Source organism: Anticarsia gemmatalis, chromosome 10 (assembly GCF_050436995.1).
Source record: "Anticarsia gemmatalis isolate Benzon Research Colony breed Stoneville strain chromosome 10, ilAntGemm2 primary, whole genome shotgun sequence".
In the NCBI taxonomy this organism is placed as follows: Eukaryota; Metazoa; Arthropoda; class Insecta; order Lepidoptera; family Erebidae; genus Anticarsia; species Anticarsia gemmatalis.
The window spans coordinates 6,229,709-6,373,887 of NC_134754.1; the positions used below are offsets into that span (position 1 = coordinate 6,229,709).

Here is a 144,179-nt window from a genome sequence, read left to right on the forward strand (position 1 = left end):
AACAGTGAGCCTTCCACGGGAACTACTCGAACGGAAAGGTATTAAATTTTTTTTTTAATTTACGTCAACATTAGAAAGGCTCTATAAAAATAAAGTGTTACAAGCAACGGCTAAATTAAATTAAAATATTAAAGTGAAGGTTAATACGAAATGTAACGCAATCAGTTCTATGTTTTTGTAAAATAAATCATTATTTTATATAAATTGTTTTGTTTATTTTCACCGCGACTTGGGGTCTCGACCAGTGGTCATTACCGTGACTGATCTGGATAATGTGATCAAATATGAATACCCCTCTGTAAAATAAAGGAGTGAATAGACTTACTCGTTTTTGTATTTATTGGTACTGAGCTATTGAGTACGGCGATGTTTCTTCTTATCTCATGAATATTACTGTAATTATCTCGAAACAATGAACTTCTAAAAATAATTCATAATATTATGAATTTTGGTTCATGAAATCGTAAAAAAACCCTTTTTTGAGGTCGCAGTGACATAAGCAAATTAATTACGGTAGAACCTTAAAAATTTAATTAATTTATTGTATCTCAGGGTCAATTATGAGATCAGTGACCACAAGATGTTGGGTTTGAGTCCCAGACCCAGTATAATGTTGAGTTGTGTTTATAAAACAATCCAGTATCGTGACTAACATTATACAAAAATGAATATGAGAAAAGTTATGTTATAAAACTAATTAAATTAATTAAACGACGGTTCTTATGAACCTTACAGTATACTCCGAGTGAGGTGTAGACCCATTGTAGACCAGATATTATCGGCAGGCAGCGAGGCGCGTTGATTAAATCTTCAATTTATGTTGCGCTATTACCTTAAAAATGCTTTGGGTTTTATTTTGTGTTGCAAATTTTTAACATTTACCCCGTCCAAGATTGGTATTCAGTTCATTATCTTAGCAAGCTGATTTTGTTCGTAATAAAGACTTTGCTCATAATAAAGATAAACCTGACATCCAAGTTTCTATTCCTAGGCAGAGCATTATTACTTATTTGGTTTTTCTGGCGGGAAATTTCCTTGAGCAGCACGGAGTCTGAAATTGTTTCCGGTACGGGATTTATCTTCAAGGACCGTGAAATACATTTCCTGTTTCCTTCAAAGATCACAAACGTAACAGAAATGTAAGTTTCTAAACTTTATAAAGAGGGTTTGGGGTTATATTTTATTTTTATGAAACACGATGAATGCTCGTGGCGGGAACATCGTCGCCGTTGACTATTCAGCCTTCAGGAGAGAGCACACCTCCGTATAAATATTGAACACAGACGTGTTAAATAACTAACTATGATCAATGTGTGTCTGTGTGTCGCTGCGCCGGTCGCCGACGCCGGTAACAAGTAGTTTCCGTTTCCACACGTATCGGACGGCTCGAACTTGAAATGATTGCTCCACTTCTATTCACGTAACTTGTCGAGTTTGATGAATTAAAGTCAACAACATTACAAATCAGGTATTTCATTACAAGTTTTTCTATACATTCAATCAAAATTGTTATTTCCATCGTAGTAAAAATACTGACAATGGTCGCCTGTATAGTTCTAGTTCCTTAAATGGTTGTGAACATATTATTATGCTGCTAATGTATTCACATAATTGCCTAACAACAGTGTATTCCGCATACTGCTACTAGTATTAATCTCTACCGGCCTTGGTTTTTCGATAGACCCGACTCTATGTTGACACTTCGTTTGAGAAATAGACTATCGTGGATAAACAGAGTTTCCTAATAATGCTTTTACAGTATACGAGCTGTAGTTACATGTTATCATAGTAAGTGTAAAACATAAACTAGACACTTTTATATTACACTAGCTGACCCGCGCAACTTCGCCTGCGTCAATAAGAGAGAACGGGTCATAATTTTCCCCGTGTTCGTAACATTTTTTATTGCTACTCTGCTCCTATTGGTCGTAGCGTAATGATATATAGCCTATAGCCTTCCTCGATAAATGGGCTATCTAACACACTTTTCAAATAGGACCAGTAGTTCCTGAGATTAGCGCGTTTAAACAAACAAACAAACAAACAAACAAACAAACAAACTCTTCAGCTTTATAATATTAGTATAGATTTTAAAAAAATAATAATTGGTCTGTATCAAAAGATGTAGGTATTATATATAAAAATAAATTAAACAAACAAATTGCGAAATCTTGCATTCGGCGAATCTTTTACAGACACAAGAATTGTAATGATAATGACTTCATAATAAAGCCAACGATTGCAGGAGATATGCTATTGTGCTAGTGATAATCGGCTTGCAACCTTGTTGAAAGACGGAATCTGATATGGCGTTGACAAGTTGTATTACATGTTATTTTTATTTGTCAAGAGTACTTTAGAATTGTAAATAGGTATCATTATTAAAAACGAAATTGTGCAACTTGATTGGTACATGAATCACTATTGGAAAGTAAGAGTCCTGATTCTCCAACTATTGTATAAGCAAGTAGACTAACCACAAAATGTTAATAAAATAATTAGGCTACAACGGTGACAAGCACCTGTAAGTTCTTTAAACCAGGATTTCACACAATGTCAATGGCTTAAAGAGAAATCTAACCACAAATAAAATAGTCCTGCGATCAATATTCAATCATTTCATTATATAACCTGGTTTGGAAGTAGATCTCTGTGCGTATTGTTTGCCAATGAAGTGTCGAATAAATTATCAACAGCCAAACTCCATTGTCCCGCAATATCCGAGCTCGATCCGTCATGCTTAAGTAAAACACTTACAAAACTGTGAAGTAATCCTTCTTTGTTTTGCTTGACACTTGAGAGCACTCACTTGTAAATAATTAAGTACACTTGTGAAATACGTCACTATACAACATTCACTCAAAATATTATTAACAGTTTCTCAACTACTAATAAAACAAAATATTATTTCATAGGTACATACTTAATTTATGGCAACATTTTATTTCTTAATAACGAAATTGAGCTACAACTTATTATAATAGATCACATGTTAATATCAGGTAAATTAAAATTTTTAAGCCAATTATTTTCTTTCTCAGGTTCACTTTTTGTTCCTTCCATACCGAGACCGAATGGACTGTTTGCTGAAGTTCGCAGATAAAATAGTCCACGAGTCGCTGTCGATGAACCGTAACCCAGTACTGCGTACTCATCTTTTTCACATGCATTTGCTTCGAAATGTTTCCAACTTTGGCATCGTATCGCCACAAAAGACTTTGGTGAAATTATACTTTCTGTATACACTTGCGCCGCCCGAAGGTGACTACAGGACGGCATTATACATCCTGGTTGATTGGGGCCTCCGCCGTTGATGTAAAAATCTGCATGACCTAAAGGTTCGATGACTCCTTGAATTAACCGGTTTGAGTGCACTACATCCACATATGCTGCGTCCGCCTTGTCTAGTCTTTGATTACTATACGCATAAGAGAAGCAGGGTCCCGCAGGATCTAGACCTGTTATTCTTCCTAAACTGTGTTCTTTGTACTGGAAGAAATACTTGCCGGCCCAACCGGCGACGTGAGCTCCGAGACTTATTCCCAACAGATGGAAATCTTCCGCATTAGCTCCAAAGTTTTCAAGGTTTGCTAAAAGATTTGCTAGCCTTTTGCCTATTAGACGAGCATTGTGTGCAGATAAAATGTATCCTTCTTTATTCATCTGCTCGGCGTCGACTAGAAACACATTAAACATCTTCTTATCGTTATACGCTCGAGCCAATTCCAATGGTACCGCTGATTGTGAGCTATCTTTATATCCATGTATTATAATCTTTGTTTGCTTAGTTATATCGAAAATTCTCGGTTTGGTGAGTTCTACAAACGCTTCATTTATCGGAAATGACCGGACAGTGTTTCCGTCCAATTGTACAATCTTCATGGTTTTTATTTGATCACGCCGGTCTGTCTCTGAATTGTATCTTAAGTCCATTATAGCACGACCTGCAAACGTAGAAAAGAACATATATAACATAAATTAAACACGCCGAAAACGAAATGGAATTAATTATAATATATTATAGAGGTGAAGGATGTTTACTTACATGCACCGGATAATTTAGCATAGACGGATTCGGCGAAGGTGAGATCGGGCTCGGCGCGGCGCGCGCTCGCCGCGGTCCCCGCCAGCGCTGCGACCGCCAAGTACGCGACGACCACCACCGGCACTACGACGCTGGAGTGGTGCATGGCACGAGCCCTCCGCCGCTAACACGGTCACTGTGTCACTGGCCGCAAACAGAGAAAGGTCCGTTTCGCACAACCTACCTCCAAGGGGCGATCGCACTGGAGGGGGTTATCTGGTGCAAATTACGCGTACTGCACTCGCTGTCAGAAGGCCACTGACCGCTTACAGACATTTTTTAACAAATTATAGCTATTCATCGATATTAAAGTTGCAATGGTATTTTAAATAAACGGTACTTATTGTATTGGGTTCAAAGCTATTTCAATAATAATTTCAGATCCGTAATCTTTTAATCGTTCATTTTATGAATTATTGTAAAACATAAGTCATTCAAACACATTAAAATAGCTTTACAAATTGTTACGGAAAACTTAATAACGATTTTTCTTCTTACCTGCTTAGATTTTATCCAGCTAAAAGCCAAACTTCGCCACTCCAAATAAGTATAATGAGTTGCTTATTACGCTGATATTTGCTCACGCGAGTCGGTACTGCTCTTACATAATTATCACGGTCAAGTTTCAAACAAGTTTGTTACTTAGTGATCTCAAAATTGATTTTTATAAACATGTAATCGAACTGGTAGGTACATTTTGTTTTGTGTGGCAGAGTTAATGAAATTTATACATTGTTTCTAGGTGTAATGCCTATTTTTTAGAAATTACAGAATTTGAGACACATTACACTTTCACTTATTGATTGACATGATAACATGAAGGTGAAGTATATGGGTACTCCATAGACAACAATGAATTATCTCAATGCGAACTGCTTTAGTTTTTTGGTTATTATAACTAGAATGACATGATCTGGGGGCACGGAAGTGCCCCCGCAAGTCGAGCAAAAAAAAAGCGGCACGGCCGTACCATCTTTTCTCGAAGCAATTCGGGCTATTTTCGACCCCCCTGTAATTTCGTTGTGGATAAAACAAGAAGCCTGAATTTTCAGCAACTAATCAGTCATTGTATAAACACGGTATATTTAAAATTTCAGTCAATTTGATCCAGTAGTTTAAGAATGACAACTTGTTAAAATTTTGAATTTTGTCACTCACTGATTCACTGACTCACTGACTCACCGATCATCAAAAGTCTAAGGTACTTCTAGCAGACTTAGAAGCTTAAAATTTAGAATACAAATAGGGTTTAGTGTCTTAATCTTGGGAAAAATTTAATATTTTCTAATTTCGGTCCAGTTTTCTAAATACACTAACTGCAAAAATAACTTTGTAATCCCATATAAATGTATAAGATTACAAGGTTACATTTGCAGTTAATGAATCATTATTACTTCATTATTACTGTAGAAAATATTAAATAAATAATAGGTGTAGATAGGTACATACTATATGAGGCATAACGGGAGGGGATATAGGGTGGGTAAGGGTGTTTAGCCCATGAAACTAAACAACATTCCCATAGGAAAATATGTTGAATTGTAAGAAAAAACGTCTTTCCATCACATTGGACTTATGTTCGTTCTACAAAAAGAAGTGAGATGCCACCAAAAACATTCTGTATAAACCTCAAGTCTCGCAGCTCAGGCTTTCTGGCGTAAAAAGTAGTGAGATCTTTATAATACCAAGTCGATTAATCTATTTCGTCTCTACTTAAAGGACCTTCTGTCTTAAGTTATTACATAAGTTATTATCATGCCAATATTAAAAATATTTAACGTTTAAAACAAATAGATCGACTTGGTCATCGCATAAAAACACAAATTCGCCATTAAAATTTCAGGAGCATTAACTACTCGTCGTGCTGTGTAGTGTAATACATACAAATCATGCGATGGCCAGGTCGGTCTATTTGTTTTAAACGTTAAATATTTTTAATATTGGCATGATAATAACTTATGTAATAACTTAAGACAGAAGGTCCTTTAAGTAGAGACGAAATAGATTAATCGACTTGGTATTATAAAGATCTCACTACTTTTTACGCCAGAAAGCCTGAGCTGCGAGACTTGAGGTTTATACAGAATGTTTTTGGTGGCATTATTTTATTGCCGAAGGATTGGTTGTACATAATAACAGCTATCATACTAATTATTGTGAACCGAAAGTTTACTAGAATACCGAATGAATGCGAGTACCTAAATCTTTCACGTGTGGAAGGCTGTCTGCCTATAGGTGTACATCACACGGCGACTTACCCGGGTGGGTGTAGTAATCATCATAAACGTGAGTGAAACTACTAAGCAAAAATAATTGTTTTATCAAAAGAGTTCCATCCAATATTTTAGCAAAGTAACAACCAATACTAGGTACTTATACCTTTGTATGAAGCCAAGCCGTAGCAGACTTATATTTTACCTCTCACTACTGTAGTATAAAAGTGACCTTTAACCTTAATATATTAATTGCTGCACGTGGCTAAATATCGCTTCCAAGGGAGTAAAAGGCCTCGGGTTTTTTCTGATGAGTGATTTCTTTTTTATTTAAATCGTTTATTTTCCTTAATAAGAGATTATCCTCAAACCTGAGATTTTTAAGGAAATATGAGCAGATATAAATTTAGGGCGGCGTCCGAATTGTAATAAAAATGATGATTTAATTGGTTCTAACAGGTACAAGTTTTCAAACGGTACTTTGATCTTTATTTATTTGTCATTCGATTTTCCTGAAGCGTTATGTCACGATTTTTCTGAAGCGGTAAAGTTTTTGATCCTTGGTATTAGCATGTTGTATCTTAATAGGGCACGGACATGACGTTATAGTTCTAATCCGGTGGCGCAGTCACGTGTATGAGCCAATTTCAGGAGAGGGCAAATTAACATAATATTTGCATACTGTTATGGCTTTCACATAAGTGATTATTTAGACGCCTATAATAATAATGTAGGTACGGAAAATACCGGTTAGAAGTTTTATCTTTTTAAAAGGGATCATTTTTTTATTGGAATTAAAGTTATTGATCTGATGTAAACCCAGGAAATCGAGTTTACTGTATGTGTTATAACGAGAACAGGGTAAATTTTAATATAGCTATAATTATATTTTCATATATTACGCTCTTTAATAGATATAGGTCAAAAGTAAAAGCTAAAACGCAGCTTACACCGGCCGTGGTAACTATTTCGACGTGATCGAATAATTCGTTAATTATCGAATGATAATAGGAAGATATTAATTACCTATTTTAAGAAAACATAGACCCCATAATTGAAAAAAGTATTACCTATACAAGTAGACCATAATTATTAAAATATAAAAAAATATATCGGTTACACCTAAACCCGTTAATAATAATAATATCATAAGGCAGTTTAAGGTAACATTCTGTGTGCCATTTTCAAAGCTATTTCTGGTCGGTTTATTAACACTGGCTCAATTGAATGCTTAATTAAGGCCGGAAGTTCCATTTATTGCCGGAAAATGTACCGACAATTTCTTTGAAAATATGTTAGGAAATATATACCGTAGATTCGTGGAAAGTGTTTGTTTAGAAATGAAATTGCACAAATCGGTTAAGTGGAATTCAAAAAAAACTTCAGCTAATCATACGTATTATACGTTGATATGGTCATGCGAAGTCATGTGTACCTAATACTACCTAATGCCCATTTAGTTGCGGGCTACAATTACACCACACAACACCGTCTGCGAGACGGAGCTGCGGCAGACCTCGGTAATGATGTCGGGATGAACTACACCACAATGCATCACGGTAGTAATAAACCAACAAGAATGGAAATTATGAGGAGACCAGTAACGGCAAGTGCATAAATTGAATAAAAAAGTTAGTTTTGGCTTCTATAGTAATATAGTAGATAGACATTTGTTATATACGAATGAAAACTTCGAATATACATGGTAGACCCACGTTTTATGTTTTAATAGAAGTAGAACCCTTCCAAAATTAATAATGTGTCTTTCATCCAGTTAGCCAGACTAACATAGTCTTTTTATTCAATCCTATCAGATTCATAAAGTTGAATTTAGTTTTAAGGTGCAAATCTGAACATATTCAGAATGCTCGTGCGGAACCGTCTTCAAGTGAGTTCCACTCGCACCTGACCTGTTTTTTTATTCGACTTTATAGCGACGACCTACATCGCTATATCTTCTTATAAATGAAAATAATGATCTTCAACTCAATATTATTTGTAGTAGCATTGCATTAAAAGGTTTGTTAATATTTATTACAATGTCGTTTAATGTGAAATAACAACTTTTTTTCGTAACACTTTCCACCCACTTCAAATTTGCAGATTACTACAAAACCTCAAGTTGTACTTGAGTAATCAAATACTTACAAAGTGGGTTACAATGACCCCACTTTGATTATGTCAGAACATCTATATTCTTTTATCTTAATAACGTAAGTAAAATATTTGACCCAGATCACTTTGAGACTTTTTTGTAGGACTTGCCCGTTTATGGAAGGTAAAGATTTAAATTCGACGTAATCTTATTCTACCTCTACAATGGAATCCGGGAATTGATGCGAACAATCACTTAAGGTTCAATTGAATGCACACTAGCCGTGGTCGCATGCCGACTGGCTGCGCCGAATTGTCAAGCGATCCGAGGAAAAATGCGCTTTCGTGTATTTATATAATAATCAAGCTACTCTTAATTAGTCTGTAAACTAAACTTAGTAGGTAAAGATAACCTTTTATCCGTGTCAAGTTTATAAAAGCTAGTTAGTTAGCCGGCTCTTCAGCTACATTGTCACAACCAGGCAAAGTGGTCGTTGGTGAAACTAAGCCATAAACGAATGGCGGCAAAAGAAGTGTGTCACGTCATGTTGCAAGCTAGACGGATGACAAAAAAGTGCCTGGATGAAAATGGTACACTACTTTAGTCCAACAACTTAGTAGAGAACCTTGTACGCAAGGTTCGTTACTGGCGGAAATTTTAAAATTGAGACTTTATAACATCAGTGACAGGCGCATGCAGCGGACGATTGCTTGTTTGCTAGAGCTACTTTATTCTGGAAATACACAGATTATATAATAATAAATAAGAGAGCCTTGACATACACAATGTATCTAGACATTGCGTATGCCAAGGCTCTCTTATAACCTGTTAGGCTAAAGCAGTACCGGTACTAGTTTTTTTGCTATAGGGCTGCTAATATTATAATCTATAGTATGTGAAGCTTTAGAAGTCAGTTATCAATTGCTTCGGATGTTAATGATGACGGAACATGAATATCAGTCCCACCCACCTCATATAAATACAATGTATTTAAATATAGGTGAGTGATTATCATCAACAAATAATTATTGTCTTCAAATACTATGGATACTTTATGGTTTTCTGCTGTTGTTAATTAGTAATTCTTCACGAATAATCAAACCATAGTTAATGAAGTATTCATAAATATTAACAACAACCCCTTACATTTTTCGCAGTACATTTTTCTTTTGTTACGGCTTCTTAGTTTTACGTTACTTACTTTCTAAGGCAATAAGGTTTACCTTAATATTCGAAACTGTATAACGGTAGCAGCGGCGCCCCCTTTTTGGTAATTGACATTTATGATAAGAGTCTCGCGAAATATTTTACACATTCGCATCATAGCATATTGAACGTCAAATATACAAGTAATATATTACTCGTTTTTTGGCAGTATGTTTACGTATCTTTTATTGTGCCTTGAAGTGTTGGTAAGTATTTGGAGTTATTGCCTTTGACATTTCGAACCATTAACCGAATTGCACCGTCCGCTATCAATGTTTCCAAATATACATTTCCAATTTGGTGCTCGGTTAAAAATATCTACACCCTGATTAGAAGTATTAGGTTGGGGAAAAAGTATTTTCGCATCATAGTACGTATGAACTTGTAATAAAATCTCTTTGGCTTCAAAAATCACAAATGAGTACACGGTTCAGGTTTCTTTTAGTGAGCTCGTGAGGTACCCAAATATCGAGCTTTTTGTGTAGAGAAAACATTTTATTACATGTCCATACATACTATAATGCGAAAAGACTTTTCCCCGACCAAATATACAAATAGGTTAGTCTTAATAAAGTATTTAGTATTTATTTGAACTACTGAATCTAGCACTTAAGTAGAGTTAGCTGAGTGACCTCGACTATTAGGAACTCGAGTTGCACAAGACCCGTAATGAGAGTGCATGATGCCGCATTTAGCATACCGATGAAAAGAGCCACTTACGTTCGACACCTTTCAACTCACGAGGGATAACTTAATAACATAACTTTGTTTTTAATCGCTTTTTTTAATCAGAAGAGTTTAATTAAGTTTCAAACTCAACCTCATAATATATGAATGTGATATGAATTTATTAGGAAATAAATCTCTTATTTTAGATTAATTGTACAATAGGTTTGTACAATTGATACAAAATAAGAGACTATCAAAGATGTTTTGATAAATGTAGAGATGAACAAAATACTGTCAAAGTATTTCAATATATCTATTGCGAGTATAAATACTACGTTAGGCAATAGATTTTATTCCACAAAATTATATTTATACAAAATAAAGGTCACACTTTGATTGTATAAGAATTCATCCGCAACTTAAAAAAAATATATATTAAAATTTATTGCCTAGCCTTTAGCCAACAAAAGGCTATGTTGGCCTCATAGACAAACTCAAACTACTTACAGTAAAAAATTAAAAAATACAAGATTCTAAAAAGAAGGCGAAACATAAATTAAGAATGACACATCTACGGAAAAACATAACTTTTTTAGTTATGTTCTAAAAAAAATTATCGCCTTAAAATAAAATTTATCATTCTATAATGGCATGTAAATGTTGCAATTGAAACTGGGTTCTTATATTTATATACAAATTGCATTCTATTTAAATATGCAACAAATCATTAAGTTTTGATCATGAATGACTAATCGGAGACAATTAAAAGATTTGCCCACCATCAGCAACTTTGAACGCACATTCACAATAAACTACAACCACTAACAACACAAAGTTATTTATTTATATGTATACATACATATACATACATTTTCAAATACATATTGATAAACACACAAGTACAATCTGTACAATAATGTCAGTGAATGTACAATACATACATAAATAGTTGTCGGTACCTATATTACGGGATTCCTTTAGCTACTAACAAGTTTATAACTTATTTTTGTTAAGGGCGATGTGATTGCTCTCAATACTCGAGGAAAAAAGGACTTTTCTCAGAAGCCACTGAGCGACTGCGGCTTGTTTAGATCTATTGTAACGATGACAACTTTATCTACTTAGCTAAGTATGAGTTAAAACCTACAAATATTTATATTTTATATAATATACGTGTCCAAATTTTGTACTAAACATCGAATGAATAATTATTTGTTTACGATTGAGAAATATTACTCAAATGATAATGACAAGTATTACATAAAAGACTACCTTTTAATAAAGTGCGACTCGAGACGAGGCGCCAATCTCAAAATACCTGCCAGCCGAATTGAATTTAATAAAATAAATTACAAAAGGATGAATCCCCTCGTACCCTCTGTGAACATTTTTGAATTGCTGAGAACTCGATCTGGGACGATTATATCTTTTATATAGCGCTGTAAACAATATTATGGGTGAGTCTGTGGGTAGACAAATGAAGAGCACCATGACAGGCATTTTTTATTGTTACGTACCAATAGAGCTGAGGTTTCAAATAACGATATCCCTCTAACTTTACTCACAAACATGTGACTCACTCTCCAACATAAAATTCGCAATTTTCTTTTACCACTCATTCTTAGCCGAATTGTGACGCACAGAAATAAGCTACCTATTTCTACCAATATATACTTACATACTTAGGTACTTAGAATGTACATTACAGTTTCTTAATAATTTGTATAACTGTAGTTAAAATACAATGAATTAGGTTTATTATAATATTATTGCTCTGCATGTAATTCTCCTGCGAATTTCAATAGAAAACGCCGTTGGTCAAAAACGGGGAAGAAAGTGATGTTGCATAATTATTTACTTGTGTCCAGGCTATTAACAATATGTACCTACCAATGTCATTGTAGTCTAACATCCACCATACAAAATATAGTCCAATACCCGACATAAACAGAAAACAATCAGCTTATTGATAAAACTGATATAAATAGAACATGTTGTGTAAACATCAACCTTTGACACTCGGATAGACCGAGGCTTCATAGAAAAATGTCGATTCAAAATACGTCATGCATCGATTGAAATCGACAAGATATAAATCATATATTCCAATTTGCGATTTTATGTGAAAAAATATTTGGTGTGATATTATGTGATGTAAAGATTGTGGGGTAAATGGCGTGACGGCAGGCACCGAGCCGTGGGCGGGCGGGCTGCGCGGCCTGCCGGCGGGCGGCGCGCCGCCTCCAGTAGCTGCTAGCCTTCGCGCCAGGCGCACGTCCCGCGTGCGAGCCTCCCGCAACCCCTCGTGCGCTGCGCTCGCCCCCGGCACCGACAGCGCGCCACCGCCGCGCCGCGCCACACGCGCCACACGCGCCCCACACGCGCTCCACGCGCCGCGCCGCCACAACAAACTCTCGCTCGGTGCCCGACTTAACTATGTGCTTCTGATCCTAACACCACGAGGACGCACAACGCGCAACGATCGCATCCACAACAAGTAAGTTTATGCCGCTTTTTGTGCTTTCGTGATGCCTTTTAAAATAATGAGTTTTATGTTCACGCTTGTTTTGTTGCTTCATTGTATGTCAGATCATTAATAAAACCACAAACTATCGTGGTAATTATAACTTTTAGCTTTGTAAGCTTTAATTTGTCACCATTTTTATGTATTTCAGTAGAAAGTATGCTCGCCGGCAAATACATCATGTCATTTTATTTTTAGTACACAATTTCTATTTAGTCATTCATGCTCCTGGTTATTTTGTTAATTGGCGCTTATTCGATGTACACTGACAAAACTTTAAATGATTTTGTAATTAAGTACAGCATCATAGTATTTTTATAAGACAATTTAAGGTCAAGTTCTTGACCTTTTTATTACATTTTCATCTCATGTTGTCTACTTATAATTCGAAGGGATTGCTTGGAACAAATTGGTTTAATTTCGGGCTGAATTAAATACTGTATAAAAAAGTTTGGCGTAACTCAAGCGATGTAATAACACAGGTTTCGTGTTGCATTAAGACATACGAGCCTACCGTAGCAACACAAATATTATTTGATTATTTAAACACGTATCAATTAGTATCCAACATGTAACGAATTAGATACCCAGAGGTCAACCAGGAAAATGTCAACGTTAAAAACATTTGACTGATAATAATTGGCGTTCGGTGCATAGAGAACGATCCACACAAATGTTTTTATAAAAAAACGCAATTAAGTACAATATTTACCGAATAATATTCTAAAATAAGGGACAATTGATTGCCTCTGATAATATGGCAGCGCTGTAAGTATGACTGAATTCAGAAAGGAAAATATCTTCACGTGTTAAAAGAATACGAAAATATTGGCGTAATAAAACTCTGCTCATAGTCCCAGGTGCTGAGAATATTCAATAACAACGGAACCCTAAAAATTGATTTGTATTTCGTTTGGGAACAAATTGAATCCGACGCAATTTTATGGTTAGTTTTTCCGAAAAATGTACATATACAGATGCGAATACGAAAATATGTACAAAAAAATATAGCATAACATGTTTAATTTGCTTTCGACAAGAATAGAACCAAACTGTGAGGGCGAAAATAAATTGTACAATAAATTATCATCTGAAATGATTAATTACTTATTGCGAGATGTGCGTGTCACGATTTGAGAAATTGCTGTACATACAATAGGCAGCATTTCAACGCAAAATAACCCAGCTATCTACACCTTAGCTGTCTGCTGAGATAGCAGAGAAATGAAAGGCATAACGTACAGCCCGCTCCCCAGCCAGGCTTTATGTAAAGCTTATCTAAGCTGCCGCCATGATTTTCAGTTTATAAGCGAAACTCCGTGAGACAAGAAAATATGTTATTTGGTGGTACCAATTTTTCGGTCACAGACGTTTTCCTGTTCAGTGAACATTGTTTTACATTCATTCAAGTCCTATACTATTTTCATTCAGACTTGACTTTGATATTGCTACAAAGAATTATTTTGACGTTTAGTTTATGACATTAAAGTTATCGCTATTTAACCATGATAATTATCCATTATCAAAACCACGTGAAGCATCTTGTTAAAACTGTAATCGGAAATTGTTTATCTAATTAATGAATAATTACTTATTTTACTAAGATACTATATCTTCATGTTATATGGGATACCTTAAAAATAAAATCGTATCCTACTTGTTATTATGAATATATTAAAGAAACAATGCGTTTGATCAATGTAATAATAGTTAACAAAATAGATTTTTTTTAAATTAATTACATATAACTTTTGACCTCAATAATATTCCTCCAGAATATAAGCTTATTTTAATAAAAAACGTATAAGTAAAATTATTAACAGCTTTTTAAGTAACCATAAAAAGCTAATACATTTTTTTTACAAAACAATGAAATGATATTTCATTAATTACAAATGGCGTTTACTATTTTTTATAATACCTCAAACAAATAATAGATAATAAATTGATATGCGATATATTTTCTATCCCAAAAATAAATTTAAGATATCTGGTGTAGGACGAGTAATATTTTAGCAGTTGCTTATTTAGGAGGAGTCTTTTAATATTAATATGGTATATTTAGAGACCGATTGAATTATTCATAAGGCATTCAAGAAGTCTATTTTCCTTTTTTTCCTATTTACTTATTAAAATATCAACCAATTCGTAATCATACTCAATACCCAATAATCGATAGGGTACAGTTATTAAAAAGTTGTAGTAGCATTGTATCGAAACACTTGGACAATGGACATATTAATTTAATATTAAAATAGTTTAAAAACTTTATTATTGCAATCTAAATAGATCTAGTAGATACAAATAGGCAAGGAGAGTTTCCTCGCGATATAAATATGTATTGATAGACGACTTAGTAAATTTTGCGTAAAATATTTCTTTTTCGCGGGACCGCAAGCCGTCGGCGCCGTTAAAGAAATGAAATCTTAAATTCACGGTCTTTTAACTTAATCGGTTCAGTAATTAAGAGGTGTAAGCGTAACATACGGACGTTTAGACATGCCTGAAAAAAGTTCTTGAAAGAAGGCAAAGTCCGTCATCCGCACTATGCAAGCGTGGTGGACTCAAGGCCTAACACCTCCCCCATTCCAAGAGAAGACCATTGCCCAGCAATGGGACAGTAATGGGTAGAGTTACTTTCATTTTTTTATCATTAGTAGGAAAGCATGGACTTTGGGTATATGACAAAAGTATATAAGAGTAGATGTTTTGACGTCATACATAACCGAGTGAAATTAAAAGTGAGGTTCGTTAGTGTTTCATTCATGTTTAGAAACACAATGAATGGGCCAAGGGTCGGCCAACCGCAGCACCAAGTAGACTCCTCTACATTACCGTAATTATATTGTCCCTCTATGTATTATCATGGAAATGTGGTTTCAACTTGTTAAAATTAAACCATACTGAATAAGTTTTTCATTTCTGTAATAATATTTCAACAATCTAGTAAAATGTTGGCTTAATACACCTACATAAAATGTTATCATATCACATTTTAATTAAATAAGACTAAATATGAAATATCGTGTAAATTTTCTCCAAAGGAATATGGAAGGTCGTTGTTAAGACAACGTATGAAAATAACCTTTTTACGCTTAACTGCTTATTATGTGATTAATTATCATTTCCGTGTGGGATTATAGCCTATAACTTTACCTACTACAGTTTATTCTAATAAATACGTAAGACGTAATCATATTTCATAATATGTTATGTCTTCGGGACGATTACAAGTAAACAAATCTACAAGTTACAGACAAGTACAACCAAACTTCAATTATTATAGATACCTACATATAGTACTTAGTACATATATTATATTATAATAGAGAAGTTGAGTTTTTGCACGGTCTTCAGTGAGCTTGAAATGAGCGCACCGGATTAAAAGACTGGGAATCTAATTTCTTGGCTGAATTGAATTGTTCATTATTTTGATCTTTCCTGTCCCAAATCAGATCCCGTGTCGATTATTGGATTCCAGTTTTTCTGGCATATTGTAAAGTTCAGTCAGCAACTATAATCACTTTCGATGGATGTAAGTTATACCAATAATTTTTTGAATGACAAAATAGTTTTGGGCCGTTACATTTTCCCAAAAAAAAGTACTAGCAAAATAAACGAATATTTCTGTTTAGTAATATCTAACATCCGTCAAATGTTCAGAAAATAATTTCTGAATTTAAAAACAGTATTTTTTAAATTGAATAGAAAATAATTTTACCTTGATTAGCTCATTTAAAGTCCGCAAGAAAATCCAGAGCCCTTGCTTTTAGTAAAACAGGTCAATGACCTCATTCAACCTTTAGAAGTGCCACGTAACCAATATTACGATTTCCGCTGATTCCTTTACTTTTCTTTTATATTTGTCTGAGATTATTCAAGTACTGATCGATGTCAAACTTACGAAGAAAACCGAACAGAACCGTAGGTAACTAAAACTATTTAACAACTAAGATGGTTCTGAGTATTCTTATAATATAATGTAACTTTGCCCATTTCTTCTGTTTTTCTTTAGAAATGTATTCCAATAATACATAGGTATATATGACCCATAAATGGCTCCTACTCCTAAAGCAATAAAAATGGTCGTTAGCTGAAGAGTAGAGCTGAAACAGAGAAAGAAAATCTGTAGAGTACGACAGTTTCATGGAATAGGCATGTCACGAAAAGAAAATGTAAACGTCTAAGAAGACCGAAATATGAGTTGAATCGTGTTAAAGAGAACATGGACATGAAAGGAATGAAAAAAAATAATATAATATATAGTATACCTACTGTACTATAATGTAGTTAGTAGAATATTATATTGTAAGCAACATAAATATGATATATTAAAAATATAATTATAAAATTGATGCTGCGTACCTGAAAATTAAACATAAAAGATATAACTATATAATTGTTACATAGATACAATAGTAATAAGAAATAAAATAGTATATAGTATACCTACTGTACTATAATGTAGTATATTATATTGCAATCAATATAAAAATAAACCTATAGTTTTAAGTTAGTCATAAAATTATAATAAGCATATGAAATAAGAAGTTATACGAAAATATGAAAATTGCATTTACAATATTTAAGCAATGTAAATTTAAAGTAGTGTGTTTATTATGTAGAAGCTATAATCTAGACATAGTGATAAAATTTTAATAACTTACCTTACCCTACCTTGTAAAAATTGCAATGCCTGAAAAAGGTTACTAAGTTGCCACTACCCTAATATAAGATCCTTCTGTATATTACTTAGTAATAGTCCATTGAAATGTTACATGAGTTTTACATTTCTTAGAGGACGCAATTTTATTTTTGGAACATGTAGGGGGGGTCAATAGAAGCTTAACTTGAAGTTTGTGGGGTTGCCACTCTTGTCCCCCGGCCGCCATCTTGGAAAAGGGGGTGGAAACACTTTTTTCGCTATATCTCAGAAACTATGCGTCTTGCAATAAAATTGTAAAAGCATAATTTGTAGCAAATTATTTTGCCTACAAATATAATGAATAACTTTTTGCCCTAAATTAACAATTAAAGAAGTTATAAGCAAAAAAGTGCAATTTTATTTATAACAATTTTCTTTATTGCTCTATAACTTTTTTTGACGACAGCCGTTGATCGATCCGCGCGATCGATCTCTGAGGTTAAGCCACGCTTGCCGAAGTTGTTCTGTGGATGGGTGACCATCTTACACATATCGAGTTCCTCCGTGTTTCGGAAGGCACGTTAAATTATGGGTCCCGGCTGTCATTTTCGAAGATCTTTGACAGTCGTTAACAGTAGTCTGAAGCTTGAAAGTCTGACAACCAGTCTTAACGAAGGGTATCGTTTTATATCCCAGATAACTGGGTTGTGGAGGTCAGATAGGCAGTCGCTCCATGTAAAACACTGGTATTCAGCTGCATCTGGTGAGACTGGAAGCCGACTCCAACATAGTTTGGAAAAAAGGCTAAGCTGATATGTATAAATACAAAAAAAATACCTCAGACCAATCTTGTAGAGTATTTTTCGAGGAAAATTTATCCCTATAATTTTTTTCATCTTCATTAATCAGAAACTCAGTAACAGCGCTCCGAAGTAGACCGGATTCGGAAAGAAAATTTTTGTGGAAAAAAAATCACTTTTTTGCTTATAACTTCTTTAATTGTTAATTTAGGGCAAAAAGTTATTTAACATATTTGTAGGAAAAATAATTTGCTACAAATTATGCTATTACAATTTTATTGTAAGACGCATAGTTTCTGAGATATAGCGAAATAAGTGTTTTCCAAGATGGCGGCCGGGGGACAAGAGTGGCAACCCCACAAACTTCAAGTTAAGCTTCTATTGACCCCCCCTACACGTTCCAAAAATAAAATTGCGTCCTCTAAGAAATGCAATATTCGGCCCTCAAATTGTAACATTTCAATGGACTATAAGCAATAAATGATTTGAATTTGAATTTGAAAACAGAGTTGACGGCTGAAAGGTATAAGTAAATAAAAAGTATCGTGTCTTTCCCACGAAGTTTGGTAGGGCAATGATTAATATTTGCATTTGATATATAATCAAATGCGAAATATTTAGTACCTTTATAATTATTTAATTTCCATTATTACCATATGAACGTGTAACACCAAGTATATCACTTAAGCCCTCAAGATTTGCACGGCATATCACGTTATAAATATTCTCCAAGAAATTTAATTAGGTGTATCTAAAAACAATATCCACATATTACACCGTCAAACGCCTAACGATAACGGTACCGACCGAGCGTAGTAATTATGGTAATATTCTCTCTTGATTGGTCACTTTAACGGTCTATGGGAGAGATTTATATTCAGCACTCGACTGTAATGAGCTGTTTTGATTTAATATTCAAGATCCTTAAGAGTATCTTTACAAAAAAGAAACTCCAAAAAAGAACATCAAGGTGGCAAGTTTTTTAAGTTATAAAAAGTGATATATCTCATTTCCAAGTTGAGATGATCACATTCCATTAAAATCTTGATGGCACCTTACTCCCCAGGGGACGTTAACTTTGTTCCAGGGAGGAAACTTCAGGTTGACTTAGTAACATTCTGAGGGACCATTACGTGAAAAATATCTTCATTTGAATGAATCCCTCACGTTACGTAATACTTGGCGTCTGCTTAAAATAGATATTTGAAAATGGAGTTTCAAGTTTAGGCTTCTCAGTTAAGAGCCGAGTCTCCGAAGCTCTAGTTTGTTTAATTTAACACAACAATGAATTTTCGAGAGGGATGTGTTTTCCTTTTACTTAGAACGTGAATTTACATATATTTCCCGTATTTGTTGTTTCTATCATGAGATACCTACTTGTTTATTTCTGTGAGAGAGTCACTTTAAAAAACCTTCTTTTTTATTAAACAAACACATGAGTGGTTAAGAAAAACATACTCTTTGAGCAATTTCACAAAGCATATGATTATTCAACGCGTTGATAAAAATATTTAACTCTGCGAATAAACACTTCTCGTTCGTAGAAACGGAAATAAAATTAACTGAAAATATTTGCAGCGAAATCCATTGCGAGGGAATCCGAGGGATGAAAATATATTATAAATATTTAGTTAAATGCTGCGACATATATCAGCATAGTAATAGACCATATATGGCATTTTCCTGAGCCTTTTACAAAAGAGCTTGCAATTATTAGGACGTGTTGAATAGAACCCAATAAAAAGAATACCTACGCAATGTTTGACACGTACGACTTTTACGGTACATATGTATATCTAGGGTAATCCCTTTTTATTTTCGAACCATACATTAAACATGATTGCTCTGAACTGGTTATGTTTGTGGCTTATATGTGCTGCGATGTGTGTATGTATTTACTCAAACTAATTCATGTACGAAATCTATAAAAAACCTTACACGCGTGTTTGTCTTACATCGTCGTTAGATAGTAATAATGATATGCAAATAACTTAGTGTACAATATACCTACGCTGAGAATTTTGAATATTACTGTCTATTCTGGTATACCCACTCGGTTCGTTTGTTAATAGCAGTGTACCCGAGGCAAGTTCTCGCGGTATTGATAATTAAAATTAATTGAAAAGCTGTACATAGTATGAAGTGGGCCGTTTGCGCCAGGCTGCCGCCAACTAGTTGTCGTGGCTTAGTGAGCGGAGTGTAATAGAGTTTCAGAAACAAACTCGTCCCCCAAGTGACCACAAGTGCTGGAGAGAACACTCGGTTAGCGATCGCACACTCTGTCGTTTTGTGTCCCGCTGTGCCTATAACAGCATCCCTAATCACTTGCTTTAATAAGTATTTATTTGCAACTAATTTAACTGCTATTTATAATCTTGCAACATTATGAACCGAATCAAATAATATATGTAGTAACAAATCGAGGATCGGTGCAACAGAAAAGTCGATCTGATAGAAAAATAATACTGCAAAAAGGAAAAATCTTCTGAAATAAGCTGGCTGATATTATCCACGGGTGATGAAACCAGCCATTCGAATAGTAGAAAACTTTACAAATATTGTCATAGACGAACCCAGCACCACGTGTGTATCGCTCTCCAAAGATATCGCCAGATTGTTTAAAACGTTTACGGTATCGTATCATCTTTTCATAAATTAAATAGTATTGATTCTTCATACAATTATCTTCCTAGTAAATGGTATTCATACACTGTTATTTATGTAAAAGCACCTGATAGTCGCTGTCACCTGTAATTGTATATTTTTATCGCTCCTAGGATATCCAATGAGCGTCTATAAAATTATATGCTTTCAGAAGGACTTTCATACTTAATGTTATACCTGTCCGTCACAGTGTCATAACAGAATCCTTTTAGAGATACTACTTCTTATTTGTTTGTTACATTTACTATTATAATATATGTACTTTTAAAGCATTGAGAACAGCACCCATGACGTTCTGGTTATATTAAACGATGGACTATAAACACTTATTATATATCTCTTATAAATAAAGCATACAGACAAACCCACAAGTTACTGGAAAACTATTTTATTTTATTGTTGGAAAAGAAAATAGAGGTTTGTGTGCACAAAGCGAAAGACTTGTTCAATGCACGTGACACATCAAAATATAAAAGGTCAGTTTATAGCAACCAATTTATTTTCATACACCCACTGTATGCTCTTGTTCCGCCGGTTTGTTAAAAATTGTGTAGCCTCCAATTTTATAGCTATAAAACACATGGTTGTATGAAAAATATTAACTGACTCGTGGGGCATTTTGTAAATATTTGCTACTAGCTGTTATTGCCTCAACATCAAATAAGAATGGTTTATAACTGGCGTTTGATACGCAGAAAGATTGGTGTAAATCTCTATAACTTATATTTATCTATCCTGTCAATAATATTAAGCCTCTTTCTTTTTATCGCGTTTAGTTTAGGTTTATTATATTATTATTACTACATTAGATTATTATATTATTACATTATTGCGTCCAAAAACAAAGCGTCAATTACAATAATTTGTTCTTAACTTGGACATGACTGCAAAGGTCTTATTAGACTATTCATTTCAGTCAAATGCCTGCCTTTGTGTGCGCACTCGAGTGAAATGATTATCTTTTATATTGTTTGCAAGTATTATGAAGATAATAAACAATCAACCGTATAGGAGCCACTGAACTTGTCTTACTTTGGCATTCATTTTAATATTAATCATAGTATTGGGAGCTGAGTTCTGTTCGATTGAACGCTAATTTAATTCTAATTTTCAACCTTATTTTGATGTCTTTATCTATGTCAATGTTTCTTGTTCATTGCGTGTCGTTAGTAAAAAGTATTTCAAGAATAGTATTATTATGTAATTACTAAATACGAACGTAACAATCGCAAGTGAATTGTATAAAGGCCCTCAAAAAGGTTATGACCAAAAAGAACAGCCTCACGCTGTAATCAAAGGAAAATGAAACCAAAGACTTTTTCATAATAAACTAAATTTCATTATTTGATTTTTCAAGCGAAATTTCATTATTATAAAGAAAGAGCACTCCCGCTAAAAGCGTGGTGTAAAATATATACTTTGGCCACCTTTCTATTTTAACTAAACCTTAATTTAGTCACGACCTTTTCGTTCTCCAAAAGACAAGCGAATGAGACATTGTGAAGTAAATAAAACCGCTTTATGTGGATACACAAGTACACAAAGCATGTTCGTATAGCTATTTGTGGTACACACATCACATATCATGTTCGCGTTTATTTGCTGAATCATACAGAAAAGAACGAATTTGCTGAATGCTAGAGATATATTCGTTACGATTTGATCCCGGATGATACGTCAGCAAGTCACGGAAAAAAGAAATCAAATGGTCTCTCGCAAACTAAGTTCCAAACTAATGTTATTACGAAAATTACACCAATCACGTGTTATTACCCGGCTTTATTGCAGGGTTAGGTGACATGCTGGTAATTAATCCTATGGAATATTCCTATGTTTAAATCTCCATCAACTTAAATTAGACATAGTTGTTAGTTCTGTAGTGTAACTTTTGATATCTTTGTTCTGCTCTGTATTGTTGCTCTGTGCTCTGTGCTCTGTGCTCTGTATTGATAATTTGATTTTGCTAGCCAGCAACGTAAGTATTTTATCATCATAATAATGATAAATAAATATACCTATTTTTTTTTTTTATTAAATGCGTATACATGATAGTTTTCAAAGTATGGGCTCGGAAAAACATAGATTACACAACTGTGATTATTATAAAAATGCTGCAGGTATTATCCACAATGTTATAGATTGATTAAAACTGTTACCAAAACAAACAGTAATTAAATAATTTCGCGGAATGTGTTATAAAACCACAGGTCATTGGAAATTGTGAGGTCTATTTATAAACAAAATCATAACCACAAATTTAAATTTTGTATTTTGTTCAAACTTTTATTAACTGCTTGTAAATTTGTTGCAATCTAGTTTATTTTTTTGCTTCACTTAGCTGTATATTTTTCACAATATCTACTAATAATAATAATGTAGAAGGTTACTTAAAATTCTGTAAGGATAAAATAATACAATGCAATCCGTCCGACAAATGAAATAAGAAAATAGTATTGGTTAGTTATGCGTCTGGTGTAAGTACGTGAAGATAATTCTAATAATTCGCCGAGGGAATTCGCATCACTCTCTGCAACTACTACCGCTGCGCATGGAACAGAGAAAGTGCTTTTCCCTTATTGCTCTCAAAATAGAATCCAAAGCGCTAAACAGAAAATCTACTCAATGTACGAAACACACTTACAGTTATTTTGTGGAAATGACAATTCAATTTAACTACAACTTTTACAAGATTTGCCAACAAGAGCCGGCTTAAGCGAAAGCAACCAACCTAAGCTTTACACAGCTATTGTTAGTGCGACCTTGGGCGGCATTCGACAGAGGTTTCAGAGACAGCACATTTCAAGGACCGTATCCTTCATTTTATTATGAATGTGTTCTTTAATATTATATGACTCCTGCGACCTTAAATAGAAAATAGGTCATACCAATATGTTATTTTATCGAATACCTTATTATTTTACTCAGTTCAAATCCCCGTTAAGTTATTGGAGTCTTCCTTATACGAGCTCGTTAATTTTCCGCTAATTAACGTAAATGAGTATCATAAACCGAGACTAACAACCAATTACACGACTATATTGCCATAATTAAGATGCTGTTAATGCAAAACTATGAAGTGAAATGGAAACACCACCAAATAAGTATTTTGATGTTTCGTTTTTGGCACTCGCTTTTAATATAACTCAGGTACCTACATGGGATATAGTCGGTATAGTACAAAATATTATACATACATTTTTATGACAAATATGATACAAAAAAATGTGTCCAGAATTGTTTTTTACCTTGTTTAATGCAAAATACAATAACATACGTGTAAGTCAAACCGAAATGTTAAAATCTTTATTGTTAAAAGTCGTTCTTGAGTTAAATAACCACCGCCACATTTCATTTGGTTGCTTAGGTTTCTTTTTTATATTTCATGATTTGAAAGGTAGGTAAATTCAAAAATTAAGATATATTCTCGGAAACAAATCGAGGCTGGCGGTTACCTAACTATAAATATACAAATATTATATTGTAAAGAGCAGAAACAGATAATCAAAGAGCAGACAAACACGCTTTAAAAAAACTTGAATTAAACATAAATAGAATTTTAACCATTAATTTCAAATCTTTTATGAATTAGTGAGAGCGAATAATCCAACAATTTCTTGTTTAGTTTAAGTAAAAGGAGCATTATTTATAAAACGACTCTCGCGTTATTTTAAAAATTACTTTGAGTATAATACGAGATTTGCGTTTATTAATTAACACGATGTTGGCTAATCCCGAGAGTCGAGACGCTCTTATTGGATACAAGAGACTAAACCCACTAAAGGCGCGTTTACACACACGGCAACACATTGCTAAAATTATAGGATGGGTACAAAGACAGAGATATTAAACCTGAGCTATATCGCCACTATTTAGAACTGTCAATCATCATCATTGGCCTGTGTACATCTATTGCAGATGACTAAGGTGCCATCAGGTAGAATATGTGCACTTTCGTTCGTGGCTGAATAAACCTATGCGGGAGAGACAACCGCGACCACATATAAAACAAAGATTTAGAACTAGTATGACAGTATTTTCTACAAGAAGTTTGTTATTGACAAGATGTGTCTTGTCCATAACAAAAGAAGTGTCTGATATTATGATCATTAATAATTCAGTTCATTGTCAAAATATAGGGAGACTGTAGAAGATCAGTTCATATTTTGCCCGACAATCAAGTTTTATCGCGCGCACCACGCCATGATAATACTTTCGAATATACAGCTAGTAAATTCCTTTTTTTTCTGTTGCTTGCTTTGGGTGGTATATCTATTAGAAACCATAGACTGTTGAGAAATATGTTAGTTGAAGAAAAGTTCTATTAAATGTTATACAAAATGAGTAACATTAAATTCCAGTAAAAGTTCAAGCCAACGTTTGACAATGACACATCGCGTGACAACATTGAGCGGGGAATATAGGTTATAATTAGGAGAATTGTCCGTCCGTCCATAGGGAATGGAATAGATACCTACATGTACTTACGTGAGTCAAATTGGTTAAATCCAAAACATCTGTGTACGTATATAAAACGCTGTAATCGAATAACACGGATCCCTTGCGCATAGCCCACTTAACTTACGAATCTAAAAATTCACATAGCAATACATTCTCTGACAACACGCGTTTGAAGCCAATTAAATACGATTAAGTTGATTTTTGTAGTGCTCTAACCTCTGGAGACGGTTGAACTCGTTAAATATTCACACGCCCTTTTGTAATATCATTTTAGCATCTCGTAAAATAAAGTCTTGCTGCCAAATATTAAATATTCTTTTGTGAGTAACGTGTACAAGTGAACATAATTTTTGTTTGTCATTCTGATTGATGTACACAATCGCGTAATGATAGATACGGTTTAATCAACCCGCTGAAACAAAAGTTATTACACATTGTTTTTATTTTCAGTTGTTTTTGTTGTAATAAATAAAATTTACTTTTGACACGAAGTGATATCACGTACTCAAACTAAGGATTGAACTTAAGTGAAGTGTGTGAAATGATGACCGCAAAGTTTTGGGTTCCATTTTCATTCTCTGCATGTGTACTAGTTAATATGAAACTCAACTTATTGTGTGTATTTCGAGATTTTATCACCAAACACAACTGTTGAATTAATTAAGCGAAACACTCAGTTAAAATTAGGCTTTATTAGGGTGCCGAGTGGCAACAATATGAGTAGCCGTAGAGTAGTGGAGCAACAAAGTTATTCGATGGTAACGAGGCAATGTTTGATGAACACTACAAAGTTGCCGCCCCGCGCGTTTGCCGTGCGAGGGTATGTCGCCTGAAATAAACCTCAAAATTTAATTGACTTAACCTATTATTATCTACGTTATTAAATAACATATTAATACATATTTCGAGCTCGACCTAATAGAATCATTGAGTGGCTAATAAATAATTAATGTATTTATTAGGCATTCAGTGTGCTTATACTTTGAGGTTCTATATTTAAGTGACCTTTTACACCTTAGACTAACAGGTGAGACAAAAAAAGATTCGACAAATATCTAAACAATCAATTGCAATTTTAATGGCTTGACGTGCGGGCCACACTTACCATTTTGTCCGCGCAGAATAAATTTAGGAGTATAAATATCAGCCTATTTCAATTTTGATAGCCTCAAAATACATATACAGTCCAAGGTACTTAACAATGTACACGTGACAAAATAAAGTTCGATAATTAATTCCCTTAATAGAGACTACTATTAACCGCGTACACTGCGTAGTTCTTTCTATACTCGATGCCGACGGTATTATAGATTTTCAACAAGTCAAAGTACTATCTTACTGTAGATAAGCCTATATACGTTTTTTTTCTTAAATAAAATGTTTTTTCAACATAATATATCTGACAGCAGGTCACAGAGCACAGACGTTTTGTCCTTGCTCGAAGCGCTTACTAATATATCTATTTAGTTTCGGCTAAAAGCTACTTGTTTAAGATTTTTCTTTTTCCATTTCACTGTGAATATAATATGACGTCACTGCAATGGGTAGACATATTTAAAATAAAAAACGCTGATGTGATAAACTTAGTTGTGAATTATCTGACTGTTATGTACTGAAATAAAACCGTGATAAATTAAGAAAAACTATAATCAGAGCACTCTGAATGTCTCTCTTACCTATTAGTATTTTCAAATTTATATTAGAATATTACTCAATTGTAGTAATTGTAGTAGTTTGTTACGTGCACGGTATATAGCAATGGGCTTGTCCAATGTTACATGAGACTAAGATTGTTAACGGCGTATTACACCTTCGCCCATAGCTTCGGGTGTAACGAGCGGGATATCGTGTACGTAAAACCTACATATGTATGTATCTATAAAGATCTGTCCTTATCGCTGGTTCATACCTATCCAAGTGAAGTAATATCAATTCACGAAGCCTTTTTACTGCTCTTTGGCAGGATATGAATTAAGTAAGTAAATTCACAATCTGCCGAAAAAAGCTGCTCACAAAAAAAGTTTATTCGAAAACCCATGTTGGGTCAACAGGCACTTTAATGCGGTCATGTGACAAGCGGAAAGAGTTTCCCGAAATTATCCCAAACGTCAGAACTAGGAGCCCGAACTGACCGTAAAAATGTCTTGTTGGTATGACAACCGGGACTAAACCGGTGGGATTATATTAGACACGAGGACGAAATCAATTTACAAACTCACGACTGACCTTAATTTCTCTCCTGTTTTTAAATAATTAGTAAAATTTGAGCTACCGGATATAAACATATATGGTTCATAAACTTCTAAATATAAAGTAAAGAGCAAATGCATTTTTGGTGTTTCTTAAACCCACATAAAGCATGTTTTATTATCTATTTGGACATTTTTATATTCCTCTATCCAAGGACGAGCGTGTATTGAGCTGACGGTAATAAAATTACCCGAATGGCTTTGTTTTACTTCCCTTAGAGTTATTTTTAACTTGAATATGATTTTTCTCTTCACTTGTCTATGAATATTTTTTCAACACCCACTGTCCAATCTTGTCGAGGGACGTTTGACGGTCGAAATTTGCGCTCGGTCTATAGAACCACTCTGTCTACAATATCAATGCACAGACTGTACAGTGTCCACGTCTTTGGTCGACTAGAAGCAAATATTAAAAAAATATTGCGCGCTTTTCATAGCTGTTTTAAAACAATTGAATCATGCTTAATCGATATCATATTGTCTGTCAGTAAAACATTAGAGTGCCAAAGCTATCAATAAGCATGAACGTGGTTGCTAATTAATTGTTCAAAAGATATTCATCTACGTCACATATATTATTGTGTTTATTCATCTGAATTACATGGTATTAAATTTTCTGTGCGTAAGAAGATACATGATAGAGTTACGTGCGGTTTTATATTAGACGAACTGTAAAGTTATCTACTTAAGATTCTGAAGTTTGCGAGAATCGTGATACCGTGCAAATTAGAATATACACCGTGAAGATGATCGTATTTGAATCATAACCGCAAACGAATTATTCAATGTTTTTTTAACTGGAACGAATAACAAATTAAAATTAAATGTTGCAATTATTCGGTTGCAATCTTGTTTAAAGTGAAGCAATTCTAAATTGACAAGTAGTCAGAGACAAGAAGTTGGCAAAAACGTTAATAAATATGCGACAATGATTTCGCGACACGCGCAAAACGATCGCACTTTATAACACACTCAAATCATTGACATGCAAAACAGTGTCGCGAAATGAGTATGCAGGTGCCAACAATACTGCATTACAATAGCTAAACGATCACCAAATGGTTATTCAGCACAGTTCGTTAAACACATTGAGGCTGCGCATTACTCACTCTACGCATCCAATTTGCCCTTTTACAATGTAATTATCTAATTCTAATTCAATCCGTAATTTATTAAATCTCATTCCCGTTAACCCCTTTTATTAACTTAAAGGTGTTTGTGCTAATATTAGATGCACCAACTACACAATTAAGTCTGGCTTTGAGTCGACAATTGTACAGTAATTCTACACTTAACTTGTGAAGTGGGAGTACGATTACAGAATAAGATTTCAAACAAGTTAATAAAACTTGCTGAAGTAACTCAAAGCTCCTCACAATTAAATATTAACAACTTGCAGCTGGAAAGTAAAACGATTTATCAAACTTCTTTATATAAAAGCAGTTCTTATTTGCGTCTATCCAGGAAACTAATTATTTTCTTGTTAATATCCGTTCTCTCGTGCAAAACAAATCAGTTACTATTTTATTGTTTATACTGATTCTGTACCCATTTAAATACGTGATTTGTATTAGTTTAGGTTCCCATACGAACATATATCGGAAACATTGTTATTGTAATTGCTCTACAAAATACACTAGGTACGCGTACCGCAAGCTGCGATCGGTAAGCATTTAATCCGGCACATTCCCACTTGATTTGTGGTCGTGTAAGCGTGCGCAAACAAAAGCTACCTGCATATCCCTGTCACAGTCACCTAGGGTTACCACAGTAAACTGTGTACTGAAAGAAAAAAACCCTCCACTCGCCAGTTCGGTATTTATTCAACAGCAGTGAATGAAAGGTGGAAAATTCAGTTACAATAACGTCAGCGTGTGAATTCCGCGAATTTGATACAGATGGTTTTTATTTTTGTGCTCACATCAAAGTAAATCCCTCTCGTTTATTGTTGATATGTTCTATGTGTTTTACTGTTTTTGACGACTACATGGTTTTTTAAATTAAAACCAATATGTTTAAACGCTTAGGTGGGTCAAGGGGATTTTTGGGGGGGACTACAAATTACAAAGTCGTCTTTTTTAAATTCAGAAACAAGTGGCCGCTGTCAGACCTTCTCGTTATGTACGCTGACAAAATAATATAATTATCATTACTACGAAGTATCTAGTCAAAACAAAGAGGGCGCAGATTTGTTTAATAAATAGCTCAGTCAAAGATCACAAGAAATTTAGTGAATCGGATAGATAGTGAATAGCGGCGGCGGAGTGCTGGTGTTTTGCGGTTTGGATCCGACGCAAACAAAGCGAGAACTGGTTGACGCACCGACATCGACACCCGAGCGCCCACTCCTCCCTCTCCGCCAAACCCGAACTATCTTACCCCACACACCCTCAATCATTCAAGCCCGTCTGATCGACACTAGATAATATGCGAGAACAAAGGCAAAGGCACCTTTCATTCATCCCCGTATCTACATACCATATGTCGCACCATCAATACGATGAATATACATATTTGCGAATACAAAAGCTTAACGATCTTAATTTCGGAGCAAATTCCAGCGAGAAGATAACCTTTAGAATTAATTACTGTACAGATAGAGACCTCACTGAATGTGGACGAAGTGAGGAGGGAACATGATCGTCATAAAATTTACATTTTCCGAAGAATCGCCGCCAATTAGGTTAGCAGCACAATGTATACGTCGGGCCGGCGCGCCGCTCAATGAGTCGGCCACTTCACATCTCTATTTACATATTATTTAGACATCAGCCAAAACCTCCCTACGAGTGAGACTGTCGACATGCGCTACGTGTTTTAATTACTTCCTTGATGGCAAATTTTACCCATTATGTAATTATAATGCCGCTAATTACAAGAGTTAATCTACTTACGTTTCGAGTTGCGCGTACAACCTGCAATACATCGTTATAAATAATTGTAATGAATGTGACATATTAGTCTGGTTTGTAACAGACTACAAATTAGGCCGAGTTGTGCGAGACATTTATGCAGTACGAACTCCACAAATGTAGCAATCACGCATTATGAAAGACCGCGATAATGCACAAACGCCGCCAGATTGCTTGATTATTACGGACGAATATCATTATTTTGTACATTATCCTCAATCACCTAAGGAGGATAAAAACACATACATTTTAGTACAAGTTATAGACGTTACAGCTTATATGAAAATGAAACAAATATTTTTTGGGTTGACAATGTAGTTTTGCTTTTGACAATATTATTTTACATGATATCACAATCAGGTAATCTTGAAAGAAGCTGTAATTATGAAGCTGACAAGGGGTTGGATGCAAACAAGAAGTTAATGTGACAGCTAATAAAGTTTATATATCGATGTCTATTAAGGTAGAGGCGAACCCTAAAGGAGATAAAGATGATAAGACTAGATAGGGCAGTAAATACTGAAGTGACTACGAAAGAAGATTAATGGACTTATTACGCTAGTCTTTGCGGAGTTACGATAAGGGTCGACGAGAGATTGTATTATGAAGAGATTTTTGTTTGAATCTATCAACTGATTAAGTATACATATAATCGTACAAAGTCTTTTGAAATTGTATTATGCCATTATTAATATTCTCAGTCTACTGTAAATATAACAAAAGCTTGTATCAATTATTGCTACTATAAACGTCAAACCCGTAACTATTCGAAGGAATGCTTTTAGAGGTGGCCAGGTATTCTAATATACAGCCACAACCCTAAACACGGTATTAGGTTTTCGTGTGACAGGCGCTAGCCTTAGAGCCAATTATGCGACATCGATTTAAGCCCAGACTACAGACCATTACTAAGACAGTGTAATAGTCCGTTTCAAAGGTTGAACCAAAAGTTATTTTTCATATTGTTACGATTACTTTCTTTGAATTTTGCATAATTCAGTACAGCCAAGTGGGTTGGCAGGCAAGGCGTTTCTGTTGGCGGAGCTCGTCATATCATTTACATTCAACTTATTGTGTCCCTTGTGTATCTGGCGATGTACGTACGCTTTACACAATAATAAAATACTCTTACAGTATTAATAATTCATGTCATGGAAGCGAAATATTTATAAAAATAGAATACAAACAAGGGCATCGGCCTTCCTAACTCTAACTGTATTTGTACGGTGCTTAGATGACAGAACTGCTCGGTCTAATGTATGTGTCATGTAGGAGGTCAATTACTTTTCGCTTACGGGCTTGATAAGCGACGACACTTATCAAGTACACATCTACCTACTACACACAGGTCGGCGTGCGGCTTGACCGCTACGATGAACGGTCGCGGCTAATATTACTATAATGATCGCCCTTTTTCCCTAATTTTAGTGATCGCTTTACGTATGAATTACGCAAATAAAAGCTTGCTGTCAGTCATAATAACAAATGCTCGACACTCGATGTATCTACTTGTATCAAAATGTCTACCGTGACAGCTACGTAGCTACTTCTCATTCCAGCGGAATTTCACTCGTAAAGTGTATTGTTAACATGTAGGTTCTCTTATATGATATGTTCCGAGGTTAATCGGGTATATTTTATATTAAGTTTATATAAAAGAATTGTAACAAAGCTTAACTTATCTACACCAAGCTCAAGAAGCGGTAACAAAGAAGAAAAACATCCATATGGAATAAGATTGTATTATTACACCGCACATTATTTTAATTAAATATCTTCCTCTCAGGGCAATATTAGTTGATAAGATTTGAAATATAAAAGTATTTTTACATATAATTAATAATATACCTTTGAAACTTGGAGCATGTTCCACTTAAGTTAATGAAATTGTAACACACTCAAATCAACGGCCGGTGATTATACAAATGAAATTTGCTTATCAAAATTGAATATTATACTTAAACAGAATGCAATGGTTCCGTTGTGAAAATGTAATCTCACAACTTTTATGCCCATGGGACGCATCGATTCCACTTGACCTCGGTATGGAAACCTTTTATAATATCACACATAACTCCCGAACATAAAGAGCTTATAGGCGCAACAGGAAACTAACCTGGAAACGTAAATAATTCGTAGATATTTGAGGCAATAACAAGCTTTGTGTGAAAGACGATGCATGTGTCTTGTAAAATAAAGATTAGGGTTTTTATATACCAACATCATACATGTTTATAAATATTAATGTGCTAATATAAAATAACACATAAACAATACTTTGAGTAATCAAATTAAAGGAACGGCGAACACTTTTGTAATACTCGTAAAAGAGCCAAAGCTTAGATAAAATTGTCCTAAGCAAAGGATCACAGCATTCAAATTGCCTTTGTATAATATCCGACAGTTTCAATATCGATCATCTATGTAACCTGAATAGATTTATACTCAGCCTGACAAGTATATTTCGAATCCAAACATAGTTTTACGATCATTTTTATTTTTCCTCTAGTAAAAAAGTTTTGTATTTATTTGCCTACTTTCTTATCCGTCGCGCGTTAAGCAGCGAGTTGCGTGATACGTATAATTGAATTGAAACCCACATCAGGTGGAATTATTCTGGGGACACGGAACAGGCCAATTTGGTAAGGCGCACGCACTAGACACCTTTAGTCCGTCTGAAAACTCACCTCAGCATCATTTTTACATAGCAGCTATTGTAAAATTCGTAATGCCGTCATTATTATCTTACTACTTAAATGTTAGTATATTATCGCTTTCCATAATTCCATCAATGATAATTGCATACTAATCATAATAATAATAATTCATACTATATAAGCCTAAAGCTTAACTAACTATGTCAGTCGTTTCGTTAAGCTTTAGGCTTATATAGTATGAATTACTTAACCGATTAACGTGTCGCAGAACATTAGACTCCCTATATCCAAGAAACATTTGATATTTTTTTTTCAAAACCAACTGTGAAAAAAAATTATACCAGAAAAACGTTTCAACAACGTGGCCTAGCTCTATGTAAAATAGTAAAAGCGAGTGAGCGTCGCTATTTGCTCACTTGGTGTTAGACGCAGTCAATCCCGCGTTGTCCGTCACAAATCCACTCACCGGTCCGCGTATGCATATCAACGGACAATAAGCCAAACCAAGCGACTCGTATTGACATGAACGTGGCCGTCGGTCACATAAATGTCAGCTATTGACGCATGAAGACACAACTGCACCGAATCGAACGAAATAAGCGAGCAACATCAACTCGTTTTCAATAACAATCAATGAATCCACCAAAAATACGACAAGAGCGCTCAACTTAGTTAATTATAGATATTCTACGACGATTTGAAATAGACAGTATTTTAAAGCGGTTTATTTTTGGTATCGAAATAGGGTTATGTTACTGATTCCAAGAATTATTTGAATGATGGTCCGGGTTTACTAGATCTTCCCTAGATATAACTTGGTAGTTTTTATCCTTTACATTGGATAAAAAAACAACTAATCACAACACCGAAAACTATCATAAGATCTTTCCTCTCTAAGTATAAAACCGAAGGGCCGTGAGTAAGCCACCAAAAAAACCTACATATTATATATTTACTGAATTCAAGTATTGCTACCGAGACAACGCTACGCTTCGTTCCAATATAAAATAAGTTAGAATTTTCTTTCTAGCCGTTACTTTTCACGTCGTTAGGTTTTAAGTGAGTCACCGTGGCAATAAACACATGAAATCGTAAGGCAGAACATTATACATATTAAAAAGGCATTTTCCGTTCCAAGTCAGGTCTGTGTAAATTCGGCGCACGGCTAAGGATAATTTAATTCCTTCATTCATGGAGGTGCGAATTTGCAAGTGCGTATTGGAGGGCGCGCCGCCGCCCCCCGGCCGAGTCCTCGGCGCCCGCGACCCTCGCGATGACGTCAACGGCCCACCGCGCACCACCCGTTTATAAATATAGCCACGCCACAGGTTTCGGCCCTTATAGCATTCAGCCTTCTCGCATTAGAAACTCTAAAATATATATTTTTACCATCGCGTGTTGTTTTAGTTTGAATTCATAGTGAACAATTTTAAACTCTATTGTTACTTCGATCAAGTTCATCGATTTGTTTAGGTGTTATTGACCCTATTGACCTAGGCATATGACGTAAAACTATGCGGCAATGAAGGTTCTATCAATGAACTTAAATCGTGTGAATATTGGGAAATATTCTGTTGGGAAAATGTCACGTTAAACAAATAAATGGATATATTGAGAATTTCATTCACCCCTATCTGTAAAGGAAAACGCTCATTTGACAAAAAAAAAGAATGTGTTCAGTACATCCTTAGTATATTCGGGACTTAAAACATCTGTGCTATCTGAGATATTCGCTACAATTTACGCTGGGATAGTTAATCAAATACGTGGGATAATTTAATTTTTCTCCCCAAAACCTTCTGTAAATCTCTTTTTAAAGCATCTTTTTTTCCTTTGACCCTTAATGGCTTTGCCTTTCGAACCTCTTCTAAGTATTATGTTTGAATGTTATTAAATTAGTGTATTCAAGACGAGGTTCAACGATGACTACTTATTTAGAGACTATATTTAACATCTTTTTAGGATTAAATATTAGATAGAATGGAGATAGCTTTGATGCGTACAATACTTTTGTTGTAACTAAAACTCCATGCTCATAGAATATCGTACAGATAGATAAAATAGTTACTTCGAAGAAGATAATTTAAGATTAGTTGATTTATATCCTATGTTATTGTTTCTTCTAAACTTATACCGGTACCATGTTTTACATCAATGATAACCAAAAACATGGTAATTAAATTCAAGCCATCGAAAAAAAAAGAATATTAGATAGTTTATCAGTCAGAAAGCGCCGAAACTCAACATTAATTTGTATTTAAAATGAAAGGCTACGTAAAAAGCATTATTTTATTCCATTCTCGGAATATTATGCAACGAAGCTTAATCCCGGTGCAACATCGCAACTCTGACATTTAAAACCTACGCGTTACTCTGCCGCCTGGATCCAATTTACAAGCTCGTGTCACATCCGTGCCACTAGTACTGTTAACTACTTTCTGAACTAACAACGACTTCCATATAAAATGTAAAACAAGCTTGTTAAAAAAGTTTATTTATTTTGACTAACATAACTATTTATTTTGATATAGTTAACTATCGAGTGCTCTGTCTTTTAGTTGACATAAACGCACATAATAACATTGTATTTGCTCTAGGTTTACAAACGGTCAAACAAATTACAAAATATTTTTTTAATACCTGACGAATGACATCCCTCGATAAGAAACAACAACATTATGTTTGGTCACGCATTTTTACGATAATGTCCACTGTGGTATTAATGATGACGTCATTTACATGTCGACTACTCCATACCTAGAAAGTCAATACTGGAAAGTGTTGAACTAACACGATATCTGTAGACAAATTGGATTGGAAAGATTAGGATATTGGAACGATGGTTTTTAATCAGCTGACGCCCGCAATGTCGCTCCCTGAGCCCGTTTTTCTCATAAATCTCAATCTTGTGGAGATCGAAATTAATCCATTCGTAATGCACCTTCAAGATTCAGCATGGAAAATATAACGTTTAAACGTCATGATTTGACTATTACTATTTTGCAGTACATTCTACAGCTGATCCTCGCCAATAGTAAATAGCATTTTATTTATTTCACAGCTAATGACTTCTAAGTACTTATAATCAATCCAGTATGTAAATATCTTAATTATTATAATATCAGTCTTTTAAATTTTTTTTGTGAATACTTATAGAACAAAATTGAAACGTAAATTAATGACTGTAAAAGCAGACGTTTTATCTATAAAAAGCTTTACTTTGAGGCTCTCCTTTGCAAATACACGCATTATTTTTTGCTCTTATGAAATTAATAATATCTAGACTTTCACTTTTTCAAACAATCTGATGAATTAATTCATAGTTCATCATTGGTCTGAACATATCTTATACACGAATTCCCATCTAAATGAGCTCTCCATTTATGTTTCTTAAAAGCTAAGCACGCTGATGTTCCTTTACTGTTTCGTTGACTTAAGTTAAAGTTTTAGTTAATTGACATCGTGCTTTGCTGCAACGAAAGCACTGTCAGAGTATTTTCTTCATAACGTAGCTACATATAAAACATTTTTTTGTTCTTGTAAGTAAAAAGAATCTCCAAAAAGATTTTGGCCCCACCTACACCTTCCTTTTTTAAAAGAATGATTGAATATAAAAAAGTTGGTTGATAACTTGTACAGAGACTGTCAGAGACCCAATCTACAATGCTGTTTAATGAGCAACGTTGAACGATTAGTTACATTGTTGGTAATTCATTACGGGTTCTTTAATATTACTTTGTGCTTCTCTTCAGTCATCCTTATAAATAAGATTAAGGAAAAAGTTTCATACTGAAAGTCGCCGTAGAACAGACGCGAAAGCCGCACTTAGACTACAGTTAATTTGTTTTTATTGTAAAACTTTCCACATTTTCAGTATCCTCAACGGTAATGTCGGGGGTATGTCGTACTGGGACTACGCCGACGTCATGTGTATCCTATTACTCCAGACCGGTATAACGTCGACTACACTTTGCGTATGACAAGTCGCACATTTTATATGTCAGGTATATTTGTTATATTCGAAGGGCTTAGTCTTATGTACGTGAATTAACCAAACATGCGTAGCAGTGCTTTCAAATTGAATAAATCGGTGAAAAAAACCTTTTGTTAAATGATTTCCTCTATTGTCAAAACTATCAGTAAACGCAACAATCAAAATATATTTTACGCTTCAGAATAGGAAAGGTTCCCAAATCTTGTTATCTTGGGTATTGTTTACCTTATAAATCATTTCGTCCGTATTAAATTCAATTTGTAAGTAGAACAAGAAGGCATTTCTCTGAATGTAATCTAATCTGCTCAATTAGGATATAAGGGTCACGAGCCTGCTGCGAAGCAGAAACGACAAGGCTGGTATTTTAAATCTATTAATTATTCTTAACAATTCCTTGATTTATTCCCTAGCTGCTACCGGCCTATGTTTATTACAGGAGATAAAAAATAGCTAAACTAATTATTCATTAGGTGTCTGTTTCCCTATAATGAGGTTTTTGACAGTAGACGGATCAAGACTGAGTGAGTGGTATAACTCAAAAATCTGAATGTGAAATTTCGTTGTTCTTTAGAATTTTTGTCGCTGATCGAATATCGTTAAGAGTTCCAATAAAATACGTTACCAAATGTACCTACCGCAGAAGTCCCGAGTCTAGGTTGCGAATAGCCTCAAAGTAAGATTTATGGTCAACTAGTAATGAAACCGCGTATTTACCTTAAACCGTTTTTTGTTTCAGGCTCTACATCAATAAACGTTAAGATAAGTCTGTAAGACACCTGACCTGAAGCGGAAGAGGAAAAAGCTTAAATAAGCAGTGAAGGTCGAATAATGTGGTGGGGCATGCGCCCAGCGGGTGCTCTCGTGCTCGTGTGTACTTAGTAGCAGGGGATGCCCGTGTGGTGGGGGCCGCGGGGCGCGCGGGGGTGGCTCAGCATGCGCGTGTGCTGCGTGACGACCGTGCTCGCGGCGCTGGCGCTGCGCTCGGCCGCCGAGCCCGCGCGCCGCTACCCCGCCGAGTGGCGCAGCGGCCGCGAGCTGCGATCGCGCCCGCTCCACGAGCTGTTCGACCCCGAGCCGGCGTCGGACGCCTACACCCAGCAGCAGCCCCCGCCCCTGCCGCCCGGCGCGCTGCACAAGGAGCGCCGCCGCGCGCGCAACAACAAACGAGCTCCGCACCAACTACCCTCGGAGATAGCTAGCCAAATGATGTTGAGAGCGTCGCGCTCCAACCGACCCTATGACGTGCCCCAAATTGGTAAGTGCTTCTCACACGTTTAAGCTTTTCACTCTACTTAGTACCTTCAACAAACGTAAATTTGATTTAACATACATTGAAGATACGATACACCGTTACGTTTAAACCTCATTACATCCCTTTTAGAACCGTCGGGTAAAAATAAAAACTAGAAAAAAATATAGTTAGAGAACCATTGACATAGTTTGGTTGTTCGGTATGAAACTAATAATTTATTATTTTGAGACTTTTGTCTCTTTTATTTTGCGAGAAAGTACGAAATGTATACCTATTAATGAGGATAATTTAACATTTATTTTGTAATAAATCTTCATTTTCAACCCGTTCCGTTAGCTACGAGTTCCGTAACCCAAACGGTTAACGAACAAAGGTTAACTGAGTACCCTATTGTTTTCGCAAAAAGTAATTTAACTATAACTAACTTGCGGTAATTTAGACAAAAGTTTTATTCAACACACAAAGTTTTATACCAAATATTAATTACCAAATTTTGAAAGAAAATTTAAAAATAATTTCCATTTCAGAACATTAATGCATATATGGACTTTTCATCTCGTAAAGCTTTGGTATTTTTGATCAAGTTAACACATACGGTTAGGGTTTTGTATCCGTAATTACATAAAATATGTATATCTTTGTCATTATTACAAAAATACAATTGGAAAAAAGATCAACAATGTAATTCATGAAAATATTCAGTTACATGATAACGATTTAAAGTCCATATCAGCGCAATATACGCTTATTGCTCGGGGGCGGTGATATTATTCCAGTGGTAGGCGTTCATACTTCAAACACAGATAGTTTACATTATCCGAAATTTTTGCTACTAAACAAAATATAATATTATGACTATATAAACCAAGTAACCGATGGCATTAATCTGCTTAATTTATTTCTTTTACGATATCTCTCAAACTTTGTTATATTAAGTAGAGTTCAAAGCACTTCAAAATAATCTAATATACAGATTCACAACGAGATGTTCTATACTCGTATTATGCACATACCTCACTCGGACACCTAATAAATTGATTGGTAGACGATCTACGGCAACTGAGTACTGTAATTTCGCTTTATGCTGACAGGGACAGATGCGGCGTGTGAGATCGAAATCCCAAGCGCATTGTCCATCTCCATATTCCAAGCGACAGTTGACAATATTCTGCGGCCGACACAGTACGTCACACCGGTCATACACTCATACACTCATACCGTATGCACATTGCACGTCTGTGTGACAACCGGTACTAATTCTAAGTAGCTGCGTGACTCAATTCCAGATAGGTTCTCACGATCGATATTCGATTCATACATCATTTCGGTGCTTGGAAGTGTATGCAGACATCAAAATAACTCAGTCTTCCACCCATTCGACAGTCCTCATTTGCATGGAAACACCATTAAAGTGGAAATGTAATTTCTTTCTGATGCAAACCCGTAAATATTGCACAACCACTAGTGGGCGTAATTAATCTTTATTGATTACCTATATTAAGCTCTCCCACACATCGTGTTTTTCTGATTAAACGAAAACATACACACATTTACTTCATACGAAAATCGCGTATTTCCAGCTAAATCCTATTAATTTTCACATTGTTATAATTTGCATGTTTACAACCAATTATGAAAACTACAGAAGCCTTGCTTTCTTTGAAATGAAAACGTTAAAATGATTAAATACATACCTACAAACTCTTTAAGGAACGTGACATTTTTTAAATGTAGCGCTATTTTTATATCGACCCTGCGAGACTTGTACAAAAATATGAATTGTTCTCGACATTTAGTTAATTTCGCGTTTATAAACTGTTCAGCTTGAGGCGAATTTAAATTAGAAAACGTAAAAAAAGTATTATCTAAATTAGTGTTTTGGAGTGTGGTGAGTTTGTACTAGTATATGTGTTAGCATAGGTGTAGCTATATACGGGATGAATACTAGGCGGCACGTAAAGCGAGAGGCGTGAGCGGCGAGTGGTACGGAGCGGGCCGACACGGCACCTCACAGTGAAGCGCCGAACAGATCTGGTGGACACGTAGCCACTCTTCGATTGAGAAGCGACGCACCACGTACAAGCCTAGAACGTGCTACCCTTACCAATTCCCACGGCCGTTTTTATTTTTTCTCTTCAGCAAACTTTCATTCTAAATATAGAACGCGATATCGTCTCAATGACCACGTAATCTGAATTGTATTGGTAAAAGATACTTACTAGGTACAATAATTTCGAGATTTTCTTATGTGTAGTATTATGTTTTAGTAAAATCTAAAAATAGCTTAAAGTGACATTTATTATTATGTCAATGGTTATGTTTTCTGACAGAGTAAGAAGCCAAAAAAATGGTAGGTGATGAGCGGAAGCTACCGTTTAAAGTAAAGAAACACAATTTTCTGTAGGCATTAAGAATAAATTACGCGGCAAATTCACGAACCGAATAACACTGAACAAAAAATAAGTTAAGATTATCAAAGAGAAAAAAGAAATCCGATTCATAAACTCTTGAGAGAGCTGGCAAAAGATTGTATGACACGTGCTCATTAAATATACTTAGTTAAGAAGTTTTTGGAGCGTGTTTGACTTTCGACCGATATCATTACTAGATAGTCTATGCAGTTGCCCTTTTCTCGCTTATTGGAGTTGGTGACCTTTCTAAATGTTCCGAGATGTAAATAACTTCTTATAATGTCAACAGTTTATTTTTATCTTTGATAGAACGGAGGTATATGTGCATTTCACCTTACGAAACGAGATTTTTATTAGGGATCGTAAAACTTTAAATAAATTCTTTTACTTTACGTTAACTTACGTTACTTTACGTTACCAGTAAATTGGTGAAAGTCGATTATAGCTGGGAGCTGTATAAACAGAAGTCAACCTAGTTAGTGATGAGATAGAGACTGCCTCCGTGGCGTAGTGGTTTAGGTCGCCACGCCGAAACCACTGCAACGGGAGGTCTCGTGGGTTCGATTCCCACACGGGACAATTATTTGTGCGATCCACAAATAATTGTTTCGGGTCTGGTTGTGCTTTGTGTCCGTTGTTTGTATGTTTGTAAAAGTCCCCGCGACACAAGAGCAATTCTTAGTGCGGGAGTTGTCTTTAAAAAAAGAAAGAAAGAAAGATTAACTACAAATATCATTAAAAAAGTTTTTACTAATTTTATTTTAAAATTTAAACGCACAGCTACAGTACAGCTGCCTAAAGTCGCGCTCCAATTTTCCCTAAACCGGTAAAATACAATTTCCGTACGGTGGCAAATTACAGAAGCGCCCATTAGCAAACACATTTTTTAAACCGAATTAATATATATTTTATTACCAATCTTATAAACAGCTAATTGAAACCATTCAAATATATTAAACTCAAAGTCTGTCGGCTTATAAGAGCCTAATTGAATTGAGTAATTAGTCGTGTTGTTTGAAGGAATGTGTTTTTAGATTAAATTTCTTAATTTAAGAGCACAAGGGCGTATCTTCGCTGAATATTCATGTATTTAATGTATTTATTAGTTATTAACATGAATATTTTTATTCTGTTTGACATTTCGATTTAAACACTGTTTAAATAAGCAACGAGGTCGAGTAAGCGTGGGCTTTATAGTAAAAACTATTTGTGCCTATGTGACATTCTAATCTGTTCTGCAGTTTTATGTGATAGAGTCACAAATATACTAACTTTCACAGTCTTGATATAAGCAGGGAAAGTAGAATAAACTACCTGTTGTAAGGGTCTGCTCTGCAAAAGGGCAAATGGAGTAACCTTTCCAGTAATTGATGTGATGTTAGATGGCCATGTGGGATCTTTGTCTATAGCATTAACTTGGTAATGTTTAAGGAAAACTCTTTAATTGCTTGACAATGGGCGCGGGACCCCGAAACTATGGGTAATTAGAGTTATAATGACTGAACGTCGATATTTTATGTTTCACTATGTTAAACAACGATTTGCCGCTGAGGATTTTAAGAAAATTATCATGTAATAGAGATGATTGTTTTATTTTTCTCAGAACCGCTTTCTCTCTATTTGATAGTTTGGTCTCAGACACAATACATCTTATCAGACAACACACATTTTAATGACTCATCTATTTGATTCGACTAATGTATACCGAATGCTGGCACAAATGAATGTTTACATACACTCGTAGCTACCGCTGCTAACTGCCACAACACAATTAGTCAAGATGCCGACAATTAGATAAGGTTAAACTCGTTAACATAATTCTTCAGGTTAGTTGCATTAGCCGGAACTTTATAGTATATTCAGCAAAATACGGAGAATCAGTAGCTATTTTAGAATTAACTTTATAATATTCATGGTTTAAAATTTTAAGTAACTAATTAATTAAATATATTTACTTACTTATTAATAGAACCAATTCAGAGCCAGTCTAATTTGCAAGTGCTTTTACGTTTATTGCCAATTACTATGTTGAATCTTTTTCGAGTTATGATTACAATCTTTTGCGTATTTAAATATAATTATACCATTTCTATCAATATCATTAATCAAAGCTAAGATTGATGTAAAAACTATAACCATATTTTCAATCTGCATTCATAATTTATAATTTATATATTAGATGATCAAATGAACATAGCAATAGCATACTTCAATTTTAATAAAATGACATTGAACGTAGAGATTTGCATGAAACACCAGGTAGCTTATAATATAGAAACAATTCTCTGCTTATTACAAGTCATAAGGAAAATATTTACGATCAAGGAGATACACTTCCCTGCGAAGTAGTTGCTAAGTCTCAGTTGCTACGAGCCTGCGATCTCTTATATTTATCTGCAAAAAAATCTTGTTAAAAACTTTTCTTATCTTGGAAATATCTTATTCGAGTATTGCTTTACTTCACGAACTAAATCCAACATACTATATCTTCGAGTTACGTATTCTAAGATTTTTAAAGGTCATAGGTTGAAAGCTTAGATTTTCCTATCTGAAGTAACGCAGGTCGACGATTATATCGAGAGTTTCTAATACGGGATTAAGTTGTCTAATTCTAGAGAATCCCATTTATAAACTCGCGAGAAAGTCTTTAATCTAAATACAGATGAGTTCAGTGATTCCATGAATTGCTGTGTAACGTGCACCTATTGTAATGAAATCGTCTTTGTATTTCTTAAGGATGAGTAAGCAGTTACTTCTTATTTATAATTTCTTGACTTTCCACTGCCCCAAGTCTGAGACTATGACTGATATGAAATTGTCTACATACATTTTATTTACTCAGTTATGAAATCTGCAAAATAAGCTAGTCTCATTCTCTTTTAGTCGGGTATAAGTTGCAGCTGCTCGCTATCGTATCGCCAAGCTGTTCACGTTTTAAATTATGATTCATCTTCGTAGGTTTTTCCGAAACACGTTTACTCGAGTGTCACAAAAAAGGATGGTAATTTAAATTGGATTTAACGTTAGTCCTCGACTACAGTTTGTGAAATCCAGTAGAGAGCTAAGCATATTTATTTTTCATCAACAGCGGCTCGAAATGTTATGCTTAACGTCTATGGGTAATTTTTTATTCAAAATATTGAATTTAATATTTCGCTATCATAAATTATTATCTATTACGTTCTACTATATAGCCAAAAAAAAACATATACATATGTAATAAACATCTGAAAGGACCGACCAAGTGCAAGTCGGACTCGCACACAAACGGTTCTATACCAAAAAATCCGAAGAAATCTTGTTTATTGTACGCCCCTCAATATTATTTTTTTAAATCTTTTTTTAAGGCGGCAATGGAAATACAAAATTTGTAAAAAATCTAGTTTCCTGGCTATTATGGTTTATGAGATACAGCCTTGTGACAGACGGACAGACCGTGGAGGCTTAGTAATAGGCTTCAAATTGCACCCCCACCACATATAGACAGTACCTAACTACGTACATACAAAAAACGATTGACACAAGTCAGTATAAATAGGAAATAGTTCCACTGATTAAAATTCAACTATAGGGGTTGGTAATATTTAATTAAATGTTACCAAATAACATTAAACTTCGATCACTGTAAATGAAGAGACCATACTGAAATGACATTAATAATTATCGCATGATTGCTTTTGAATTAATAAACAAAAACAATTAACCACGATAAATGAAATCGGTATTTGAATTTGTAATATTAACAATACAAAACGGCGCGGCGGGCGCAATAAACTACTTGATGCAAACAGTGGCGCTCGATGAGAGCTTAACGCCGATGTAAATTTACATGCAAATAATACATTCGGTTTGGTGGTTACACAGAACTGTAGCAAATCAGAACATATTTACAGTACTCGACATGAACCACATATGCAAATTGGTAAACAAGAAAATTACCATAGTAAGCCAACTCTCTCCGATTAAATAACTTCAGCTGTATCTTTCAGTGTCTAGCCTTATTTCTCGCATAAATTAAATAACAAGCCGTACAAAAGGAACACCCAGAAAGGGAAGGATCAAGGGGATTATTTTTGACACCTGATGAATAGATAGGTAGTCCAAACGCCGTATACTTTTCAGTTTGTATTTATTTTCTTTAAGCCACGCTTTCCCTTATCCGCCTCGCTCTGATTCTTCGTGGAATGGTCAGATGCTTTGTTCTTATTTTTCACTTACATATTTAACAACAAGAAGATTGTTACGGATTATATTTGAAATTATTTCACATGTTCGCGTAAAGCCTTGAATAAAAATACACCCACGCTTGAATAAATGACGTGAGCAAATTAAACAGAAAGTGTCATTGAAAAAGCTGAATTACATGGTTACATCGAATTCGTGGAAAACTTGGTGAGTTGTGAGTACTCATGGTAAGTCCTCGAGCTTTGTGCGAATGGCGATGTTAATTACCTCGACGAGTGGTTATAATTGTTAGTGGCGGTCGGAAGCCGGCGGCTTTATGCTATCGCGATTGCCAAAAATAATACCAATATTTCAGGAAAGTTTCATTATTAACAATATGTAACATATAGTTTATCTGCATGTACGGTTCTAGGTTTGTATTTGGCTGCATTATAACTCAGTTTTAGTTCTTTCATGTGTTAAATAGCCGCTCCGTCCCGGAAATATACAGCAAAATAAATTTCTATATAGAAGCAACCTTATACATTCAGTGGTAAATGGTGGGCGTACAATAATAATGACGACTCCGATTTCTCCTTAAGAAACTGATTTTATTATAGCCGGTCATATGATATTTCAACAGAAATCTAACGTAAAATGTTAATTTTAAATTACCTTCCAATTGATCAATTTTAGAAAGGAATCCGTATCGAATTCGTAATATTGCTGAGTTCGTATTCGGTTCATGTAATAAATATATTTTCTAATACCGCAAAATTGACCAAACGAGCAAAACTTGAAACGAAGGAATTTTAGGTAAAATGACGACAGAGCGGACATAGAAATGCAGAGACAATGTCCATAGGTTAGCGAGCAACAGGTCCATTAAGCACTTCCGATACCTCTGCAAAACTTATTAATATAAAACACCACTAAGCTATTCTATTATCTACCTAATATTCATAATGGAACACATATTTGTAGAGTCAGGATATAGACCCACTCAAAGACAAGGTAAGTAAACTGAGTCAGACTGAGACTGAGCAAATCTCAGACTGTTTCTTTAAACAACTCAATTCAAGAAATTACTGACATAAGAATAACGAGTATATCAGTCAGCGAAATATTAAGATATGAAGTTCTTAAACAGACACAAAACCCCCGAGACCTGGAGTGTCTAATATTAGAATACCCACTTACCTACATGCTTGCTTCGCGGCGAAAGCTTTATGGCATGATAAAGGAAAAATAAAATATTTATGTAGGAAAACAGAGCACCGCCTTAACGTCTCCGCAAAGTTCAGACGTGCCATTTCCACAATACACGCTTTTATATTAAACAGGATATTAGAGTTATTTGACGCAATCGTCCACGCTGTCAACAGAATACGTCACATGAGTAAATATGCAGCTGTCATGAGCATATTTACTTATAATATTACCAATATTACTTTGATCTTTGATCGCGTCTATATTTATCTATGATGTTCTAATCGCGTACTTAACCCCGTTCTTTGGATATACATTTGAAATGATTGTAATACATGTTGCCAACTCGAGTTGAATTCTTAATGGTATTAATTTGACAGCATTTATAATGCGATACATTACCACCTACGCACATTATATCTTAAACGGTAGAATTGTCATTTAGAAGCCTCGTTTATGCGTTGATTAGGCAATAATCTACAGAAATATATAATTGAAATCTACAAAATGAATATAATTCGTATCCAATAATTATAATTAATAATAAAATGATTCGACTAGTGAAATTTCATGTATCTAATTCTACATAAATATAGCTTTTTTTAAAGCATAAGCATTTAACCTACTTGATGCAGCCATTAGCCGTTACGGTTGAGTAATAGACCTCGTGAACACGCCAATTACTCCTCTTTATTGGCGTCAGCATTAAAGAGACAATCAGACAATCCCAAATTTAGGACCAAAATTATCTGAATTAGTTGAAATAGGTCTACCGGTAAATTTCATTTTGTATTCAGATACTAAAACGGGAAGGCACATTAAGAATTCTAAATAGAAAATACATAAATTACGGCGTCCGTCGCGCGTTGGTTAAGGTACGAGTAAATACTACGCCAGAGGGAAGAAGTGGACTATTCTATCATTAGACAATGGAGAATGTTACCTAATTTTGATTTCTAGCACTCAATATTCTCGTTTAAAAATAAAAAATACTGGTGAAAGAATTACTTCGATACGTCAATTAGTTTTCGATTTATAAGTAAAACAAGTTGTAACCGCACGACGCTAGCTCTCGGTGACGGTGTGACGTCACTTTACACTTGCTCAGTCTGGCTCACACAGTCCGCTTGCGGTCGCGCGCTAAATTCGTTGAAATTATTCCTAAATACTTTTAAAAATGTCCAATTCAAATACTAGGAAATCATATGTTGTGCCTAAATGTAATTTAATTTTATGTAGGCAAGTAAATAAGTAATAATAAATAACTTCATCTTATAATGAAACAATTTCTAACCGGATTGATCGCGAGTTTATTGATTTTACTGTGGCAGGAAAAATGTAAAATCAATAAGTCCGCGACTTCGTCCGCATGGAAACCCTTCCCGCGTAAATCTCGATCCTTCGGAACTCCGAGATAAAAAGTAGTCTATGTGTTATTCAGGGTCTTCAGCTACCTATATATCAAAATTCATCGTAATCGGTTCAGTCAAATTTGCGTGAAAGAGTAACAAACATCCGTACATACTTACATATATACATATACAAACATACGTACATACATACATACATACGTACATACATACATACATACATACGTACATGCATACATACATACGTACATGCATACATACATACGTACATATATATATACATATACAAACATACGTACATACATACATACATACGTACATACATACATACATACATACGTACATGCATACATACATACGTACATGCATACATACATACGTACATACTTACATACGTACATACATATATACATATACAAACATACGTACATACGGTGACATACATACATATGTACATTCTCACAAACTTTCACATTTATTATATTATGTAGGATTTTGGAGGCAACAAAACCTCTATTTGTTTCACAAAATAATTCGCAACCATTATTCCATTTATTTTAGGTAGATTATCCGATTGCCCTTTTTCAAATCCTTTATCCATTTTATTAATCGAATAATATTTACTATTATTATAAGTTATTTTATACATAAGCGGACGAAAACACAAAAAAATACTACGCAAGCTATACTAAGACTACCAAAATACTAAGCGGGACGCGGCCCGCGCGGCGCGGCAATGTAGTATGACGTCACAACCGCTCGCGCGGCTGCTAGCGGGACTCGATATTTTTCGAAACTTTGAATGCTTATAAAATCAAAACTATTCGGTATTTTTGCGTCAAACAAAAACTAGTTTATATGTATACATACAGGCTATACTGTGTCAAAATTTAAAGCGATTTGGCATACCTAGTAACATTCTCCATTGTTAGTATTATCCATAAAAAGTTTTAATAATAATGCTTTGTTTTATAAATAAACTACTCCTTATAAGTTTGGGAATGTTGTTGTATTGTGCCAATATGTAAATCATACTTACCTATTATTAAACTGCAAAATCGTACTCTCTTAATTCTTAAAATATCAAGAAACAATAAATAGTTTCCCTGCTCTTCAAGATTGCATATTTATAACATATTTATAACTATACGTTATAGCTATGTTTACTTCTAAAACTCAAATTAAATGCTTTTAGTATTTTATCAATGGATAATATAATTTAATTAAATTAAGTATATTTGATCATTCGTACTGATTTGTTGGCTATTATTTAAGTAATAGTAAAATGTTATTTTGAACAATATTAAAGCCTAACCTGGCGGCATTAACTATATAACAAAGATTTGAGAATGAAGCAACATATCTTCATTTACAGCAACGTTACAATATACTTGAATTCTTACATTTCGTGTTAAATCTTTAAATCGTATTCTTCACACAGTACTTGGCAAAAAGTCTGTCATTATTATAATAAATCTCAATGATCGTCCGGCGAGCGTAAACGAGGGTTCATGGGATTCCTTAGAAAACCCGACAAAAAAACCTTTTTGTTGCACTGACCTTTCAGACAAGGGCTCTCCTCCCTTAACTATTTACTTAATTAGTAAATGCAGCTACAAAAATTGTCTGTTACTTTTTCCGAAAGAGGCATATTTTGCCAGCTTTCGTTTGATTTTTAACAAAAGTAGTAGATATTTTGAAAAATAATTATAATCCAATCCTCTTAACCCTTCAATTTAATTCAAGGGTTTGTTAACTTTTAATGTCATATATATTTTAATTTTATAGAACTATAGATTGAATTAAAATTCGCCTCATGATCACAAAACCGATGTCTTAACCTTTATACCGCTTGATATTCTTATTTAGTTTCTGGTTTTAATGCAACTATTAGTTATCACATTGATGAATGGGACATCCATCATTGGTTATAAACCAACACGGCCTAGAATGGAAACCTTAGGATTAATGGAAGATAGATAGCCGTCTCAATTAATACCAAGGTATCAACTACATAAGATCGTAGTACACACAATCATGACGTAATCATGTATTATTTTAGTATCTGCTGCGTAGGAGTATTTCTGTGTAAAGTTTAATAAATAATGCTGCAAGCAAATATACTAGGCTTCCGTTTTAATTAAGTAGTACGTGGAAATCCAAAACCGTAGCAGATACAGGAAAACAATTGAAATCAAACATATATTTTTTGTACATGTATATTTAATATGGAAAATAAATGTTACTAGATTTTTAGATTGTGCCCTAGTGCCCTTGTAACTAATGTTTAATAATATAGGTTACGTTTAACCTTTAAAGCATATCACTTAAAAGTAAAAATAGAAAAACTATGTAATACGTTCAAGGCTTTTATTCTGAGAATAGACCCACCCTATTTCTTCCGGGTGGAGGTTACAAGGCGATCAAGGAATTATCTTAGGTACTTACAGTGAACACATTACCCCTGTACGATTTATAAGCCTCATTGCTCTATGGTGAGACAGGCTGAATGATTACACTGAAATATAGAGGATTTTAAATGTGATGATATTGAACATTTTTTCTTCGCACATTGATTCGAAGAAAAAATTAAATCTCAGTCTATGAACAAATATTTATATGTAAACGAATGGCTAGTGGCAGGAAATTGTGATTTGTTGGAAATTCCCGTCAGTGACAGCACTTATATGACGTGATCTCGAAGACCAAGCTCCTATGAACTGCTAAAAGTTAAAGCTATTATTAAATAAATCCTGTATACTTTTACATAAGACAATTTACAATTTACCTGGCTTTTTGCCTCGGGCTAAAACAACCATTCATTACACGAAGTAATAAGTTTTACGGTAATATAAAGCATAACACGCGTTGAAATAAAATAAAATTAACTTTTTCTCAGAATATAATAGTATAGGTATGCGCCTGCTCGGTTCCCTTGTATTTCAGAGAAGCTGTAAACGCCCACGCCTCGCAGACCTTGTTCATATAAAGCTATATCATATAAAAGCATGTAACTATAGGTAGAACCGTTTCCACCGGGCAATGTTACGATCAATCCATTTAACCGTAATGAGATACGGCAATATTTATATTTAATGCGCTCGTCGTCTCGATCCTGCAGCAAGACGGACGACACCATCCAAATATGTCCCATATATCGTCCATTTCATATAATTCAATTTGACTAAGATGAATGCTCACTTTTCGTGGGCCATAAAACATGGGCCGCCGCATCCATTACAAAGACGATCTATATTCATTCGTACAAAAACTAACAGGATCTTTCCATAACACTAAACAGTATATTACCACTATACCCTTACCCTGTGTTTATGTACTCAAACGAGTGTCGTTGAAACTAAGCTCCTACATATACATGAACACACATGTGCCTACATTTATACGAAAACTGTGTATTTATTTGCTCGTTCAAAAATTAAAGAGCCACGGAATTATAAGGAGGTTCTCGGAGACTTCAGTTAGAAAGGGACGATTCTAGTTTATGAAACATTAGTTACCAATTACGGTAGCCGATGGAGAGAAAAACATCGAAGAACCAATTCTGTCCTTTGACTAGACAACCTAAGTTCGGTCGGCGAGCAAAAGTTTTATCCTTTGCGTGGATTTTAGTAAGGATGAGTCAAATACTGGGTATAGTAACATAGTAAATAAAGGTTCGAAGAAATACGGCTATTCCGAACTTTCCAAACGAGTCTGAGACGAAAATATCTGGGCTTTGTATTTTATTACATCATTATTCAGCACATTACATTTTGTCCGCACCGAAAAATAAACGTAATGGAATTCTATCGTAGTGAAAATGGGTAGATCGATAAAATGTATATTCCTTACGGCTTGAGCCGATTGATCACTTTTTTCGGTAAATTAAAACTGAATTATTCATAATATTTACTATAGAAACTTTAAAAGTGCTTGAAAGTTTACCAAACAGGGATCTTCTTAATTATGAATTATAATTAGCCAACCAAATCCTAAACAACTAATGTTCAAAACAATGAATGGAGGAATAAATTCAGCAGAACTCACGTCATTCACAGTTTCACATTACTGGTTATGTTCCCAAAACTTCTATTCACAGACAATTTTTGTTCTATACCACGTCTAAGAAACAATGCTTTTCTTGGGCTTGAAACTTTGCTTTTATTTCGGTATCAGGTGTCCATATTAATTTGAAAGAGTATCTTTCCATGGCCTCACGGCAACAGGTGAGAAGCTTGGCGCAGGCGCGGCGCGCGCGTCGATACCGCACCCCGCCCCACCCGCTCACCCCCGCGACGCCTTGCTACCTGCTACCCTCGCCCATTCACACACGCACACATACGCGGCCACACACCCACTGACAACCCAATGGCATTATTACAACTCGTAGCTCATGCACACTAGCACAATACTTTGTAAAAATGTTAAGCCCTTACCGCCACCTCCGCGCTACATTGAGACGGGTAGTTCACTGTCCTGACTAAACTGGTAGATATATCAAAGTTCAGCGATGTCAATGGGATCAAATGTGTCACAGACTTGCAAATTACTCCTTATTGCGTCGCAGCTGTCGTATTTTCGTCGTTACAAGAATAACAAAACGCGGGCGGGCGGCGAGAGACATGACGGCGTTTATTGACAGTCGGAGAGATTAGGCATGAGCAATCATGGTTGGGGAGTGGCTACAGTCACGTTTTAGGTGTCCATCACGAGCCGGAAAGCGAAGCCAGTAAACAGAGCACGGCACGGCACGTAAACCGTGAGCTTTTCGCTAAGTATCTCTAATTGGTCGTCACTAGTAATTTCCCCGAGCTTTAATGACGTCATAGTGCTTCTATAGCTTTTTAAACGGGACTCAAATGCAATTTTGTTCGTTAGCCGATGTAGACTCCATTGTAGTAATAGCACTTTATTCAATTAAAAGTTAAGGTTGGTCGAGTTCGCTGTAATTAAAATAGAATCTTTCCAATGCCTGGAAAAGGTTCTTGAACATAATTTTTCATCGTGATTCTAAACATTATTGAATGGAACTTTACGAAGCGTCCGTCAAATTAAACGAATTTAATAAAAGCAATGCTGAAACTTACTATATTAGAGTGAAAATATAAGGTTCCATTCATCTCTGAAGATTATTTATAGAAATTTGTTCGGAAATGCGAACAACATTTACGGACACATTGTGTTCAGCCAAAGGGCTTCGAACATAATACGATTCAGCTAGTTTTTCGTATACCCACTTTTCTTGACAATACGCGTCAACAGGATGAGACATTCCAATGATAACAAGTATCTATTTATTATATTATATGTCATCGCATTTACGATTGTAGAAAATGCAGATAATAATAGATAAAATGCTTATTCCGCTCTAAAGTTCCAAAAGAGAAAGCAAAAGTAATAAGAAGAATATAAAAACGGAATATTCTAAAAGTTGTCCATTTATTTAAGGATAACAGGAGCCAAAAGATTGATTAAAGTTCACAAGACTAGAGAACAACGGATGGTAATAAATGTTTGATTAACTTGATATAATAAACGGGCTGAATGAAGACGCCTTCCATTCACCATTCAATATTTAATGTCATTGTGGGTTCGTTCAATCTACTCGTATACGAGTGTACAAAAGAGCATGGAATTACAAACAGTTCACAATGTTCATAGCTTCCAATCAAAGTGTCAGAACAAAATGCCATTCATCGACATTTTATGCCCATTAAATGATATCTTATTGGAAAGAGTTAGCGAGAAAATCCCAACTCGGCTTGCTATTTCGAAGCATGTCTGTAGAAAATAGCGAGGAAAGATATTTATAGCACTACCCATTGTAGTCTAGTTTAAGCCTCGTCGCCCCGTACATGTAATAAGTCAGTCTCGCAAAGGTTTATCCTCATAATAACTGTTGTGATGTTGTGTACTTAATTTATTGATTCAGTGCTTGTGTAAATAATACATTCATTCAAAATGTACGTTGTTTCCAATAATTTATTTAAATACAAATTGTTATACCTAGATATAATGTATTGAAACGCTACTCCCACTACGTATCACATGGGACTACTATTCATTCATACTGTATTTTCATATGTGTTTTATTCAGTGGAGCATTAGATTAAGAGATAAAAAATTGTTCAAGACCATTTGAAGATGACATATCAACACTTTCATCATTTTCTTTGATAAAAAAAATCAGTAGGCTCCGGAATCAATCCTCGACCTTTAAATTAAACAGTAATAATAAATCGACCTACATAAAGTTAACGCTTTAAAATATTCAATACAATATTAAAATACCTCGATAGACTTTATAAACATTGGATTTCTTACTTCTGAGCTTTATCTAATAATGCCCAAGAATAATCCCAAAGAGTCACTCTGGCTTATAAAATAGAATTGATAGTATTCCAAACGATCTCATAATGTTATGTAAGCTCTATTAAAATGTTAAACAGAAAGTGGCACCATTGTGAATTGTTATTAGAGGGTGGGTGGTGAGAAGCTAGGTAGTTATAATGCAAATTTAGTCTTTATCCTACCAAATGAGGACAGATTGGTGATCTTAACAGGCAATTTGTAGACAAACGTTACGTCTAAGTAAACTGTTATCTTATTTTAAACAAAGAGAGCGTAGCGTTCGTAGCCCTCGAGAGAGCGTAGCACACGGACGTAACCGTAGCATATTCGAATCCTTATCAAGCTAAGTCGTAGCAAAGGATGACCGTAGCGCGTAAGAACGTAGCAACTGTAGCAAGTAAAAACCGTCGTTGGTAGAACTTCGTAGCACAAACTTAAAAATGCGTTGTTTTTCGTTCATAAAGGTTGGGATTATTAATAATTTGTATTTATATTTTACTTAGATAGAAATATATTTTAATCTTGATAATATAAAGAGAAATGTGTTTGTTCTCCACCTATGTATATCTCAAGTGACAACATTACTTGGAACCCGCCCCCGCCTTAAAGCTTAGCTTCACCACTCAACCTGTGAAAGAACGCAAGTTTTCCCGTTGATTTATTATTTATACAGATTGTAGCGGTGATTTAAAATATCTTTTAACTCTTTTTTGTAAGCTGAGAGGATAAACGTTAATCCCAGATTTCATATTTTCTTACCATCAGCAGTTAATTAAGATAAAGTTATTAAGTCTTTATCTTATCTTGACGAAATTAAAAATAAAATATTTGTATAAAACAATTATAATGATGTTTTTGTAATTAAATCATTATAGATTTTCAGGTACTGATATGAAATTAATAAGTTTTTTCCACGAAACCAAAGTGGTAATATGGTATCAATCGTAGGCGTTTTTATGTAACTTCAATAATGTATGTATGGATATAATTACGTCATATTATAAAAATTGTTTTAACACCGTTCTAAATAAATGAATTTTGTAACGAACTGTAATTTAATAAAGGTTTGGTGCAGTTTAGATCTTAAAGATGATCTCAAGTCACATGAATTACTTGTATGTATTTTCACAGTTTTAATCATGAATGATGAAAAGAAACCAACTTTTTGAACTATTAAGGCAGTTATGATTTATTATATAGTGTTGCATAGCATAATCTTATAAAATCACTAGCTGACCCGCGCAACTTCGCTTGCGTCACATAAGAGAGAATGGGTCAATTTTGGGTAATATTAGTATAGATAATAAAAAAAAACATAAAAGTTATGATAAAAGCTAAACTTGAATAATAATTTGTTAGATTCTTTGCATTTGCATTACCAATGGCGAGCGGTAATGAATTGAAATTTAAAAAAGTACAATTCATACACACAAAAGAATATTCACTTACCAACACCGCTTTTATTTACAGAACATTAAAATAAATTACCACGAAAATGCAATTATCGTCAACATTTTCCAAGAAGAATTAAAAAGAAACAAGCTTGTGGTTAATCCTCGAGTCGTCCACACCGAGGCGCTCGCACGCGACCACTTGTTAGTGACCGAAGCCCCGCAGGCATGTTAACGCGAGCTCACCGGATAAAACTGACAAGAAATTACTGCACTTTAACTCTACTGCGCACACAAATCTGTTATTCCAAGCACATATAAAACCTTCCCGAATAATTCTCTGGTCGAGAGTTATGCTCATCGTATGTTGTTCTAAAATATATGAGTGCATGAAGTAGTTAACTGTTTAGTTTTTACATTTAACTGCGGTACGTTAAACGAATACTATCAAATTAGTCCTGAGTGCATTCGTCCCGTGTCCAAAGCTAAAAAACAGTGGCTGCAGTTCTTACCCATTCAATCAGAAGGTACACAAAGTCCATCTACTAAAATAGACTGGGAAAATTCCAATGGCTTTTTCATTGTCTTAGAGTTTTAAACTTTTCCACTAGTACTTCTGCCTTAGTGAAGTTATTCTTAGAAAATGAAATCGTGAACGTTGTCTTGCTCATTCTTTAATTTTTTTTTTATTTTACATTTCTATCAACGATTCATGTAATTTTAACAATTCGCTGCTGCTAGACTGCTTAAAATAGTTAAACATTTTGTTCCACTGAACACAATATATTATGCTTTAGTTACAAAAATATTACATAAAATTCAATTGTATAATTCATATCAAGTCGTACCGACATTAAAAGATAACATAAATATTAAAAAAAAATATTGAAATAGCATGTTATTGCAGTATGATCAGGTGAATACCATTAGTGTGAACTTTTTTATTCGCTCTTCTTATTGAAATTTCAATAAAACGATATTATGCGGGGACATTTTGTATGAAAGTATAAACATGAGCTCTTACCAACCGATCGGATGCTAGATCGCGACAATGTGAACACACACGATAGCAAACCGAGAGAATCCCATAGGACCGACTATTGTCGTCCCAACAAAATTGCCGTAGTCCCTAGTTTCTTTTACATTGTTCGAGAACAAGCAAAGTCTAATAATAGCCAGCATATAAAAGAGAGGCGAATAGAAAAACTCAATATAGCTTTCAAATTTTTTTCATAACAAATTATGAGTATTTTTCACACTTTTGCGGGCAATTTAATGTAATGATAAAGTTATCTTATTAGGTACCGATTTGTCATGAGTATGAATTTATAATAAGCAGTGGCGATGTTTTCGACAGCGGCTAATCGGAAACCTTGTTTGCCACGCTCAGTCGACTTTGTTAATGGATAATCCTTTCCGCCGTCGAGAACAAATTTTAAATACAGTTTCCGTCGGTTCAAACTGTGCGCCTTTTAATAAATATTTATATTCTACAGCACAATTTTCCCGATACATTCTCGTTGATAATTATTTCTCATAAACAAAGTCTTTATCTTTTATTTAATAAACAGATAATATCGCTAGGAATAAGCTGCAGCCACCACCGGGTTTAGATAAAATCTTTGACATTAAAACAAGATTCCTTTGAATAGCTTGTATAAGCGCTCAACTGATAGAAATCACTGCGCTGATGGAACTTTTGATTCCGTTTCTATTGTAAATACCTTTAGTGCTCGCCTGATACTCGGGAAAAGCCAATTGCTCTTTAAATTATTGAGTTCGTAATTTTAGTTCGTTAAAAGAAATAGATATGGGTTTATTGTTCTATCGGTAGACTCGAGAAACTTGGCATTAAATAAGCTGTAATCGGGGATCGGGCTAATTTCAGTTTTACGTTAATTGTAATTGAGTAAAATAATTCACTCCATGTTACTCACTCTCAGATTGTTTATCGTCATAGTGGATAATAACAATTATTTCTACTTCAAGCCTGTAAAAACCTCTATGTTTCCCTAAATCATGTACGGTTCGGATTCCTACGCTTAACCGTAAACGTGACAATTCACATTAAATAATCATTCAGCCGCAACTTTGCACTGTAAAAAAGTCGTAAATAATTTGGATGTTCACTCAACGCTCGAGCAACCGCAACATTCAGTGAATGTATTCCGCTCTCATAAGTCAGTGCGACATACCAGCTGGAATATGAGGAAATATTTTTGCACCTCTGATCCCGCAAGCCGTGTACTGTGGCTTGTATGAAAACCAAATTTTATGAATAATGTAATACATGTAAAGCGGCACTTCCACGATTTAAAAACGTTCCATGGACGCTTGTTCCATTGTGCTTCAAGATAATTCTAAAAATAAATAATAATATTCCCAAGTACTAAGTACAGACAGGAGAATAATAAACGTAAATATGTGCATGAATAAATAGTAGATCTTTTTTAGGAGTTTTGATTATACTTGATGAATAACAGCACTAACTAAAACATAACATTTTCACCTACATGACGCGTAAAACCTATATAGTTAATACGCTTTAAGACTTTACAAGCTCTTCTACTGCTTGCTCCAAAGCTTCTTAATTAATTTCATACAAAATTCATATAATTAACGTGTATTTACAAACAAAAAAATAGAAGAAACTATGCAAACTTTGTTACCAGCACATTTCTTAATAGACTCCGGTACATTTACGATATAAGAATATTATTTTATGATATATCCGTATTGAGCGCCTAATATACTTATAACGACCATAAAGTTGTTTGTGTTACTTTTAGTAAAGATGTTATAATACACTTCTGCCCTTCTTATTATACGATGATGGAATGGTTTCGTTCATGTTATAATTACTTGGCAAATTCCGAGGTAAATTAACCCGACCGCCAAACGACTTCTTTAATTAAATACCGCTACTTGTTTCGGTTTTCATTATAATAGCTAAGTGGGTGTGTTTTCTGCCCGTTATATAAGCAAATAATTTAATTTTCCGTCTGAAACCTGATTATACACTTATGAGACAAAGGTTAGCGTAGTGTCGGAGTTCAAGTAGTACAAGTAATGATAGAGGATACTTCATATTATTATTATAGGAACAGGAAAATTCTCTGAAAATCCACACGTTACGATCCTTTCGCACCCCTTTGGAGGGTGCGTAATGCGTTAACAAAATAAGAATAAGCAAACAGTAGTAAACAAACAAGTATTTGAAGGCGATAACAATATATCTCTCCTAACGAGAGGGGTGTAGACATTTGTGACACAAATAATTCACGACCAACATGTTTTTAAACAGAACGTAAACATGAAAACTCTTATAAAAATAAGCTGAATGGCGCCACACAAACAAAATATTTCAACACTGCGATAGCAGCTGAACGTTGATAAATAAAAAACCCAACGCAAAAAGGGGTCAAATTCTGAATAGAAAACATTAGTGCAATTCGCATGTGTATGTACTATTTTTAAACTCGTTTGAATAATGGATACTAGGGATTCAATAATTATTTACTTAACTACTATTTTGAGTTCCTCTCATAATGCCACTACTTCACGATACGAAAATTCACTATAGATAGCTAGGTAAGTAAAAGGCGCGTGGATTGTGACATTTCGAGTCAATTATTCGCATTTAAATTTTATTTACCTTATAATAATTGAAATTAAACACAAATCATCCTACACTGAACGGCCGAATATTGAAACGTATTAAAACTCAACATAAAGCAACATTTGAAACCGAAATTGTCTCAGTCACTTTCGAGTGCCATTTATAACTGAGTGATGTTTCAGTATTCAGCTACATCATAACATCACTACATGACACACATATTCAAGCATAACAGGTGGGTGCTACTGGCTTTTCTTACGACATACATTCATAATTTCATATTCGTAACACACGACACCCGAGGGTGCTTATAGAGAGGTCCAGTTTAAACCAAGATAATTTAAATTGGAATACCTAGAATCTTAAAGTGGTCAAAGGTTTAACACATAAAAAACAATTTATACAACTTTATACTAAGTAGTACAATGGTGAATAAAATGTTTAATATTACATAAAATAAAGTGTGAAATTCTAGGGTTCTTTATTTAGACTATAAAGCAAAACCTGTGCTCAAACCGGACACGTAATAAATATAGTGCTCCGAGACTAGACTTCGTTGTATAAGCGTAATAGGAGATGTAATTTTATGAAGCAGACAACATTTTATCTACGCTCGCCTCTAATGATTTTTTATTATATAAAGTTGCAAAATAAAAATAAAAATGTTGATTATGATAAAATGAGATAATATTAGAGTAAGGCGCTACTGTTGAACGGTTTCCCTATTATATTCGATTAATTTCCCTATTTATTCGTAGCCTCGTTACACTGTCGAAACAATATAATAGCTCTAGCAGTATTAATAACTAATATTGACTACAGAACAGAACACAGCACACACAGAACTACAGCTCATTTAAATCAGGGATTTAAGTCTAAAAACAACTATTTACAAGTTCACATTATCCAATCTGAAAGCAATTCGATTATTTTGAGCTTTAAAAACGTGAAAGCTTTCGCAAAAGTGATCAGAATCCGACAAAAGAATACGGAAAATATTTTACTATTCGTGAATAGAATCCTAAAAGTGCATGACGATAAGCACAAACATGACCTACAATTTCACAGCAGCACTAGTATGGAAAATATTTCTATTCCTAGTATGTTATGTGTAGTGTAAACATCGTTTGCGCTGCCGATGTGGCGACTCTCAGTCTACCTTGTTCTCGATCGTCTGAACCCATTACCGCTCAACAACTTTCATATTTTTTTATCATAAATTTACCTGAAGGTATGAACTTCTAGTTCTTTGAAGTCTTATCACTTAGGACTATGACATTTATTTAAAAGATAGTTGTAAAGATCTTACATGATCGAAACCGATTTCAAAATCAATACGTTTCTAGTCGTAATAAAATTAAGGAATTGAAGTCCCAATTTTTTTTTTTAAGATCCGTCGAATAACATCTTAATAACGTTGTAGTATTATTAATTAAAATTTTTAACATACTTGGAGCTGTAATGTATTCAATCACAATTTGAAACTCCTTGTCCCTCCTAAACATTTACTGTTTGATTCGAAGGTTTTAAGCGATGTGGCAACCAATTTCCGTTCGTCAGGCTACTAGGTTATCCTCTCCATTTGCTTCTAAACAGAGATAAACGATTGCGGTTTAAGCTACGACTACGTGTATAGACTGTACAAAGAGGACGTCACGTTCTCTAGATTACCAACTGACTAGTCGATATTTCAATTTGTCTTTTGAATCATAATGAATACTGATGTTACGATTTCATGAATTATTTACGAAGTCTCTATGACAATTATAATTCAGTGAATAGACATTATTGTAATTGAAAATTATTGACTGTGGTATCATACATATTGATAACTGTTATAAAACACATTATATTCCAATAGAATGAGATTCATTTACTCCTCTTGTTTCATATATATCCTTAGTTACAACAAAATAATCTCACCATTTTGCCAGAATTGAGGACTGAAATTAAAGGGTGTAATGAAATTATGCAAAATTTTTGAGGGGCACGAACGAGACCCCTAAAACATCAAAACCGTCTGAAAAACCACCAAGCAAACCGAAATTGGAAATGGAATTTAAAATACGACCGTCCCTCTGTTTTTGTTAAACCGTAAAATCTCGACTTAGAATAGGTCAGTTCATTCATTTTGCGGAGGTTTCTTTTAAGATGCAAGGGCTCTTTTGAATAGAATCTTTTTAGCTCTACTGGAGTGGTGATTATACCAGCATCGCAAACGTGTCATTTTTTAATTAAGACCCAATTTGACCCAAAATTAATATAGCCCAAGGCCTATTATTTAGTTAGCTTTAATCCTACATTATATCTAAAACTGTGTAACTAAATGCCGAATACTGATGCTAACTACAAGCCAACCTAATTGGGCCTAAAGGTCACTTTAGATGAATCACAATTGGAATTGCTAAGAAATTGCTTCGTAACTTAAGATCTTTAGTTATTGTGTGGCAATATTTACTCTAATTACAAATGAAAATTAATTACTTAATACAATTAGCTGCAATTACCTTGTTTAGATTTTACATTTGTCGATTTTCATTTTTTGAAAGTGTCTTAAAATAGAAGAACGCATTCCGATAGCAGTACACAGCGGAAGTTGGCTATTTAACTAAATCTCTTACAAAAAGTTCAATTTGTTTAATTACTGTTTCAATGTTGTTACCAAGTAATAAAGAGCCCGTTGCTCTTGCTTCGTAAATATTAAAATCATATTCCGCCTCCGCCGCCGTTAACAATGTTAATTTACAGTGTATATCTCATTTGCTTATAGTTATATTACATACGTGTAGGATACGCGTACATATTCCAAGAACTTATTAAAATGTTCATACCCTATAGCAGAATATTTCTGTTAGAAACACCTACGTCTGACACACAAATTTTAATATGAATATAGTACATGCTATATTGTGCATTGTCACCCAATAACGATAATAAAACAGCCCGTTGTTGTTATACGAAAGTACGTTAAGTAAAAACGACAGTTTAATACGTCAAACGTTAAATAGAACGGACGTTTATATTTAAACGCTGACTGTTAAACAGTTTATTTAGGATGAACAAACTGCTCCAACCAATTTAAGTTTGATTTCAGGAGTTTAGCGCTCAGTAAAATTTCTCTACGTAGATATTTTTGCAGAATAGACAGGTTTTATATCGTAGCGCGGAACTCGCGCTTTTGTATTTTATTCAACTGAAAGGCTTTGTTATACAAGAAGGTATACCAGTAGGTAGGTAACTAATGCTAAAGCTAACTCTTTTGCGTTTTTATAAATGCCAATGTTCACCTTCCGTGAATTTTTCTAAATGGCTTAACACATTTTTTGATATTGACTTTCATACTAAAAATATTTTAGTTTAAATAAACTTTAGCCTTGACATTATAATATTCTATTCGTGGAATCAGAACAAATTTGCAATCCAAACATATTCTGAGTATTAGGTACTGATACAACAATGTTATATGTATATTTGGTCTGCCATCGTCAGCTACGATCTATAACTAAGACAGACTACAGATTTGAAACAGGGTGGTAAGATAATAGATATATGAATTTCACATAAAATAGGGCTACATTCAAGTAAAAGAATTGGATTCATTTTACGTGAATATACCGAATCCGGGACGACACAACATTGGATATATTTTTTACTTTGCGATATTATACCCTGAAAGGATAACTCTTGATCCCAATCGCGCGTTTTTGCTTAGTTGAGATTTATCTTTACGGCACATAATTCCGTTAAGGTCGGTATACAGCGAGGCGCCTCTGCTGCCCACGCTCGTCTCCCAGAGGTCACTCAAGGACTCGTTACGTTTCTTACATTTGGTTTCACTTTTTAATTTGGTTATTCAAACTATTAATACATTTTATATTAAACTTTTACATAGTTATTTTTGAAATGTTTTTTGAAACTTTGATATTATGTAGAACACTATTAAAACTAAGCCGCCTAATATACCACCCAAAGTATTTCTTTATATCAGTTTCTTACTTGTTGGAAAACGTCATTAAATATTATTTTTTAGGCGAGAAAACTAGTTAAAAGACATCATAAGTAATATTTTTATAACTTTGGAGCTATAACAACCCTTACTTTTTGTCACTTTACTGTAACGACTGAAGTTTCGATGAGAATATACTGCGGAAAAAATTGCGGAAGTTTTCTAAAAATGTAACTCAACCGTTCCCAATATATTTTAAGTGGTATTACAGCGGGTGTGCTTGTAACAAAATAAAACATTAATTCGGAGCTGCGGTTAAAGGCAGGGCAATTGGACGGATCCTCCGTTTAATTGGTCGGTGGTTGTACCATGCAATCAGAGTGTACGTATTCATTACACTTGCGTGGGACGTAAATATAAGCGATGTTATTTGAGGCTGTGTATCTGACATTTGCATTACACAGCATGCCACTATTCTGTTAACTATTGCAGAACACGTGGATACCTTGCGACCGGTAACATTACTATTCATTTGATAAATATAATAGTGAGAGCATTTTGTTTTCGTGGAGTAGAAAAAAATCAATAAAACATCTGTAAAATAAATAAAAATCCCCATTCACGTGTTTATTACTTTAAGTAAACTGAAATAACTAAATATAGCACAGAATGTTTTAATAATTACATGTTATATCTCTACAACCCATCTGACATGTAGTTAGACCTCTCAATTTTAAATGTCATGACCTTATGACATATAACCACGTTTGTTTTTCCGATCTATTTTCGAATATGTTCAACATATCAACCTGAATTAAATGCAGTTCTTTGGCTAGTTTTATGGCTTCAAAGTCTCGTTACGAACCCACGAAACAAGTATTTGGTGGTAAGCCAGGTTTTAGCGCTTTTGTAGATTTGGAGGAGTCCTTAGCAGGTTTGTATGCTAGCAACTTTAAGGCATCTTGCCAGATATGGGGACAATAGACATCTATCCAGTAAATCATATGTGAAATTAGGCACTGTAATAGGTCAACTTGATTTACTATTAAAGTTTCGTGTAAGACTATTCATGTACGCACACTAAATCAAACGGTTACATATGTGGCACAAACAAGACATTATTATGTAGAATTAAGGAATCATATCTTGAATGAAATATTAGTTAGACGTGACTGAGTAGGTACGTTAAACGCCGTTAATAATATATGCACATTACAATATACATAATAAGCAAGCACTAAAGAACCACAAAACAGCTAACAGTATCAATTCATAAATTCTTAAAAATATTTTATTAAACTTTGTCAGTTATTTTCAGGCCGTAACAAGTAAATTGGGCTATATTCCTACTCATCATATAATTGTGCATATAATCATTGATAAACATGCTTGATATCATTGACTCCCGCCTAATATTACTTATGAGAATAACGTTTCTAAGAGTGATCCTATAGATAAGTACCGCCTCTTCGATTGAAAGTTCCAAGTTATTTTATTAAGATTGATTAAACCGGGGCGAAAATTATTAGACAAACAGAAGAGTTAATGGTTTCGTTGTTGTATAAAATTTTACATAGAAGACCAAGATATTTCTGCACTTTCAACGATATTACTAACTAACTATAGCTAACGACCTTTTCTAATTGTATCATAGTAGGTAGTACCGTAAAACTAAATTAGTATGTTTCTGCCTGCGGTTAGTTTACCTTTCAATCTGCCTGAATAAAGTTACAAGACCTTCGTCATCATAAATTTTCTAGTGTGGACTTAAACGAAAAAAATGATTTGTTTCTAATGAAGTGACTTCAATACCGAGATTTCGTTGTACTTAGTTTTACGCAAAAAAAATGTGTAAAGACTTGTATCGTAACTTTATAAAAGTCTATAATACTCTGTAATATCCTCAGGCGTAAACTCTTCAGACCAGTAATACAAAGTTATTTGTCTGCAAGGTACAGGTAATAAACTTAATCATAATCCTGTTCCGAACTCGTATAATAACCTGGTGAGGTAGATGACTAATATTTACCAAGCAATATAAAAAACGTTTCAATGTTAAATATTCAACGTTATAACTTTAAGCTTTTAGTTTTTCTAAGAAATTGACTCAGTTTTTGGCAGCGGTGTCGCAATAACCGACTGACGTCATGTCAACTACGTCAGCTTCCCACCCTCACTCCATACCATATAATAACCTAATTCATTTTTTTCATCTTATACATTCGCTACGAATACGCTATATAACGTGTTTCGTCAAGTGTGCTCTCCTATAACGGTTGTCGGTTGAATAGTAATTTAGATCCTTCTAGGGCAAAATATACATAATCAACCTGCTGTTGAATATAATAACGGTGATAGTGGTTCAATGGTTAATATGGTCGACTAGTGTGTAGTCGGCCGGTTCGATTTCTACTCGATACTAATTCTATGATGATCCACGAATCATTGTTAAGGATCTAGTTGTACTTTATGTTTATTATTTGGAGTCGTAAGTTTGAAAGACATACCTAAAGTGTTGGAATTCATGAAAAAAAAAACTATATGATAAATACATGATCCATTATGTTGTGTGGTAACCGTTTTTGTTATTTCACTTTTATGTCAGAGAATCATGATTTATAGGCCATAACAAATAAAACATAAAAATTCAGCGAGCTCTTATATTTACCTAAGTTGAATTTGGAGTTTGTTTGTATATCGTCGATCCCAATAAACGTCTCTCCCGAGACACTTGTCTCAAGTAGGTACTATTACTCAAATATAATTAAACTAAGACGGGGTATTTATGTACACTTAAGACGGATTAGACGAACAGATTAGGTACCTAATCAACCCCAACAATAATTACTTAGTAGGAGGATTCCTGCCGGTAATTATAAGTGTATATTGATTGCTGTATGCGTCTCTACTTAACAACATCCTTCTGTTTATTTGACATCTACACTTGTTGTGTTTGTTTTTCACCTGATAGAGGTACTCTACCTTACGTTCGTTAAAACCAAGTTATAAATAGCGGCAGTGGTAACGAATATTCACACTGTTTTATTTATATGAACAATTGTGGTTTCGGAGCGATGAAAATTCAAAATACATTTAACAATACAAGCTCAGTTACAGAAATACTATTACCATTACCTACAGTTGAGTGAAACGTAGTAGTGTTTTCGAAACGTTATACGCACTCCAATAACAAATTATCAATCAAAGTTGAAAACAAACGCGGGCGTGGGAGTCGTAGCGTGGGGAGATCGGAGAGGGCGCGGGGTAGTGCGGGGGCTGCGAGGGCGGCTGGTAGGCGCCAGACTGGCTGGCGCGGTGACTGCACGCGGGTGCATCCTGCGCAGGTGCTCGGCCCCGCGCCCCGCACCCTCGCCACCAGCCCGTCGAACTTCCACATGAGATCGTGACACATTCATATATCTACACGATATCAAAACCAACATTCATTATTTTTTTGAGAACTTCTTAATATAAACATCTCCATCCGGCAGTCGGCCACAAATTGCTACACACCGTCCAGGTGTAGCAATTTAACTGACGAACGTAAAAATACAATTATCATCTCGATAAGTAAAGAAATATCTATTTAACATAACTCATAGACAAATTATATATAACAGGATAGCTATATACTACAGGTAAAATTTTGTAGTAAAAGGTAGAGCAGTGAAAATAGCTAGAGCAGAAAAGAGAAAAAAAAAGGTATTTAAATTGACTGCACACACAATCAGAATAAAAAAAAGTATACCTATAATACAAGTATTTTAGGCACAAGTAACATAAAGTCTATTAATGACTGCTTCATTATAATGGTCTGATTGTTTCCTCCAACCTGACCTAACTTAACACGTGGTGGTGACGTTCCAAAGTAGGTACAAACATAGCTACATAGAACAAAGTGCATGCGCTTGTTGACGTTTTTGCACAAGAAATATTGTGTTGTTTACTTGATCGTTGACTTTATAACGTTCATACCGCGAAGCGTTTCCCAACAAATAAACTTGTTCCTTATTTTTACGGTTTCACCTGAAGAGTTAGTACCTGGAACTTCATAATAAGAAAACAGTTTGTCTATTTTTAAACACAACGAAGGCTCCAATTTCAACCTAGATTCTTTTTTAAAGTTATGCATTGTGCAGTCTTCACACGTGTATGAAAAAAACAGAGCTTAGAAAATGAAAGGCAAACGTAGAATATTTTATATTTGGTGAGATTCAGCGAATAAATGCTGCCCCACTTTACATTGAATACGTTGAAAGCACTTCATGATTGTTTATGGTGGTGAACTCTACATTTGGAATGTATCTCTTTGATACCGAATTTGTTGGCTTTTAGTGAAACCTGACCTGGTTGACTGTTATTATATCTATTTAATCCGCTATTTTCTGCTTTATATGGACTATCAACCAGAAGATAATGAAGTATACTACTTTGTATCAATTATAACATTGTTACGATTTATGAGTTACTTGGTTTTGAAAATACAACTAAGACGCCTTACATAACATGCAACAAGAAAGTGATAATTTGGAGTACCTACATCCTAAAACCGTTTGGCCTCAAAAACTTTGTAATGTCTAAACTTAACACGCTTAAGGCCTTTGGTCTGTAACCTACTTAAACAGTAAAAATAAAATTTAACAAGAATAGCGGCGAAAGGGAAACGACCCCATTTTGTACGGTTTTTGTTATTCGAAACCTCACGCACGCATCCATAAAGTTTATTTTTAGTGCGGCTTGGACGTATCTGACGATCGACGATTACACCTGAAACCCTAATTAAAGGTTACAAGTGCGGCCCAAAATCAGTGCGATCTGCCCAATTAGCCGAGTAATTTAAAAGCCGCGGCGTAGCACAAGCAGTCGACAAATTGAAGCCCATTGCCGTCATCAATCTATATAAACATGGTTACGATCGCACCCGCCCGTTCACGTCATCATCATTAATTTGTTCTCTAAAAATATATTTCCACGTATAGCAGGTACTTTAAGCACAATATTATAACGTATTGTTTATAAAAATATCCATCTTCACCACGAAATAAAATGTTACTAGTATTTTACTTGTAAGTAAACAACGCAACGAATTCAAATGAAAATAAGTTGTGCGCAATATTAAGTTTTAGTAAATTTATACTAATTGATACTAAGTATGCATGCATTTGTTGTTACACTACACTAACTTGCAGTCTCGTAGCACTAAAATCCGAAACTACAACATTAAATGCTAACAATGTTTGCAAATATTTAGCGGCTTCCCTGGGATCAGTTGCCCCGCTTACACCATTCATATGTTAACAAATAAGGATTCAGAGGATTTCACGTGGTAGTCTATCTGGATATTGGCTCATCGTGTCGCATGATTTAGCAAAGCTGACTGACGAGGGTCAGCCAGATTTATGCAGCAGCTTTATCTACAATTCACTTACTTAATTCACTTTAATCATTCACAAAGTTTCTCTATGTAATACCATTAAATACACTAACTTTGTGAATAAACTTTATTGTGTAACTTTAGTAATATATTTTCATGTACGCCACACATAAAAGTAAGTACGTAATATAACTAAATAATGAAATACTACATCTGTTATTACTTAAATTAGAACTTCATTTTGTTGTAGTAGCAACGTAGACTTTTGCTACGAGAAGGCTACGTCTTTTCGTAGCGAAGTTCATTGAATGAAATCGACACCAAAAATTCTACTAAAATTACTACATAAACATTTTATATTACATTTCTTTTAATAATATCACGTAAAGTTAATAGGGGTTCCTAGTTATCGGTTACGGAACAAGATCATCTAATACATTCTATAAATATTTGACCAAATATGATAAAACATTAGAAACAGAACCAGTATTATGAAAGACCGTCAAAATGTAAACACAACTAAGCGACCTGTTCCAGTTCCAGTTGCAACAAATATAAACAAGTAGATTAAATGGTCAGTGAAAGACGACAAAACTATTAGATCGTGGGCTGCTTCAGGGGCTAACGAGTGTGTCGGCGGGAGGCTGGCGGCGCGCCAGCCGCAGTCGGAGCATAAATTGCGGTCGGACGCCCGGCGCTCGCCACTCACTAATACTCTGCCTTCGCTCCTCTGCCCTACACTTAACCAGAATGGGAAAGCGACAACAAGTGCCCACATTACCGCCAACTTTCGAGTCCCTCGTTCGAAAACTGTCTACGTTACACATCGTCCTCTAATTACGAGTACCTAATTAGTATTTCCAACTCCACTCTTGCCATCTAAGATGTTTTAAGGTTAAGCGGAACATGTTTTGAATAAAACTCTTTATAAATATAATTTATCTAGAAAAGCAAGATGTTCTGAAGTTCAACTGCAGAATATATGTAAGTGTACTACTGTCAGTAGTACCTGTGTGATTGCGTAAAAAAAGTTGTGTTCGAGTGCAACATATTACAGAAATGACGCGCACCAACTCTTTTATTTTTGGAAGATTTTCTAGGGTAGGTAAAAATACAAAGTACGGACGTAGGTGGTGGGAAGGTATGCGGTCGGTTACGTCGGTAGCAAACCAAAACCTTCGCCGCCTTATAGTGGGCGTCCCAGTAGCTTGTATCATCCCGCAACGCCTACACGAACATGTCAGTCCAGCTCTACGCCGCTTTTTGAAATATAAAATCTGTGACGTGATTTAAACTGAGAGAGATTTACTCATCCCAACGCGTGAATAGCTCTATGCTGGAAACATCAACCAGTCCTTTATAATCTTTAACCTTAATGAAGACTCCAGGACGATCCTTTTATATACTTGGTAGACTTTATCTTTTCCGATTTCTCATATTGGACTTCTACTCCACCAGCATCGCCGGCTATACTCCAATTCTTGACAAACATCTGATTATGTTGACTAGATAACTCTACCATAATGATCTAAACGAACCAAAATGTTTCAGGCAAATTCACATTAATCCTATTACACTAACTTAATGGATTTATCTTACTGTAGGCATTAGTTCGTTATCATAAGTATTCCTCTATAAGTGTCCACGGTAAGTACAAAAATCTTTAAAAAACGTCCTGAACTTTCCAATCTAATTAATTAATTTAGTAACGAGCGTGCGAATGGGCGACGATGAAGTAATTGATATTTATGGCGAAACCTTCTAGTCCCAGTGTGGTAACAACTCTTTCGTTTTAAATTACAGTTACCAACAGACCCAGTTTAATTCACAAAAGTAATTGTTGTTTTAGAATATGACTGTTATAAATCTAGAAAATTTAAATTTACTCGCTTCAGTACAACAGTACTCTGTTCTCGGCATGTACATACGTAACGAACTGCATCGTTTCTAATAAACATGTATCTTAATATAGCCGCAGTATTATTTTATAGCAAATACAATTGTGAGCAGGCAGTAAAGCATGCACATGATGTAATTTATCGTTAGTATAGGAAGAGTATCGAGGCGATTGCGCGCGGGCGAGCGCGGGCGGGCGCGGCCACATGCTCGCGAACGACTTCCGGCGCGGGAGTTCGACAGTGCAATAGGCGGAACTATAACACTGAGACGAAGCTGCGGCGGCATATTGCCTATTGTTTGGCATCTCCAACTCTTGGCATCGAACTTTGACTCAGCGCCGACCGACTGCACTGTCAGCTTAAGTACCTACCCCTATAATGTATGAATATTAACGCATAAGTTACCAAAATAGAACCACTCTACTGACGCACTCACAAACAATTGTATTGCAAACGATCGATTTATTTAACTGGCTTACAATCATAGTTGATGCCCGTCGTGAATATCAATACAATTTTATTTCACTAGTTGGTATAGCTTACTGTGTATTAACCTTGCGAGTTTTATATAAAGTAAATACCTTTTGGGATCAAGAAAAAGGTTGAAACGATATTCGTCTATTGCACAACAAAATAAGCCAAGTATTACAGACTATAAGACATTAACTAGATAGTTCTAATATTAAATACTAGCTGACCCGTGCGGCTCCGCTCGCGTGAATTTCGTACTGTTGCTTATTCGTTTGAGCACGCGAATTGCGAAGCACTCGATACACATAAAAATGCTAACAACTCTTTTGTCATCTAATGGTTATAAACGAAAGGGACCCGAAGGGCACACAATGTGACACAGGCTCAGGCAGGCCTGATTTCCTGTGGTTACCTTCTTTTCCGCTCTCGTCTGTATCCGTACCAGTTTACAGGGTAAAATATAATACCTTATTATAGACTGACCATTGCTTACCCGTCTGGATTCAGAATATTATAATAGGTACAGACAGACCTATCTGCGCCGGAGCTCTTCACACGCGTAATAATGTTTACTTGCGATGATACGTCCGAAACCGCGTAACCCGTAATTATTTTTTATATATCATCCGTTGTTTATTTTTTAAAACTTACCACGTAGTCTGTTTCATAGCTATACAATTTATTTCCTTAATGCAACCAATTAATTTGGTTATGTGTTTCGAACAACAACGCCATCTGTTAGTTGCGGCGAACAACAAACGAAATTACTCGGTTGCCATCTAGGATATCCCGACCGCACCGGACCCACGTAAACCAACATTTTTGTGTAATATATCATACAACATTTATGTTTAAAAATCTTATAAATGTATAGCATGTTTCAAAGGTATTATTTTACAATAAAGCCATCAAAACAAATTAATTAGAAAAAACATGCTTTGTTGCGAGCTATAACGCCATCTATTGGTTGGTGCGAACAACAGGTATCGATACGGCAGGCGCCGCGTTAACTTTATGCGAATGTTGTGAAATGGATTGTAACGCCATCTATGGTCTCTATAGGGAAACGCAGGTTCAAACGATTTCTACGTATATTTTTCAATTTTCTAAATTTTTTTGAAATTTTATGCTATAAAAAGTATCCTAGAAACTGCTCCACTACTTAATCTATGCATATACCAAATTTCAGTGCATTCTATCCGGTAGTTTTTACGTGATAGCGTCACATACAGACGGAGGACAGACAGACAGACAGACAGAAAAGAAAATTATAAATTGCAGATTCGGTATCAGTATCCGTTACTAAACATCCCCCATTGGTTTTTTTTTAAATATATTCAATGTACAGAATTGACCTCTCTACAGATTTATTATAAGTATAGATACCAAAAACATTCCACCAGACATTGTTATAATGAGTGGTAGACCGTAATGAATACATTCGAAACCATTGATTTTTTTGCCAGTGACGCACGAGACCCTCTTCGATATTGAAACCATTATCGAATTAGTTATTTAAGTTCGAAACGGTAGGAAATAACAATGCGAGGCAAGAAATCTAAAATAGGCGTTTTATTTTAGGATACAAATACGTACCTTACTAAGAAATTGGCAAAATGTTAAAGTAACGTACTTTATATGATTGGTGTCGTAATGATATACAAATATTGCTATTTATAAAAGTTATTTTGGTGTTAACAATTCTAATTTTGACTTCTGTTTGCCTTGTTTAAATTTAGAATTGATAAGATATTCTTAACTTTGTTTGTCATCAACAATTTTGCACTAGAAACTCTAGAAAAGTCCAAATATTTGGGCGTACTTGTTTTAAAAAGCGTGTTATTAATTTGACAGTAATACTTACTTAAGCAATTACCATAATTGATGAAATTTACGTAACACCACGGTGTGATACAAGCAACGTGAACACTTGAACAGTTTGTAACAGATGTCAACCGCGGGGAGTAATAAAATAAGGCTGACCTTTCTGTTTTTAACATGACCCTTCAACCCGCTCATCGATGCTGGTATAAATATCCCCAAGTGGTTGTAAGGAAGCTACATAATTTAGTACGACGCTCGTCGATCGATGGTGTTTCGAACACCTTATCTAACTGCACCCTTATATACGCAGACCTTCGGGTACTTACATGTGATTAAAATAGATGAAACAAATAAATTAAATGAAAACAGAAACGAAATGATGTCATCCAAAATCATCTCATATTTCAATTTCCTAATCATGACACGAATTTTCTTTCAGTAACAAGCTGCTACACTGTGTAGGTGGTGACGAAACCAATTTCCTGTAGGTATCTTATTCTGAAGGCGGCATAAATAACTTCATTGATGTATGTATCTCGCGTTATACATAATATATTGTTCTTAAAACGGACCTATAGTAACATGACTATTTGAAGTATGGTACACTCAATTACTGTCTTCGGAAAATAACATAGAAACAGTCTTCATACTTCGGCACGTGCATAATGTAGTTATTTAAAACGTAATTAATTTTAAGTAAAACTACGAACTATTCATACTAAAGGCGTCGAAGTGTGTTGCATGCTGCAGGCGGTGTGCTCACCTACCCACGTTCTTCTTAGTCATGTTTGACTCAGCTACACATACCCTAAGTTTCTAGTCCGCAGAACGCCTAAGGTCCGCCCCTAGAGATATCAAACTTTGTAATTCAATTCGTAAATGTACATTACAATGTACAAAGGCTTGATTTTCCTTTAAGTTAAGAAGGCAATTAATCAGCGTACGATGCGACCTATAAAATGCCTACATAATAATAAAATAAGAGAAAAGGTTGCCAATTCTGAATTGACCTGGTGAATACAATACAAAAACATTACAACAGTCTGAGAAAGGCGCGCGGCGGGCGGCGCGTAGAAGGCTCGCACTCGCCCCATTGAGCTATTTTGAACGGACCTATATCGGCACCCCATTGAAGCAATAAAGTATCGTAGTATGATTAATGGGCCTGCAACCTCCGCTCGACGCCCACCCATTCGAATAGTAACTCTTGATCATAACTCAACTACTATAAAGCTGTAATACGTTTTCAAGCTTATAATAGTAACATAAACTTGCTTTGTAAGAATACAAATATAAAATTTCGTATAATATTTTGCCAATATATTTTTATTAAAATAAACTTAAAATAAATAAGCTTTACATAATTTACGCATGACTTAAGAAATCCACTGGGTATATATGTAATTACAAATGGTTATTCGATCCAGTGCCTAAATTATCTCAGAAATCTTTTTATAGGAATTTATAACTCCTTATGTTGCACCTTATACCATTCAGTCTTCGGACCGCAGAGGCAGCTCAAATATTATATATTTTATCAAAATTCAAAAGCCTTTAACTTTAAGCTATCCACTTATTGCGGTACGGCCAAGTAAGTCTAGTAGTAAAAGTTATGGTTTGTTCGAGTACTTGGTTAACATGGGATCAATTACGTGAAGCCTCGTATAACCCGGCGAATCCTGGTCCGCTACAAGTAATCCTTTCTCCTTTATCTTATATAAGTTGAGACTAGAAGGAAAGTGGAATACAAATTAAGAGATAAATATTACGGTTTACTAGATAAAAGTGTGCCTCGAAATTTGTTATAAGTAGAACTTCTAAATAAACACACTTATTAAGAAATTAAATTACTTTATTTCGTTATGAAATAGACAATTCTATAATGTTCATATTGTTCATAAGTAGAATACAAAGTAGGATTCACCGAATTTAAAAAATGCTCGTATTTATACATGGAGGGGTTAGAGTGGCATCACTTTTCAAGATAAAATTAAGTTTATTGATGCACGATAAAATTAAAACTTAACTAATAAATAATCAACTCGTTTGTTTGAATATTTCTGTGACCTGAGAGTGGACTATTGCTCGACCTGTGACAACAGTTATTGATTGATATTACATTGTGTATCACATCATGATTTGTATTATTTTTTTGAACCCAAAAAATCTAAACCAAAGTTTGCTAGCTCTTCTCACTGGATGAGACATAACATGCTACTGGTATCATATACACCTGTCAAGCATTGCATTGAACATTTACTATTATTGCGAGTGACTCTTAAAAATGTTTATCAGAATAAGTCTAAGAAAAAACCGTGACAACATAGATAGATACATCTAACACCTGAAGAATGATCCACAATAAAAACTAACGGACTTAAGAAATTATATTATTTGACACCAAACAATACTTAGTAAGTTTCTAACTTTGAGGCTAGTTGTAGGTCACATTACTTTACCTTTACGCCGAATCAAATATTATATCACGGATAGTTCAGTATGAGATTTAAATAAAATTGCGTAGTTGCAGTTGAGTCATGTTATCATATGGAAGGACAACCCACGTGCACTTTCTCGCTACACGGAACAGATATTGCCACCTACGCTATTGCCTTGTACAATTTTAAGTTATTAATGGCAGCTTTAGAGCTTCTTTTTTTGCTCTACTGAAACGGAAGCATATAAATTAAGTTATGACTCTTCGATGTACGCTTAACATCGTACTAGAGCAGAGATGTATATGAATAATATATACCCGATTATTTAGGAAAAAATAACGATTTAAGATACTACGAATAATTAATTTATTTTTATTTTATTATACAGCAATAGCTAACCGTCATTTGTACTCATATTTATACCTACTAAATAAGTATCTCACACGCCATAACACCTGCTTGTTACCCGCGAATGTTTTAAAAGTACTTGCTAAGCTGGATTTTCGTGTCTTTGTCAATCGACTTAAAACTTAAAGATACGAATTTTAGAGTGAAAAATGGTAGTTTTCTCTCAACAATATAGATGGACACTACTGCGCCATAATAGTACAATATTTATAACATAACATTATGATCGCGATGTATAATAATATGTATAATTAGATATCATTATTTGGATTAAATCGAAAACAATCAATAGCGTACATAATTTTATATATAAATAGACATCCTATGTTTTCAAGGTGTAGTAAACAAATCATTACACAAATATTTCACAATGAGTGGCAACAGAACATTGAGTACGTTAGCATAATCTATAAATACGCACTGAATTCATGAAACTATATTGAATCACACTTTCTTTTAAAAACAAACGGATATTAATTTGTTGAAGTGGTTTCGTTTTAGTGCTGAAAACAAATAAAATGAAACCGGTCACTACTAAGAAGTTTAACTTGAATCCCGCCGAAGTCCGAGACTAAAGCTTTAAATCCGAGTTATAGCACGTGATTCCTGGTGCTAACTTGTGCGGAATACTGAAAATGGTTTCGCATTTTGTTGTGTAAGTAATAAATACACAGCACCGACATAGTATATTTTATTTCAAACTATTCGATCTTTGAAAAATATAAAAGTTGAGCAGTAATTGCGGCGAGAACAATTTATGACGTCAAACAAAGCTGGCGAACTCTGGATGCTTTCGTCACCTCTGACAGTAGATAGCTAAGCTTTTGACTAGACACTAGGCTATTATATTAGCAAATAAACCACCACAAATAAAGCCTAGTCACAACTAAATGTGCTTCGGACATTTGTATGGTCTGTGTAAGAATGAAAGTCATTTGATAGCGTGGTAACGACCGATGACGTAGACGACGCCAAAATGTCTGCTGCGTACACGATCTCGCGATCACTATCATGAGTAATACGGGATAACGCCCACGTCTTTGACGTATGTACGAACTTGGCGGTAATCGTTGTCACTTTGTATAAGTAAGCGTTTTATGTGATGTATACTTAGCTTCGGTGTCTCGACGGCTAACGGTTAATCAATGCTCAGATCATAAATAACTATAACTTAAAGACGGATATCGCCACACATTTTTTATAACTTACTTTACTCCTTAATGTGAGAAACTAGACTACTAAATATTCCTATGTAAATAGAGCATAACTTCTTGTTCATTTTCACTAAAAAGTGCCAAAACGTGAGAACTTTCTTTTATAACTTTAACAATATAGTTACACCGTACATAATACCACACACGTAAACGATTCACTAAACAATGCCAGTTAATTTTGCGTTTGCCTCGTCTAATGAACTCAATAGGCATTTACATATTAATTGTATATGTTGTGCCAACAATGATTTCAATACCCACAATAGTTCAATTCAGTAGGATTTGACTGTACGACCTTTAAGATCGTCAGTCAAAGCCTTAGCCGCAGGCTTACACCCGCTGTGAATTGGCGCTTCATCGATATTAATCATGTTGTTTCACACACAGGTAAACTAATAAACGAACTGTCTGTTTATTCAGGCTGGGCCGGTTGAGTGGCTTCACCTTGATAACAACACTGCTTCATCAATTATTACTTATGAATATTTGTTTAATATAACTCTGCACATTTTATCATCAGTCATTCAAGTTGTTTTACGTTTGTGCTAACCAAAGGCTTTGAGATCTAAGTAGTGAGCAATTGAATATTTCACTGTGAATTCACGATTCAAATCGAACACGTAGGCTTCTTTTACTACGTAAGTTAACAATGAATTTGAAATCGATGCGCTTCTTGTATGTGCCGTGCAACTTTGAATTGTTTATGGAAGAACTACTGACTAAATGAAAAAAAAAAAAAAACAAACTTTCAAATTATAGTGACTATGATAAAAAGGAAATATTCTAAGAATATTTGTCATTAATTTAATGAAAGATTCACATGCTAACTAAATTCTAAGGTATGAAAAAACCTATCGGAGGAATCAACGCACAAAGTATACGGGTTCTTTATAAAAATACGGGGATATCGTATACAGTATTCACAATCGGCAGGAGTCTATAGGAAATGCATGAATGTGCATAATGAAAAAGGTTTCGAATGTAAGAAGCTGTATAAAGATCGAAGCATCGTTTTTCGCCTCTGCCATTTCCCATGTTAACAATATGTCATACTTATTATGCATCTGTTAATGGTAATTCTAACCTTGTTGGTTTCTTAAATCTATCTTCATTGGTGCTACCAATTTTTCTTTTAGGGGTTTAATACGACCGACGAATCGTGGCAAAAACACATTATCATATATTAATGATACACGGTGAAGATTTGGGCAATTTCTCATAATGGTTTAACATCATAATTTTCCCACAGTCACATTTTGGGTGAACAAAAAATATAACATAAAAAATATATTTGCGTGTGAACATTCAAATCTGTATAACTATTAATATAACTATTTAGATATAACCACCTACTCACTCTGTGCTAACAAGTTTACCAGAGTAATCTTGATATTATTTCATTCTAAACAATAATCTTATAAAGACAAGTAAAATGAAGTACGAATGTCAGCCGGATCCTATAACAAGTCTAAAAATCTACTTTTACCTGGAACCCGCAGAGTAAGATATTACATTATAAAAGAAAAGAATAAAAGGTATTAAATCGCAGGCACCTCAGTAAAGCAAGGTGAGAGAACCTTCAGATCTATATTTAAACTATAAAGTGCGTTTCAAGTGACAAATATTTAAAAGTGCGAGGTCTTAAAGGACAGATTATAACCCAAGAGTCGTCCTTGTATCCGCCATCGCTCTGAATTCTTGATGCTGACTTCACTCGAGCACGTAACTTCGCTTTTACAGTCGCGCTCAAGTACCCTTCTTACAGAACTACTGTCTACTATTTCATAAAATGACACTTACGAGATTTCACCTTTTTATGAAAGAGCTAGCTGACACCAGCGGCAGCGCACTACTTCCGCTTTATAAATAATAGCTTCTGTATTACTCTGTCTGATAAAGTATGTTACTCACGCCGTTTCATCAGTAATGTATAAGTATTAGATAGCTTATTAGCTGTAATTTTGACAGTTGTTCCTATACATTTGCAGTCAGTTCTAGCAGGTTGCTTATTTGGCAGTTGTTCACACGCTGTGAAACAAGCTGTGAATATTTTTGAAGACAATCATTAAATCGTTTTTTTTTCTGAAATTAGCTAATATACATCCCACCACTTAGTAAGCCACACATTTTGAGTTAGGTGTTTCTAATTGTAGTTAAAAAAAATGAATTTATTAGTTTGTAGAGTTGACAATGTTTATGTATAATGAGCCTTAAGCCTCTGTTTACATGACGTTTACGATACTGTGATGAAACTGAAGTAGGTACCTACTATTGTAACTATTGGATAGATCGTAAATAATTATTTTCCTTATCTGTGGTGATCCGTCAATGTTATTACTTTCTTGTTTAGTCCTTGGTTCTATTTATAATCTGTACTCATTCGTACTACTGCCCATTCACATTAAACATATAGATATGATGTAGACAACATTACTACATAACAAATAAGATAATTGGGCTCTCGTAGGGTAATCCAGATACAATTAATTAAGCAGGTATATTAATCCTAATATTTTGTTTTGAAGAAATAGTTTGTTTATCATCTCGGGACTGTAGAGTCCCGGACTTTTTAGAGACGGGCGAGGGGCCGAAGCCAACACGTAGAGGCCAATTTAGACAGTTTTAATATGTAAGGTGTCCCAAGCCTTTTTATAATAAAATTGATTCAACATCCTAGAAAATGTGCCAGGGCTTGAACTGAACATTCCTAATTAACAGAGGTATTAAAACATCGTATCTTCGGAAAGACGATTTGATACATTTTGTACACGGTAGGTGTGATTAAATAACACCTACACCACATTTAGCCACTTCACCCGTAAAATTAATAAAAAGATTTACCTCCTTTGAAGTATACGCCCTTTTCAAACATTACTGAAGTTTCGATTCTTTGTTATCGTTATAAATATTATTCCTACTTTAACAAATCAGTGTCGTTAATTATCTCATCTGTGTTATATTGTGTGGGTACTAGTAGTAAGGGAACCTGTTGTACCTAGGCCGGTTTTTTAGAAATATATTTTTTATTGTGATTTGACGTGCAGCACACAAATCATATTTGCATAGTTTGAAATGTCAATTATTTGGGTACTCACCAAAAAAATATCAGAAATGTATATTTAATATTTATATAATATTTTTAAATTTAAAAAAAAATGGGAAATGTGGCCAAGGTACAACATACCCTATGTACCTAGGCCAGTAGTACGTTGTACCTAGGCCACATTGAAATTTGGGGGTAATTTAAGCAAATTATCAAGTTTTGTTAACTAAAATCATTTTATTTGATTTATTACAGTATACAGTATTATTACAGTATACAGTATTTAACAAAACATTTAAAAAATTCTGAAATGATCAAAATTTAAAAATGACAAAAATTAAAATAATATAAATAGCTTTTTTTATGCTTTTCAAACAAAATATTTAAACAAAAACAACTAACTTTGGCCACCGTTTCGTTACATTACATCGCTGCGCCTGCCAAACTCCATATGTGTATTTTGATGTTAAAAAAAAAGAATATTGTGTCCCAAATAAAAAAAAAAGTTTTCCAAAATCTCACAAAAGACACATGTGGAACTTGGCAGGCGCAGCGACGATATCACATAACATAATATAGCAAATCAATATACCTATATAGCATAGCAAAGGAAAACAAAATATTGAAACAACTAGCTGACCCGCGCAACTTCCCTTGCGTCACATAAGAAAGAATGGGTCATAATTTTCCCCGTTTTTGTAACATTTTTTACTGGTACTCTGCTCCTATTGGTCATAGCGTGATGATATATAGCCTATAGCCTTCCTCGATAAATGGGCTATCTAAAACTGAAAGAATTTTTCAAATCGGACCAGTAGTTCCTGAGATTAGCGCGTTCAAACAAACAAACAAACTCTTCAGCTTTATAATATTAGTATAGATAATTAGTATAGATTATCTTTACCTATAATATATAAATTATTATATCTCTCTTAAATTTTAATCAGTCATTTGGACTAGCTATTATAAAAACACTATCAATAATGTAGATATATTATTCAGCCTTAAGCATTTAGTAGAAATCCCAGTACTTCTGTATCTCTGGAACATAATAAATTTATCTGTTCTTGTTAACTTTTTGCGGGGTTTTAATCTCCTCTTTTTCAGGCCATTTCATGTTTTTAAGTGATTTTTGCATCGATTTCTGAAATAATAAAGATATTTAATTAGGAATATTGTTACGTAAATGTGAAATAATTTAATAAAACATTCTCCTGGCCAAAGTATAACATCCAGGTTGTACCTTGGCCAGTGGCCAAGGTACAACTGATCGACAGTGACCGAGGTACAACACTACTCCAACTTCACTAAAACGGTGATTTTATATAGTTTAGAATTTAAGTATCTCGTAAGTTTTTTATTGTGTTGAGACTTGTAAAATCAAAGAACCGATAGCATATAACAGTTAAGTGACTATTAGAAAACTTTTAAAACTATTAGACTTCAAAATATATTAGAAATACTTACTTTTTCACACAAAAAAGTTTCAGCGTCGATAACACCAAACACCGGCTTAATGGCGGTATGCGACTAACTGCACATTGAATAGTCTGTAGTGACTTATCGAATACCGTAACAGTAGAATTTAGTATCGCGCGAATATTTGAAAACGAGCCCAGTGGCCTAGGTACACATAGTGCCAAGGTACAACAGGTTCCCCTACATTGCCGGTTTGTCTAGTCCTCGGGGGAAATACGGATTTTTCTATATCTAAGATCTATTTATACCTTATGGTTCGTTTATTTAATAAGATTTGCCTTCAATCTATATTTACAGATATTCATATTTACTTAGTTCTTATAATGAATATTGCTGTCGAATATACTTAATAGATCATTTTATGTTAATCAAACCTTGTTTAATTGTACATACAAATATATACTGACGGTAAGGCTGTAAAACAGTATCGCTTCTGTAAGCTTTGCGAAGGTAACGGCTTTAAGCGAGTAATTCAGTATCAAAACGTGTCACTGCCGTCTACCCTATAATATGTTAATTAATATATAGTTATATGTAAAAGGTTAACACCGCTGGTCGAGCTCCCTTAAAATTGATAATAATCCCTTAGCCACCTCACGACACCCACGGGAAATGGTACGGTATAATATATTCGTGGCCACCACGTTCCGCCGCAAATTTAATTTTACCGCAAGTGTAATTATTTTATAGGCACTTTAATAAGTAACAGGACCAAGAATTCCGTGTGCTACTGCGCTACGCCTTTGCGTAGCACGTCACATGCTACGCGACGGCGTAGAACTCTTTGCCTATGACATCATAAACGCGTACGTAGCACTATTATTTTGTAAATTTGTCTGTATATGGCATTGTTAGTGTATGATGTATTTTGACAATAAATTAAATTTATATACGAGTCGCTGAAAATATCAACGCCTACATATCACATTTTTCAATGAAAACTCGTGGGTGGTTGCTCGTTAGTAAACCTACAAAATATCAAATTATAATCCACATTTCTAATAACTACATATTAAAATTGTAATCTTAATAATGTTGTTTAATTGAACTTTATGTAAATCGGTCGTTGCCTAAATTACCAACTAAAGTTGTAACTGGCAATACACAAAAGTAGGTTATGGCGATGGTTAATACCTGTTTTGTTCAACTTCTGAGAAAAATACGATAATAAAAAGTATTTGATGAATCAAGAATATTCATCAGAGTTGTTCAGATCTGACTTGTACTTCTTTGAATAATATTTTTCTGTATTACCTACACATGTATTATCCAGATACTGAATTTGAAAAAAATATGTTATTATATTCAGAACATACTGACATAATATATTAGTGAGAGTATAAAAAATCGTGGTATCATCATAAAGAAGTAGAGATAAAAAGATTTTACAACAGCTAAAGTCTCGGTTCACGTGAACGATACCAATAGCTGCTTACGAATGCACAAGACGTCGCTGCCTCCCCACAAAGTGAATAGATAGAGGCTAAGGATAGGTGTATGGAGGGCGCGCGCAATCGAGCTACGGGCCTCACTTTCCCCGGCGTCGCTAAAAATAGACGCTCGCGATAGAGTGGCCTGCTGGCACCGCCGCGTAGCCCCACCGAGCGACCACTTTACTCGCATACTTTCAGAACAGCGTACGCTTAACTGACCGAAACTTACAATCTCTTGGGGAGACGGCAAAAAGCTCTACTCAATTCAAACAAGAATGAATGATACGAGTACTATTATATTTCATGCATTGTGCGACAAACGCGTTCGCTGACTTCTCTCGAGTACTTTGTTACCATAATAATGTGGATGTTTTATGTACCCTTTAAGAGTCTATAAAGTTTATTATGAAAAGGTCAAATAAATATCGTGCTATATCTCGCTATAAAGTATAGGTACTCAAATAAAATTTGATTCATAGAAAACTTAATCTAACTTGGCAAGATTTGATTTAAGTTTTAGTTGATTTTGTTAGTTACTTTATACGTTTGTAAAATTATAATAAAAAGTAAATACAAATAACCTGTTTTATATAAATAAGAGGATAGCTTCAAGGATATAAAAATAATTTGAATGCCACACATACTTCACACAGTGCCATGTTGCTGCTACCTGATTCATTAGCCTTCTCTCCCTGTTAAGGTTGTCAATCACTGTTGCAATAAGAAAACATCATCAACTGCGTCGAAACTGGCGTTCCACAAGTAATACTTAGTAAACCTACATCTGCTATTATTAAAGTTTATTCTATATTCTATATCCCCAAAAATAACTCTCTGCGATAGTCGTAAGAACAAAGTCAAAGTTTGGTCGTAGAAGACGAAGGTCATTACTCTGATCGAGGGTAGGAACAGAAGGAGCTATTGGAGCTTTAAAGTAAATAAAGCGAAGGGTCAATGATAGACATTTATAGCAGAATTGTTATTAAAAACTGTGTATAAAATGGGACAAAATTAAAGTTGAAAAGGGAAAATACGCTTGTCTGTTCCACATCTAATTATACGTTCAAAAATGAAAATTCTTGACCACTCGACCTCTTAATAACATTTATTATTTAAGTTTTTACGTCTAACTCTATTAATAAACCTTTGGTAACATTCGGAATAAGTAAATAAACGTTATAATAACTCCACTGGATATAATTATTCAGTATTCAAAGTAAGGTTATATTATGCACTTTAAACTAAGTTATGATAAAAGCTAATAATATTAAGAAACTCATAAACATTGTTTTAGTTTAATGCACTCTTACTTGTTTCTTGTTTTGTAAATTCATTGGCTAAAACAGTTGTTATGAAAGCATTACATTATACTAATTTAACATGATGTTCATGTTGCATATCATGACATGATGTGTTTAAAACCATTTAAACCATTTATTTTTGTTATACAAAATAAAACTCAACTTATCTTAGTATCTAGTTAGTACATGTATATGTAACAAAAGGCTACAGCTCAGTGTACGCTATGTTAGGCACAGCACTGATTTACGCTGCCCCTAACAATATATTTTAATATTGCACGCGACAGGACAAAAGCAACATCGTACTTAAAAATAAATGAATTATAAAATATTAAAAGTTGACACTTTTTTTTTTTAACCTATACTGTCCCATTGTTTGGCAAAGGTCTCCCCCAAACTCCCCCACCGGTCTCTATCCTCAGCCATCTCTTGCCACCCTTCCAGATAGGTGTCCAAATCGTCACGCCAACGTTTCCTCGGCCTGCCTCGCCGGCACTTAAAAAAAATAAAAGAATAAGTTAAGGCAAAGTAAAGTTTGTGAAAGGATTGTTAACACATAGAACGTGGTTTTGATACAATAAGTTTGTTGCAGAATGTCCACCGGCCGCGGACGGCATGGAGCGGTTCGCGTGCCCGACGCCCGACCGACAAGGGCGCTATCGCTGCATTGATGACCATGTCCTCTGCGACGGCTTCATCGACTGCCCCAGCGGCGAGGATGAAGACAGACAAGCGTGCATGTTTTACAAAACGGTAATCTTATTTGCTCTTATTTAATTCAATTGAGTATAAAATTAACACATTTACATATTTGTATTTTATATATTATCCAAAAAAGTAGGTCCCTATATTCTATAAACTTACTACATTATATAAACTAAATGTCAAAATAAGTAACAAGCAAAATGCTTGATCCAAGGATTGAAAGAGACTTGCAGAAGGGAAGGAAAGCTTATTGGCACCGATATGTGGTTATTGGCCTGAAGCCTCAGTTCCAAAGCCTGATTTGGGTGATGTTATAATAGATAGATATTATATATTAAATGTTACACTCCTTCCAGTAAATAAAACAATATCACAAAGCTTAAATAACTATTGTGATAATATAAGTATATTCACGAATAAGGTCAGAGAATTTTAGCTTTAGACGACTAAGCCTGATGTGTAACTTAAGTGATAACTAACATAATTAACATTTCCTACATAGTATAACATATTTATAAAAACGTTGTTATAAGTATTACACTGGGCTCGTTTTCACGTAATTGAAAGCCTAACACTTTGTATTGTTCGCAGACAAAAGCCCACTTGGATGTTCTGGCCGACGCGCTGTTGCGGTGGGCGCGCGGCCGCTAAGAACGGCACCCCTCCCGGACCCTGACCCTATAGTGATCCAATACCCGCCAGTGCTACACGGACCTCATGCAAAAATACGATCGATCGGCCCCCGTGCTTATATGCGATCAGTGAATGCTGCGAACTCCCAGGAAATATATTCGGGCGCAACCAGTAGTAACTCGTACTTGCGTTGAACGTAATGAAACATATCAAGTAGTGGTGCAGCCATGCCAAAACATGACCACTTAAAGTGTAGTGTAAGGTTCCCGACTGCGTAAACGAGACAACAGGATCGACGCGTGCTGGTGCGCGGTCAACTCGAGTGACGGAAGGAAAGCACTGATACGATCTGGTTTCGTCCCAATTAAACTTCTCCGCAGCTGATTTATTTTCCATGTATTTCATAACTTCTAGCACTTATTAAACTAAAATGTGAGACTGGTAGTCAACATTGTTTAGACAGTAGAACATATACATAAATATTTTAGAATAGTTCTTCATTTGACGAAACGTAAATGTTTGTCGATTTGTTAAAATATTTATTCACTTTATGTATTTACTCTATATTAAGTTACGACATTCCTTATTATAATGAGGGTTGTAAAGTAAATAAGAGAAATCTAAAATATGTTGTATATAGATAGATACCTAATGAATTATTTTGTATTAATTTAATTAGTCGGCCTATAACGCTAGAAGCGATCGTTCACTCCTACTAGTTTAGTGCAGGTGAACGATCACTGCTGGTACAATTATTATCAATTATTTTGTCTGGTTTGTTAATAATGATGTACATTATTTTCAAAAATCAATTATTAAGATGTGAGAGCATTATTATGTATTTTAACATAAATTAATCTCGACTAGAGGCAGCTATATTGTGTACTTGTTATAAAATAATCCACCATTTCATTTAGTATACATGTCATCACTTATCTAATATTTTCTATGGCTATTAGTTCGTATGAGTTACGGGTATTTTGTAGTACGATTAGTATAACATTAGTATTTTGACTGAAATTTTATTGTTATTGTCTCTGCCGAACAAGTCTGGGGCGCATCTGACTTTTTACATATTCTAGTTATTGATCAGTTCCTAACCTTTAATATTAGTTCGTATAAGTTAAGTTAATTATTATTGTTAGAGATTTAAAGCAAATTAACGTTATAACAGCAACGTATAAATCAGTATACGTTGCTGAATATATAAAGTACTAGGATTCATTGGCGTAATAAAATAGATAATGGTAGAACACCTACAATAAGGAATATTTTAAATCGGATTGCAAACGCTTTCATTTACAATTTAAATAAACATATATTTACGAATCAAAACATCTTGCCAAGTGTCATATGAACACACGTATGCACACCTGACAAGTGCGTAATCTAGACGGTAGGTAGGTATATCAAAAACAATAAATCACCTCAAAACTGGCTAAGTTTCCCACTAAATGCGAAATACGAATAACTAAATGCTATTATTCACATCCACAAATAATTATCTTTAGCGTAGGAGAAGTAACTTGATAATAATAGATCACTTGTGAATAACATTGTGTAGGTGATCTATTGTTTAGTTATTCAAATTAGATGATAGAATTATAAAAGTTATAACGTAGATATATTAGACAAAGAATATAATAATCCTTAGAGAATATATATATTATGTGTATGAGGTAGCACATAGAGAGTCCGTCTACGTTGTTTGCTAGGATAAGTAGTAAATATTGCACCAATTAACAGTTGACATATAATTTCAAGCACCTCATATAAATATTATGTATGTGTGTACGTAGTTCTTAGATTAAACATTTTCGTCGCAAATACCTATCAGATAGAAATAAATAAACATTGTAACGATATGTATTTAAGAAATTATGACTATTAACATTGTTGTATTAAACTAAATTAATATGGATGTGAACATTAAGCAAGAGCGATAAGTTATAGGTGAGACTCAGGAGGCACATCAAAGCAATATTTTGGTTGTACATTTACTACTCCATAGAGCACAATAGACAGCTATAGCGAAAATTTGGATAAACACCGCTATAGTCTGTTAGAACGTTTGTTCTTGAGCCATCAGACTTAGCGGTATTTATAATATCTCGATTACATTTACAAATTCCGTAGAAATTTTGTTATAAACTTGTGAAAGACAATTTGCTTTGATGATCACTCTCACTTAAGACTTATCGTGATCCCGGGACTCCTGACAGATAATGTCTATCTGCGTTATCTGTCTAAGTTAATGCTGTGAACACAAACTAATTGACATTCATAGTATCTACAAACTTAGCCACACTACTTAGTCAATATGTAGTAAAAAAAATATTAAATACACACAGACAGTTGTTTAATAACATTTTATCGTAACTGTAACTTTAATCAAATGTGGACACGTACAAGATACAAACATAACTGACCTAAAAAGCAAACAGATACCTACCTTTACTACTCACATGCTAAATAACTGAATCGTTTGTGTAGGTTGTATTTGTCAATTTTAATTAAGTTTAGGACTAACTTATCAGTAAACCTAAAAATTGTAACTGCTGAAGTAGCTACATAACATCACAGTGCTGGCTACGAGATTTCAAATTCAAAATTCTAATATCTATTGATATATGCCAATGAATCCTGAACAAAATTATAATAGTATTAAAGCAGCATATCATAAGTTACCCACCGACGATTACGGTTTACATTCCATTACGAGTTACTATCGAACTAGAGGTAAAGCATTGATTAATTTAATTTCTTCCCCAAGGCTATTCGGCACTATACTGGATTATTATTATTATTGTAATTACACGTTTTATGAAATCAAATGTTTTTGTTGTTTGAAGTATACTTGTTTAATTAGAACAGAAAATAATTATCTTTAAAAATTAATCTAATTGCACTCAAATTTGCCTGTTTCGTATGTGCACAGCAATTTATTGTGATATTTTAAATACTTATAGGTTAAGATGCAAATCAAGATTTCGAGAATAGACTATGTACCTATTATCAATGTGATTAATATTAATTTAATATATGTACTAATAACTGTGTACGTATAATACCTATGTCAGAATTATGTTAGTCTGTATTAAATACGGGCGCCTTTAGGAACTGTTTAGGCTTGCGCACATCTCAGTGGATACCTTATTTATTGTATGTATTTTAGGTGAATTTACCTTGCAATTATCCATTCCTAGCGTTGTTTCCAAACCGACTTCTGATTATGTTTCTTTGTAACAATATTGTTTTAGAACTTTTTCAATTTCTGTCAATTTTATATGAATAAATACCCTGTATGTGTATGTAGAATAATGAAGATGCTAATCGTTGTCCAGTCCAGTGTCTCTGTATAGTGACTCGTAACCGGGGCTGAAGCGTACTACTTACTGGTAGTTACTAGATGCGCGGGCCGGCCCGCTTCTCGCTGTCACTGCGACCGCTCATGTGTCTTCGCCATTACTTCAGCGCACCCCTCACCACCTATTTATTATATTTATATCTAGTAATTGTTCCAATATATGTAAGCACGTACTTTGAGCACAACTTGTCGAATAAATATAATGAACGCCTACTTATATCTAACATTTACAAATCGTTTCTAGACACTTTTATACGATTCGCAGTATCGTGCGACTGAAAACAGTTAACTACGTCTCTTTTTGGAAAGGAAAATGATGCTCATTAAATCTTCCGAACTCAGTTCAAATTAGATATTATTGTAATATCTATTTCTCATAACTTACTGTACTTATACCTACCTAAATATCTCTATAACTCAAATGGGGAGAAGTACTTCGACGATATTTACCGTGGAAGAACAATATTTTTAGATGTCACACTTGTAGTGGATGATTATTACACATAAATTAAATGCTCTTTGTTTGGTCAATTATAGATTTCACATACAAAATTTTCATAGAAATTTTGCCTACGCCATTTTCATGAGACGAAACTATCCATAATTTCATCAGCCGTTCTTCTTGAGAATATTATTGTTTAAAAATGCAACTATTTTTGTAGATACATATTTGATTGATTACCACTAGATAGAGATTAACATATGTATATTTTCTCATAGAGTTGTGTTTGCCAAAAAGACAAACCATTAACTATCTCTAATCGCACAAACTGAAATCGTTGGAACATAAAAAGCCAGTTACTCACACTTATGTCAGAATGTGATCGTCAGTCTACTAGACACATAGTCATCAACTAACGGCCGAGAGGCACAGGCAGGCAGAGAACGCTCGTGCTCACGCAAGCAGGCCGCTCAGGTCGTTGTCATCGCATAGCTTGTTTGAAAAATGGAATAACCTCCGAGAGAATACGCCTTACCTACTTACGAGCGAGCGCTTCTTACGAATAACCGAACGTGCTCTGTTACATGTAAACCACTTTACACATTTCATAGAGGTTCATCTTGATAAAATCTTCCCTTCGTTCTCTCTGAGAATATTCCCACTTTTTCAACCGTGTCATGGAGTTGCCTTGACATTTCGCAGGATATGTACAGCAACTCATATGGCGATAATCTTATAACGACTACGCTATTTTGTAGGCGTAATATACTTTTGGACTATTTATTATGTATTGTTAATTACTATGTATGTTGTATTAAGAAAAAAAATTGAAAAACAAAAATAAATGTTATTAAATGCCTCAGCCAGATACAATAAGTGTTTTATTATACTTAGATACCCAAGCAGGTACATACATATTTTATTTAAATACATACGAGTACGAATGAAATGAAAATTTAATTTCTAAGCAAAATAATCCATTCAAATACCTACATACCTAACTGCAAACCTAAAATAGATCCTTTGTGATATTTCGCTCTTGATGCACGAAGGTCTAAAATACTTGATGACTAAAGCTGATAGAGATGTACTCTGGATGCAGATCTAAGTGGGAGGAGACAGGCGCACGTCCCGAATATCAATCCTAATACTTTGTAGAAATATTAAAGTCTGCTTGACAATTACGTCTTCACGGTTAAACCACTAAACAGATTTCAATGATATACTTAAATTGGTATAGCTACTTTACCTGTTGAAAATCCAGGATCACAAGTCTATCTATCTACTCTTTCTAAGAAGAGTTTTTGTCTTGCTCGTACCCATGCGGCCATGCTAAAATTACTTCTGGATGCATAGGTCCTCACTAAGGCCTTCCTTTCTAAATAGATGTGTGGGTTACTAACCCACACATCTATTTAGAAAGGGACACTCCGTATCGCCTTTCACATAGCCTCCCATCAATCTGACGCGTTAATAAAACAATAAAGACTTCAGACATACAAGGGTCGACAGCTCTCCAACATTGACTCTACGGCTGGACTGTATGACGATGCCATTACTGTGCGTGCGCTTCCTCGTAGAGAAACGGTGTTGATCAGTAGGTATCTAAATCGCCAAAATCGGGGTAAAAGCTAGTCAACTTAAATACGTATATTAACTATAGCCTTCGTTCGTTAACATATCCCAAGAACACGAATTGAAAATTAAGAAACTTGCCCGTATCACTACAATAGAAAGTTTCTTGTTTCATAAGCGCCTCATTATGCGCTAATATGCACTTGACTCTTCATATTCATAATATATATATGTCAAGAGTCAAGAGCATTAATTTAAGCCTCGTTAGAGATAACAATACTATCGTTATCGTAATAAATTATCATGAGTAGGTACAACAAGTGGACGGTCTTCTATGCGTTCTATTGCCAAGCTAACGCGAGCTGACTACACTTAATTGAGTTTGCCTGCGTCAAGATTCGATTTTATCTTATCAGTCTTTATCTGTCAGTCTCACAGACAAATTAATAATGTTATGAAATAATTTAATGTTTTGATTACCGTTTGTGTTAATAAACTAAAATAACCCAACCACATCTACCTAAATTACAAAATATTCGAACAAACATTGCCAGAGCAAAAAAGAAAGGAGAAAGAAAGTAAATTAACAACCCTAGCGATTCGCTCGGTGCCTGTCTTTGTCAAGAAGTGAAAAATAAATGTCTTTGTTTTCGTTTGTTGCTTTGTTGTGAAGTGCAGTTTCAGTTATAACAGAGAAAATTTTATTTTATTACTGCTGATATTAAAGAATTTAACTATGTCGGGTTGTGATACTCAGAAAGCTGAGGCGTCTAAAGACAATATATTATTGTCAACAAACTCAATCGACGAAGGTTTGCCCCGTGAGCTAAGCCAGTTAAGTCTCTCAAGTGCTTCAAGCGCAGAAGAATTCTTTTGTGATAAAGGACATGCAGACACAGCTTTAAAGAACATATTCAGCTACTTTCAATCACAAAAATTGTGCGACGTTACGCTCGTTGCAGGAGGATGCAGGTTTGTTTATTTACTTTCTTTACATTTGTAATGGTCATGCCAACTTCGCAAAACTTTGGTTTTATAGACTTAGATATGTAAAAGTGGCTATAATTAAATAATAATATATGTTTGTTATACAAACACGTATACTTTTGTACTAACAATTTAAATTGTATTAATTATTATTCAGAGATACCAACTCACAATAACACAAAGAATATTTTTCTCTTATTTTAAAAATGTACTGTATCTTTAGTTAAAATTATATATTTTTTGATCAGAATCCCTGCACACAAAATTCTCCTGTCGTCATGCAGCGAGTACTTTGCAGCAATGTTTACTGGCTCTCTGAGGGAAGCTCAGCTGGAGACCACAGAAATAACACTTGAGAGAGTTGATCCACAAGCACTACAAGAACTGGTCAACTACTGTTATACTGGCACTATAGGCTAGTGTACTTGTATTACATCAAGTCTTTTTATAATATTTTTAAATCAAATTGTTATGCTATACACTCTTTTTTGATTTGCAGAACTGAGAGAGGAAACAGTTGAGGTGCTCCTTTCAACAGCAAGCTTGCTACAGCTTAATTCTGTTACAAAAGCATGTTGCGCTTTCTTAAATAAGCAGCTGGACCCTTGTAATTGTCTGGGAATAGCTTTGTTTGCTGAGCAACAGTCCTGTTTGGATTTACACAAAAGTGCTTTAAAATACACATACCAGCACTTTATGCAGGTTCAAAATATTATTATTTGCATATTTATTATTTAAGCATACAGTCAAGATGATATTCTATTATATTAATTGCATTTATTATATTAATGCAAATGCAGGTTGCCTATATTTTCACAAAATTTTTATAATGCAGGTAGTGAAACATCAAGAATTTCTTGGCCTAACAGATGAACAGCTGGCAAGCTTGTTGAAATCAGATGATCTCAATGTTGTGACTGAAGAAAATGTCTTTGAAAGCCTGATGACATGGGTCCAACATGACAGTGCTATTAGAGAAAAGCATTTGCCTACTTTATTGAAACTTATTAAACTACCTCTTCTGTCATCTGAGGTATTACATATTATTTATCCATCAAATAGTAATTTAATTGTTTTACACTCTCATACAACCAATATTTCTAAAAAAACAAATTCTTTTTGTTTCTAGTACTTAATAGATAAAGTGGAACTGGCTTGTGGTAATGTACCTGAATGCCAACCATTAATAATGGAGGCTGTGAAATGGCATCTTCTACCAGAAAGGCGGTCTCTCCTTTTCTCTCATAGAACTAGACCCAGGACTTCAACTATTGGACGTCTTTTAGCTATAGGTGGAATGGATGGGTATAAGGTAATATAAGCAATATATGTGTACTAGTAAATTAAAGCTAAATAAAAGAGACAAAGCTCTCATAAGGCTTATGTTTTTCTAATAAATTATTATCTGGTTTAGTATTGAACTTATTTTCAGGGTGCAAGTAACATGGAAATGTATGATCCTCGTACAAACACTTGGACCCCTTTTATGAGGATGGGAGCTAGAAGACTGCAGTTTGGTGTGGCAGTATTGCAAAACAAACTTATTGTTGTAGGGGGCAGAGATGGTCTGAAGACATTGAATACTGTAAGGCTGATTTGAATATAAATCTACAATTATGTTATGAACAATTTGTTTTTAAGTTGAAGTGCAACACACTTTATCAGGTTTAAGGTAGTCTTTAATGTCAGGTTGTATAGTGCATAATACATTTAAACATCAATAATGTTGCAGGTTGAATGTTTTGACTTGTCGTCTCTGAGCTGGAGCGTGTTGGCGCCGATGAACACACACCGACACGGGCTAGGCGTCGCGGTACTTGGCGAGGGCCCAAACTGTCCTGTCTATGCTGTTGGTGGCCATGATGGATGGATTTACTTGAACTCTGTAGAGAGGTAACTGATATGACAACCTTAATCCAAAGTATATTATTATTATCCCAACTCGTTTTAAATTGCTAGTGATTGACATTAATATTATATTATAATGACTGGGCGAGAAGGTTAAACTATACTTGGCAGCGTCTTAGAGTCTCACTCGTTCTGCCAGCTCTTTCTGTTACTAAAGGACCTGGCCGCGAGCGATTACACTTTTTGCTCTTATTCGTTCTAGCAAATGACGGTCTGAACATGCTGACAAATGTAATGTGGGCGCAAGGACTACTCGAGCAGTAATTATTTAATTTGTATTTTATAGGTGGGACGCGTGTTCTCGCACATGGACGATGGTGTCGCCTATGACGGGCGCTCGTAGCACTTGCGGGGTGGCGGCCTTGAGGGGTCGCCTGTACGCCGTGGGCGGTCGTGATGGAGGCGCTTGCTTGCGTTCTGTCGAATGCTATGATCCGGCCACCAACCACTGGACAAATTGTGCGCCAATGTCGCGCCGCCGCGGTGGTGTTAGTGTGAGTATCGAGACGATTTGTCATTCCGTTTACTTGACGTACAAATTTGTTAAATAGAACAATAACAGTCCGAATAATAAGTAGTAAGTTTTAATACCAATTAACAATCGTTTTGAAGGTTTGCGCGGCTGGAGGCTACCTCTACGCTCTGGGAGGTCACGAAGCTCCCGCTAACACAGTTGGCGGGCGTCTAGCATGCGTCGAACGATACGACCCTTCAACAGACACTTGGTCGATTTTAGCGCGGCTGTCGTACGGACGAGATGCTATTGGATCCTGTCTGCTCGGTGACAGAATTGTTGCTGTTGGTAGGTGTTCATACAATCCACGTTATTCATCCGGAGTCCAAGTTCTCCAATGGCATTCATCTTCTTGAACTGTGGTCTGCGGAATTATGAATTTTTCAAAAATCGTGAAAATTTTTCTAAGTCCTAGTCGCCTTGCACACCCTTTGCTACACTCCAACCGGAATTCTTGGGGGGACCGCAGGTCTTATCTTAGAAATGAATACACCTTTTTTTATTAAACGTAAGAATAACTGCCAGCCATTCAGCGCTGACTGCTTTAGAAGTAAAATACTTTTTTGTTATTCAGCGAGTTCTTGAGAATATGCACGTTTTCCTAGGGGTCCGCGGACTGGAAGAATTTTAAAAACGTTATTATATTTACTTTGTTTATTTTTAACAAAATACTTACATATTCTACCTACAGGTGGATATGATGGAGTTCAATACCTGTGCGTTGTGGAAGTTTTCGACTCTGAAGGTAATTGCTGGCGCAAACTGGCTCCGCTGAGCACAGGACGTGCTGGTGCTGCCGTGGTCGCCGTCCCGCCGCCCAAGAACCTGTTCTGATACACCAGTCACCAACTCGTTACTTACATACTAGCGTCATGGTTCAAACCGAATATACATATCGGCAAAAAATCTCAGTAGGCAAACAGTGTCAACTTTACTTAGATACTGCGTGCAAACATTATATAAACAATAGTGTTAAGATAAGGGAAAGGGTATGTTAACTGCTGTAATCTTTCCTTCGATTTTACATTTATTCATAATTTGTGGTAGTCAATACAATACTGACCCTGAGTAGGTAGGTATTAGGTATTTTAGAAATTGTTCGCATGTGTACTTATTTCCAAAGCTGATAATGAAAGGGCAGCTTAAAGTGAGTCTATTTATTAAGACTGTTTATTTCTTGTTTTGGATTCCATTGTCGAATTTAACTAAAGATATACTTATGTTTTACCTCGGTATTCGCGTGCGATCTGTATGGAATCATATAAACATTACCTAAACCGCCTTTTAATTTAAATGTTCCTTTTATTCTGTGATCTTATTGCCTTTATTTTGAATTCTGTTTAAATCCATTTGATCACACGTGAGTCTAGGAAATCATACTGAAACCGTGCTTAACACTTTGAATGCCACCACAATGCAATTTCGCAATGTCCTGACTCCTGTTTAATGCGAACATATTGCGATCGACACCCGTATTGCCGGCACTGTATGTTGTAATTACTGGTCGCCACTGGTGTGTTCTTACATACTTGCTTAACATTTACGAAAAAGTGCCTTCTGTGTCGGCGGCGGCATTCTAAGTGTTGAGTAGCATGGTATAATAAATATTGAAACATTCTGAATTGGTAACTGATCTCAGTAATTAGCCGTGATAAAAAAACAGATAGTATATGTAACTTTCTAGTTTTAGTTATTATTTAGGAGACTGCTGGAAAACGCGCGCGGTCCAGTCCAGTGCGCTTCCAGGATTTGTTTATTTTTATTGAAACTTTATCGATTATACACTATGTTATACTAATTAGGGAAAGCCTCCACATACAAAATTTGAAGTTAGTCGAATATTTTCTTGCTTTTGTTTACTGATCTGTTATTTTGTAGGCCATTCGAGGCTACGATCAGTACGATCTCACATTAATGTTAATAATATCCAGGTGCTTTCGACTGTCTCTCTTACTTATTATAGGTACATTGTGCTGAATAATTTATAATATGGGAAAGAGACGAGGGCTAAAGTCATACAACACTTTAATGTGGCGTATGGCAGGTGCCGCCTCATAAAAAGCAAAGCGGTGGATTTAGGGAACGCAAACTGTTTTGCATTACTTAATTATTACATCAAGAGTAAATTAATACTTATACGTATAGTGTATTCACTGTCAAAATATCAGTTAGTACTAATCTACTGCCTGGCTAACAACTACATGGACTATCAAACGTGCAAAATTTTACAATATAATGAAGTTTATAAAATTACAATTTATACTAGATTTATTTATTTTAAAATTATTAGACTTTAGTTTGATATAATTTATTTACAAATAACATTGAGCCGAGCTCAAATCGCGAAATGCAATATCGTGCACCTTTTATTTCATTTGATGTATGTACATAAATACCGATAAGACTTTTTAAAAGTCATCCGAATCTAAATATTTTTTAATATTTTTGACTAGAGGTCATCGTATATCCTTTTGGTCCCCAGAATAAAAAGTGCGAGAGGCTTTCATGTATTTTAATTCTTATTACTCGTGTGTTTAATAAGTATAATTTGTATTCCTTATTTTGATAGCAAACAGTATTATTTTACATTTATTTTTATTACCCGGATTCGTAATTTAATGTCATTAGGGGACCATCCTGTGATGTTAGTGCTAGGAAATCGCTAGGATTTAATCATAGGTCAACGTGCTTAAAAATGTATCTGAAAGAACCTTAATGACTATCGTCAATATCATGGTTTTATGACGAGTAAGTAAATACTAATTTGATTTACTTACTTAATATTATAAGGGGTAGTCATTAAGTCACCGGAAAAAATAATTCTGACCAAAAATATGTATTGTATCAATTATATGTCTATGTTCTCAGTGTTTAGAGATGTCCAATATTTATATAATTAAGTTCCATTCCAAAAAAAAAATTGCATGCTTGTATACAAAAATATTCTTTTGATGATTTTTTTGGCATGATGTATTGGCTGTAAAAGTTAGTAATAGTATGTTATGACTATAAAAAAAACTATTGTTTTAATGTGTCTCCCGATTAGAATAACCAAGTTTAAACTACTGTCTATTCATGAAATAATAATGTATGAATAAATAAATGTTGCCAAAATTATTCTTCAACCTGAAATCATTTCCAGTGATGTATTTTAATTGAATAAACTGTAGCTATTAAAATTAAAATATTTTTTTCTCATCGAGTACCTTCCTTCCATATTTTTGAAGACGATTCCCACATGAAATATTAAAAAAATTGCATAACGAGGATTTCGAAAACGCACACCGAAGTTAAAATAAAGATTAAAAACCTACGATTTACACAAATAATTATATTTATGTACACGCTATGTGTTCTTTTGTAATTATAAATAAAAGTGATAATCACTTTCGTCATCTTATTGTGTAATCAACGAAACTGGAGATTTTTTTTTTACTAGACATACCTAAGTACTGATATTATCAAGTTATGCAGCATTATTAGAATTGCTAAGGATATTAATTACGTAGGTACTACTTCCAACGCTTGTCTGTTCAAATTCGACATAGTAGTTAATGTACCTACAATTTTATTTTATTTTTTTTGTTGCGTCTAGTACATTGTGTTGTGTGTGTGTTTTTTTATTTATTACAGTATTGTATACCTACTTTTTGCCCGACAGGTTAAGCTTCTAGCGTAAAACGGAGTATAAATAACATTACCGAACGAAACAATATTCGTTCATCTGACTCCTTTTCATTCACTCATTCATTCATTTATGATCGTGATTTGGTTACACCGGACTTCAAAAATCACGAGGAAATCGAGATAATTTCTTTGTAATAAAAGTGATACAGATTTCAACCAAAACATGGCCTTACACGTACCTAAAGCTCCGGGTGTACCCCAGATGTTGAAAGATGGGGCTCGGGTAAGTTTTTGAGTTTACTAATTCATAACCAAAAATGTGAGCTACCACTGCGTGCACTTCATCTGTTTCTATAACTTTCAATAATTTCCTAACGTAAAGCTTAAAAGCCAAAATTATGTACAAATTTCAAAGATAGTACCTGAAAGTAACATTATACTTGCTTATGTTTATTATTTGAAAAGAAGTTTTAGAAATTTTCGGAGTGTAATGGAAGCTTGCAAATGACTCAGTTTTATGTTAGAGACCTGAGATCAGCGGCCATGCAACAGGCCGACAATAATAATTTTAACTAATTAAATAACAATACTGTAATTTACAGTATAATTTTACATACTGGCAGGGGCTTTTATGTTAGTTTACAAAGTATTGAAACCAGAAATTTCCCTAGATTAATGTTTGTCTTTTGTGGCAAATAATGAAGTGTCTAAAATCGTTTCATGACTACTTCCAGATGTTCTCTGGCCTGGAAGAAGCAGTTTTCCGAAACATAAATGCTTGCAAACAATTTGCCCAAAGTGTGCGCTCTGCATATGGCCCTAATGGAATGAACAAAATGATTATTAATCATATTGATAAACAATTTGTAACCAGTGATGCTGGTACCATCATCAGAGAACTTGATGTTGAACACCCTGCAGCTAAATTGATGGTTCTGGCAAGTCAAATGCAAGATGCTGAGGTCGGTGATGGAACAAACTTTGTTATTGTTTTGTCTGGAGCTCTCCTTGAAGCTGCTGAGGAACTGTTGCGTTTAGGTGTCACACCCAGTGAGATTGCTGATGGGTATGAAAAAGCTCTAGAGAAGTGCATTGAGATTCTCCCCAGCCTTATCTGTGAAGAAATTAAGGACTGCAAAAATGTTGATGCAGTCACCAAAGGCATTATTCCCTCAATAATGTCTAAACAGTATGGCAATGAAGATTTCATTGCAGGACTGGTTACCAAAGCATGTGTGGCTATTCTCCCAGAAAAAACTACATTTAATGTTGATAATGTGAGAATATGCAAAGTAAGTATTATTTTTCTGTAAAACTGCATACATGATTGATTATCATTATTAAATATTTTATTTAATTAATTTCCTCTGCATTACAGATTTTGGGATCAGGACTCCTACAGTCTGAAGTACTCTCTGGTATGGTGTTCAAACGAGAAGTAGAAGGAGATGTGCCCTCAGCCAAAAATGCTAAAGTAGCTGTGTACTCCTGCCCTGTAGATATCACTCAAACTGAGACAAAGGGCACAGTCTTGATCAAATCTGCTGATGAACTCCTTAACTTTAGCAGAGGAGAGGAATCACTTCTCGAAAAACAGATCAAAGAAATTGCTGATGCTGGAGTCAAGGTTATTGTAGCTGGAGCTAAGTTTGGTGATATGGCACTGCACTTCTTAAATAAGTTCGGTATTATGGCAGTCCGCCTGAACTCCAAGTTTGATATTCGCCGTCTTGCAAAAACTGTTAATGCTACTGTAAGTAAAAACTCTATTTTATATTAGCGTTGCGCATTGCTTTAACTGGTTTGATATGAAGGAATTTTGTCATTACATTGTATACTCCTTGTAGGTGTTGCCACGTCTAACGACACCCACAGCTGAAGAGCTTGGATATTGTGACTCAGTTGGTGTTGAAGAAGTGGGAGATACACGTGTTGTTTACTTCCGCATGGAGAGCAGTGAATCACGCATTTCCACAGTTGTTATCAGAGGTTCCACTGACAATTATATGGATGACATTGAGAGAGCTATTGATGATGGTGTTAACACCTTCAAGGGAATTGCTAGAGATGGAAGGTATGGTTCCTAACTGTTAACCACAGGTTTCAATACTTTAATATATTCTTATTAAAAAACAATAGAAAACTGATCAAGATTGACCTTTTATATTCTGACAGATTACTTGTTTACACTAAACCATGGCAGTCCCAAGTACATTTTCACAGAGTAGTAATTTAAATGTATTGTATCTCATTGCTATTAATATTTATTTTACAGATTCGTCCCTGGTGCTGGTGCCACAGAAATTGAATTAGCCCAACAACTCTTACAATACGCTGATACTCTGCCTGGCCTAGAACAATATGCAGTAAGGAAATTCGCAGTCGCCCTGGAGAGCATCCCCAAAGCTTTGGCAGATAACTCGGGTGCAAATGCTACAGAAGTAGTTAACAACATCTACAAGGCTCACAAGGTAGTGTAATGTTATAATACCTTATCTATTACAAATGAGTGTTATAATAATAATTTATTTCCTCCATTTCAATCCTTGTAACTATAACATTCAAACCATTTTTTCAGGAGGGCAACAAGAATGCTGGGTATGACATTGAGTCTGAAAACAGTGGTACTTGTGACACAAAGGAGAAAAATATTTTGGACTTGTATATGCTTAAGTACTGGGGTCTCAAATACGCCGTCGGTGCCTCCACCACTATTCTCAAAGTGGACCAAATTATCATGGCTAAGAGAGCAGGAGGTCCTAAACCGAAACCCGCAGCAGGAAGCGATGACGAGTCTTAATTTTATCTTAATATAATTATATTATTAAACAGCAAAGTATTTTAGTTAAATGTATGGTATAAAATATACAGCTTTATTTTTAAAATACACCCTAATTTTCAATTGTACTAAAATTTTTGAGGTACTTGATTCTTTTTTGTCTTCACTCGAAAACAAATCTTATTGCTTACGTTATTAATATTATTCTTTAAAACAATAATTGTCTTATAAGTACCACAATGCCTAATAAAACTTTAACTACACAAATGTGTGTTATTATTTTAATAGTAGCTAAGTTTTAAATGAGCATGGAAACAAGAAATGTTTTGTTTAAAGTTTATGTGTCTTTATATTAAAGCAATAGTCTCTACTAAAGGCTGCGCTCAGCCTTATCCTACCCGATACCAAGCCTTCGAAGCTGGTAAATGTAGTAGTGGTGTTACTATGTACCTATCTCGTTCATACTATCTAGCTGACAACATCAGCAGAGTAGATGAACGCCATTTAACTTGTGTGTCTCACAGAGTACAATGTATTATGTGTCTGGACTGAATAAAGCAACACGCCTCCAAACAAAAAGCTAAGAATATAACACAAGAGGGTTAGAGACGTATGTGCAAGGACGGCGCGGCATAATTTCGTTCACTCATGGTTCACCCACATTCTACTACGTTCGCAATCTTAGGCGTATCTACTCACTTAAGTATTTTTCTGGGCTGCTGCGATAGTACCTACCTATATAAAAAGCGGTTTGCTTACAGGCTTACAGCTGATAAAAAACATCGTGGCAGAAGTAGAGGTCTTGGGTTCGACTCCGAGGTCGGGCTAAAATTATTTTCTAAATAATTATCCTGATAATAATCTCTCAGTGATTGCCCATTGCATAGAAGTTAGTAAGTTTAGGTTGTAGGCCACCGTGCCTCAGAGTGTACGTAATGCTATCGGCCGCTGTATCTGACTTCACACTTCGCATGTCGGTTACCCCACCAGGCTAAGAGTGCACCTATGTATGGTGCAGACTCAGACTCAATGAAACGCCGTCTAAGCCGAATATCGGACAGGTGGACGCCATTCACTAATTATTATAAAGCTCTATAACTTATTATTAGTTTGATAGTGTTTTAATTAACGATGTTCTTGCGCCCATAAGACACGGTCTGACATTCAATAATTAGAGTTTATAGTCATCTTTACATAAATCAATATTTATTTATCTTGTTTCTTTCCCTCTTTTTCTGTTTTGAAAGAGCCCTCAAGTAATAAGTTTTTTCTCCACACAATCATGATAAATGTCTCAAAACAGTGAAAACTTTTGGGAAATTTACTCACAACAATCAACTCTCAAAAAAATGTTGGGAAAACCGGAAGTTGGTATAAAATTGTCAAATAGTAGGTACCTACCTATACATAAATTGTTTTCCTTCAGGTAAGTGCCTACCTAAGTCTGGTAACATTTAGGATCGATTGTCTTTTTTTTAGGCTTTTTATAAAGGAGCATTCGCATCATTTGTCAACTGCTATTTTAATTTGATCAGAATGGAGTAAATTCTCACTTTAATATAAAACTCTATACTTCGAAGAGAAAAAAAATAAAATATTGACCATCTTTATATTTATAATATATATTCTTATGGGTATTTTTTTTCATTCGTTTATCTGTAGATATTACAGCACATACACAAAGGTGGCATTTGAAGAACCCATTACTGAAAGGACTATTCACTTGACAGATCTGACGAAAAGCTTGTAGCCGCACGATATTTGCGATTCTAGAATTATTATACTTTATTTATCTTGTTATTATCTAAATATTTGTTTCAGTTCTTTTGAAGAAATAGTCAAACATGTCTTCATATAAAGTAAGTCGAATAACTAAGTGCAAGTTATTAAATTCGTATAATATAAATTACCAAATGTCATATTGTAAACAATCTAGTTGTTTTTATTGAAAATATTGAATTGTGAAATATATTTTTTGGTTGGGTTTCATCAGAACTCTTTTTTTGATTTGAGGAACACGCTTTTTTCCGTGGATTAACGTTCTCAAACAATTGCGCATTTTTATTTTCAGCCTATCGATTCTAAACGTGAAGAATTCAGAAGATATTTAGAAAGAGCCGGCGTTATGGATGCCCTGACCAAAGTTCTTGTTAGTTTATACGAAGAGCCGGATAAACCTGAAGATGCCCTAGAGTATGTGCGTAAACATTTGGGAACTGACGGTGGAGATGATGAATTAGAGGCCGCAAGAGCCCGCATTGCCGAGCTTGAAGCTGAAAATGCATTGCTCAAAGGCGAAGCCGCCCCAACGGAAGGATAGAACTGCTCATTTACTATTATCTTATAATTAATACATGTTCAATTTAAAGATCTCTAATAATATTGATCTCAGATTAAAATATTCTTGTTGATTCTAGAGAAATATAACTTAGGGTTATGATTACTGTGAGAGTATTATTTTTGTTATAAGTATATCTGATTTGGCAGCGTAAGAAGTGCTAAATAAATTTTTGTTCTGATTATTATTTCGTTTTATTTATCATCAATAATGAGAATAATATATTCTTGGAGATAAAAAATTGTTTATTAGAGGCATTTGGTGTCCAATTTTGAAGTTGCTAAAAGTTCGTGTTATTCATGGTATTTCAGGATATAATGAAGTAAGTAGTTCAGAAAAATTATATTATATAATAATAATAAGGTTAAATAAAACAAATATGTCTATGAGTAACACTGATTTAAATATTGTAGTTATCCTTTTCTAATTATACAGCACATGACTATTTACTTAAATTAAACAGCAGCACTGATCAGTTCGGTGTACTTCTTAACTTTGCTGGCAACACTCATGTCCACGTATTTGTCGCCAATAGATACAACCATGCCACCAATCAGAGCAGGATCAACCTTGGCAGTCAACTGAAGGGTTTCATTGGATTTCAGGAATTTCTGAAAAAAAAGTGTAAATTTTGTACAAATTGGTTTAACACAAAGCAGGGATGACACTACAAGGCTGTGTATGCACAGATAACACATAACTTGCTTGCAGAGCACTCAGATCCTGTCATCTCCTGTGAAGGCCCAGCTTCATGTAATATTCTTTTAATATTTATACCACAAAATTACATGTCAGGTATCATGCGACCCAGCCAGGACTAGACTTAGCCCAACACCTTATAATTGTTTAGAAGTAATATTTTGTATCAAACCTTAAGAGCAGCTTCCAAGTTCTGTCTCTGGGCTTGGTCAAGAGGCTTGGCAGTGACAACTTCACAGGTAACCTCACCACGGTGGGCAGCCATCATGATCTTGAATGCGTTAATTACAGCTTCAAGTTTATCCAAACGACCATTCTCAGCCAAAAGACCAAGTAAGTTGCTGGTGGTTGGCGACATCTTGGTCTGGAAAATATTTTTGAAGGTTTCAAATATTTGAATAGGTAAGTTTAATATATTATGTTGGATATCATGTATATGTGGCACTAACTACACATGAACCTATCATAAATGGAAAACATATTTATTCATGTAACTCAATATGTCCTAGCAAAAAAGTAATAAGATGACAGTACATACATCTTGACTAAGAAGTTTTTTATGTATTTTTTATACAATTTAATTTTTTGAGCATAATCTATATAATCCTTTGACTTAAATTAGTTATTCATCTGAAATAACCACTACAGATAACTGAATGATCATTTTGTTTATATTCATGTAATTATAAAGCTCCCAATCCAATCAAACTTCAATACTAAAGAACAAATCAACTAATGGTGTAAATCAGAATAATTAGTCTGTTTGTTTGGAAATAATTGTTCTGACAGAGACACACATCAAGATCAAATAGCAATTGCAGTACAGTCTGAAAAATTATAAAATATAAAAATAAAATTACGAATTTAAAACATTCTTGTTCACAAATTATTGACATCCCTGTATACATAAATACAATAAAACCTAACATTATACTTTTACTAACAAACAGTGAATGATTAACATTTGTTTGATTTACATTAACAATGTTCATTCAATCTGAATACCTGAAATATGATTGATGGTAGTCATGTAATCATAGTAAAAATATATAACCTAACAAGTGTAATTGTATTTTGCTGTTATTGTAATAGCAGTGAGTGTACCTGCGTAGCAACATGCTTCAAGGCCTCGGACTTCAAATTTCTCTTCAAAGTTGGGTTAATGATGAACTCCTTGAGTTTAGCATCGGTCTTGATGGACTGCTGGAACTGAGACAGTTCTTTCTCAACAGTGTCCAAGGTCTTGTTTTTCGAAGCCGCGGAGTATAAAGCTGATGCGTATCTGCCTTCAAGTCCGAATACCTGCACCGGCGGCTTGACCATTTGACTTGCTGAAGCCGATGTGCTCAAGGAGCGCACCTACAAAATATTACGTAACTTATTTATTCAAGTTTAAGCAACAGAAATTCCATTGATTTAACATAGTTTATGAATATTTACCAGCATATTTCCCTTTGTGAGAGACATCGTGATATTGTGTTAAGTGTGGTTACTTAAAAACCTCTTCACAGTATAACGAGGGACTACGATTTTTAGTCAATTACCACCGAGTGCCAGGATCTGCCAAAACGATCCGATCGATTTTGACAATTTTGACACTTGACAGATGATTCTACGAACTAGGCATGGGACACGCACGACACGTTATACACGCTTGAACTAAACTTTTAGTTGACATAAACAATTATGTATTGGTATACCTATTTATAATCAATTCCAGTTTATATTAGCTAGTATTAACGTCAGTAGGTAAAATCATAAACAATAACATTAGTTATTTCCATTTATTTAATTCTAAATGCCTGTACTCCTTTATTTAGTGAATGTGGTAGAACGATGTGTATGTTTGATGTGGCCAATGGCCATCTCTAACATTCACTACACACACCACCGCCGCGCTGTGTCCGCATTTCAAACATTCACTGACATATATTTCAATAGTAAATAAAATTTGTTTTAACGTGATTTCTAAATCTGCGTTGCAAAAGCACCAACAATTATAAGTGAAGTGGGTCTTGTTCTCAAATAGCAACTTCTAAGCACAATTATTAATTTATTATATGTTTGAATAAAACTAGGTAATTATGTCGCAGCAAGCGAGCACAAGTATGTCTAGACTATTAAGTGGGCTAGGTCTGCAAGGCGACGAATACAGTATTTGTGACTTCACTATTGCTGATCAAAATTCCGTCGCTGAATCTCAAGGCATAACACCTACCACTCCTTCGAATTTCAAACCGGTACTTGGGAGCAACGTCACTTACGTCGTCGCTTGTGTGATAATAAATGAATCTAATGAAGTGTTGATGATGCAAGAAGCTAAAGAGAGTTGTGCTGGTAAGTGGTACTTACCTGCAGGACGCATGGAAAAAGGTGAAACTATTGTAGAAGCAGTTACAAGAGAAGTTCTTGAAGAGACAGGTCTTGAATGTACACCCAACACTTTGTTGATGGTAGAAACTGCAGGCGGAATGTGGTATAGGTTTGTTATGAGTGCAACTGTTATTGGTGGCGAATTGAAAACACCAGCAAGGGCTGACAAAGAGTCTTTGCAAGCAAAATGGATTGGTAATTTACAAGAAATCTCATTAAGATCAAATGATATAATACATCTTATTGAAAAAGCCCAAAGTTACAGGGTCAATAAAATAAATGGTTTATGGCATGATGATATTTTACCAGCACCAGTTCCTCATGTTAAGGATTTATTGAGGTTAATTGTTGTTATAAAGAAAAGAAGTACCAATAAGCTGCATGTACTATTAAGTGAAAAAACTGCTCTACATTACCCAACATGTGAGATAAATCCTGGAAAAAGTGTTCATTCTACCTTGAGAAGATTTATGGTGGAGATGTTCGGTGCTGACGTAGGCCAGCATCGTCCATTAGGACTTCTCAACTTGGAGCATGATCCTACTGAAGATGGCTGCTGTCTCACTCTGCTGGTAGCTTTTAGGGCTCCTTTAGAGGAAGTGCCTTTAATTGGAAAGTGTGTCTGGCAAGAACTACCTAAGGAGATTGAAAATAAATTACTGGCAATTATAACATCAAAAAATTCAACAGTAGAATTGCATGTTGTTCGTTAAAACAGAGACAATTTTGGAACCATGACAATATTTTGATGAACACCATATTATATTATTTTGGTGTTTATAATCAGAACTAGTGATATATATTATTCCGTCCTATACTGAGTAATAGTATGTGAAGGTAAAAAGTTTAATATCTCAGTTTGTTAGTTCACAACACCTGGCATATTCCACATTAAAATTACTTTACCATGAGAAGGTATAAATAGTAGCTCTCTAGAGGTATTTTATAATAAGTCTTGCCTATCTATTTATGGTAATGGAGCTAATCTATATGGGAATACTCACTAAATATTTTTACAAATTAGATTAGATTGTCATTTTAAGCATGATTGTTTCAAATTGGTTTTTTGTATTACTAAAACAATCATGATATAAACTTAATACTCATTAATAATTTTAAAAATATACTACCTGTTAATAACACAACTAATAATCTATAGATGACATTACTGTGTAATAATAATATTGTATTAAAAATACCTGTATATCATTGTAAAATTATGTAGTGATGTAGAGCTATTGTACTCAGTATTGTTTAGTTAAATATGTTATTCTATTAGTTAAGTAAAGGGGACATTCCATGGTATAAGAACATAGTATTACATATTTCTTACTAATTATAATAATATTTTAATATTAACAAATGTTGACTCACATTACTTTAATTAATTGTATTTTTTTTGTACCTGTGATTGGTTAAAATATTTTTGTTTTACCATAATATTATTTTAATGTAAATCATTGTTAATATTTTAGTACAGTTAAATTGTTATTACAAACATCTAAAAGGTGGTTTTATACAGGGTGGCACCTAATCACGCATTATAAATTATATTGCAAAATATTGATACTTTTCAAATGTACCTTTGTACAAAAAATATTGTTTAACATTCAGTATCTTGGACACATATTTTTGTTGCAGGTTTTAAATTGTTCATGTTATTAAAATAGACTGCCAATATATTGTGGAGTACAACCACTACATTTTATTGTCCACCCCATCTTTTGAGCCTATCTTGATTATTGACAACTACTAACAACAAAGTTGTTTTATTTTAGAGGCAATTTGTACTCTAATTGTAGCCATTGAATTATGAAAGATTATTTGATTGTATTATACAAGAAAACATTTACCAAGCAATATATCATTATTTGTGCTATACTATATGACACCTTGGTTATGAATGTGGTTAAAATATTTAATTTTCTAACATTATTTTGTTTAAAAACGTCACCTAATCCTTAATAATTTTATATGTGCCAATACAAAGTACACTTTATCATAATATATTCCATATGTAAAACTTTGAATAACGCTTACAAAAGCTGAATTCTTTGTTAACCCTTAAATTAATTCTGGACTCCATTTGATATTGTATAGTATTGACAAATTACAGTTAATTTTAAGTTTTGCATCTACATAATAAATAATGTTTAAGACCAAATATAACTGATATACCAACAATATTATAGGTAGATAACAAGAAGACATTAACAATTCAACAATATACATAAACTTAGGCTTTAATATTTTACAGATGTATTTAAGTTATTATTATTTTGTTATTTTTGTATATTACTAATGATCCTGCTTCACTGTTTATCTACTAATAAATTTTTATTGAAATAAATGTGTTAATTTTGTAGAACCTCATCTTCAAACAATCTCTATTTATTATATGAAGGATAATTAAAACATTTTGTAATATTTTGATGATTTATTAAAGCGGTACAAAAAAACATTGCATTGACTAGAAAAAAAAACAAATATTATGTAACCTAATTATATTTAATAAGTCTAAAATCTGGAAATGCATAAAGATAACATGAATTATTGCATATACTACTGTTGAGATGTGCCAATTAAGCTTGCTATATGATTTATAATATACAGCTCCCTAAGCAACTGGTCCAAATGAACTGTCTTTAGTAAAAACTTTCTCAAAGGTATTATCATTCAGGTATGCATTTACATAGATATCATGTTTTCGTAGTTGAAAACAACTCATAATTTGCATTTCATCTACAGTTTTATACAAAGCTATTAATTATAACATAATAATCTACATTATTCATTACACTATAATTTGGTAATATAGGTCAATCCATGATTCAGGTTTGCTGATATACATTATCATTATAATCACACCAATTTTTTCTAAGTATTATGTATTAAAAGCAATACTGTGTCATATGTGAATTTTTGCAAACATTTCCATTTGTGCTGTCTGTTCATACTTATTGTTACAATTGTGTTAAAAAATCAGATGACTTGAGGTGTTGTGGCTATTTTGTTTCTAAAAATAACTGTTATTATCGGAAATAATTATATATTTAATACTGTAACGTTTCAAACTTAATTCCAGGTGAACTTCTTAAGAATAGGCCAATGAATTAATGTATTAGAAATTTTATAAATCCAAAAACATATTACGTATTTTTTCCTAGTAAATGGGGCTCTTTACACTTTTGTGTATACTTTTGATTTCAATGACAAATTGTTTGAACCATTGCCCACATATTTTTGAATAATTTCAGGTACTGAAAGAAAAAGCAAAGAAATCAATGTCAATGAATTATCAGATATTTTTTATAGATGTAGGTATATACTTATCTAACAAAATCGGAAGTTAATTATTTTGTAGATAGCCTATTTCAAAGTCCATGTACTATAATAAAGTAATCATTTTCAAAATAATTTAGCTCAATACATTACCCTAAGCAGATTCTCACATCAAAAGTGCTATGATACTATGGTTATAACAGTTGTAAGGCTTTTTTACTTGAACATTTATCCAACACAACCATACTTTAGTATTTAAAACATGTTTTCAAGAGAGCAAATAATTTTAATGTTTAACTATTATTTAACATATTTAATAAATAAATAATTCCATCACTGAAGTTCTAATAGCAGAAACATATAACTGCTTATATTTACTAGCAACAGTAGCATTAAACAAAATCACAATTCTTATGAGTAAAATGGGCACAGCCTATGTCATGTCTGATGGATAAATACAATGAGAGTCATATTGCACCTTGGTGCTGTGCATAGGATTATGGTCTTACGCCATCCAGTATTACATTTAACCCTCAAGTTGTATTCCTTGTATCCAGGAATTTAGATCTGCTGATCCAGGACACTCTAAGAAGTTTTCTTCTGGTTCTTCTGCAGCCAGTAATCGTCGGGCAGTTGACTGTCCAGTTAAGTAAGCACCATGAGCTGTAGAGTAGAAGTTGCTGTGTGTGTGCTCTCCAGCAAAGAGCAAAACAGGCTGTAATGACATTAAATTGTTATTAATAGAATGTTAAGATTCAACCTCACTGAATAAACAATATTCAATGTGAAACATGGCTGCATTAAATATAATACAGTGCTCTGCAAAGTTAATTTTAATAAAAAAATACAATGGGACCATTTATTTTTAGACCTTTTGAAAAAGATCTGAAAAGGCTTTGAATTTATTTTACCTTTTTATCATGTACATTTCTGAACAATGGCTGAGCTAAGCTTTCAATATCACTTTGGCTTGCTCCCACAGCTATGGCAGTGTATGAACCTCTTGTGTAGGGTTGCTTTTTCCAACTTGTGCTGTAAAAACAACATAGGTATAAGTCAAATCATATTCAATAAAGTCAGTATATGCAAAATAACAAGAACACAAGTTTTAACTAACCAAACACACTTCTGAGGCTCAGGAACAAATGGGTCATTTAAGAATTTGCGTAATATCTTTGTGCATGTAGTTGAAACTTCTTCATTTGATAATGATTCCATATACTCTGCCTCTTTACCTGACAGCCATCCTAACAATAAAGTTTCTGATACTTTGCTAAATGAATATATTTTTTTATACCATGAATCTGATATATCTTCAGGTGTAGGTGAACTCTCCCATAATAACATGATCTCAGTAATTTCTGGATTTAAGAATGGTCTGTCATATTCTAAAAATATTTTATCTACAGTACTAAACAATAATCTTTCAAGAGACTCCATTTTATATTGTGGCAAGGCAGGTTCAAATAAGGTATCAGCATTGTCTTTTAGTACTCCCAGAGGTATGGTACATATGACATGATTTGCATAGAAAGTTTCACCATTCTCACATACCACTTCAACTTGATTTGTTTTGGATTTCTTTGACTTTCTCGTAACATCTGTCATTGAAGGTCCTTCCCCAGGATTCACAGTCTTGTCAGAAGACGAAGACTTTGAAATGTCTTCAATCACTGTCTGATCAGAGTCTTCAGACTCTTCACCAACATCTTCTAAAGGTCTTGAACTATGCTCATCTGAATCCCATTTTATTTTACTTACAGCATGACCTTTTAATATTTTATCAGGTGCAATGTTTTTTGTCAGTGGTTCTAAAATCGAACTGTATCCTGAAGGTATCATAATGTTTCCACCTTGAAGCTCTGTATAACTGCCAAGTTCAAGAAGATCAATATCATCCATGCTGTTACAGCCAGATATGCATGTTTCTCTTTTTAAAAGACAGTCAAATATTAGCCTCCGTAATTTCTTTTCTTCTGATGATGGTAAACGCTCGAGGTAAATAGTGGCTTCCAAATTGATGTGCTCACCTACACTGTGTATATCAGGTGGTGGTAAATACTGACACAAAAAATACTCTTCACAGCGCCTAAGGAAGCAGACATACGCTTCGTGTATTTCGTGCAGTACCCCGAAAGGTACTTGCTTCCCATCTTCTGTGGCAGCTATAACCTTATGCGGTTTTGGTATGTTTATTATGTTTACAAGACTGTTGGCCATTGCTATCTCAAAAATTGGGTTACCTAAAACTCCATGTATCCAATTAGCTCCTAGCTCAACATTTTGATTTTTCATTGGTATTGAAATTATACGGCCACCGATACGTTTCCTAGCTTCTAAAATGATGAAGTCTTGCATGCCATTCTTCAGAAGGTAATTGGCGGCAGATAATCCAGCCATGCCAGCGCCAATAATTAAGACGTTACACTTATTAGTATCACATTTTTTACTAGAATTTATGTTTTCGTCACCCATAATAATTAAAATTGGCTAATACTTGTATTATTTTGTCAGTATTGTCAGTACCACTTTTTGACATTCAGCTGGTTACGACATCTTTGTCCTTCACTTCAAATTTAAAAATGAATTTATATCAATTATTTGTCTGTGGTCAAGAGTCAACATGCATAAATCAATTTAATCCTCTGACTCGACTAAGGAAAAATTAAAATCCTCGTATCGATGCATCAGTAGAGAAACATACTTGTGCTAGGTACATTCGATGGGAACATGTAGGTACCTATTATTTTAAACTTCATTTTCACATCTTTTCGATGTGACAGGCAACATTTACTACAACTAAATTGTCAATGGTAACTTGGGCTCACCTCTATGTATGCGGACTCCTTCCACTTCCGTCTGTACACTTCAAGCAAATTTATATACATCTCTTTCTTTCTTCAGTGATTATTAATATTCCCTTCCTCTCTAGTGACCTTTGAATTTGCTGATTAATAATAATAAAATCTTTGTTTACTTCGTATCTGAGCAGTGTTTTTGTTATTGTGACTTCTCGTGTGATAGGATTTTCCTAAAGGATTGTTGTTTTTGCTGCGATTACTTGAAGTGATTAGATTACTCAGTATTTGTGTAACAAAATAACGCGCACGATTGCTTGAAACTGTGTTGTCTAATTTCGTTATCGAAAGTCATTGTGAATATCGAGTGCTTAAATTAAGTATTTTTTTGTTTAGGATTGTGTTTTGTTACAGTTATGTAATCGAAGGATGAGATATTTCAATTTGTTGTCGATAAACAAATACGATATATTTATTTTTCTCTATCTAAGTGGTTTAATGGAAATAAATAAAGCAAATAAAATAGTCACAACACGTGGGTTTCGCTGTGAATAAATCGATAGAGACGTAAGACGCGTGCGCCAATCTCTATCAACAAGACTATTATACGTCAAGGTCACTGGTCACAAACACGTGCGATGTCGGATTCTATTTACACACATGACTTTCTTCTTGAGCCAGGTGTAGAGATAAAACAAGAATCGCCATCAGAATTAGGCACTATGTCTGCCTCTGTTCCAATACCACAGCGTCGTGTCGACGTCGGCGACTTCAATACTGAGCTAGATCTGTGTCTTCAAGACAATTTGGTTGGATCCTACCACAACATGCCTACAATGCAGTACAATAAACTAGCGTTTGAAACTGACACCTCATCTAAAGTGGAAACCTTTAAAATGGACGATGATGATATATTCCAAGTAGACAAAGCTGATTTAATACTTGGCCCAACACTTGCAGAGTTGAATGCAAATCCAGACACTCTATTGGATGATCTTAATTTTGATGATCTACTCCTGCCAGAAGAAAGTGGGTATTGTGTTCAGATTGGAGGTGTGATGAGTGGTTCTCGGCGTCCAAACACAATACAACCAAATAGTATAATGCCTGGGGACAGCCCTTGCAGCCCTTACAACAGAGCACAACTTGCTTTTTCTCCAGCAAGTCAACACAGCTCAGCATCATCTAGTTTTGCTCAGCCTATGAATCAACTGCCTGAATTTTTGCTGAGGATGGATGGCTATAGTGGTGAAATAGCTCTGGGACAGTCTGTCCCGGCCTCTACAGTGTTGCCGCCATATCCTACCAGTATAAAACCACAACATACTCAACTTTCTTCATCTGCACCTACAAATCTTACAATGGAACAGGTTATTAATTTTATTTACTAGTCTTGAATATTATAGTATTGGTTAAATGTGGATGTCATAGTAAACTACTATCTTTAAACAGATTTGGCAACGTCGTGAGCCGCGTAAACATCTGTTGTCCACAAGCTCATTGGCAGAAGCAGGATCTGCATCTTCCCTTTCGGGAGGACTCCTCAGTCCTAGCACTGTAGACTTCTCTCAAGATGAAGATGACCGTGATGTTGAGTCAGATGAAGACAGTGATAGATATGAAGACCTCTCTTCTGATGGTAATTATACCTGAAGTTACTAAATTAAAGAATATAATTTTCATTTTTGCCAACTACTTTATTTTAATCATAAAATAACAGATTTATATTTAAATCTTTAATTTATATTTAAATAAACCCTCTTATTCATAAACACACTATAAACCTATTTTAGTTAAAAAACTAATATAATATGTTTTCTCTTATTCATTTCGCTAAGGAGTGAAAGAAACAAAACTCTTTATAAGCCTGTCATAACTTCATGTATATTTTTATGAATAAGAGGGTAAGTTCTTAGATCCTACCAAAATAGTTGTATATTGTATTATTAAAAACTAGTTTTCAAATCTGTAGTAAAAAAAACGAGTTGATAACTCAGAATAATAATCAAATTTAACCTATTTGCAGAATCAAATGATGAGTCTGAAAGTAAGCCACGTCATAGTTCCAAAAAGGAAAGATATTTTTGGCAATATAATGTACAGGCAAAGGGTCCAAAAGGTCAAAGGCTAATTTTAAAAAATAAATCTGAAGATCCGCACATCCTGAATTTAGTCACTGATCCAGTGTTTAGTCCAAGTTGCAGTGTTAGAGGAATTAAACACAGGTAACATGATAACATTTATTACATTTCTATTGATATCTAAATATATAGTTTGTTTCTTTTTATTATAACTCTTTTATGTATTATGAATTTCAGTGGAAAGGCTAGAAAAGGTGATGGAAATGATTTGACTCCAAATCCAAGGAAATTATATTTGATTGGCAAAGAATTGGACAATTTGGGTAAAGTTATCAATGACATGATACCAGTCAGTGAATTGCCATTCAACATAAGACCTAAAACAAGAAAAGAAAAAAACAAATTAGCCTCTCGTGCTTGTAGACTGAAGAAAAAGGCTCAACATGAAGCAAATAAACTGAAGCTGCATGGCCTTGAACAAGAACACAGTAAGTTCTATTAGGTTTCATTGTATTATGCAGGGGCCGAAACAGGTCAGTAAAGTCAGTAGAAGTCAGTATTTTTGGACCTGGTCAGTAAAAGTCAGTATTTTTGAAAATCGGTCAGTATTGTCAGTATTTTTCCAATCTCAAATGTTTTTTTTTTGGTTTTCCTTTGCTGTTGGCCAATCTTACATTCTCGATTTGCCAAGTAATGATATCTGAGGGCTGCCTTGGATGCTCTATATTATGTGTATGATCTACGTAAATATTGAATGAAGCATCACATGACTTCAAAAAATAGCAAATTAAATTTTACTATTTTTTTGAAATCAATATTTTTGAAGTGAAAACTTCTTTAGCGGTGTTGCGCACTTTTTTTGGAATGGGTAAAAACTTCTCAACTCGCGTCTTGACTCAGGACACGCGACCTGGTCGAAAATTCGTAAGAACTGATCAAAAATTCGTAAGAACTGATCGAAAATTCATAAGACCTGGTCGAAAATTCGTAATAACTGGTCGAAAATTCGTAATAACTGATCGAAAATTCGTAATAACTGATCGAAAATTCGTAATAACTGATCGAAAATTCGTAAGACCTGATTGAAAATTCGTAAGACCTGATTGAAAATTCGTAAGACCTGATTGAAAATTCGTAAGACCTGATTGAAAATTCGTAAGACCTGATTGAAAATTCGTAAGACCTGATTGAAAATTCGTAAGACCTGATTGAAAATTCGTAACAAGCGATCGAAAATTCGTTAGAGTTTTTGGTGTTCAATGGAGTTAATTGGAGTTTATTAGAGTTTTTGGAGTCTATTGGACATTTAACACAATAAAAGGCGGTGCTAGTTGGCTATGGGGATGGTAGAGCCATTGGCTTTATATTTCACACCATTCAACCAAAAAACGGTTTGGAAATGGTCAGTATATGGTCAGTATTTTCGAATTTTTGGTCAGTAAAATCAGTATTTTTGACCATGGAACTTGTTTCGGCCCCTGATTATGTCAATTGTGTCATGTCGTTCTGCCCGCATCTTGGTTGTGAAAAGATTCCTGGGGAAAAAAATCCTTTGTGCTATTCCAAGTACACTGATAGATTACAAGCTAACAGTGTACCAAAAATTGAAATCCTTCAAGTAGTTTTTCATGAAAGAGTTGCAAACAAATTAACATAATCCATCCTCACAAATTTTCACATCCATACTATTGGTAGGATAGGATTGTTTTGAATTGTATCATACATTTCATATATTTAAAATGTGAAGTACAAGGTATATATTTTATATACTTTTAGAACGCCTCTTGACTGGAATTCATCAGATCAAGCAGATATTGAGCAGCCGTATGACTAATAGCCAGAACAATGTCGATTGGAATGCACACATCAAGAACATAGTCAATACAGCCACAGGTAATTACAGTTTAGTCAATACAGACGCAGGTAATTACCACTGTTTTAAGACATCGATTTTAATTGCTTGATCAGTTTGTTTTAATTTATAATATTAACTTGTTAATACAGACCACTACATTTAAGGCACTTTTTTTAATACTTCGACTTATGAGGTGTTATAAATTAATTGTAAATTAATTGGCTCATTTTTTTTATTTTTTTTTTTATAAATAAATCATTTGATAAATTAGTTAATATAATGTATATTGATTTGATAAATTTATAGGCGTTTTTCTAAGCTAATACAGAGTGTAATTTGTTACAGAGGTAAAAATAGCTGGCAAAACGTCGGAATTCGTCAATAAAGTATTGGACAATGTTCGATCTGGACAACACAATGGTGGGTTAACTGATCTATAAACATAACACACTACAGATGTGAGTAACAAAACGAAAGGCTGTTCAATGTACCTCCAAAGTTAATTAGAAAAGAGAGTTTATGTATATCATATAAAAGCTTAATTGTCAAAGACAATTTTATTTTTGTATGGTAACAAGAATAGATTTAGTCACTAGAAGCTTTACAAGGCAACTAGGGGGAATATTAATGTAATCCTCGTCTAATATTATTATTATGCCATAAATTATTAGGTGTCAGTATCATTTATATTTTTAAGTATAATTAGGTTAGTATTTAGTAAACACCAGTAGCAACATAATGCTTCAGGGGCTTACATAAATAACTTACACAAATAAATCACACCTGTGCCAATTTAAAGTTTACTGTTGTCCGAAATTACGACTTTATTTAACCGAATTATTGTGCTACATAATGCTAAAAATCATTTTAGTATTAACTGTCATTGAAATGTGAATCTAGTCGAACATTATATGTATATTATATTCAAGAAAGGTGATTTATTATTCTTGAATACTTGGGTATGTAATTTTATTTGGATACATAATAATATTATACAACAGGCTGAACATAAATGTTTAGGAAAAAATAAATGTATTGAAAATACAAGTGCAATATTATGTTTTCAAAGCATTATTCTTGTTATTTTATAAATATTTAATGTAATATTGTATGTGTTACGACTTACTGCATGTTATTAATTATTGATTAAGTTTTTTTTATTTTATGTGATGCAACAAACATTTATATAAAATGTGGGACAACCGTGATTTATATGTGTATGAAATTGTTTTTACATACTTCTTCATAATACTTAAAGTTTTTCTAAATTTAACATATTTTATCATCTGTATAGATAAAAAAAAATTGTTTATGTGAAGATATTTTATATAAATTGGTTTACGAAATTGTAACTATAAATAAACATTAGAATATAAAAATAGCAAGTAAATGTTATGGCACAATATGAATAATTTAATTATTGATAACTAGTTTTATAAAGTTTTAATAGTAAGCATGGCTTAGCAATTTTATATTTAATACTTGATAATATAATAGTATCTAGGATGACTCAACATTGCAGTGTGTTGGACAGTGGACAGTGAATGTTGCGGGATATTCATTTCCATGTTTGTACAAATAAAATCACAAATTATAAAAAGAAAATATTTTTCACATATTACGTATGTTTTAAATTATAAAAAATACAATCGATTAATAAAAATAAAAGTGAAATCGACATTAAGAAACATAACTGTTTAACGTATTCCACTCATTGATACTTTAGACATCCATGGAAATGAATATTTTCTGTCGAAAAATATTTTATTATGAAACGATCTGCAAAATAAGTGTAGTAATTAATTATCTATATCAAGGTATATGGGTGAATATTTTAAAATAAAGAATGTGTATGGGCCTCGACGCCTATTTGTTAAAAAAAAAATTAATGACATTGTTTTCTAACTCCAGTCAAAATTTAATGGCATGTAGAAAAGTAATGATAAATGTTCTTTCGTGCCGTCAATCGTACCGAGGCGCTCATAGCTAGAGGCCGCATAGTGGTAGTTGAGTTGAGTGTCTTCGTGCTTCTGAGGGCACGTAAAAAGTTGGTCAATCAAGATAACATTTGTTTAGCCATATCAAAAGCCTTTGGCCAACTTTGACATTAGGTTGACCACTAGCCTTGCCTAAATCTTGTATTTGTGTTTCGCCTCAGTGCAGATTGCAACGTCTTGATGTTATATTAATTTAAACACACAACATTTTATGGTGTGTATTGAATATCTTCTATTGAATAAAATTGAATGCCTGAAAAATGTACCCATATATCTATGAGAGCCACACTCGTATTTTATAATCATATCAAAACAAATGTGAATTTATACTTAATTATATTTCAGTTTCATATAAGGAGAGCTCAGGTTTACTATCAATTGTTAATAATTTGATCAATCTACATTTTAGAGTCAATCATTTACATTACTTAGCCTGAAGTAGTTATACTTATTGTTGTATGTACCTATATCAATATTAATATGTGTAGCATGTAAAATATTGGTGTTTGTTCTTGAATATTTTTGTATAAGGGATTTTGAATTTTTTTCCACAATTTAACTTAATAAGAAACACAATAAGCACTTCTGAGTAATATAATTTTGATGGTTGGTGTAACAGTTTTTTTTAAAGCTCTCTGGTCTGTGGCCTTGGTAATAGGTATGTTTAATCATTTACCAATTATTAACTAATCAATACCTAAATGGCAACGAATGTACAAAAATTGGAACGACATACATAACTCATACCATATTTTACCTCAAATTATTGCAGTGAGATAGGTGCCTACCTACTTTTCTTAAATTAATATTTATCGATGTAATAATATAATAAGCATTTGGAAGAATCAAATCATGAATAATGCATGATGCTTCTACGGTGTTGTAGTGAATAAGTACCTACTATAAAGTTTTAACTCTATTTTTCGTGATTGTATAGTGGACTTAAGATAATGTTTCGCTAACTTAGGCTATTCATAAATGTTTTTATTCATTCTTTGAGATGTAGTTGACTGTAATATCACAATCTATTTTTTTTGCTACGACACAGTTGTTATTAGCATTTTGAAACTTCTCAGCATATTATTTTTGTAATGGCCATCGATTTATGTGAAATAATATTGTTATACTAGCAATCCTAGCTCAGCCTGATGTGACAAAACGTGTTTGAGGTTGTTTTTTTAATAACTCATGATAAAATATTATTTTTTATTAGCCTGTCTTAACAACAGAATGTGTAATGCGTCGCAATTGGGCCGTGTTAGTTGGTAAAGAAAATAGGTGCATAATATGTGACCACCTATTGCAAAAGCCTTCCCGTTGCAGATGGCCCTAACAATTTAGTTTTGTCCACGTTCGTACATAACTGAAGGTTACCCCTAAGTTTCTAAAAAAATACATCCATACTTACAAACTGCGTCTTCAAAATGGCGCCTCGTTGATGTAGTGACCTTAGAAAGTAAAGAAAATCAGAGCTTGTTATAAAATCGACACCTAAATTATAACTGGTTATTTTATGGAAATATACTTGTGTGCATCACTGGTTATGAATTTCTAGAACATGGACGAAACTGAAAAAGTCAATACTAAAAAATATAAATCAGTTTAATTCAGTGTTGTTTATTTTATTTTATATACATAGTATATTTTTGTTACATAACAAACCAAACTCAAACTGGTCTGCGATCCAATAGGCTGTGGTTATTTGTAAATTCGTAAGTTTTCTTATGTTACTTTTAATGATTTACTATATTAATAAATATTTTTAAATGATTGTAAAATTATGTTAATGTATTAATGTTGAATAAACTTTTATGATATTACATTTTTTTGTTTTTAATACAGTAAAATAAATCTTTCTCTATCGCTAGAAGCCGATATGGTGTCTGTAGGTATTATAATGTATAGATAGTCATTCTAATTTCAACATTCACTCATCACACCAACACACATTCACGCACGCACGCACGCTTTTTTTATAAGTAATCGCAGTATACATGAGTCCAATCAAGGCAAATATCACACATTTTGCCCATGGGGGTGAGCAGAGACTAAAGCGACTGTACTTTAATTTATATTTACCGAGAATGGATTGACGGGAGATAAACAGAAACAGAAAAAAAATGTGTGTATGAAACTGCTGGACAGTTTAATATGGAAATTTCTTGTAAAATAGCTGTTAGGCATCACAGTAGCATAGGCTATAAACGATTTTGGAAACTAGTGACAGGGTTCTTAAGTCGTCGGCATTTTTTGGTGAGTTTCAGGTCAGCAAATTTATAGGATACTAGCTGACCCGCGCAGCTTCGCTTGCGTCACATAAGAGAGAATGGGTCAGAATTTTCCATGTTTTTGTAACACTTTTTACTGTTACCTACTCTGCTCCTATTGGTCGTAGCGTGTTGATATAAAATATGCTTCTTTTTCACGAAAAATATTCTCAAAATTATTTATATCTCTTAGTATAACGAAGTCGCGCTAAGGCATATCCCCCATTAAAACAGTTGCCATGGCAACGGAATTTTGTTAATTCAATGTCATTATAATATTGATTTTTCGCGACTTCGTTGAATTTTCTGAATTTTCCCGGGAAATGCGTCATTTTCCCGGGGTAAAAAGTAGCCTATGTCCTTTCTCGGGTATCAAACTTTCTCCATACCAAATTTCATGCAAATTGGTTCAGTAGTTTAGGCGTGATTGAGTAGCAGACAGACAGACAGACAGACAGACAGAGTTACTTTCGCATTTATAATATTAGTATGGATTATAATATGTACGTCAGGCTGGCCCGGCCTCATGGAATTTAATAATGAGATTGTTATCAATCCAATGTACCCGGGTATACTAATATATGTAACACCTTCATTTTCAATGTAGGTAACTCTTTTTAAAAGAAATTACGTGCACTTCTTAGTGGCCGGGCCAGCCTGACATTTTCAGCCCGGCCACCTTGTTTCCCACTAATCTACAAAAAATACTGGCAATATTGTGCTACAGATGAAATGTACCCTATAATTTATGCATATGTAACACAAAATCGAATCCTAAAATGCAATAGCATACGAAATATTAGCGGTTGCAGGTGGCCGGGCTGAAATTATTTCGTTAATATAAAACAGTAAAACTGCAACACCTACCAAAAACTAATACCAGTACATAATGAGATATAGAGATATAGAATACATGCAACGCTTTCATTTTAAATTATAATACATATTTAGAAAGAATAATCACTTGAAATTATATTTCAGCCCGGCCACCTAAAAGCGGTAATATTCCCTAAAATCTTATGCCAATTTGTACAGTAAAACCTGATACAGCTATGAAATGAAAGTTACATTCGTTTCGTTTTAGTCGTATACCTTTAAGCCTTCTGTTTGACTAGATTATCAAAATCTGAGAAACTTGCCGAAGAGTGACTATCATTTATTAACTAATTCCAGGACATTTGGTTTGTTGAGTGAAACAAAATGCGTTACTATGATATTTTTATTAATAAACTAAGTAGTATAAATCACACATAATAATTGTTGGATACATAATACCTAAACCTATATATATTTTCTCCGTTTTTGGCTTCACAACATAACCATACAAAGATAATAGTTCACAGACGCTACCACCGATTTTTAGACGGCGCCTGTGTCGCGTCCCAACCTAAGTCGTAAGATATTTTCCCCGACAGTATAGATGCGCAAGAGCCGTGTGTTTTTTTTTTAGTTTTTTGAGTTTAAAGTTTTCAAAACTTTAAATTCAAAGTTGATGTAAAAATCATTATGAAAATCTGTGATTTTTTACCAAGGTATAATAAGTATTTAACCAAAAATTATCTTCTAATATTCTGAATGAATGAATGTTTGATGTTAAGGTAATATTGATATTACTATAATGGAGAATGTTAACAAATTTGGATTATTAGCTCTCCATATTCTCTGTTAAAAATAAAAAATACTAGTGAAAGAATTACTTTGATACGTCAATTAGTTTCCGATTTATAAGTAAAACAAGTTGTAACCGCGCGAATCGGTGTGACGTCATTGTACATTACGCTAAGTCTGGCTCACATAGTCTTTTTTAATAATATTTACTATTATTACACTTTAAATGTAATAAGCAGACGAAAACACAACAAAATACTACATAAGCTATTACATCTACGGCTGTAGACTTGATATTAAGCGGGACGCGGCCCGCGCGGCATGGTGTACTATGACGTCACGCTGTTAGCGGGACTCGATATTTTTTGAAACTTTGAATGCTTGTAAAATCAAAACTACTTGGTATTTTTGACTAAAACAAAAACTAGTTTTCATGTACATGTACAGGCTTTACTGAGTCAAAATTTCAAGCGATTTGGCATACCTAGTAACATTCTCCATTTTTTGATAACTGTGTTATTATCAATGTGTAACCTTTTTTTACATTATTTATGATTAACAATTGTTATAGTACCTAATTAATATAAGTACAAATGTTGTCTAACTAATTTCAAAAATGATTATTAAAAAAATATGACAATTACCAATTTTGTTTCACTCAACAAACCAAATGTCCTGAAATTAGTTAATAAATGATAGTCACTCTTCGGCAAGTTTCTCAGATTTTGATAATCTAGTCAAACAGAAGGCTTAAAGGTATACGACTAAAACGAAACGAATGTAACTTTCATTTCATAGCTGTATCAGGTTTTACTGTACAAATTGGCATAAGATTTTAGGGAATATTACCGCTTTTAGGTGGCCGGGCTGAAATATAATTTCAAGTGATTATTCTTTCTAAATATGTATTATAATTTAAAATGAAAGCGTTACATGTATTCTATATCTCTATATCTCATTATGTACTGGTATTAGTTTTTGGTAGGTGTTGCAGTTTTACTGTTTTATATTAACGAAATAATTTCAGCCCGGCCACCTGCAACCGCTAATATTTCGTATGCTATTGCATTTTAGGATTCGATTTTGTGTTACATATGCATAAATTATAGGGTACATTTCATCTGTAGCACAATATTGCCAGTATTTTTTGTAGATTAGTGGGAAACAAGGTGGCCGGGCTGAAAACGTCAGGCTGGCCCGGCCACTAAGAAGTGCACGTAATTTCTTTTAAAAAGAGTTACATTGAAAATGAAGGTGTTACATATATTAGTATACCCGGGTACATTGGATTGATAACAATCTCATTATTAAATTCCATGGGGCCGGGCCAGCCTGACGTACATATTATAATAGTGGCATCAGAAGAAAAGGGATTTTTTTTTAATGCAGGTATAGTCTCGATTATTCAAAAAAGACTAGACTAATTTGAAAAACCTGTTTAAAACCTACCTTCTTAAATCAGGTTAAGATTTTGATGATGCAAGTCAAGAGAATTCATAGGATATAAAAATAAACTCAGTTAATATTGGCAATTGATGATTGATGAAATAAGTCTGAATAACTGCAGTATTCTATTAATGATGATTTTCCAAAGTAGTAGTTATCTACATGTTTAAAGAAAACAAAGTATAATTGATAAAATGTTTTTAATCAAATGTACAAGTTGGAATTTAATATACTGCTTCTGTTTGCTTGATCTACTTTAGGTATGACATGGAGTTTATCTAGCAAATCCTGCAACTCATAGATTTTCTGCTCTTCAGGATGCTCAATATAGCATACAAGTATGACTGCTGGTTTATCCACAATTTCTCTCAGGGATAGAGCTGAAAAAAAAAATATCAGTAAGCATATAGATCACCTTGATATTCAATGTTTCTAGAAATATAATGTGATAATCTTACCTCCAGCAGCTACTCCAGCTATTATATTAGGTTGTTCCAAACTTGGATATTTACAGTTGATATTTCTAGATGTTTGTGTACTTGTGTTTAAGCTTCTTATGACATATTCTTCATTCACAAATTGTGCTACCTGATATTCAACAAGTGGTTTAGTTAGCACAGCAATCACATCAGAACTTGTTACAATGTATTCTTTCAATAATTCCACTATCTCACTACTCTGAACCAAGTTGTAGTCTTTAATGATGCAAATGTAATTGTTTTCCAACTTAGACTTGTATAAGTGCAAATTGACTTCTGGGATGGAATTAACGTGTACTAATTCATGCTGATTTTTAACCCTGTCGTATAGATATCTGCCTTCCAAAATTATGAAAGTATCAATTTCTGTAGGAGGCTCCATGGTCTTTTGAAGGCGTAATCTGGAAAAGTAATTTACGGTTCTCATAATAACTATGGTAATGTTGAGTCCCATATCTATCATAACATTAATTTGCTTACTTACTCTGGATAGGCTTCTTTTTGTAGTACATCATCCCAGTCTTCCCATGCCGTTCGAGTAGAAGGTTCGCTTATTTCACCAAAACCGCTCATTGTATTGAATGAGATTTTATAGGGTTAGTTACAAAACAGCTATTTATTAGTTATGCCAATATTTCAATAAAAAATATAGTATCCTAGAATTTAAGCGAGTGCTACAGAAAGACCAAGAGCAAAATGTATGTTTTGAAACAGATACAGAATCATAAATTCATGACATGACTTGTCAAATTTCATTTCAAAATTAAATCACGAAGACCAGAGATAATATAAAAAAAATTGGTGCCCAGGGACTACCAGGAATCAGGACCCAAAAACTGCAAACCCTGATTTCATTTTATGCATATAAAAAACAATGGGTACATTTACGAATGTTTGTTACATATATTTTCAGTCTTCGTAATAAAATGTGATGAACAAGCCGTCTCAGCAGAATAAATCATTATGTATTCGACTAAAAGTCCATAAATATACTCCTATAATTGGATCTCTATTTTTACGTCTATTGACGTCTCGGTCTCAGAATCAGAAAATCAGAATACGTGCGACCATTGACGTTTACTCAACTCAACCAATACTAATCAACGTAAAATAAATCTACAGATTGATTTGATTATGAAAAGAGAATTTGTGTGAAGGATATTTTAATTTGTTTATCATGTTGAAGGTGCTACAATCAATCAATGTTTTGTGTGAATGCGTTTTTTTATTTTATGTTCGAACTGTGTTTAAAGGTTTCGTGGTCTATTTTCTTTACAGGAAAAAGGACAAGCCACCTTTGAGGCTATATGGCCTTCTATGCGCCCAATAGTTTTAAAGTTACTTAAGCAGGAGACGGTTTCTCAAATAGAATGGCAAGGTCTTTTTGAAGCTGTTCACTCTGTTTGCTTATGGGACGAGAGAGGGGCTTACAAGTTGAGAGATGCACTTCAGCAGGACATTATGATGTACATAAAACAAGCCCAGAACCGCGTCTTGGCTCAGCGGGAAGACCAAGCCTTGCTAAAGGCTTATATTGCAGAATGGGGCAAGTTTTTCACCCAGTGCAACTATTTACCCACACCATTTCGGCAGTTAGAAAATTCTATAAATAATTCAAGCAAAGTGACTAGTTCTAATGCATCCAGCACACAAAAAAAGAACAACAACAATAATATAGAGGATAGTCTGGTAAGGAAACTCATGTTAGATTCATGGAATCAAAGCATTTTTGTGGACATCAAACAGAGACTTCAAGATTCTGCTATGAAATTGGTTCAAGCAGAACGAAATGGAGAATCTTTTGATTCACAGCTTGTTATTGGTGTAAGAGAATCATATGGTAAGTAACCTGTCCTCTTTTGGGTAAACTATTATCTACCTTAAACTTCTACTTTATATATATAATGATTTGCTTTATTTGCAGTTAATCTGTGCTCGAATTCTGTTGACAAGTTACAAATATACAGAGAAAATTTTGAAGCTGCTTATATGCAAGCCACTGAAGAATTTTATAAGTTAAAGGCTAATGAGCAGTTGTTGGCCAATGGGGTGCAGTCATACATGAGGTATGCTGATCAAAGATTGAAAGAAGAAGAAGCCAGAGCCCACAGATATTTGGAAGCAGGGAGTGGTAGTGTAGCAGCACTCACACAATGTTGTGAGAAGGTTCTTATTGGGGAACACCTACCTACACTGCTGGCTGAGAGTGCACCTTTGATTAAAGCTGGAGAGACAGAAAAGCTACAGCTTATGTTTCGTCTGCTTGATAGAGTTCCAGAAGGAGTTACACCTATCCTTAGGGATTTAGAGGCACACATAGTGTCTGCAGGATTGGCAGATATGGTAGCTTCAGCTGACATCATTACTACAGATTCAGAAAAATATGTTGAACGCTTATTGGACTTGTTCAAACGATTCAGTTCATTAGTCAAAGAAGCCTTCATGGATGACCCAAGGTTTTTAACAGCCAGAGACAAAGCATATAAATGTGTTGTAAATGATACAACTGTTTTCAAACTGGAGTTACCATCATCAGCACTTCTGAGAGGGAGCAAAGGTACTGCTCCTGAGAGTAAATGCCCTGAACTCCTTGCTAACTATTGTGATATGTTGTTAAGGAAGACACCATTAAGCAAACGTTTAACGAGTGAGCAGATTGAATCTCGGTTAAAAGATGTGTTGTTAGTACTTAAGTATATAGAAAACAAAGATGTTTTCATGAGATATCATAAGGCACACTTGACTCGAAGATTAATATTAGATTCCAGTGCAGATTCTGAAAAAGAAGAGGATATGGTGGAGTGGCTGAGGGAAGTAGGGATGCCAGCAGACTATGTAAATAAGTTGGCTCGAATGTTTCAAGATATTAAAGTCAGTGAAGATCTCAATACTCAGTTTAGAGCTGATACAACTCGCCATGATGCTATTAATATTAAAATACTCAATGCTGGAGCATGGGCCCGTGGATCTGAAAGAGTTACTGTTAGTCTTCCACTAGAATTAGAAGACTACATACCTGAAGTGGAAGACTTTTACAAAAAGAAGCATTCAGGACGCAAGCTTCAGTGGTATCATCACATGAGCAATGGTACAATTACTTTTGCTAATTCTGTGGGAAGATTTGATTTGGATGTGACTACTTTTCAAATGGCAGTCTTATTTGCATGGAATCAAAGACCCATGGAAAAGATAAGTTACGAAAACCTAAGGCTTGCCACTGAACTGCCTGATCCAGAACTCAGGAGAACTTTATGGTCACTTGTTGCTTTCCCAAAACTCAAAAGACAGTTATTGTCTTATGAACCACTTGTTCAAAATCCTAAAGATTTTGCAGAAAACACAACTTTTTGGGTAAATCAGGAATTTGCTCTTATTAAAAATGGTAAACCTCAGCGTCGTGGTAAGATTAATTTGATTGGAAGACTGCAGCTAAGCACAGAAAGATCTCAAATAGAAGATAATCATTCCATTGTACAGCTCCGAATATTGAGAACCCAAGAGGCAATCATAAAAATCTTGAAAATGAGGAAACGCATAACCAACACTGCACTTCAGGTAGATCTTTCTTTCACCTTTTTTATTCTAGTGACTGCCTCCGTGGCGCAGTGGTTTAGGTCGCCACGCCGATACCACTGCGTTTGGAGGTTGTGGGTTCGATTCCCACACGGAACAAATATGTTTAAAAATATTTGTTCTCTTGTATGTACTGTCATTAATATTATTAAAATTTTACAGAGTGAATTGGTTGAAATACTGAAGAATATGTTCTTGCCCTCGAAAAAGATGATCAAGGAGCAGCTGGAATGGCTCATCGAACACAAATATATGCGACGAGATGACGAAGATATTAACACATTTATATATATGGCCTAAATTATTATCACAAGCATAACTGAACAAAATCAAATAAATTGTTTACCCAGAATATGTTTTACTCTATTTCTAATAATTAATTTTGTAGGTCGTGATAAAATTAAATAATAATAATGTTATTTACATTTTAATTTTCTTTTATTATTTATTAAATACATACAATATGTAGTTCAATGTATAAAAGTAACATAATATATGTTAACATTAGTTCTTTGCTGGTTCGATAGTTTCTCCACCTTGAATTTGACCCCAGCCAATCAACCTGCAATCAAAACATAATTGAATGTTTGTATTGATTCAACATAAAACAGGGTTGTAGATTTTTTTCTAAATTGAATTCAGGCAAGGGAACTCTTGATTTTCGTCAAAGCATTGTACACGACACATAACACATGCTTACCTCCAGTGATTTTCTACTCTCCTGCTGAGGGCAACCTTCTCACCGATTTCTGTGCACACAGGGTTAGTAAGGGCGATTTTAGCCAAATCAGCCTTGGTAGCAATAACACGTCCACCGGTACTCAAGGACCCAATGTTGACTAACAACACCTGCAAATGTAGAAAAAATATTATAATATCGAAAGTATATTGTTTCCGTTTTATTTCAACAAAATGATTATTTTCTGTCCTTCAATCAATTAGAATGTCACCTTCAAACTAGCAACCGAGACCAGTGCAAGGATTAATCAAATTTATTATTGACCTTACTGGTATGTTGTGAATATAAATATTAATTAATTAGACCGCTCGTATTTTAATATAAAGGTAAAGTTTGAAAGTAAATGTACCTCGTTCTTAGTCAGCTTTTGCACTTTCGCTGCTTTCTTGTCTCCCTCCGTACGCACACCAAGTAAACGCTTCAGTAGGTAATATGAAACTTCAAGTTTTACGAATATTCCAGGCAGAGCACCAACAGCACCAAGGACCTAAGATAAAAACAATTTAAACTAGATATGATGATTTTAACATGATTTAGAAGTAAATAATAAGTATATTGGCGCAGGATCGCGTAAACTAACAACAACATGTTTGTAGTACCTCATAGTTTCAGTAGTGTCTTAGTGCAATATCCATTTACAGTAAAACACACTAATCGTAGGAACACAATTTAGAGGATCCGACACCAACATACACATGTTAAAGATATCTGAGTTGATAATATAATATAGTAAATTACATACCTGACCCACAAGTCGATCAGCACGACAGAGCGTGGGCTCGATCTTTGTGCCCACGCCGATAAGACCTCCGGGGACGGCGTACTGGAGTTCGTTCTGTTCTGCGAATAGTGACACGATACGCGAAAAGATGGGACGACACGTCAGCTTGCCATCAGCGTCTTTGCTCACGAGGCCCGGTCTCACCTGGTATTTAGATAAGTATTTAATGTTTGTACTATTAGATATGAAATAAGATACATAAACATTTGTTTTCCTACAATAAAATGCTGCAAAAAGGTTATCGTACTTTCATAGTTGTTTTGACTTATATTTTGGAAAATATTTTTATGGCTATGCTTCTTGATTAACAAACGCAAAATACCTCGATTTCCATGCCAACTGTGAGCACTCCCTGAAGGATGGAGCCACCGGCAACACCTCCTCTAAGGTCATCGACCTCGCAACCAGGCTTGTTGACGTCAAAGGATCGAATAACGATCATCCGCGGTGGCGAAGAGAAATCTCTCAATGGAACAGGAATTTTCTTTGTGATATATTCACATAATACCTAGACGAAATTAAAATGATTAATGACTTAGGTATATTATTTATATTAATGGACTAATACAAATAAATGGTGATGAAAATTACCTCAATGTTATATTTCAATTGAGCAGATATGGGTATAATCGGTGCACCTTCGGCAACTGTTCCTTGCACGAATTTCACGATTTGTTCATGTTGCTCTTTAGCCTGGCCCTCCTTTACCAGATCTATCTTGTTTTGCAATATGAGTATATGTTTTAGTTTCATAATCTCGATGGCAGCTAAATGTTCACTAGTTTGTGGCTGGGGGCAGGATTCATTGCCTGAAAAAAGAAATAAGTCCTTAAAATTGATTCAAGAGAGACGAAATTCAATTGCTTTAGTCTTGATTTCCGAAGATATACAATAAGTATGTGGCAGTAATAGCTGATGGTAATAACGATACCTGCAATAAGTAGCAACGCGGCGTCCATGACCGCGGCACCGTTAAGCATGGTGGCCATAAGAATGTCGTGCCCAGGGCAGTCGACGAAGCTGACATGGCGGACGAGTTGGAAGCGGCCGTTGCAAGCCGGTCTCAGACACGGGAAATTGTCGTCCTTCGATGAACCGCCCGATATGAAGCTTGTAGGACGCGCACATTTAGGATTGTCGCATTTGTAGATTTTCGCATTGGCGTAACCTTTAAATTTTGTAACATTTTGCATATATTAATAATGAAATAGTGCATCTAATAATAATTATGGAGAAAAATAATGCTGAATTTAACTGTGAAATCCTCTAACCAGCATTTCTGGTTCATTCCCCTCGTCTGATATTGTAAGGTTTTTTTAAAGAGCGTGTTAATATTGTCTTTCTTCAGTTTTCGGTTAAACTGATTAGACGAAATTTGGCTTCCCCAAACTGCTAATCAATTTTTGTTTTAAAAATTACGGGAGCGAAGCCGCAGAGGAGAGTTGTAGTGTTATAAGTAAGTTATAAGCTCTTATGTTAGTAACTCCAAATACAAACTGACTGATGTTGTAAATGTTTAACAGAAAATAAATATGAATTCATTAAAATCAAATGAAATTTACCTATTAAGAAAGAAACAATAAATTTGTAATGTAACACATTTATTAAACTAAATCTATCAAATTGTTAATTCTTACAAACTAACTGTTAACCACATAATTAAAGTTATGAATAATACAATTTCAATTAGAAAATTTTCTGCATATAAAATGCATTTATAACATTTCAACAATTTTACTAACTGATAGTAACAGTCTTATACCAAGTTCTTACAATATGTTAAATCGCAATTTGTCTATCATACTTAGTAATACAACAATATTTTTATCAAAATAACATGGTGTACAAAACTTATGTATTTACATAGGGCACAATATTGTAGCACCTCTCATAATTATATTAATCCTATGTATCAATATAAACTATCAAAAATGAAGTCAATTTAGCAAAATAGCTACTTTGTAGTAATTTGCAGTGGAACATTTTGGTAACAATGAACACTCAGAACTGACAGTAGATTTTGTTTTAAAACATGTGTGAAAATGGTCAATTAAAAGCGTAATTTAATAGCTAGTAAAATCTCTATATGAAACTGGTATTGTAACATACAACGTATGTACCTTCATCATTACATATTAGAAAGAAAATCTTTATTAAAAATTCAAATTGCATTAAATATTTCATCAAACAGTATCTTTTGAGATCTGTAAAAAGTTAGAAATTATGTGAAACGAGATTCGAATTTGTAAACAATTGTCTTCAATAATAACAATAATATTACTGTTTAAACATAGTACTGATTGAATATTTTTATTATATTCACAGTGAGATTAAAATAATGTTATAGTGACATCACGATGTTTTCAATAGTAACAATATTAACGCTAGCAAAAGAGATCATGTCAATTGATTGGCATCAGTATTTAGAAAATAGATTAAGAGGTAGCATTTACGCCCGCTTTCGGAGGCGCATTTAGTGGTAGCTTATTTACTCAACCTGTTTTTTTATATGAGTTTCAACACTATTGAATAGATGAACTACTGCTTAATGTGCCTCACAATCCTATGGGTTAATCTTTCACACTCTATATGTAAACCATTTAGACATCATTACTTTAATTTCAACATGTAATAACAACAAGTTGCAATCAACAAATATATTGTGACTTATGAATTTTCTTGAAATACAATTCAAAATAGATATTTTCTACATTTTAAGGTCCCACATTTACATTCTGTTAGATTTCTTAGCATAGCCCTGTTTTGTTGCTGAATTTCAAACCTAGATTTAACTGGTGATACTGGAGTAATAGCTGTGGTTGCTTCAGATCCACTAGGAATATCATCATCACAAGATGATCTACTAGGAATATCTTCATTACTTTTATCTATATTGCCGGTGCTTGGTTCAGTATCTTCATTCTCAGGGGACTTTTGTAAATAATCAAAACATATTTCTTCTCCTATCTCTATATCACGTGTTGCAAATAAAGCTAGCATAGGTAGATTTGGATCAAGGCAGTCTGCCCAAACAGCCCATACTCCCAAATTTGGATCACAGGAATGATTAATAAAATGGGATACATTACCAAGATGTGCCGCATCTACAACATAAGGATTCTCTACAGAATTAAAATCAAGATCAAACAAGTAAGTAAGGCCATTGGCATCATATTCTCTGCCTCGCTTCTCAGCCTCTTCAAATGTGATGACCTCTCCTACATACTGGCAAAGAAATTGGCCTTGTTTTATTTTTTGTTCTGTTTTAACACCCCATCCGCAACCATTAGCTGTTCTGAATATACTTAATTTAATATTACGGCCACCTTGTACCACACGGTTACAACATTCTGCTGAGCATTTACAGGCTTTATTACATTCATAAATCGGTGTACCTGGAGCGACACGAATTCGTTTGTTAGCAGTATAAGCAAATAGACCAGCTTGCATACCACAACAAGTCTTGGAGCGACAATTGCAAGCTGTACATTCACAGCCAATCGGTGGCTCATCGGGAATAACAACACCAGCACCAGGAATGCATTGGTTGATATAAGTGAAATTCTCAGGGGGGCCAGCTAAGTCAACATTATTTTCAACAATAAGCTTCTTGGACTTGTCCACTTGATTCAGATGATTTTCCCAATTTCTTAATTTCATTAACTGCTGACATCTTCTTCTAGTTACAACATAAATTTGTAAGGTATCTCTTGCTTCTTGAACCAATTCTGTGGCAAAGTTTTCATCCTCTTCTCGTAAAACAATCATTGAGATCAATTTCAATAGTAGGGTTTCTTTTAATTTCAGAATGTCATTTTCTTCAACTTCTTCCAATCTCTTTAATAAGTTTTCTTCACTGAGAAGATTTCCAAATGATAATTCTGCTTTCAATTTTTCAATCTCTTTACAGTACCTGAGCTCTTCATTTATGAGAAATCCAGTGAGTACAGCAGGACAGTTATCAAGATTTTCAATAGGTTCCCATGTATTTTCACTATCATTCCAACCTTTCCATTTTATGAAGAAATATTCTTTTCCTCCTGTATACTTATAATCAAGGATTTTTTCTATAATAAATTCATCTGTTTCTTGTTTGCTTCTCTTCTGTTTTTTTGATGCAGGTGGTGCTACATCTGGCTCAAAATCAATGGACAAATGTCTTTTCTTTGATCTTTTCAACTTTTCAAAGAACATATTTTCATCTTTCTCACTGGCTCTTTCACGATACATTTTAATAACCGAGTCGGACAGGCGCTCTGCAACATACCATGTGATTTAGTTAATTTAAAAATCTTTATCAAACTAACATTATTATAAAGTAATTTATATTTTGGTGTCCACTTAATTTCTTATTCACATGGTACATTGCATAGCAATTGATAAAACAATTTGCATTAGCAATATTTAAAATTATAATTAGTTATGAAGAAGTCAGAACATTTTACTGAAATAAAATAAAATATGTAAATTTTGCTACTTAATACAATTAACATATTTTTATTTTTTATTCTGAATCTATTAATCTTACTAAAAAATATATGTAGTGTTAGTGTCTGGAAATATATATGTCATGATGAAATATTGTGTAAAATATATTATTTGTTAATGTCTATGAACACCCTTTTACTTTTTTTATTACAGAATCTAGTGATGAGTAAAAATTTAGAAATAAATAAAAATATCAGTACTCCAAATGTGTGTGTAAGTGAGTTAATAATTTCGGGTATAGTTTGCCTATGCAGGTTTTACTAGCACCATTTTACCTTTCATTTCGCATTAACGAACTTTGAGTTCCCATACATAAACACAAGACTCGAAAAAAAGTAGGTAAATATTTGGAATACTGCTTAGCTTAAAACTAATTAATATAAACAATAATTACCTAATTTGATTGTAATGTTTCTCTCCAGTTCATTTTTAAATCTGACAGTCTGCACTCCTGAAATGGCCTTTACAACAGTTGATTTACCATGGGCTACATGACCAATGGTACCAATATTAATTGTTGCCTGTCTTGATATTACTTCAGGTGACAAGGCAGATAGTTTAGTAACATCCTGAAAATAAATATAGTTACAAATTAGTTTTTGCAGTTTTCTCAAATAGTAGTATGCACTCAGAGTTGTCTATCATATAAATTGTCTAGTTGTAACAGGAATTTATAATGAAAGCAGATTTGAATAACAGTTATACATAGTATCAGCAGTAGGTAGGTACATCGCTCTGTGCATGTGATAATACAACATGGAAAGGTTATTTTGAATATTAACCAAAAACAAAGTTAAAATGGGGATAAATATTAAAAAACTGTTCTAATAAAGTAAATTGCGGTCGACAAGATCCTGATTTAACATTTTAACTCACCAATTTGGTTAGGTCTTGCTGATGCAAGTTTGACGAAGCACTTCGCCCTTCACTCGATGCCATATTTGCTGTATTTAGCAAACGGTAATGGTATAATTATCTTCTCAGTTATTGAAATAGACAGTAGCAAGGCTTTTTTACCACATTTATATGATAAATTAATTCTAAAATTAGTAAAATTCGCTAACGTAGGCAACGAATTTCGACTTGACGATGAGCGAATGAGATAGCGTGCGAATTAGAGTTGGGCATACAGGAAAAAGTAATTAGTCGAGTCGATTTAATTTCCTTTTTTATAAACCTAATATACACTTGAATAAAAGCGTGATGACAATGTTGTGGTGATCGCAGCGAAGGAATTTCGTCGTTATTACACTTCATAACCAGGTAGGTTGGTAGACTAATAAAACTTTTAGAATCGATTAATAGGTATAAGATAGACTGATGCAGCGATGGATAACTGATCACACTATGGCTTTTTTTGATAATCTGTCGTCCTATATGTCAGCTGTCATTGATGTCAGCTGTGTTGTCAAAGTTTGTCAGCTATGTTGTCATTCGTAATCTGTCAATAAATAAATTTTCGAAGATTTTTTTACCGCAATTTCAGTTATTTTATTACAAAGGACATAATCAATACAAATGTGATAGTGATTGATAGTTTGGCTCTATAAAATCTTGGCACCATGATAATTAAGAATGAGGATACTCAAGAACAAACCAAGAGGTTACGTTTCAAATCTATATCCAACTATACCCAAAATTCGTCCGGCGATGTAAGTCTTGATAAAAACTCGAAGGAGATAAAGTGTAAAGGTATATATCAATCATCTGTCACCATATAACATCGAAGAAATTTCGGCCTATTATAATTTTTATTCAATTGAATTTTGCAGATGCAGACAAACCAGCCTCCTTGTTTGCCTTCTTGCACGTCGAGCTAACACGAGGCTATTTACTAGAACACGATGAAGAAAGGTTTTCAGCTAGAAGAGAGAAAGTTTATTCTTTCATTAAGATTCCTCAAGAATTGGAGAAGTTTATGGCCTATGGATTTTTTCAGTGTGCAGATTCATTACTGTTTGTTTACACATTTCTTCCATTAAGGTTTATAATGGCATTCTGGTCCTTTTTCAACAGACTGTTCAGGAAATGTTTTGGGTAAGATAATTTGCACAGCAAGTAGTCATGTTGTTGCATATGTCAGATGGCTGTATGTAATCAAAATGGTATCTCTTTTAGGTTTTACTCAAATCCTCGCAAGGGTACTCTAAAACCAGCAGAGACATGTGATGTGCTAAAAGGTTTTATTTTATTAGTTTGTAGTATTTTAATGTGCTACATAGATACAAATATGATGTATCATTTAGTAAAAAGTCAAAGTGTGATGAAATTGTATATTTTTTACAATATGCTGGAGGTGGGTGACAGGCTATTCTCAGCATTTGGACAAGACACCATAGATGCTTTATTTTGGACCGCTACAGAACCACGTGATAGAAGAAGGGAACATCTGGGAGTTATACCACATTTATTATTTGCCATGACCTATGTCTGTATCCTTTTGAATATTTGTATTTTTTTACTTTATCATCTGTGTGTTCATCTCACTGTATTTAATAGTTTGAAAATTCTGTGGTTTTATTGATGTAAATTGCAAGCAATTATCCTTAATCAGTATTTCAGTTCTTCACAGTTTATTAGTTCTGTTTCAAGCTACAACACTAAATGTTGCTTTTAACTCCAACAATAAAAGTTTGCTGATAATTATGATGTCAAATAATGTAAGTATTTCCTTTTAGAAGAGGTAACAATTGCTAATGTGTTTATGAAAACTCTTTTATGAATCTACTAAAATACTTTTAATTTCTTCTTTCATACGGCATGAATAATAAAAGACTGCAGTTATTCATTTTATTTCTTTAGATAATAATATGCATTAAAAAATATATTGTGTTATTTTACAGTTTGTAGAATTGAAAGGCAGTGTGTTTAAGAAGTTTGACAAGAACAATCTGTTTCAAGTGTCTTGTAGCGATGTGAGAGAACGTCTGCATCTTTCTGTGTTGCTCTTCATAGTTGTGCTGCAAACTATGAAGGAGTATACATGGAGAGAAGAACGCTTCTGGATACTTGCACCTGATTGTATACTTGTACTCACATTTGAAGTCATCATTGACTGGGTTAAGCATGCTTTTATTACCAGGTTAGTATTTCAACAGATTTCTAGCCCTAATTTGGTTGCACTTTCCTAAAAGTCCAATATAGAAATGTCTCTTATCCAATTTTAATGTATATTCAATAATATTCATGTCAGTCAACAGTGATATCTTTCGTGATAGTTCAGACATTAGTTAACTACCATCATTAGTGAATTCGGTTTAAACATTTGGGCGCGATGTCGAGCGGCATCATTCCCAAATATTCATCTATACCTATTCGGTTTTGCAGCCACGCTACGCCGATTGATGCCGAACCGAATGTGTGTAGCAAGTCGAATGCTTCAATGCTTAAGATTTCTTTTGTTACAGGTTCAATGAGATTCCCTATGGAGTGTATAGAGAGTACACTGTGAGCTTGGCTTACGATGTCGCGCAAACAAGACAGAAGTACGCGTTCAGTGACCACTCGGACCTGGTGGCGCGGCGAATGGGCTTTATACCCCTGCCGCTCGGAGTTGTTATCACCAGAGTATTGGTGCATGCTGTCAAAGTTGATGGGTATGCATCTTCTTATAAGAGAGTCTATGTACATACATCTTTATGCTATTGTTTGAAATGTGAATATATGTATGTTTTTCCTTTGACATCAAAATATAGGACGAAATTAAGAATTTGTTACCGCTTATAAGATGCTAATAAGTGTTCCGTTTCTAATTAAATCTTATATGAATATAATGGGAATGTTGCTGTAGTGGTTTTTCAAATCCAATTATTTTGTTTTAGATTCGCCGCGATATTCTTAATATTCATTGCCTATTTATGCCTTATAACAGTAAGAGTGCTGGTTTCTATTGTGATCCTTGGAAAGGCATGTGATTTGATAACCCAACATCAAATGGACAAGAGTGAGAGCTACCACCCTACTCCGAAAAAGTAAGTTTTGATACTCCTCAGATTGAACAAGCAGAGATATAAATCTTAACTATTTTTAAAAAATAATATATAATATTTTCAGGGAACAAAAGGACATATCTTCAAAGGACAATACATACATCCACAAATCGCCAGAGGTAGAGATGCCACCGCCTAAAAAACCAGTGCAATTGAAATTTACTGTCCCTGAAAATGTAATCTTGGTAACTAATCATTGTTCAACATACATTCGTACTAATACCTAATGCTAACATGTGTGTTTCGTAGGTTTATTCCAAAGCTTTTCTTTTCACTCGAAATAAATATTTTTGTGTTCGGTATAGTATTTTCGAGTCTAGTCGTATTTGTGTGTTTGAAAAGAATTCCTGTATTAGGTTTTATTGAAAGAGTTTTCAAAGAAGTTTATAGTACTACGAAATATTATCACCATTCTGTGTTTACTTATAAGGAAACAGTTGTATGTAGTTGCATTGAATATAAGTATATTTCATTGTTTATTACAGAATGAGCCGCTGGTGGACGCGTCAGTAGGTGCCGCAGCGATATTCTCAAACAGCGCGATTGATCTGAATGGCGTGTGTTATCTCAACGACAAAATGAACGCACAAGTCAAGCAAGAGACTGGCGACTATCTTGAAACTGAAATGGTAAATACCTATAACAAACGATAATTATACTATATGAGTATTTTGTTCGTAATTTCTAAATAAAAAAAGAACATGTTGAAAAGCATCTGCTGGAAGGGACAACACACTCTGTTGATTACCAAAAGATATTGGTTTACTTGCCTGTGAGCTGATCACGCTGGGGCGCTCTGCGAGTTCTGCAATTTGATTATCTCCCAATTATGAATGTGTAATACTGAATGGCGATGATGGATGTGAACTTCCAGTATTTTCAACATCCAAACACCATTTTATTCAGTGTACTATAATTACTTTTGTTTCCAGGCGGATGTGAGTAGAAGCGCGCCAGATATAAAAGCCGCGGCGAGTGCGGGCACCCCGCCCGAGGAGGACGAGCGGCCGCTGTCGCCCGACGCCGAGGGACTCAAGCGCCGCTCCGAGTCTGAACCGAACCTCGTCAAAGCAGAAGAACATTTCGAAGAGACCACATAGCACACCCTGTGCTGTTTGGTAACCATTTAACTATAAAAACGCGGTCTAGTCTATGGTGACATTGGTTCTTTGATTATATCGAATGAAAGGAGGATGGGCAAAATGTATAGAGATTTGTCCTTGAGTCCAATAGTGACTGGTTTTATATCAATTGATTATCATGATCTATTAGATTTTAAGAATCCGATGGCAAACAAATTAAGGCAATGTGGCAAGTAATATTAAGTTCTTAGTTTACTTTTTATTTATAAACATGACGCCCTAGCAATGTTAAGTTAACTAATTAAAAAGCTTACTGTTAGTAGGTAGCTTCTTTTGTCGGGGTGTTGAGTAAATATTATTAATAAGACGTTTCTTTCGACAAATAAAACGTCGTTACTGGTCTCAGGGACATCTATAGCTCTCTCCTGTATTCATTTTATACCTTTCTGATTTGGGAGTTTTAAAGAATTACTTTAAGAATAGACAAGCGCTCAACGCTTCTAGTTTTATGTTTCCCGATGTGGACACAGAGTTTATATAACAGTTGAGAGTGTGTTTCGAAAATTATTTTAGGATTTTTATACTATTTTGTTTGAGTATAGTAAGAACAAGAGCAGATTTTTATTCAGGGAAAATTGTTGTCTGAATAAAATGATTACAGACTTAGAGGCGGGATAAAGGCAGGAATACGTGTACATTATGTACCTTGCTTTATATCTAATGAACTACAGGGGTGATATATTGTTAATAAATATAGAACAATTAAACAATATTGTGTTATAAATTGTTGTTTTTTATTTAATAAACAGTAGAAAGGAGGTTAGAACGTTTGGTTTGAGATATAAACGTAGACGGACGACCGCTTCGAATTGGCTACTGATATACTTTTGTATTTTGTCTTAGACTTAGTCTAGCTTACCTTTGTCGGGACTTCGAATAGGTAAATAGACATAGCTTACAATCTAAGACTGATGTGAATTAGGTGCTTAATATATTCAGTTTCATATAGCAATGATTTATTTATTTGTTTGTTTCTAATATATTTACCTTAGCGTGTGAGATGGTTGAATGTTATTGTTTATCATTCCAATGGTACTAAAACTGTAACATATAAAATAAAATAGCGAGTTGGGATCATATTAATAAAGAAAAGTTGGTATATATTTATTTGTATTGTTTTTGCCTTACATCGGTATTTAGAAATCTTTGGAATACAGTTTGTAACTAGGTTAGTAAAAGGAGATGGGGAATAATATAAAATAAGATTGATAAGAAATATTTATTATTAAAAATGTATATAATAATTATATACAGAGAGGTTTGTTGGAAACATATTAGGCGTATACAATATACATACATAATTCATTCATATTGTAATAAATACCCTTAATAAACCATTTGTATAAATCTGCTTTGTACATTACAATTCTCTTAAACTATTAGAATAGATACAGCTAAACACTTTAGACTATATAGCTAAGAAATCTGACAATAATAAGACAAATTGACTCTGATCCAATTTTGGCACTAACTTCAAACTCGCATCAACATAATTATTAATACATCGTGTTTTGGCGAACATAGTCGTGTTGCATACTTTTACCGCCGTGAGTCACCTGTCCTATTTTCTATTGTATCTCTATTGCCTGTTTGATATTTAAAGGGGCAAAAAATAACATTTTGGTTACGGCTTTGAGATTCCAGTAGCTACCTACTTCTTATATTAAAAACCAGCATATTTCAAATAACAAGATTCGACATAGGTACTTACAGATTTCCGAAATTCGTTGTATGTTTAAACTAAGGTGATCCTACTTGGCTATATTTAAGAGAATATTGGTCATGTTCATTATATTTTGGTCCTTTTCATATCTCTTTAAGTAATTTGTTCCCCTACAAGAAATAAGATGTCTGTACATTATGCCACGTTTCTATTTATCTACTCGATAATAATATTATAATATTTTTATAATGGTATTATAATATGTTGTAAAATTTGTCTATTTGTTTTAACCTGTTACACTTTCATATGTATTTCATTATTTTATTTATTGTTTGTTGTATAGTGGTGTATTCTTTTATAGATGTTTGGAAAATACACTATCGTTTGTTAACTTGTAAAATACTGTCCGTTTCATTGGATTAAGTCAGTTTCAGTTTTGAATAAGTATCAGTTAATTTATCAGCTGGAATTTTTGACAGTTACTTTCATTCGATAGCAGATAAGATATCTAACGCTTATCCATAATAATATGTGTTAATACTGGTTCTAAGTCAGTCATAATAAACGCTTGGATAGAGGCAAATATAATACTTACTACTGTAACTTTTTTTTTAATGTCTACCGCGAAGAAGACCTAAGACACTGACAGTACATAGAGAAACTAGATTATGTGATTTTTACATTTAGTCAATAAAATTAGTGAACGAAAACCTACAAAATATTGAAGGCTGTATTGATAACTAGGATAATACTAATACCACCTGTTGGGTTATGTATACCTACCATGAAATACAATAAGAAGTGCCATTATTCAAAAAAGTATCGCTTGTTACCTTCATGTGTCTGTCCAGTTAGCATGAATTGTACGTTTTTAAATTCTGAATTTGTGTGTTGTCTACTTCTTTATGATTGCAGTTGTGTAGGTCTTATTGGTGGTGAATACTTGTGTTACTATTGCCTCGTTCTCCTTCACTTGAACGTTCAATCAGACATCTATATTTAGTGTTAAAATACCGTTCATATCTTTAAAGTTTGGTAACTATTATATTGATGCAGTTTCTTACAGATCTGTGAGACATCTTACTTGTAGACCAACCTCAAATGTATGTTTCATTGTTTTATATGAAATATATCACAACTCGTTTATTTCATTTGTTTCGGGTTTTTACTAATACCTGTACCTACCCTTTAGAATACTAATGCAGAATTATAACGCAGACATCAGTCCATTGAAAAGTTACACTAAGACTTGCGTTTTTCGGAGCACGCAATTTTTTCCGCGATAATAACTGTGGCGAATCCATAAACTTGAACTTTAAACTTACAATGCCCCCCCCCCCTCCCTAGTCATAAAAAAATAACAAAAAATTAACTTTTTAATAGACAAAATAAGTGGATAAATTTCTTATATCTATTTATCGACGTCTTATTATATTTTTTGCTATCTCTAGTTCTAGGTTGTATCTACTTGAACATATATTTTTTTCACAAATGAAAACGATTATTTAAATGTTACAAGTTCTCCTATAAGTCTTCACAAGGCCTAATATAGAAAATACTTTAAAATAAAAGATACTGCTCAGTAATCGGACTATAATAAAAGATGTCCTATATAATAAAGATTAGATCTAGCAAACCATTTTAATGGGCCGTCAACCAATAGTATTAGCGTCATAACTCCACTATGGAATAAATAAATATTTTATTACCATTGCAATTCATAGTACGAACTATATTTTGTATGATAATATGTATAGAACATTTTCCAATACTTGTTGACAATAATAGTATTATGAACATGTAGTGCCCTCTCGTGTCGAACTATGGCACTACGGAGTGCGACGTGTTTGTGCCATTCCATGAGAATCAGCTGGCGTTGTAGTTTGTCTTGTTCTGCCTGCGACTATGCATCTTGTTTAAATTTCCCACCAATAGATGGCGCAGCAGTTAACTTTTTTGATTATTCCAATTTACATTAACTTTTTGCATACTATGTTTCTTTTGATATTCTTTCTGTTATAGAGACGTGACATAGGTAAATTCAATTCTACACGCAAGTTTTCCCTGTACCTACCCTTAACTATGAAATAGTGAATAATGTACTTATGTATCTAATAAATTAACGAATGCAAAAATCGTTGGACCAGATTGAAATTGTAAGTGTAAAAAAATATAAAAATCATAAAATCTTTTTGGATATATTTCTTAGTGACTTTGTTGTTGACTGTACCTACTCAACTGTAACAATGCGTTTCAATTAAACCCTTTAGAGATCTGTATTATTTTCTAATAACCATAGTAAGGCTGTTTTATACTATCTGTTTTGCTTGCAGATAAGTTGTTTTATATCTGTCTTGTTTGTTGTCCTCTTTATTATACTTACTAATTCATATCACATAGCTCATATGTCTACTTACCCATTGAAAGGTTTGGAAGGTGAGGTTCGTATAAGGCGAGTATTCAAAACATAAACTTCAAATTCAAATTTTCAACAATTTGTATTTTCGCACCTTAGGTGGTTTCATTAAATAAAAATTTCTTTTCTCTTATATACACATTAAATTCAAATTTAGAGTGTATTTACAAATATTTTAATTAAATAGAATTTAGTAAAAATTAGTGAGATTTAACAATACCTACTTATAACTATCTATATTTTAGAACATCAACAACATCTTTCACTCAAGTGAAATACAAGATAGCTTAAACAATAACCATCATGCACAAAATTCACAAAGAATTCGTATTCATTCACTATCAGGTGAACACCATAAAAATTAGATATCGTATTCGTTTAAAAGTCTAACTTTAAGAGCTAGGTATTAACGTGAAATGTTCTGATGATGCGGGGCATCGAAGCTCGGGGTTGCGTGTAATGTAAATAGCGAAACAATATAGGTTGTAAACAAAGCGAAGTCGCTCCAGTACGCGAGCCGCGCGACTAAGTCTGACGCGGGCGACTAACAACGGGCAAGTCGTAACTCGTAACCTAATACAAACACCGTATATCAATAACGTTAACGCGATGCAACATTATGTAAAATGTGTAAGAATTTAGTCTTTTCCGTTTCAATTTTTCACTCGATTATTTAACATGAATACTCTTTATAATACCTATCTACTCTAGCCTTGTCTATCGGAGACTTCGTCTCTTCTATAACAGTAAAAACATTATAAACTCGTACACCACACTCTTATCAAGGGCGGATGCAAGCGCGAGCGCGCCTGGCTGCGGCGTGCAGCACCGCCACGGCCACGTTGTAGTGGCGCGGGCGCGGGCGCGTGCAACCGCCACGTCTTCTACACAGGCTTCGAAAGCGACTGGACAACTGGGAACGGCTCTAATACGGTGACAGTGCAATGTGATAATCGAAGACAAAGTTCCACGTCAGACCAAGTGAGTTTACACGGTGAATGACCGCTCCCATTTGTATGCAGTTAGTGGATTGCAGGCGCAAGAGTTAGTAATATTATTGTCAGATTTCTTAAATTCATAATGACCGACGTTACTGAAAGGCCCACCCTGTAGTTCTATCACTGTTTGTTCGGTGACGAATCAACAGTCTCTGTTTTTAGATCCGGTTTGTTACGACTGCTCTATTTCCTGTTTTTCTCTTATACTTAAAAAAATGATGAGTAGGTTCCCTAACAAAATTACTTTTACACTGAACTAGTGATTTACAATAACATTTACAATAGTATCATAAGTTGCGAAGGCAATTTCGTAGAAATCATTTTGATGTTAACTAGGTATGTTAATGACAAAGTAGTTACAACTATTTTGTGCATAATTTTGTACTCAGACATGACAAAAACAAAAGTCCCCCAGTTAAACGTTAATTATCGCGTTACGTATAAACTCGACAGTAGGTACCTAAGTTTTTATTAATTTGCTAAAAAGGTAAAAAACCCGTAACGCCTTCTGACACGTCAAAAATTGAATGCTAACTTTAAATTTGGCTGTTGTTATTTTAATAATAAGTCGGCCAGTGCACGATCTCTGCCGAACAATCGGTAGAGTGTAAACATCGTCATCACGCTTACTGAAATCCGATAAAATAACCATACACGTAATTACACCTATACAGAAACCTATGAGTATTATAAATAAAGGGGCCTTCGCTACACTTGAAAATAATTATTAATGATTAAGAGATCATAATTTAAACGCTACATGCTAAACTTTTACTAGATTAGTCTATGTAATAATACGTACACTATAAAAATATATGCCACTGGGAAAACGTCATAGTGAAATGACTGAACATTGAACAAGTG

At 34.3% G+C, this 144,179-nt stretch overlaps 15 protein-coding genes across 20 annotated transcripts in view; 8 read left to right on the forward strand and 7 right to left on the reverse strand.

The window, feature by feature from the left end:
• Window positions 1-2,586: 2,586 nt before the first annotated feature.
• On the reverse strand, window positions 2,587-4,217 carry LOC142976029 (phospholipase A1-like). Its single transcript, XM_076119224.1, has 2 exons — window positions 4,046-4,217; window positions 2,587-3,944 (listed from the first exon to the last, which is right to left on the reverse strand). The coding sequence occupies exons 1-2, from the start codon at window positions 4,188-4,190 to the stop codon at window positions 2,986-2,988; spliced, it is 1,104 nt and encodes a 367-aa protein (XP_075975339.1). The 5' UTR covers window positions 4,191-4,217; the 3' UTR covers window positions 2,587-2,985.
• Window positions 4,218-12,531: 8,314 nt separating this feature from the next.
• On the forward strand, window positions 12,532-85,383 carry jeb (low-density lipoprotein receptor domain-containing jelly belly protein). Its single transcript, XM_076119349.1, has 4 exons — window positions 12,532-12,764; window positions 37,907-38,425; window positions 84,359-84,519; window positions 85,063-85,383. Exons 2-4 carry the CDS (start codon window positions 38,059-38,061, stop codon window positions 85,120-85,122), a joined length of 588 nt encoding a protein of 195 aa, XP_075975464.1. The 5' UTR covers window positions 12,532-12,764; window positions 37,907-38,058; the 3' UTR covers window positions 85,123-85,383.
• A 5,683-nt stretch (window positions 85,384-91,066) lies between these two features.
• LOC142975923 (kelch-like protein 5) lies at window positions 91,067-97,075 on the forward strand. The gene is made up of 10 exons (XM_076119076.1): window positions 91,067-91,460; window positions 91,724-91,890; window positions 91,975-92,177; window positions 92,311-92,508; window positions 92,605-92,787; window positions 92,908-93,060; window positions 93,208-93,368; window positions 93,670-93,877; window positions 93,996-94,185; window positions 94,589-97,075. The coding sequence occupies exons 1-10, from the start codon at window positions 91,225-91,227 to the stop codon at window positions 94,729-94,731; spliced, it is 1,842 nt and encodes a 613-aa protein (XP_075975191.1). The 5' UTR covers window positions 91,067-91,224; the 3' UTR covers window positions 94,732-97,075.
• A 560-nt stretch (window positions 97,076-97,635) lies between these two features.
• CCT8 (chaperonin containing TCP1 subunit 8) lies at window positions 97,636-100,570 on the forward strand. The gene is made up of 6 exons (XM_076119028.1): window positions 97,636-97,807; window positions 98,259-98,816; window positions 98,903-99,277; window positions 99,372-99,598; window positions 99,800-99,995; window positions 100,103-100,570. The coding sequence occupies exons 1-6, from the start codon at window positions 97,748-97,750 to the stop codon at window positions 100,322-100,324; spliced, it is 1,638 nt and encodes a 545-aa protein (XP_075975143.1). The 5' UTR covers window positions 97,636-97,747; the 3' UTR covers window positions 100,325-100,570.
• Window positions 100,571-101,998: 1,428 nt separating this feature from the next.
• Window positions 101,999-102,825, forward strand: LOC142976253 (c-Myc-binding protein). The gene is made up of 2 exons (XM_076119543.1): window positions 101,999-102,162; window positions 102,375-102,825. Exons 1-2 carry the CDS (start codon window positions 102,148-102,150, stop codon window positions 102,621-102,623), a joined length of 264 nt encoding a protein of 87 aa, XP_075975658.1. The 5' UTR covers window positions 101,999-102,147; the 3' UTR covers window positions 102,624-102,825.
• Window positions 102,826-103,023: 198 nt separating this feature from the next.
• ATPsynO (ATP synthase subunit O, mitochondrial) lies at window positions 103,024-104,939 on the reverse strand. The gene is made up of 4 exons (XM_076119541.1): window positions 104,781-104,939; window positions 104,445-104,699; window positions 103,513-103,704; window positions 103,024-103,252 (listed from the first exon to the last, which is right to left on the reverse strand). Exons 1-4 carry the CDS (start codon window positions 104,805-104,807, stop codon window positions 103,097-103,099), a joined length of 630 nt encoding a protein of 209 aa, XP_075975656.1. The 5' UTR covers window positions 104,808-104,939; the 3' UTR covers window positions 103,024-103,096.
• A 263-nt stretch (window positions 104,940-105,202) lies between these two features.
• LOC142976251 (8-oxo-dGDP phosphatase NUDT18) lies at window positions 105,203-108,063 on the forward strand. The gene has a single exon (XM_076119540.1). It carries the CDS (start codon window positions 105,425-105,427, stop codon window positions 106,424-106,426), a length of 1,002 nt encoding a protein of 333 aa, XP_075975655.1. The 5' UTR covers window positions 105,203-105,424; the 3' UTR covers window positions 106,427-108,063.
• Window positions 108,064-108,151: 88 nt separating this feature from the next.
• On the reverse strand, window positions 108,152-111,556 carry LOC142976250 (spermine oxidase). The gene is made up of 3 exons (XM_076119539.1): window positions 110,113-111,556; window positions 109,907-110,027; window positions 108,152-109,710 (listed from the first exon to the last, which is right to left on the reverse strand). The coding sequence occupies exons 1-3, from the start codon at window positions 111,468-111,470 to the stop codon at window positions 109,522-109,524; spliced, it is 1,668 nt and encodes a 555-aa protein (XP_075975654.1). The 5' UTR covers window positions 111,471-111,556; the 3' UTR covers window positions 108,152-109,521.
• A 318-nt stretch (window positions 111,557-111,874) lies between these two features.
• On the forward strand, window positions 111,875-119,548 carry REPTOR (repressed by TOR). Of its 3 annotated transcripts, XM_076118990.1 has the most exons (7): window positions 111,875-112,061; window positions 112,208-113,163; window positions 113,246-113,432; window positions 113,820-114,018; window positions 114,112-114,362; window positions 115,651-115,797; window positions 116,075-119,548. In XM_076118990.1, the coding sequence occupies exons 2-7, from the start codon at window positions 112,432-112,434 to the stop codon at window positions 116,167-116,169; spliced, it is 1,611 nt and encodes a 536-aa protein (XP_075975105.1). In that variant the 5' UTR covers window positions 111,875-112,061; window positions 112,208-112,431; the 3' UTR covers window positions 116,170-119,548. The 3 variants fall into 3 exon arrangements, with proteins under 3 accessions (XP_075975105.1, XP_075975103.1, XP_075975106.1); XM_076118988.1 differs by having other exon boundaries at window positions 111,875-113,163; XM_076118991.1 differs by having other exon boundaries at window positions 111,877-113,163; window positions 115,651-115,767.
• A 3,682-nt stretch (window positions 119,549-123,230) lies between these two features.
• On the reverse strand, window positions 123,231-124,278 carry PSMG1 (Proteasome assembly chaperone 1). Its single transcript, XM_076119512.1, has 3 exons — window positions 124,011-124,278; window positions 123,506-123,927; window positions 123,231-123,427 (listed from the first exon to the last, which is right to left on the reverse strand). The coding sequence occupies exons 1-3, from the start codon at window positions 124,097-124,099 to the stop codon at window positions 123,252-123,254; spliced, it is 687 nt and encodes a 228-aa protein (XP_075975627.1). The 5' UTR covers window positions 124,100-124,278; the 3' UTR covers window positions 123,231-123,251.
• A 275-nt stretch (window positions 124,279-124,553) lies between these two features.
• Window positions 124,554-127,530, forward strand: Cul5 (cullin 5). The gene is made up of 4 exons (XM_076119508.1): window positions 124,554-124,712; window positions 124,805-125,366; window positions 125,451-127,081; window positions 127,262-127,530. The coding sequence occupies exons 1-4, from the start codon at window positions 124,704-124,706 to the stop codon at window positions 127,397-127,399; spliced, it is 2,340 nt and encodes a 779-aa protein (XP_075975623.1). The 5' UTR covers window positions 124,554-124,703; the 3' UTR covers window positions 127,400-127,530.
• eIF2gamma (eukaryotic translation initiation factor 2 subunit gamma) lies at window positions 127,511-134,214 on the reverse strand. The gene is made up of 9 exons (XM_076119511.1): window positions 133,984-134,214; window positions 133,502-133,676; window positions 129,551-129,787; window positions 129,211-129,428; window positions 128,942-129,127; window positions 128,581-128,763; window positions 128,188-128,325; window positions 127,800-127,948; window positions 127,511-127,661 (listed from the first exon to the last, which is right to left on the reverse strand). The coding sequence occupies exons 1-9, from the start codon at window positions 134,044-134,046 to the stop codon at window positions 127,604-127,606; spliced, it is 1,407 nt and encodes a 468-aa protein (XP_075975626.1). The 5' UTR covers window positions 134,047-134,214; the 3' UTR covers window positions 127,511-127,603.
• On the reverse strand, window positions 129,800-132,984 carry Su(var)3-9 (Suppressor of variegation 3-9). The gene has a single exon (XM_076119509.1). The coding sequence runs from the start codon at window positions 132,847-132,849 to the stop codon at window positions 131,311-131,313; it is 1,539 nt and encodes a 512-aa protein (XP_075975624.1). The 5' UTR covers window positions 132,850-132,984; the 3' UTR covers window positions 129,800-131,310.
• A 301-nt stretch (window positions 134,215-134,515) lies between the features above and the next one.
• LOC142975985 (protein TAPT1 homolog) lies at window positions 134,516-141,052 on the forward strand. Of its 3 annotated transcripts, none has more exons than XM_076119155.1 (10): window positions 134,516-134,799; window positions 134,880-135,144; window positions 135,226-135,539; window positions 135,670-135,767; window positions 135,951-136,189; window positions 136,515-136,703; window positions 136,929-137,078; window positions 137,161-137,281; window positions 137,582-137,725; window positions 138,029-141,052. In XM_076119155.1, exons 1-10 carry the CDS (start codon window positions 134,670-134,672, stop codon window positions 138,194-138,196), a joined length of 1,818 nt encoding a protein of 605 aa, XP_075975270.1. In that variant the 5' UTR covers window positions 134,516-134,669; the 3' UTR covers window positions 138,197-141,052. The 3 variants fall into 3 exon arrangements, with proteins under 3 accessions (XP_075975270.1, XP_075975273.1, XP_075975274.1); XM_076119158.1 differs by having other exon boundaries at window positions 137,161-137,272; XM_076119159.1 differs by having other exon boundaries at window positions 137,161-137,215.
• Window positions 141,053-142,380: 1,328 nt separating this feature from the next.
• Window positions 142,381-144,179, reverse strand: part of sr (zinc finger domain-containg protein striped) — a 30,065-nt gene continuing 28,266 nt past the window's right edge. For both annotated transcript variants that reach the window (XM_076119014.1, XM_076119016.1), the window contains exon 2: window positions 142,381-144,179. This exon is cut by the window's right edge and continues 2,057 nt beyond it. The gene's annotated coding sequence lies outside the window, so the exon portion shown is untranslated.

Bases quoted from the DNA above. Each gene is read 5' to 3' on its own strand.
- LOC142975985 (XM_076119155.1), top strand. From the start codon at position 134,670: ATGATAATTAAGAATGAGGATACTCAAGAACAAACCAAGAGGTTACGT. The intron at 135,145-135,225 runs GTAAGATAATTT...TATCTCTTTTAG, and splicing joins CTGTTCAGGAAATGTTTTGG to GTTTTACTCAAATCCTCGCA. The intron at 137,282-137,581 runs GTAACTAATCAT...TGTTTATTACAG, and splicing joins TCCCTGAAAATGTAATCTTG to AATGAGCCGCTGGTGGACGC.
- CCT8 (XM_076119028.1), top strand. From the start codon at position 97,748: ATGGCCTTACACGTACCTAAAGCTCCGGGTGTACCCCAGATGTTGAAA. The intron at 98,817-98,902 runs GTAAGTATTATT...TCTGCATTACAG, and splicing joins ATAATGTGAGAATATGCAAA to ATTTTGGGATCAGGACTCCT. The intron at 99,996-100,102 runs GTAGTGTAATGT...CCATTTTTTCAG, and splicing joins ACATCTACAAGGCTCACAAG to GAGGGCAACAAGAATGCTGG.
- LOC142976251 (XM_076119540.1), top strand. From the start codon at position 105,425: ATGTCGCAGCAAGCGAGCACAAGTATGTCTAGACTATTAAGTGGGCTA.
- REPTOR (XM_076118988.1), top strand. From the start codon at position 112,432: ATGTCGGATTCTATTTACACACATGACTTTCTTCTTGAGCCAGGTGTA. The intron at 113,164-113,245 runs GTTATTAATTTT...ATCTTTAAACAG, and splicing joins CAAATCTTACAATGGAACAG to ATTTGGCAACGTCGTGAGCC. The intron at 115,798-116,074 runs GTAATTACCACT...AATTTGTTACAG, and splicing joins TTTAGTCAATACAGACGCAG to AGGTAAAAATAGCTGGCAAA.
- eIF2gamma (XM_076119511.1), bottom strand. From the start codon at position 134,046: ATGGCATCGAGTGAAGGGCGAAGTGCTTCGTCAAACTTGCATCAGCAA. The intron at 133,677-133,983 runs GTGAGTTAAAAT...ATTTATTTTCAG, and splicing joins AGCAAGACCTAACCAAATTG to GATGTTACTAAACTATCTGC. The intron at 127,662-127,799 runs GTAAGCATGTGT...TTTTGATTGCAG, and splicing joins AGAGTAGAAAATCACTGGAG to GTTGATTGGCTGGGGTCAAA.
- LOC142976250 (XM_076119539.1), bottom strand. From the start codon at position 111,470: ATGGGTGACGAAAACATAAATTCTAGTAAAAAATGTGATACTAATAAG. The intron at 110,028-110,112 runs GTTAGTTAAAAC...TTGTTTTTACAG, and splicing joins GAGCCTCAGAAGTGTGTTTG to CACAAGTTGGAAAAAGCAAC. The intron at 109,711-109,906 runs GTAAAATAAATT...ATGTCATTACAG, and splicing joins GAAATGTACATGATAAAAAG to CCTGTTTTGCTCTTTGCTGG.
- Cul5 (XM_076119508.1), top strand. The intron at 125,367-125,450 runs GTAAGTAACCTG...CTTTATTTGCAG, and splicing joins TGGTGTAAGAGAATCATATG to TTAATCTGTGCTCGAATTCT. The intron at 127,082-127,261 runs GTAGATCTTTCT...AAAATTTTACAG, and splicing joins TAACCAACACTGCACTTCAG to AGTGAATTGGTTGAAATACT.
- LOC142976029 (XM_076119224.1), bottom strand. From the start codon at position 4,190: ATGCACCACTCCAGCGTCGTAGTGCCGGTGGTGGTCGTCGCGTACTTG. The intron at 3,945-4,045 runs GTAAGTAAACAT...CTACGTTTGCAG, and splicing joins TGCTAAATTATCCGGTGCAT to GTCGTGCTATAATGGACTTA.
- LOC142975923 (XM_076119076.1), top strand. From the start codon at position 91,225: ATGTCGGGTTGTGATACTCAGAAAGCTGAGGCGTCTAAAGACAATATA. The intron at 93,061-93,207 runs GTAAGGCTGATT...ATAATGTTGCAG, and splicing joins GTCTGAAGACATTGAATACT to GTTGAATGTTTTGACTTGTC. The intron at 93,878-93,995 runs GTGAGTATCGAG...ATCGTTTTGAAG, and splicing joins GCCGCCGCGGTGGTGTTAGT to GTTTGCGCGGCTGGAGGCTA.
- PSMG1 (XM_076119512.1), bottom strand. From the start codon at position 124,099: ATGAGCGGTTTTGGTGAAATAAGCGAACCTTCTACTCGAACGGCATGG. The intron at 123,928-124,010 runs GTAAGTAAGCAA...TTACTTTTCCAG, and splicing joins CAAAAAGAAGCCTATCCAGA to ATTACGCCTTCAAAAGACCA. The intron at 123,428-123,505 runs GTAAGATTATCA...TTTTTTTTTCAG, and splicing joins AGCTGGAGTAGCTGCTGGAG to CTCTATCCCTGAGAGAAATT.
- ATPsynO (XM_076119541.1), bottom strand. From the start codon at position 104,807: ATGTCTCTCACAAAGGGAAATATGCTG. The intron at 104,700-104,780 runs GTAAATATTCAT...AATATTTTGTAG, and splicing joins TCACAAAGGGAAATATGCTG to GTGCGCTCCTTGAGCACATC. The intron at 103,705-104,444 runs GTACACTCACTG...AATATTTTCCAG, and splicing joins TGAAGCATGTTGCTACGCAG to ACCAAGATGTCGCCAACCAC.
- jeb (XM_076119349.1), top strand. From the start codon at position 38,059: ATGCCCGTGTGGTGGGGGCCGCGGGGCGCGCGGGGGTGGCTCAGCATG. The intron at 38,426-84,358 runs GTAAGTGCTTCT...AGTTTGTTGCAG, and splicing joins CTATGACGTGCCCCAAATTG to AATGTCCACCGGCCGCGGAC. The intron at 84,520-85,062 runs GTAATCTTATTT...TATTGTTCGCAG, and splicing joins CGTGCATGTTTTACAAAACG to ACAAAAGCCCACTTGGATGT.